The 132,134-nt window shown below is 40.0% G+C and overlaps 1 protein-coding gene and 1 pseudogene across 2 annotated transcripts; one reads left to right on the top strand and one right to left on the bottom strand.

Annotated features, from left to right (window-relative positions):
* Positions 1 to 58,244: 58,244 nt before the first annotated feature.
* LOC696406 (dnaJ homolog subfamily A member 1 pseudogene) lies at positions 58,245 to 59,622 on the bottom strand (annotated as a pseudogene). Its single transcript, XR_010441.5, has one exon. The product of XR_010441.5 is annotated as a dnaJ homolog subfamily A member 1 pseudogene (transcript).
* Positions 59,623 to 74,032: 14,410 nt separating this feature from the next.
* Positions 74,033 to 126,643, top strand: SMPX (small muscle protein X-linked). The gene is made up of 5 exons (XM_015127078.3): positions 74,033 to 74,347; positions 77,977 to 78,033; positions 88,442 to 88,528; positions 94,705 to 94,853; positions 126,227 to 126,643. Exons 2-4 carry the CDS (start codon positions 77,989 to 77,991, stop codon positions 94,837 to 94,839), a joined length of 267 nt encoding a protein of 88 aa, XP_014982564.1. The 5' UTR covers positions 74,033 to 74,347; positions 77,977 to 77,988; the 3' UTR covers positions 94,840 to 94,853; positions 126,227 to 126,643.
* The last annotated feature ends 5,491 nt before the right edge of the window (positions 126,644 to 132,134 follow it).

The raw sequence follows: 132,134 nt of genomic DNA, 5'->3' as shown, positions 1-132,134 counted from the left end.
CCAAAGAAATTTTCCATGCAGGAAACATGATGTAAACATCTATTTTTTCTTACCCTTTCAGAAAATGAAATTGTCCACTATATAATAATACATAATTTCAACAAAACCTTCTGCATACAATTAGCTATAAAAAGAACTAACTCCCAAAAGGCAATCACTTGTAGCAAAAGCATTTTATCTTTGTAGATGCCAAGAAAGGTTTCATTCTTTTGAAAAATAGTCTAAGATTATTTTCCAGCAAAATATAAACAGTATCCTTGAATGATATAATGATCCAAGCTTATTATTTTCTATTGCAGTGAGTCTTAAGCACAGATGCACATTAGAATTACTAGATGCAAGCCTGGAATTCTAAGGCTGGAGCGTGGACATGTTTATGTTTACATACTTCCTAGACTTCAATAGGTCTTCTATTTTGGGCCACATGGCAGAATGAATAATCTGAAAACCATTCTGCTACAGAACACCTAGAAGTACTGGATAAAATAAGGGAAATATCCTTTAAACGCATAGTTCGAATTGTAAGGGAAATTGTTTAGGGACAAAATGAGAGCTGGAGTTACAATTCCACATTAATAAGCAGGTGCTGATACCTTGTTTCCCTTGGCAGTGGAAGAGAGTGCAGCAGGTCTTTGAATATCGTTGTTTCATTCTTTTACTATAATAACATTGATGAAAGAAAAAAAATGGATTCTGGGCTGTGTCACCATCTATGTGGAGTCTGCATGTCCTCTCTATGTCTGTATGGGGTTTCTCTGGGTGCTTCCCACATCCCAAAGCTGTGCACGTCAAGTTTATTGGTGTGTCTAAATGGTACCAGTCTGAGTGAGTGTGATGTGTGTGAGTGGCCCTGTGATGGAATGGCGTCCTGGCTAGGACTGGTTTCCACCTGGTGCACTAAGCTGCTGGGACATGCTCCAGCCACGTATGATCCTGAACTGGAATCACTGGGTAAATGATTATCTTATTTATTTTTATTAATCTTTCTTAAATGTATGTATAGCTCACACATATTCCAGTGTTTCATATTAGAAGTGCTTTGGTCTATTTAGAAGTTTGATGATGTTTTTGTGACTAGAAATATGCTGTAGGAACTTAATTGTATGTCAATTAGCCTATGGAAAAATTGATTTCATTATACTACATTGTTTTTGCTTAGAGACATGGTTTTCAAGAACCCAAGGACGATGTTAAGTGAGGACATACTGTACTCTGATTTTCGTAAACAAGGAGCTTGGGTTTTAATAGCTTTGGGGGTCAGGAGACAAGGTTGTAGAAAGACAAGATGGGGAATTGAAACTAAGAATCTTGTTTAGACTTGGAAGTCTGGAAGGGCTACAGCTAAGTAGAAAGAAAAGTCATCCATCAGTTGAGGCAGAAAACAAAGAAATTTGTCTGCCTTTGCCTGAGCTTTGAGTGAAAAAAACATATCCCTATGAGAATTAGTAATCACTACCTTTTCTCAGGTGGGTCGTAGTCTGAATTTGTATTACCTGTGTGGTCTGGCAGTCCTGAGATATTAGTATAAAAAATGGTTGAGATACTCCTAGTTGAGATACTAGTATAAAAAATGGTCCTAGGCTGGGACATTTTTAGGGCTCCTGGCAAAAGCAAATGCAGGACTTCTCTTGAGGGACACACTCAAGCCAGATGAAACTACAGTTGCATGGGGACATGCGAGTGATGTTAAGCAGAGGCCAGAGGCTCTTGGGGTGAGAGGTGAATGAAAACAGGGTAGACTGCCTGGCCTCAGGCAATCACTCCTGCCCCTACCAACCCACCAGGCTGATGGAATGCCACCTGTGAGGACCTCCTTCTCCAAGTGCTACACTCTCTGAGGGTTCAAAGGTATTTTCCTGATTTGGGAATTTGTTTGATGGGATGAGAACAAACAGGAGTGATTAACTCTGGTTTCTGTGGTGCTCAGACCTAGGACTCCTTTTTACTCTCCTTGTACTTTGGAGTTGACCCAGATCAGGGGCTGGCCTGGCCTTCAGCCATTACCTGTAGATATTATGAGGCAAAGAAGCCAGTACCTCCATGGGAATGTGAGTTCATAAGCCCAAGTAACCAGGCATCTGAAGAGGACAGATGCCTCAAAAGAAAAAGAAGAAACTGGAAACCATGTACCAACTGTGGTAGAAATAGTAATAAACAAACCAGGAATTTTAAATAAATTTCAGAGAACTTCTTCTGGTTAGGATGTAAAAAAATGCAGGAGGCTGTTATTCTCACCCTACCAGGTGATTCTGAAGCAATCCCCGCCCCACTGAAAACTGCTACTGCGTTCCAATAACCTGGATAGCAATAAATGCATATGGATAAATGTACACAGGCTAAGTTTGACAAGAATGGTGGTCTGTGGTGATATTATTTACATGGCTTGTGCTTACATTTTATTTAGTGTATATAATTTTATCTTGAAACTGCTTAGACAATTAAGGATTAGTTGGGGCAGATATAAAGGTGAATACAACAGTGACACAATGATTTATTACCTTGTGGTTCATTGGAAGACCATAGCTGTTCAAATAGTTGTGAAATTTTCCTTAATCCCTTGTCTTTGAGGTATAACTCTAAAATAAAATTGGTGTGCCAACAGTGTAATAATACAATCAACTTTATAAGAAGAGCCAGCCAAATTTTAATTTAGCACTATTTACTTGCTGATTTGTTTACAAATTGTATTGCCTATCCAGCCTTTCTGTATTGAAACATTCCACATGCAAAGACCCCATGGCCTTGATGCAGGCAATTGCCTACAGAGGCCTCTTGGAAACCCTAGTATCAGTCAGAAACAAGGATTGGCCAGCAGCAGGGCCCTAGAAAAAAGCAGAGTGAGCTAAGTAGTGGGCAGTGCCCTTCTACACACTGTGCTGGGGAGAGGATCCCCTTAAATCTTGATAAGTATCCAAAATATCTTGACTCTTCAAACCCTGCAATTATGTCAGACTAATAAACATGATTCCGTTTTAACATTCAAGTCCTCTTTCTTTGCTCTAACTCCATAAACCTCAAACTATCTTGGGATGGGTATCCCCTATAGCATGTCTAAAGGAAAAAAATGTACTGGTTAAACAGATAAGCATAAAAATGTCTGCATGATCGTTATATTTTGCAATAAAAAATTAATCATGAAGCATATTGGGATGTTTTAGTCCCTTGTGGGTTAGTGTGAATCAGGCTCTCTGAGATAAAGCTCATAGATTTTGGCAACTGAGAGCCAGACTTAGAGCAGGGTAAATTTATTAAGGTAAACTCTATTAGGGTAGTAGCATCCTGCTAGCCCTTCTTGGCTGTGTGCCTTCCTTCCCACATCTACAGTGTATATGGGAAATGTTCTGTATTAGTTCATTCTCACATTGCTATAAAGAAATACCTGAGACCAGGTAATTTATAAAGAAAAGATGTTGACTTGGAACCAACCCAAATATCCATCAATGATAGACTGGATAAAGAAAATGTGGCACATATACACCATGGATTACTATGCAGCCATAAAAAAGAATGAGTTCATGTCCTTTGCAGGGACATGGATGAAGCTGGAAGCCGTCATTCTCAGCAAACTAACACAGGAACAGAAAACCAAACACTGCATGTTCTCACTCATAAGTGGGAATTGAACAATGAGAACACATGGACACAGAGGGGGGAACATCACACACCAGGGCCTGCCATGGGGTGGGGAGCAAGGGGAGGGAGAGCATTAGGACAAATACCTAATGCATGCAGGGCTTCAAACCTAGATGGTGGGTTGATAGGTGTAGCAAACCGCCATGACACATGTATACCTATGTAACAAACCTGCACGTTCTGCACATGTATCCCAGAACTTAAAGTAAAATAAATAAATTAATTAATTAATAAAAATAAAAAATAAAAATAAATAAAAGATGTTTAATTGGCTCATGGTTCTGCAGGCTATACAGGAAGCATAGTGGCTTCTGCTTCTGGGAAGGCCTCAGGAAGCTTCCAATCACAGTGGAAGGCAAAGTGGGAGCCAGCTACTTGCATGGCAGGAGCAGGAGCAAGAGAGAGTGATGGGGGAGGTGCCACATACTTTTAAATGACCAGATCTCATGAGAAGTCACTATTGTGAGGACAGTACCAAGGGGGGTGGTGCTAAACCATTCATGAGAAGCTCACCCCTGTGACCCAGTCACCTCCCACCAGGCCCCACTTCCAATATTGGGGATTACAATTGAACCTGAGATTTAGGTGGGGACACAGATCCAAGACATATCATAGTCTAATCCTCACTGATGTAGAATTTAAAACCCAAAGAAGCATGATGAGGAAGCTTTTGCTTGTAATGTGGTTTCCAAACCTAGCACTCTATCAAAACTGCCCTTAAAAGTCAGTGGCAGCCAGGTGTGGTGGCATGCGCCTTAGTCCCAGCTACTCCAGATGCTGAGTCAGGAGGATTGCTTGGGCCCAGGAGTTCGAGGCCAGACTAGGCAATATAGTGAGACTCTGTCTTTAAAAAAAAAAAAAAAAAAAGCCAGTAACAACCTCCTAGACCCAATGCAGCGTCTTCTCAGTCTCCATCCTACTCTCTCTTTGGTGTGTGAAACTATGGGCCATCTCAGTTCAATGGGAGTCCCATCTGAGGCGGTCCAGACCAGAAAGAGACAGAAGGGTGAAGCTGAGCCAAAAATCAGAAAACTAAGCACAAAATCCAAACATTTATCAGACAACTACTGGGTGTTACACATTTTCTCTTAGGAAACTGGGATATATCTGAATAAAACAAAGACCCCTGCCAACATGAGTGAATATAAATGTCTCCAGGAACATTAATAGAGTAAAGGATCATGTTCTCCTTTACATTCCTCTAGGCTTTATCCTCACTTTTATTACAGTATATTACAATACTTACAACATATTATTGTAATTATTTATTTACATGTCTGTCTCTGTTTTCTGAACTGTGGGCTTTTGGATAGCAGGGATGTCATATCTGAGTATTCTAACACATGGCAGGCATTCAATAAATGTCAATAGAATGAATACATGAATGAATAAATGAAGCTGGACTGCTAAAAGAGTTGTTGAGCTCTAATGGCTTAGAGAGATTGTGCTTATCTTGGTCTTAGAGGAAAATAGGTTTCATATTAAAAAGAAAAAAATCCACAAAAATGAACACTGCACTAAAGGAATACTAAACAGGAATCAGTGCTTCTTTCTGTCCCCTACCACTGACACCAGAGGCAAGGCCATCATTATCTCTCTCTGAATTAAGAAAGCCTTCTCCCAGTTGGTCTCTGCAACTCCTCCAGCAGGTCTTCATTTCCTCAGTCTGTTCTCTATAATGGAGCCAAGGAGCATTTTAAAATACAACTATGGCTGTGTCACCCCCTCTTGAAAATTTTGCCATGGTTTTATATTTTAGTTAGTTTCTTTTATATAATATCCCCAAATCTCAGTGATTTACACAAATACTTATTTTCGTGTTTTCAGGCATGTAGGTTGGTGGCCGTTTGGCTCACTAAGGCTAGGTTCAGTTAGACTGGACTTCAGGTAGAAGGGGCAGCAGCTAATCTAAAGCATATGCTGGGTATAGAAGACTGCAGGGGTATGAAAAGGCAAGCCAAATGGTGCAAGCTCATTCATAGCTTCTGGCAGCCTTCTCTGAATGTTAACATTCCATTGGCCAAAGTGAGTCTGTGTTAGGTCATTCTTGCATTGCTATAAAGAAATACCTGAGACTGGGTAATTTATAAAGAAAAGAAGTTTAATTGGCTCACACTTCCGCAGGCTGGACAGGAAGCATAGCACCAGCATCTGCTTCTGGGGAGGCCTCAGGAAGCTTACAATCATAGTGGAAGGTGAACGGGGAGCAGGCATATTATATGGCAAAAGCAGGAGCAAGAGAAGGGAGGGAGGTGCCACGCTTTTAAACAACCAAATCTCATGAGAACTCACTATCTCCAGAACAGCACCAGGACATGAGGGATCCTCCCCCATGACCCAAACACCTCCTATCAGGCCCCCCCTCTAACACTGGGGATTACATTTCAACATGAGATATGGGCGGGGACAAATATCCAAACAGTATCAGAGTCACATTGCTAAACCCAAAGTCAAGGAGCAGAGAAATACAGAGACCACCATAAAGCCATGGCAAAGGCAAAGAATGGCAGCTCTAACATAAAGGGAGTGAAGAATTGGGCAAAATAATCCAATCAACTCCACTTTTCCTTGATCTTAGAGCCAAGTCCAAAACCCTTCACAATCTATTTTTTTCTTGTTTTTCCATTTTCTTCTCTTGCAACTTCTTTCCTTCACTATATTCTCTTAACTCTATTCTTGTCATCTTTTAGTTCCCATGATGCAGCATGCTGTTTCTCACTTTCAAGGCTTTATACATGCTATTGCTTTGTCCTGACCCATTCTTTTCTCATCTTCCCCACTCCTCTGTTCCCACTCCCACTCATCCTGGGGTGTCTACCCCTCCTGGTCAGCATTATGAGTATTATCTCTGGTAGGAATGAATTAGTTGCTCCTTGTCTGCATTGCCAGAGTTCTAGCACTTGATTTTATAATATCAGAGCCTTTATCACAGGCATTGGTTTTTCTTATTTCATTGACTATTTTTCCTGCTAGACTAAGACTATCCTGAGGTTGGGACTGTGACTCTATTTTACCATCCTGTCACCAGCACCTAATATAGTATCTGGCATATAAGAAGTACCCAATTTATTTTTATTTAATGAATGTATACATGAGCGAGAACAAACAGCTGCGAATACAGTTTGGTTTCAGGATCTCCTTAAAGGAATTTATTTTGAGAAGTCTAATGTATTGACATATCCTTGACACTTACGGCAATGAAGTATGTGCACAGCCTTTGCATTTTTCGAAGTCCTTTCTGTTCTCTGCTGTTTATTACACAAAATCTCCCATTTGTTAGAATTTTGCCATTCACACACTACATTGCAGGACAGCCTACAGGTGACCCTAGCAGCTTGAAGAGAGACTGTGTCCTGTGGCTATAATAAAAAAGACAGAACTGGGCTGATAATGTTTGCAACAATTCAAAGGATGCAACCTGAATAATGATCAGCTCTTATGGCTGATCCAATGCTAAGGGACAAAGGCATCTCCCCCAGGACAGAGTGGTAGGATCTGCCCTTGTAATATACAGTGCTCCAAGTTATTTGTTTATAACCAGAAGACTAATTCTTAATCTATGCATTTCTGAGTAAAGAGATCCAGATGTTATATGCTAATTTTTGTTTTTAGTGTGTGTCAATTTATGCAATACTGGCTTAAGGACTGGGAGACTTGATCAGTCACACCTGACTAGCTGCTCTGCATGAAAATATGAACAATAACGTTTTGTCTCTGAAATTGGAGGAAGAAAATCTCATTAAAGACAGAAGTCATTTCCAGTCCCTAATAAAGGGCAGACAAGAAGGCCGATTAAGGATTTGAAAGTGATTGGCTGGTGGGTGGTGTGGGGTGGGAGGGCGAGGGGATGTAGGGGGAATGAGAAGTAATGGAAGAGACCCAAATCTTCCAGGGTCCCAGCATATGGACTTGTTTACTTCAAGAGGTAATTGCCAGCTGAGGCCCGTGTTCTTGCAGCTCATTTTGAATTTTGATGATAGAGAAATTATTCCTTTATTTGACAATGAGAAATCTGATCCAAGTTACAAAGGCTTAGAAATGTCTATGCTAGTAATTTGCTAGATTTGAGGATATAGGATTTCACAATTAGATTCTCAATTAAGAAAAGCCATCTTGCTTTATTTAGAAAATTAGTCTTTTATTAGTCAAAATGGATTTGCTTCTGAGGCCTAAACTATTTGGACTCATTTCAGGCAAATGTTTTCTAGGAGCCAGGTTCTTAAATTGAAAGAGAAACATAGCCAACATAATAATATATTTAATGAACTGCATGAATGCTCTAGAAAATCCCATCCTGGCCAAACATTAGAACAGAAATCACGATTGAAGGTGCCAAATGGTTTCCATTTCCCCTAAAGACCCAAATCATCCTAAGTTACAGTATATAGGTCTTGTACATTTATTTATTTTTTATTTCCTGAATTTCTTCTTGTGTAAAGCCTGATCCTTTAAAAATTTGTCCTGACTTTCCAGGCCAACTTAAGGGCATGATTATCAACAGTAAATAGACTGTTTCTCAAATGATATCAGTAATCCCATTGGGAAGAGAGAGGAAGAGAGAGAGAGAGAGAGAGAGAGAGAGAGTGTCTGTGTGTCTGCATGTCTGTCTGTTGGGGTATAATGGCAGAGGGTTATGAAGAGGCTTCAGGAACTATATTTTGTTGTTGTTGTTGTTTGAGATGGAGTCTTGCTGTTTTGCCTAGGCTGAAGTGCAGTGGTGTGATCTCGGCTCACTGCAAACCCCACCTCCTGGGTTCAAGCGATTCTCCTGCCTCAGTCTCAGAGCTGTGATAGACATGTAGTGTGAACAAGAAATATTCTTTTCTGTTGTGAGCCACCAAAGTTATGAGGTTGTTTGTTGCCACAGTCTAACTTAGCCTATCCCAACTATTGCATTTTTCTTCTGCATTATAAGCAGGCTGTCTTGCAAGTGAAAGAATGTGTTATCCATTGGTCTACCTAGAGTACATTTCTGTTATAGCTATTAATTTGGACTGTTGCTACAAATTCCTTTTCTATAAGTTTGGGTTGCATGAGCAGTGTCTAAACGGATTTAATCAAACTGGACAACCGCAACATCACAGCCAGGAGTTCAGAAAGGAGTCAGAGACCACGAAGCCTTCCCTGACCATCCCTTTCTCCAATAGAGAGGACATAAGGGAGATAAGTGGGAGGGTGAGAGTGAGGGGGCTAGGCCAAGAAAGGGATGTGAGGGATTGAAGATGGACAAAATTTCCTGACTTCATATTTTTGTGTAGGACCAATCTTGAGAATTAGCTCTTCCTTACTCGATGTCATCCATCTGACCCACCCTCTCACAGGAGGCCATTCCTCAATCACAGCCAGAAGGAATTGCTAAGTTGCTAGCTTTTGAAATGTATCCTAAATGTTACATTTCAATTTTCATCTTAGCAGTGCAAAACAAGGTCTTCATTCTTTATTGCTATTTTTTTTCATAATCAAGTGTTAAATGATTTAAGAGGTTTTATTAGGTAATCATTGGTGATTGTTTATCACATGCCATTAATGTCACCCATTGTATGTCATTAAAATGAGTCAGCCTAAGGTGAGGTAATGGCAGTCCCACAATGGGATTGTGTCATAAGAGAGTCACCCTTCGGTTGAAGATATTATATATGCCCTGTGAATCACACACTTCCCAGAAGCAAATTCTAAGCACCTGACTTAGGTTAAATCATCTTCTACTTCTCCTCCTCCTCTTCCTCGTCCTCCTCCTCTTCATCCTCCTCCTCCTCCTCTTCTTCTTCTTATTATTATTATTTAGAGATGGGGTCTTGCTACATTGCCCAGGCTAGCCTTGAACTCCTGGGCTCAAGCAATCTTCCCGACTCAACCTTCTGAGTAGCTGGGACTACAGGCGCACACCATTGCTCCAGGCTTTATATTTACTTTGAACTTCTGGAATTTTTGTATTTCCCTTGACAGAGTCAGAGTTACCTAAGCGTATTGCCAAACCCAGAGGGAGATCCATTTTCATCATTATAACCTGAAAACATCATTAAACATTCCTCATATCTTAAGCCAAATTTGTATGTTTTATAAAATAGTGAGTAACCTTTAAAAGGAGCTCTGAATAAAATGTACGTGTATAAAAGCCTTCTTAAAATGAATTTTATATTTGGTACTTCAAGGATAAAAAATGCACAAGTAATTAAAACCAATAGGAGTAACCTTTGTGTTTCAAATATTGATACCTAATGACTCCAATAGTCAAGACAAAAGCTATTTCATGTCAACATTAGGCAGGCAGACATAAAATCTCTCTGAAGTAACTGCATGAGAAACAAGATGTTTTGTTTACATCTTTTGAAAAGTTCACAAAGACTCCATTATGTGGGAGTGTTAAATGTAACCCAAGTGACAATTCTATCCTAACATAAGCCATGTCTGATCTTGCCTGGCCCAGAGCAGCCTAGCTATGGGAACTGCTCTTTTCACACATTATTTAGATTAGATGCAAATATTTAGGCATCTTATAACACAGCATATGACTGTTCAGATGGAGTGTTCCTCACAGTCCAATGGGTGCCACTACAATCTACCACCACAGCACTGGGTAAAGGCACCAGACCCTGGGGGTTGATGAATGAATGACAGTGCCCACCATTCACTCCTTCTTCATCCACATGCTTCCTACTGCCTCTGAGCTGCACTTTTTTTTTCTGTCTTTGATCAAAGCACTCAAAATTTACTTGGATAAGAAGCAGTGTAGTGGTTAGGAGCATGAATTCTGGGACCAGGCTACTCAGCTTCAAATCCCGGATCAGCCACTTATTAGTTATGTGTCCTTGGCGGATTCCTTAACCTCTGTGTACCTCAGTTTCCTCATCCGTAAAATAGGGGTAATGATAACAGCATCTACTAACAGGGTTGTTGTGAGACCAAATGAATTGGGCATATAAAGGGCATGGAACATGTTGTTTCTGGCTTATAGTAAATGTTATGTAAATGTTAGCTGTGACTATTGCCTCTGGTTACAGTTACTGTGATTTGGAATTGCATTTGGCAAGACAGGGTTTATCTGGTTTATCAGGGCACTCAGTTGCCAAGATACCTAGAAAACCCACCATAGGAACTAATTTGAGGCCCTGGCCTCCTCCCAAGGGGCACCCGAGGGGTCCACAGTCTTAGGGGAAAGTTTCACTAAACTTTGTTCACTGGGAGGGGCATGGACATCCCCAGGATTGTAATGCCTCCTTCCTTTTTTTTTTTTTTGACAGAGTCTCACTCTGTCGCCCAGGCGGGAGTGCAGTGGCACGATCTTGGCTCACTGCAACCTCTGCCTCCCGGGTTCAAGCGATTCTCCCGCTTCGGCTCCCAAGTAGCTGGGATTATAGGCGCCTGCCACCACACTCGACTAATTTTTGTATTTTTAGTAGAGACAAGGTTTCACCATTTTGGCCAATCTGGTCTCGAACTCCTGACCTCAGGTGATCCACCCGCCTCGGCCTCCCAAAGTGCTGGGATTACAGGTGTGAGCCACTGCGCCCAGCCTGGAATGCCTCCTTTCTAATGGGAAATGGTGGGGCCCAAGGTCTCCCCATCAAGCATCCCAGACTCGAGGCTTGGACAGCCAGATCAATTCCAGACTCCCATTCCCTAGTGTGAATGCAACTTCTAATACTCTTGTTCAGATGGCTCAGGAAGGTCTTTAGCATGACATAAGTTTTTGGAAAAAAATTCTCTTAAGCCAAAATTGCATGCATGCTCTCGTCATGTTAGAAAGAATGCCAAAGTCCTCCCTGGAAGTTCCTGAGATGTAAGCAAAGATGGGAAGCTAATTGATGGCAGCAGCCGGTCTCCTGGAAGGGCATAAGGAGGACTTTGGGTTTCTTTTCTTTTCTTTTCTTTTCTTTTCTTTTCTTTTCTTTTCTTTTCTTTTCTTTTCCTTTCTTTTATGTGTGTGAGACAGTCTTATTCTGTCACTCAGGCTGGAGTGCAATGGCATAATCTTGGCTCACTGCAACCTCCGCCAAGAGATTCTCGTGTCTCACCCTGTCTAGTAGCTGGAACTACAGGTGTGGGCCACCATGCCCGGCTAATTTTTGTATTTTTAGTAAAGACGGGGTTTCACCATGTTGGCCAGGCTGGTCTCAAATTCCTGACCTCAAGTGATCTGCCCACCTTGGCCTCCCAAAGTACTGAGCTTACAGGCATGAGCCACCGCGCCTGGCCTGGTATTATTTCTTATATGAAGAGAGCATGCATGCAGTTTTAGGTTAAGAAGATTTTTTTCCCCAAAAACTGATGTCATGCTAAAGACCTTCCTGAGCCATCTGAGCAAGAGTATTAGAAGCTGCATTCTCACCAGGGAAAGGGAGTCTGGAATTGGTCTGGCTGTCCAAGCCTGGTATCTGGGATGCTTGATGGGGAGACCCTGGGTCCCACCATTTCACATGAAGCACCAACCTCCCTGCCACACTGCAGCAGACACTGTTGCCTGGTTATTTAATAACCATTCCTCTTTTTCCCTTGCCTTCCTCACACTAGAGAGGTAGAAAGGTCAAATACTATTTGCTCTTGTGGGTATTCATGTGGCACATCTTTCACCGGTTAGATATAAGGAGAACTCTTTAAAAAATATTTTCCCTTACTTTTTGCCTTTGGGGCCAATTATGTGAGGATCTTATGCTTATAGCTGTGGCAACAATTATGTGATCATTAGGTAACACATTTTAGGGCAAAAAGTGAATATGCTGAAGAATGGTAGAGGGGAAGGATGAAAAAATCCTGAAGTTTCAATGTTATCACTGACCTGCTGAACAAATCCTAGGACTGCTTATTTCTGGACTCTTTATTCTGTAAACAATGAATGCTCTTAAGGCTTAAGTCACTATTAGTTGTTTCTAACACTGTTAGTTGTTGTTATTCACAACCCGAAGCATTCCCAAATGATACTTAAATTCTCACCTTGTGTGTCTAACTTGTGTAGCTGAACTGCCGTTTTTTTTTTTTTCTCCTGAGTCAGGCCCTTGTATGACCAGGCTTTGACAGCCATCCCAACTCTTGCATTTCTCTTTTTCTCCATGGTGCTCGAGTTGATTATCTTTAACTACTGGCTGAGACTCAGGATATTCCACTTCCCTGCCCTATGATGCAGAATCTGGCCATAGATGCTGCCCATGGTGTCCCATTCACTGACTTGAACCCCCTTCTGTGTTGATGTCTTTCCAGACCCAAGGCTTCCCTATAATTTTGAACATTTTGATTTGAACTACAGGCCACCCAAGGTGAAGGCAGCTCCCTTTATCCCAGGCCTACCCAGTTCTGCCTACTCATGCCTCCCTGGTAGACCTTCAGCAAAGGCATTATCCCAGCATGTCTGGCAGGTGTGTCCATGCTGGTTGGAACCCATGAATCCTGAAAGGTTATGGCCCAGAAACTGCTCCTCTCAGTCCTGAAGATTTTGAGTTCTTGGTGCTTTATCCCTCACTTCTTAGCATTTCTCATATTGATGACTTGTTGCTTTGGCCCTGGTCAAGAAACCTGATCTTGATCCTTGCTTTGCATCTGTTCAAAATGGTATTTTGGAAAAGAGGCCTGGAATTTTAGTCAGGAGGTTTTGGCTCTAGTCCTGTCTCTCCTATAAACAAATCAAAGTATGCTGCTACTGTTTCTCTCTGTACTTCTATTTTCTGTGTACAAAATGGAGTGTTGATCTTTGCCTGACACTGACATTTACCTATTTAGAACATGAATTTTAAATACAGAGACACAATAAAAATTATAGAGTACATCTTAAAGAAATTATTTAGAACATTGAGGAATATTTCTATAAGTACTCATGGTGTCTTTTTAATTTTGAGGTTTGGGGAGTATAATGAAAATTTTGCTGGAGTCAGTCTTAATTGAAAAAAAATCACATTCAATTCCCCCCAGGGTTTTCTAACACACCAGATATAAATTACAGAAAGGAGAAAAAAAAGCACTAAACAGTAATTCTGCCCAGCTGTAAACCTTGCTTTTCATGTGAATTAAGTCTTTGATCCCTAAAAATCCATTTTGCTCTTGGACAGATTCCAGAGACGCTGCCCTCTTGGGGAAGCAACGGTGCCAGGGACAGAAAGGCTGTTCAGAGCTGAGGTTTCTCCTACAGTTGTGCTGATCCAAGAAAGAAGCTTGAGGAATAGGGATAGGGTAGGGGAATGAGCTCAGTGTGCCTTCCCACTTTCCGGCATAAGACAGTGCTTCCCTCCTTTTCAGTTGCCTCTGCTTCTCTCTGCTGTCTTAAGAAACACAGGCCCTAACTATTTTCCTGAGGAGTGTATCTGTCTTTGTGACTCTGCAAGGCTTCAGCAGTCCTGCTGAATAAACTCTGCTTGACATGGTGAGGCGTATAGGCACTTCTATCCTTATGTAAGCTCATCCATTTTCCATATGTGAGCATATCTATGTACCAACTACTGTCCACAGATGTATTGAGAGTCAAAGTGGGTGGAGGGCACTGAAAAAAGAAAATTGTTTAAAAAGTTTTTTTAAAAATTGAAAAAAGAGACTTTTAAAAATCAGTTTTTAAAAAATTGTGGTAAAATATACATAACATAATATTTATCATTTCAACCATTTGTGAGTATATAATTCATTAACTGTATTGTCAAGCTGTGTAACCATCACTACTATCTATACCCAGAACTTTTCCATCATCCCCAACATAAACTCTGTACCCATTAAACAACAACTCCTCATTCCCCTTTCCTTCAGCCTCTAGCAACCTCTAATCTGCTTTCTATCTCTGTGAATTTGCCTATTCTAAATATTTCACATAGGTGGACTCATATGGTATTTGTCCTTTGGTGTCTGGCTTATTTCATTTAGTGTAATGTCCTCAAGATTTATCCATGTTGTAACATGTATTAGAATTTCATTCCTTTTTATGGTTGAATAATATTCCATTGTATGATTGTACCACATTTTGTTTATCCATTAGTTAGTTGATAGACATTTGGTTTTTTTCACCTTCTGGCTGTTGTGAATAATGCTGCTGTGGACATTGGTGTAAAGAGATCTGTTTGAGTCCCTGCTTTTAATTCTTGTGGGTATATGTATACCTAGGAGTGGAATTGCTGTATGTTTTTTTACATATAGACATGGTATCAGTAGTACCAACACAGGCCACAGGGATTTGCAAAGACAGGACACGTAGCCATGTCCAGAGAGCTGAGGCAAGGGTCAAGTGAAGGATCAGAGCCAAGTGCAAGGAAAATAAAGGGTTGGAAAAGATGGACCATGCAGTTTTCCTGTAAGATGCTGCAATTCATTTAGGCCCATGGTGAAGGCAGAAGCTTCAGGAGCCTGGTGAATTGTTCCTTTGTAGAAAGATTGCAGGTGCTCCAGGGAGAGTGGGGCAGAGAAGAGTGACAGGGAGACTGGGCAGCCAGGAAGGCAACAGGCAGAGGGTGAGGCTCAGTGAGCCTGGTGGACATGGCAGGAGGACCAAGTTGTTGGCCAAATGCTGGCCATCTAGGAAATAAGGGCCCTGGCAGCCAAATGACCTTGTGGGAATTTTCCCCAAGTTAGAAAGTCTCTTGTACCCCTCCTGCAGATACAGGGAGAAAATCCCTGATGGCTCTTGGTTTTCAGGGGAGGGTATCAAAGTAAGGGCAGATCCTGACCCAAGCCTACTTGTGGGAAAGAACTGCTGAAGAAATTCCCTCTTGGAGACCAAGATGAGCAGCTAAAGGCTCAAGCTCAAGATGATCCATGTTGCACTTGAGGGTAAATATATGGCATGTGTACTGGGCAAAATTTTCTGCTATAAGGCCAAGAAACACACATATTAAATTCTAGGTGATGACTAATCCTCATCTACTTGGCTTAAAAATAACTGCAAAGGCCATTCCAGGCCATTGAGGTTAGTAATTCCATGAGGGTACAAACCAGGTGGTGTCCTAATCCCCCTGACCTACAGCCTGCTGGGAAGGGACTTTACACCTCATTTTTAGGTTTCTCCCTAAAGGTCATCTACTGAAGACAGTCAGGAGAACAGCTGCCTGGGACACATTCACAGTAGGTGAGCACTAAGCCCAGGATGATACAGCTGTATACTCTCATGCTTACCAAGTGAGGCTATACAAATCTTGGATGGTACAAAACCTGCTTAGCTGGAAATCCCAGGTATTTTTTCAATGGGCCTTGTAGACCGAATGCTCTGGGGTGAGAAGTTGCAAAGCACAATCTAGCCTAATCTGTGAGCCTTCATTGGGACTGATTTGTACTAAAAATAACATCCAGATATAATTAGGAAAGGTTCTCTCCTCTGCCACATCCCTGCCAGACAGAATTAACACAATTGCTATCCAGAAAGCACACAGACATTGCTTTGAACTTGCAAAAAGCAGAATCTAAGGGAGGAGAGTTCACATTATGAGAGATATTAGTTCATGTTCTTTAGAAATTCCGTTCCCCTAAGCATTATAAATAGGCCTCTGTAGTAATAGGTCCAACGGTAGTAATTTAGACTCGGTGAAAAAATCCTGTGCTTTCCGGCTTCTGATGTGTTTATTTATGCCAGCCCTGGTCTCTGGTGAGTTCTCCCGCCCTCTCCATTTGTACTCAGAACTTCTTGAGGTTCAAAGATGACTTTTACAAAACCCTCCCTGGGACTGCTTTGCTGCTCCTGCAGGCCCCTTCCTCCTCTGAAAACCTAATGGCACTTCCATATTCCGTTTTATCTGTGTATCTTCAAATCTCCTCTCCTATATGGTAAACTTCATGACACATGTTTGTCTTCCTTTTCTCATTTCTCCAGTATGTATTGTACTGGAGAGACATGCAGTAGACATTTATAGAAATAATTAATGAATCAACTCATGAATATAGAAGCGAATGATATTTAGTACAACTTTTTGGAATCCCTATAAAGTAGGGTGTGCCAGTATATTTTGGGGATGCATCCCTAAGTATATGATTTAAATTCCCTGTGTTTCAATGTATCTATTTTTTTCCCTGTCTTTTTCTTAGTAGAAAAGGTACCACCTGCTGTGTATTTATTTAACTAATTAATTAAATGATTAATGATGTCCTAAGTGTCTCTGCAGCTCCCCCTTCTTCAGGCTGGCTAAGTCCCATTCTTTTTGCCCTCCATTTCTGTCCCTGTGCCTTCGTTTTTTCAGCTGTGAAATAGGTCGGTATGTTACCTCACTGGGTAGGTGCTGTGAGGACTGAATAATACAGTACTGCAGAAATATTTGGAAAAGTGGTAAGTACCAGGCAAAGTGATACTGGACTAGGAACTTTTCAAACCACCGTTAGAATGACACATTTGACTGCATGGGAGAAGACAGCACCATAGAACAAGTTCTTAGTCATAATGAGCTCTAGGGAGGTCATGTGCCTTGAGAGTTGAGTGAGGAACAGGAAAAGAGCAGGGCTAAAGAAATTTCTCCCATTAATCATGGTACAAAGAACAGAGCTCTCCTGTGTATCCACTTAATCAAAACAGCACACCTTCCCTCCAAAAGCAGCCTATACCTAAAACACACAAGTGCATTATTTCAAAGTCACAGGAGTTACTGTCCAGAACAAGACAGTCTATTTAAAAATGAGTAATGTGCATTTCTTCCTGGAAAGAACAAATCAATACCCTTCAGTGGGCCCAGTGCCACATACCAGCCTCTGCACAGTACTTTGCCTTTATCCAGAAGGAGGGGTGGAAACATTTGCTTTTCATTCCCTCCCGCTGGCATTTTGCCCCAGTGGGAGCACTTCCCACCTCTCTCCCCTCGAGTCTGAGGTGAAAGAAGCTCACCTCCCACAAACACACATTATACATTTCAGCTGTGATGGACACTCTAAGGGCAAACATTTTCTTCTAAACACCAAGCAGACTTTTCCAGATTAGTCAGAGAGGTACAATTGTCCATTTTGTAGAATCAACTACAATCCTTTGTCAGTTCAATTCCATTCAACTGAATTTTTAGATCAATATTTTTGAGCTTCTTCTAGGTATCAGACACTGTGCTAGGCACTTTCCATAAATTATGTCATTTAATTTTCTCATTTTATAACAAGGAGATTGATATCAGAGAAGTGTGTGTGTGTGTGCGCACAAAGCCACACAATTGGTAAGTGGTGGAGCTGGGTTTTGAACCCAGGTATGTGTAGCTCCAAAACCCTTGCTTTTAACCATTAGGTTCTATTAGTTATTTGTGTTGTGCCAAACACTGCATTAAATTCTAGGGACATAAGAATGAATCAGATTTGCTCCTTGTCCTCCAGAGAGACTGGTATATTATCTTGTCTCTCTTACCCACCTTTCATTTAGTGTTCAATGGATAGTCCTACTGTGAAGTGGAAACTGCAGAGCCCTGGAGCTTAAGATCTTTCCCAAATTTGGGTTAGTAGGTGACAAAGTGGGAATCCAAACCCATGCAATCTGACTCCCCAGTCCACACCCCTAACCACTGTGCTGTCTTCCTCCCTGCAAATATTTGTAAACAGATACTCACTCACCCAAGGTGTGATAATGTCTTTCATAGAGGTAAGTAAATGCATAATGTAACTGAACCATTGCTTGGGTCAAGTGATCAGGGACACCAGATATAGGGTTTAAATAATGCCACCAAGGGAGGTGCAAAGGTGAGAAAAGCATTCCATGGAGCAGGCCTCCAAAAGAGCAGGAGGATATATCTGTGTCCATCATCACAGTTCTCACTTTGGTCTTATTCAAAGTGACACAATAGCCCAGCATTGCACAACAGTCTCCCAAAAAGAATGGTTTGGTTTTTCATTTCTTGTTTTTATTTTCTTATTATTTTTACTTACATTCATAAAGTATACTAATCTTAAGCATAAGCTTAATGAAGTTTTACATAGGTATATACCCATATAAATACCACTCAAGGTAAGATGTAGATTATTTCCACAGCCTCAGAAGTTTCCTTCATGTTCCTTCCCAGTCCACACCCATACTCCTCGCCTGAGATAATCAGTGTTCTCACTTCCATCACCTCTATTGGTTGGTTTCGCCAGTTTTTGATTTTTGCATAAAAAGAATCATAAAATATGTGTTCTTTTGTGTCTAGTTTCTTTTGCTCAACAAAGTGTCTCTAAGATTCCTCAATGTGGTTGCGTGTAGCAGTAGCCAATTCTTTTCAGGGCTGTCTCATTTCAATTGTATGAATATACCTTAATTACTCATGTATTTTAATGGTTATGGACATTTGAATTGCTTCTAGTCTTTGGATATTATAAATAAAAGTACTATGAGCATTCTTTGACATATCTTTTGGTGGATATGTGCTCTTATTTCACTTGAGTATATACCACGGAGTGAAATTGTCAAACCAAAAGACATATGTATGTATATGTGTGTGTGTATACACACATACACATATATATGCATATACATATATGTATAGCTTTAATATGTGTGGTCAGAATGTTTCCCAAAGTGATTGTATTGCTGTATATGACCACCAGCAGTATATGAATGTTTCAGTTCTCCACATTCTTACCAACATTTGATATGGTTCAGTCTTACCATTTAAAAAAATCTTTCAATTTTGAAATAGTTACAGATTCAAGGAACCATAATCAAGATGTGGAACTGTTCCATCACCACAAAGACTTCCCTCATGCCACCTGTATACAGTTATACCCACCATCTCCCCACATCCTTTGGAACCCTTGGCAATCACTGATCAGTTCTCCATCTATGTTTTTGTCATTGTCATTCTCAAACATTGTTTGAGAATGTTATATAATTGGAATCATACAGTCTGCGACCTTTTGAGATTGCTGTTTTTCACCAATTTTCTTTATTGTTTTTCTGTTTTCAATTTCACTGACTACTGCTTTTAACTTTATTATTTCCTTCCTTCTGCTTGCTTTGGGTTTATTTTGCTCTATTTCTAGGTTCTGAAGGTAGGAGCTTAGATTATTCATTTGAGACCTTTCTTCTTTTCTAATATATGCTATAAATTTACCTTTCAGCACTGCTTTAGCTGTGTTCAACAACTTTTGTTATTCTTTGTTTTCACTTTCATTTCATTTAATGTATTTGTTATAATTTTTCTGGAGACTTCCTCTTTGACCACTGGAACACTTAGAAGCGTGTTGTTTAGGTTTCACATGTTTGGGGATTTTTTGGTTAGTTTTCTGTTATTGATTTCTAGTTTGATTCCATGGTGGAAAAAGAATACATTCTGTATGATTTCAGTTCGTTGAATTTATTGAGGTTTGTTTTGTGGCCCAGAATATGTCTATCTCAGTGTATTTTCTCTGGGCACTTGAAAGTAATGTATATTCCACTATTGGTGGCAGTGTAAATTAGTTCAACCATTGTGGAAGACAGCGTGGCAATTTCTCAAAGACCTAAAGACAAAAATACTATTCAACCCAGTAATCCCATTACTGGGTATATACCCAAAGGAATATAAATCATTCTATTATAAAGACACATACTTGCATATGTTCATTGTAGCACAATAGCAAAGACATGGAATCAACCTAAATGCCCATCAATGACGGACTGGATAAAGAAAATGTGGGGCTGGCCATGGTGGTTCACGCCTGTAATCCCAGGACTTTGGGAGGCTGAGGTGGGTGGATTGCTTGAGGTCAGGAGTTCGAGACCAGCCTGGCCAAAATGGTGAAACCTTGTCTCTACCAAAAATACAAAAATTAGCTGGGCATGGTGACACACATCTGTAATCCCAGCTAATTGGGAGGCTGAGGCACGAGAACTGCTTGAACTTGGGAGGTGGAGGTTGCATTGAGCGGAGATCATGCCACTGCACTCCAGCCTGGGAGACAGAGCAAGACTGTCTCAAAAAAAAAAAAAAAAAAAAAAAAAAAAGTACATACATATACACCATGGGATAGTATGCAGCCATAATAAAAAAAAGAACAAGATTATGTCCTTTGCAGGGACATGGATGGAGCTGGAGGCCATTATCCTTAATGAACTAATGCAGGAGCAGAAAACCAAATATCACATGTTCTCACTGATAAGTGGGAGCTAAATGATGAGAATACTTGACACACAGAGGGGAACAACACACACTGGGGCCTACTGGAGGGTGGAAGATAGGAGGAGGGAGAGGATCAGGAAAAATAACTAATAGGTACTAGGCTTAATACCTGGGTGACAAAATAATCTGTAAAGAAAACCCCCATGACACAAGTTTACCAATGTAACAAACCTGTGCTTGTACCCCTGAACTTAAAATAAAAGTTAGAAAAAACCAACGGAGACTCCCCATCCCCAAATAACAAAAAGACAAAAACAAAGAAGCAAATAATGTATATTCTACTGTTCTTTGGTGGAGTGTTCTATGAATGGTGATTAGATCGTGTTGGCTGATGGGGTTGTTCTTTTCTATATGCTTGAAGATTTTTTTTCTAGTTGTTGTTCTATCAATTGTTGAGGATTTTTCTATTTCTCATTTTAGTTCTATCAGTTTTTGTTTCACATGTTTTGCAGCTCTGTTGTTTTATGCATTAGGATTACTTTGTTTTCTTGGCTATTTAGCCCTTTTATTATCTAATGTCCCTCTCTGTCCCTGGTCATTTTATTTGCTCTGAACTTTACTATCTTATATTAATATAACAAATCCTACTTTCTTTTGATTAATGTTTGCATGGTATGTCTTTTTCATCCTTTTACTTTTAGCTTACCTGTATGATTAGATCTGAAGTGAGTTTTCTTGTAGACAGTATATAGTTAGGTTACATTTTTTAAAAATTCATTTTGCCAATTTCTTACTTGGTGTATTTAGACTTTTGACATTTAATGTAATTATTGATACGCTATGGCTTGAGTCTGCCAGTTTATTTTTTATTTTCTGTTTGTTCTCTCTGTTTTTCATTTCTCTGTTTTTTTCTCCTGGTTTTCCCCCCGTAGGTTACGTGAACATTCTTTAGAATTCCATTTTATTTTTGTTTTTTATAATTTGTGTTTATTTGATTTTTTGTGTTATGGAGTATACCTCTTTGAGGTATGGAGTATACAACTTTACTATATTGCATATATAACTTACTAAATCTAGTGTCAACATTTTTTATCAGTCCAAGTGAAATGTGAAAACCTTACTTACCTTTGTGTCCCTTTACCCTCCCCCTTTTATAATCGTCTTAAATATTTTCTCTACATACATTGAGAACTACACCAGTCTGCTCTCATGCTGCTAATAAAGACATACCCATACCCAAGACTGGGTAATTTATAAAGGAAAGAACTTTAATTGACTCACAGTTCCACATGGCTGGGGAGGCCTCACAATCGGGCAGAGGGCGAGTGAGGAGCAAAGTCACGTCTTACATGGCAGCAGGCAAGAGAGCATGTGCAGGAGAACTGCCCTTTATAAAACCATCAGATCTCATGAGACTTATTGACTATCATGAGAACAGCATGGGAAAGACCTGCTCCTGTGATTCAATTACCTCCCACTGGGTCCCTCCTACGACACGTGGGAATCGTGGGAGCTATAATTCAAGATGAGATTTGGGTGGGGACACAGCCAAACCATATCAACCGGTCAATGTTATAATTTTTGCTTTAACTGTCAAACATAATTTAGAAAACTCAAGAAGAGAAGTAAGATCTATTGTATTTATCCATATTTTAATTCTATTATTATTTCTTCCTCTCTAATGTTGCAAGATTTCCTTCTTTTATCATTTTCTTTCTGTCTAGAGAATCTCCACTAGCTATTATTTCAGCATAGGCCTGCTGGTGACAGATTCCTTGTTTTTCCTTCATCTGAGAATGTCTCTGCTTCCCCCTTTATTCTCAAAGGATATCTTCACTGATATAAAATTCTGGATTGGCAGTTCTTTTTTCTTTCATTGGGACTTGAGAAATCTTGTGACACTTCTTTCTGGCCTCCTTAGTTTCTTGTGAGAGGTCTGCTATTATTTGAATTGTTTTCCCCCTACAGGTTAGGTGTCATTTCTCTCTCACTGCTTTTAAGATTTTTACTTTGTCTTTAATTTTCAGAAGTTTGACTCTAATGTATCTTTCTGTGAAAGTCCTTGGGTTTATCCTGTTTGGGGTTAGCATAGCTTCTTGGATATGTTTATATCTTTTTCCAAATTTGGAAATTTTTTAGCCATTATTTCTTGAAATACTTTTTTAGCCTGACTCTCTTTCTCCTTTCATCTTGAGACTCTGATGATACAGATGTTACATCATTTGTTACAGTTCCACAGGTCTCTGAGGTTCTATTCATTTTTTTTTCAGTTGATCTTTTCTCTGTTGTTCAGATTGGGTAATTTCTATTGTTCTATATTCAAGTTCACTGATTATCTGTCATCTAACCTCTACGTTTTGCTGTCAAGCTCATCTCTTGAGGTTATTCTACAATTTTGGTTATTGTATTTTTCAGTTCTGAAATTTTCATTTTTCTTTGTATTTTCTACTTCTCTGCTGAGACTTTCTGATTTTTATTCATTTCAAGCATGTTCATAATTGCTTCTTAAAGCATTTTTATAATGGTTTCTTTAAAATTCTTGTCAGATAATTGTAACATCTGTGTCATCTCAGCGATCATATCTGTTGATTGTTTTTCTTGTTCAAGTTGAGACTTTCCTGGTTCTTGGCATGAAGAATAATTTTTGGTTGAAAGGTGAACATCTTGGTTATTATGTTATGAGATGCTGGGTCTTAAATTTTCTGTTTTAGCTGGCATCTCTTGACATCACTCTGGCAGAGAGAAGGAGGGGTGCTAACTTGTTACTTCCAGGTGGCACTACAAATCCAGGCTCTCCATTGGCTTCCAGTGATACCTGGGGGTGGAGGAGGGACTTCTGATTACTGCTGGGTTGTGGTGGGAATTCAGGTTTCTTCCTTACTAGGCTTCTGCCCATATAACTGTGACTGGAAGAAACAAGAGTACTTTACTGCTCCCCATGTAGCCTCCATTGACACCATGGGTGGGAGGCCTCATGACCACTGGGTGGTGGTGAAAGTCTTAACTCTTCATCAGGCCTCCTCTGACATTACTCCAGTTGCGCAAGGGGTGCCTCATTACTGCCAAATGGGAATGAAAGTCCAGGTTCCCCACATAGTCTTCGTAGACACCAGGAGGTGGGTGAGCAGAAATGAAAGTCCTCATGTGGCCTTCTCTGACAACACCCTGGTGGGAGAGGGGGGTTTTGTGGTGCCTTGTTACAGGCTGGCAAGTGTGGAAGTATGGGTTTCCCATTCACCATTTGCTGATGAAGATGGGGGTAGGGGCTGTAGTATTCTCTATTGTGTTTAGCTGGAGTAGAGCAGTTACTGTCTAAAAGTTTTCTGTCCTTCTAGGCTGTCCCTTTCCTGGTCCTCTGGTTAGAGAGGGCAGGCTTTTCTTGTCTGCGCCCATTGGATTTTCCAGTTTGTTGGCTTCTCCAGCATCCAGCCTGGTACATTTGTGGCAAAAACAAAAATCAAACAAAAAAAGAAGGAATTTACCACTGTGCTGTTCTTCAGGCTCCAAGGCCCTTGGTTCGTCTACCGTCTTCTCCTTTCTACCTTTCTGGGTCTTCTAATATTTGTTTTATATATAATGTCCAGGGGGGTTTAGCTGTACTTAGTAGCTGAAATAGGGAAAAATACATCTATTTCATTTTTCTGAAAGCAGAGGTCCTTTCTGAAGGGTGGCTTTAAAATGCTGTTTCATGCCATTTTAGGGTTCTGGGGTTTTACCTCAGGGGCTGCCATGGTGAGGAGAGGATTTGGCAGAGGAGGATGTCAAGTGGCAATACTCTGGGAGCCCTTACCTATGATTTAGTACAGCAGCTTTGTTGATTTTATATATTGGGGTTCTGAGATCTCATGGACAAACAGGTTCTGCTGCTTAAAAGAAGTTAGAAATCACTGCCATAAACTATTGAAATGTCCTCAAATTCTAGCATTTTAGTTTCCAAACTATCTCTCTCTCACTGTCTTTTACGCCTGAAAGAAGTGCAAAAATCTTTTGTCAAATCCATGTGTCTATGTTTTTAATTTGAGCAACATGGTAGCTATAACCATATGCCATGAAAGCAAAGTATCTAGGAAAGTTTCAGATATTTGCACACCTAACACAGATGTTTCATTTTGCTGTTCTTTCAGCTAGTGGGACAGAGGAAAGGATTCAGCATCTGGGGGACACATGCCTAGATGTGAGTCTTAACTAATCTCTAGCTATATGGTCTTATATGAGTGACAATTTCTCAAAGCTTCTATGTTTTCATCTGAAAACAGGGATGATAAGAACTAATTTGTGTGATAACTTATTAAATGCTAATGGACCATACAAAAGACACTTACTTAAAGGGTTGACCTCTGCAACACTGTTCAATATAATAGCCACTAGCTATGTGTGGCTATTGAGCATTTGAAATATGATAAGTGTGACTGAGTAATTTAATTTTATTTAATTTGAATTAAAAAAATGATTGTTGATTCAGTTACTGAAAAACTTTGAAGTATATTTGGAACAATTTAAGTATGTGTATTTGGAACCCCTTCAGTATGGAACAACTATAAATGTTGTGAAATCTAAATAGAGGTCAAGTATTTCTGATGGAAATTTTGTGTCTGAGTTGTGTTGTGCTATAAAACACACTGGATTTTGAATACATAGTATGAGAAGAAGAATATAAACTATTGGTAATTTTTATTATCAATATTTAGTACATGTTGGAGTGATATTTTAGAAATACTGGAATAAAATATATTTAAAAGTGATTTCATTCAGTTCTTATTATTTTTTTAAAGTATGGCTACTAGAAAGTTTAAAATTATATGTGTGGCTTACATCATATTTCTCTTAGACACTGTTCCTCTAGAATGATCATCATATTACATATGATATGGGTAAATAAACATCATATGCTTTTAAATTTGGTGTGACTGAGTGACTCCTTTAGATAGTTTTATCTGCTTAAGTTATTAAAATATATTTTCTTAAACAACTGAGCACTTGTGGGATATGTAGAATTTTTACCTAAAAGCTGACTGAGGTTGTAAGAGAGAAGCTTCTCTCATTATTGGTGGGAATGTAAATTGATATACCCCTTACCAGGTGACCATTCATTCATTTATTAATTCAGGAAATGTTTTTTGAGCTTCTACTGTGTGCCAGCTGCTATACTGTATCTGCAGACACAGGTGTAAGCAGATATGAGATGCTTGTCCTTCTAGAAGTTACTGGATATAAGGAACAAGTCAGTGTTAGGTGTGCAAATATCTGAAACTTTACTGAATATTTTGCTTTCATGGCATATGGTTATGGCTACCATGTTTCCCAAGCTAAAAACATAGACACATGTTATTGGCAAAAGATTTTTACACTTTTTTTCAGGCATGAAAGACAGTGAGGGAGATATAGATTGGGAGCCAAACTGTTGGAATTTACTAACTACTTGGAAAGTCAGTCACTGGAAAAATAATTACAAGAATAGTCATTTAGTTACAATTGTGGTAGGCTCTACAAAGTAAAAAATAGTCTTAAAACACTCTTAAAATGAGCATGCCATTTGAACAGAAACTTTGCTCTTGGGAATTTATCTTAGAGAAATATTCATGGATGTGCCCAAAGATATATGTACAGGAATGTTCCCTGATGTGTCAAAATAACAAAAATACCTAGAAACAACCCAAATGTTCAACAATTTGGGATTGGCTACCTAAATTATCTATTTGATGGAATACTACGCAGCCATTTAAAATCATGCTGAGAGAGGTCTTGAATGACTTTAAAGTGTGATCACAAAAGCAATATGTGTACTATGATTCTGATGAAATAAACATAAATGCATGGAAAAGTACAAGTGCAATCTTCATCAACATGTTAATAGTGTTTATTTCTCTGGTGGGGTTACGTGTGACTTTTTTCTCTCCTTTGATCTTTGTGAAATTTCTGCATATCTTTTACAATGAACATCTATTAATTTGCTATTCAAAAAATTAATATGTTTTTGAAAAAATAAGCTGATTGAATCGGTCTGAATTTTATTTCATAATTTTGTTGAATTGGGACAGAGGAGAGGAAATGGAAAATGGGAATGCTAGTCCTATAGGATTTAATAGTTAATAAAAATTTAGACCATGTTTAGTCTACATTCATTGCTTATTTGAAACAATTAACATTAAATCAAAAGGAAATTGAAAAGAAATGAAAAAGCAACCTCAGCAACCTGAGTGGAACAGGAGATTGTTTCTTCTGTGCTTGAGTTTGTCATCATGAGCCAGATTTCTCTGCACAGTTCACTTTCTCAGGAGCCACATTTTGTAAATTCAGATGCTTCAGAAATTCACAATAAAGGTGTTTAATCAAAGCTTGGATTCGACCTATTTCAAAGATTAAAGGTCCCTTTCAACAAAATGGAGATTGCTTGAGGCTTTATAAATAAGTTACCAAACCAGAAGCAGCCTTCATTTTTCATTGTCCGCTTGATACCACTTGGCTTATCCTGTGGTTCATAAGAGTAGGATTTTGGTTCTCTCCCATTTTATCTGTTCTTTGGGCTGCTCCTTCCATTGTCCAAGTAAAAAATTACACAAGGCTGTTCAGAATGGAGATTTCACTATATCACAATCTGCCTGGAGTAGAGGTCTTCATATGCAACTGCCCTGAGGACTGTCTTACGCAATAATTCAGCTTCCTTCCCTCAGATAAAAAATACTTGTATTTAAACAGTGACTAAAAGGAGGTTGGTAGCACTTAAAAAGTGCTGGTGCAGGAAAGAATGCCGAAGGAATCAGGGAAGGAAAACTTAGAATAACAGCCAAACCCAAACCAGCTTTGCTTTCCTAACTATTGTTTTAATGAAGATAATAGACATTTGTAATTGCATGTTGTGTGCACCATGGTGGAGAGATAATTATGGGTCACTGCCACAAAACTGACTTCCAGGGGTTTTGAATAAATGTCCAGTGAATGGGGACAAGGACCAGTGAGGAAAGGTCCTGAGGTCCTGGACAAACAAAAACAAGCCAATAACAATAGCTGCTACATTAATCGAATGCCTACTTTGAACCAGACGCTGATCTAGGCATTTTAAATAAGTTATTTCACATAGTCCCATATTTATTGGAGGCTTTGTTCATTTCCTTTTACTCTTTTTTCTCTAAACTTGTCTTCTCGCTTCATTTCATTCATTTGATCTTCAATCACTGATACCCTTTCTTCCAGTTGATCGAATCGGCTACTGAAGCTTGTGCATTTGTCATGTAGTTCTCATGTCATGGTTTTCAGCTCCATCGGGTCATTTAAGGACCTCCCTACACTGGTTATTCTAGTTAGCCATTCGTCTAATTTTTTTTCAACATTTTAAGCTTCTTTGCAATGGGTTTGAACTTCCTCCTTTAGCTCGGAGAAGTTTGATCGTCTGAAGCCTTCTTCTCTCAACTTGTCAAAGTCATTCTCCGCCAGCTTTGTTCCGTTGCTGGGGAGGAGCTGCGTTCCTTTGGAGGGGGAGAGGCGCTCTCATTTTTAGAATTTTCAGCATTTCTGCTCTGTTTTTTCCCCATCTTTGTGGTTTTATCTACCTTTGGTCATTGATGATGGTGACGTACAGATGGGGTTTTGGTGTGGATGTCCTTTCTGTTTGTTAGTTTTTCTTCTAACAGTCAGGACCAAATCTACGCCTGATTGGTGTGCCAGAAAGTGACGGGGAAAATGGAACCAAGCTGGAAAACACTCTGCAGGATATTATCCAGGAGAACTTCCCCAACCTAGCAAGGCAGGCCAACATTCAAATTCAGGAAATACAGAGAATGCCACAAAGATGCTCCTTGAGAAGAGCAACTCCAAGACACATAATTGTCAGATTCACCAAAGTTGAAATGAAGGAAAAAAAGTTAAGGGCAGCCAGAGAGAAAGGTCGGGTTACCCACAAAGGGAAGCCCATCAGACTAACAGCAGATCGCTCGGCAGAAACTCTCCAAGCCAGAAGAGAGTGGGGGCCAATATTCAACATTCTTCAAGAAAAGAATTTTCAACCCAGAATTTCATATCCAGCCAAACTAAGCTTCATAAGTGAAGGAGAAATAAAATCCTTTACAGACAAGCAAATGCTTAGAGATTTTGTCACCACCAGGCTTGCCCTACAAGAGATCCTGAAGGAAGCACTAAACATGGAAAGGAACAATCGGTAGCAGCCACTGCAAAAACATGCCAAAATGTAAAGACCATCAATGCTAGGAAGAAACTGCATCAATTAACGAGCAAAATAACCAGTTAACATCATAATGACAGGATCAAATTCATACATAACAATATTAACCTTAAATGTAAATGGGCTAAATGCTCCAATTAAATACACAGACTGGCAAACTGGATAAAGAGTCAAGACCCATCAGTGTGCTGAATTCAGGAGACCCATCTTACGTGCAGACACATATAGGCTCAAAATAAAGGGATGGAGGAAGATCTACTGAGCAAATGGAAAACAAAAAAAGGCAGGGTTTGCAATCCAAGTCTATGATAAAACAGACTTTAAACCAACAAAGATCAAAAGAAACAAAGAAGGCCATTACATAATGGTAAAGGGATCAATTCAACAAGAAGAGCTAACTATCCTAAATATATATGCACCCAATACAGGAGCACCCATATTCATAAAGCAAGTCCTTAGAGACCTACAAAGAGACTTAGACTCCCATACAATAATAATGGGAGACTTCAACACTCCACTGTCAACATTAGACAGATCAATGAGACAGAAGGTTAACAAGGATATCCAGGAATTGAACTCAACTCTGCACCAAGCAGACCTAATAGACAGCTACAGAACTCTCCACCACAAATCAACAGAATATGCATTCTTCTCAGCACCACATTACACTTATTCCAAAATTGGCCACATAGTTGGAAGTAAAGCACTCCTCAGCAAATGTAAAAGAACAGAAATTATAACAAACTGTCTCTCAGACCACAGTGCAATCAAACTAGAACTCAGGATTAAGAAACTCACTCAAAACCACTCAACTACATGGAAACTGAACAACCTGCTCCTGAATGACTACAGGGTACATAACGAAATGAAGGGAAGGCAGAAATAAAGATGTTCTTTGAAAACAATGAGAACAAAGACACAACATACCAGAATCTCTGGGACACATTTAAAGCAGTGTGTAGAGGGAAATGTATAGCACTAAATGCCCACAAGAGAAAGCAGGAAAGATCTAAAACTGACACCCTAACATGACAATTAAAAGAAGCAGAGAAGCAAGAACAAACACATTCAAAAGCTAGCAGAAGGCAAGAAATAACTAAGATCAGAGCAGAACTGAAGGAGATAGAGGCACAAAAAAAACCCTCCAAAAAATCAGTGAATCCAGGAGCTTGTTTTTTGAAAAGATCAACAAAATTGATAGACTGCTAGCAAGACCAATAAAGAAGAAAAGAGAGAAGAATCAAATAGACGCAATAAAAAATGGTAAAGGGGATATCACCACCAATCGCACAGAAATACAAACTACCATCAGAGAATACTATAAACACCTCTACGCAAATAAACTGGAAAATCTAGAAGAAATGGATAAATTCCCGGACACATACACCCTCCCAAGATTAAACCAGGAAGAAGTTGAACCTCTGAATAGACCAATAACAGGCTCTGAAATTGAGGCAATAATTAATAGCCTACCAACCAAAAAAAAGTCCAGGACCAGAAAAATTCACAGCTGAATTCTACCAGAGGTACAAGGAGGAGTTGGTACCATTCCTTCTGAAACTATTCCAATCAATAGAAAAAGAGGGAATCCTCCCCAACTCATTTTATGAGGCCAACATCATCCTGATATCAAAGCCTGACAGAGATACAACAAACAAAGAGAATTTCAGACCAATATCCCTGATGAACATCCATGCAAAAATCGTCAATAAAATACTGGCAAACCAAATCCAGCAGCACATCAAAAAGCTTATCCACCATGATCAAGTGGGCTTCATCCCTGGGATGCAAGGCTGGTTCAACATACACAAATCAATAAATGCAATCCAGCATGTAAACAGAACCAAAGACAAAAACCACACGATTATCTTAATAGATGCAGAAAAGGCCTTTGACAAAATTCAACAGCGCTTCATGCTAAAAACTCTCAATAAATTGGGTATTGATGAGACGTATCTCAAAATAATAAGAGCTATTTATGACAAACCCACAGCCAATATCATACTGAATGGGCAAAAACTGGAAGCATTCCCTTTGAAAACTGGCACAAGACAGGGATGCCCTCTCTCACCACTCCTATTCAACATTGTGTTGGAATTTCTGGCTAGGGCAATCAGGCAAGAGAAATAAATAAAGGGTATTCAGTTAGGAAAAGAGGAAGTCAAATTGTCCCTGTTAGCAGATGACGTGATTGTATGTCTAGAAAACCCCATGGTCTCAGCCCAAAATCTCCTTAAGCTGATAAGCAACTTCAGCAAAGTCTCAGGATACAAAATCAATGTGCAAAAATCACAAGCATTCTTATACACCAATAACAGACAAACAGAGAGACAAATCATGAGTGAACTCCCATTCACAATAGCTTCAAAGAGAATAAAAATACCTAGGAATCCAACTTACAAGGGATGTAAAGGACCTCTTCAAGGAGAACTACAAACCACTGCTCAACGAAATAAGAGGACACAAACAAATGGAAGAACATTCCATGCTCATGGATAGGAAGAATCAATACCTTGAAAATGGCCATACTGCCCAAGGTAATTTATAGATTCAATGCCATCCCCATCAAGCTACCATTGACTTCCTTCACAGAATTGGAAAAAACTACTTTAAAGTTCATATCAAACCAAGAAAGAGCCCACATTGCCAAGACAATACTAAGCAAAAAGAGGAAAGTTGGAGGCATCACGCTACCTGACTTCAAACTATACTACAAGGCTACAGTAACCAAAACAGTATGGTACTGGTACCAAAACAGAGATATAGACCAATGGAACAGAACAGAGCCCTCAGAAATAATACCACACATCTATAGCCATCTGATCTTTGACAAACCTGACAAAAACAAGAAATGGGGAAAGGATTCCCTATTTAATAAATGGTGCTGGGAAAACTGGCTAGCCATATGTAGAAATCTGAAACTGGATCCCTTCCTTACACCTTGTACAAAAATCAATTCAAGATGGAGTAAAGACTTAAATGTTAGACCTAAAACCATAAAAACCCTAGAAGAAAACCTAGGCAATACCATTCAGGACATAGGCATGGGCAAGGACTTCATGTCTAAAACACCAAAAGCAACGGCAACAAAAGCCAAAATTGACAAATGGGATCTAATTAAACTAAAGAGCTTCGGCACAGCAAAAGAAGCTACCATCAGAGTGAACAGGCAACCTACAGAATGGGAGAAAATTTTTGCAATTTACTCATCTGACAGGGCTAATATCCAGAATCTACAAAGAGCTCAAACAAATTTACAAGAAAAAACCAAACAACCCCATCAAAAAGTGGGCAAAGGATATGAACAGATACTTCTCAAAAGAAGACATTTATGCAGCCAACAGACACATGAAAAAATGCTCATCATCACTGGCCATGAGAGAAATGCAAATCAAAACCACAATGAGATACCATCTCACACCAGTTAGAATGATGATCATTAAAAAGTCAGGAAACAACAGGTGCTGGAGAGGATGTGGAGAAATAGGAACACTTTTACACTGTTGGTGGGACTGTAAACTAGTTCAACCATTGTGGAAGACAGTGTGGCGATTCCTCAAGGATCTAGAACTAGAAATACCATTTGACTCAGCCATCCCATTACTGGGTATATACCCAAAGGATTATAAATCATGATGCTATAAAGACACATGCACACGTATGTTCATTGCAGCACTATTCACAATAGCAAAGACTTGGAACCAACCCAAATGTCCATCAGTGACAGACTGCATTAAGAAAATGTGGCACATATACAACATGGAATACTATGCAGCCATAAAAAAGGATGAGTTCGTGTCCTTTGTAGGGACATGGATGAAGCTGGAAACCATCATTCTCAGCAAACTATCACAAGGACAAAAAACCAAACACCGCATGTTCTCACTCATAGGTGGGAATTGAACAATGAGAACAATTGGACACAGGAAGGGGAACATCACACACTGGGGCCTGTCATGGGGTGGGGATAGGGGGGAGGGATAGCATTAGGAGATATACCTAATGTAAATGACGAGTTAATGGGTATAGCACACCAACATGGCACATGTATACATATGTAACAAACCACACATTGCGCACATGTACCCTAGAACTTAAAGTATAATTTTTAAAAAGTATAAAAAAAATATGTTATTTCATTTGCAAACTTATTCTTAGAATTGTACAAAGTTGGTCTTATTTGTTTCACTTTATAGATGAAGAAAATTAAGTTCAGAAAAGTTATTACATAATACTATTATTACTAATGCTACTGTTATGACTGCTGGTCAATTTTATTGAGCAATTGCTATGCACTAGGCACATGCTCTATATTTCCCTATCTCATTTAATCCTGGCAACAACACAATGAAGTATTCACCAGAACATATACCTAGTGACCTAAGATTGATACCCAGTTGTGTTTACTTCAAAGTCCAACTCTTTCTATTGCACCTACAATGTCATCTACCACCAATCATCTTTAAAATGGTAGAATAATGATACCAATGAAGAGTAACTGAAGAATAAAAGTGAACTTGATTTTTCTTTCATTTCTAAATTTGCTATAGATTTCTTTGGGGGCGGGGGTGTTGCTAATATATGTGTCACTAATTTTCATCCTCCTTTTTGAGGAGATAAAATTTTAGGGACTTACATGTGTTGCAGTGTTTATTTTCATCCCATTCATTAAACTAAGAACCCTTGGTTCACTCAATAATAATCCCTGGGGTTGATCTTTAATCTATTCCCAACCTGGGACTTCCTGCCAATCCAATGCTTAACAAACATTGACCAGTCTGATTGTTTTCCTTAAAAACTTGTCCAAAATCAAATCAGAAATTATTTTTTTTACCCCCAAATCAAGACAATAGAGTTCATTAATCAGAGTTATCTAGTCTACTGGATTTGTGAAGTAAAAGGTACTCCTGGGCCCAGCCACATGTTCTCTCTTAGGCATATTTGTTCATTCCTCTTGCAGATTTTGTAGATTAAATGCATATTAGAAAAACTGTTATTTTGAATGTGAAAAAAACTAGACCACCTTGAGGCCAGCCTCAGTATGGTGGTACCTTTAAAAGATAAATGTAGGCCGGGTGCCGTGGCTCATGCCTGTAATTCCAGCACTTTGGGAGGCTGAGGTGGGAGGATAGCTTGAGCTCAGGAGTTTAAGTCCAGCCTGAGCAACATGGCAAGATGTTGTCTCTACTAAAGAAAAAAAAATAGCTTGACTTGGTGGTGCATGCCTGTAGTCCCAGCTACTCCAGAGGCTGAGGCGGGAGGGCTGTTTGAGCTTAGAAGGTGGAAGCTGCAGTGAACTATGATCGTGCCACTGTACTCCAGCCTGGGCAATAGAGCAAGATCTTGTCTCAAAAAGAAAAAGAAAAATCTATTATAGTTCCAAAGCCTTCAAGAGTGATGCAGATATTTATTCAATACTCAGCTAGCTTTTCTTTTCATTCTCCTTCCTTTTTCATTTATTTCCAGCCACTTGCTCTAACAAGTATGCGTTTCTACCTATTCCCTTGATCACAACAATACAGTTTCAACTATCAGAGGAGCGACTGGAGGGCAGGATATGCAGGAGACAGAACTTGTGCATTTATAATTGTTATGTGCATGGGACCTGAGTACTGTTAGTTTTTGTTTTTATTAATCGTAGGCGATTTTAATGTGCAGTCCAAGTTAAAAACCTCTGCTTTAAGGGATATATAGTTGGATTCTTTTGTTTCATCTCTTCAAGGATGTGGCAATTTTCCTTTTTGTCTTTCCTGCCTCTTACTGTTTTGTTTTTCATATTCACTTTTCAACCTTTCACTTTTCCATTCTCATTTGTTCCCTTACACCTACTTTCTTTCTAATCGACAGTTGGGATGAGAATTCAAGTACAAGTTGTTCCTTTGTGAGGTGATCCTAGGAGATTCCAGTAGTGGAGTAGGGAAGCGAGAAAGGGCAGGGAAGGCAGCTAATAAGAATGTATTATCAAGGGTGCCTACTCTGGGCAATGAGAGCTTTGTCTGGTTTGAAAGATAAAACACATACCTCAGAGTTATCCCATCTAGGGGGCACAGGAGCTGGGAGATTTATCTAACAGTTCCTGCCAGATATTGGTTGAGGACTGTTCCCAGGAGCCCTTAATCCTCTGCCCCTTCTAGCCTGTTGTGTGCGCAGGGAGAGTGTGGGTGGTAGCAGCCAAAAAGAGCTCTCAAGCCAAGGGCTATAGGTGCCGATAGTTGGAAGTCCAGTCAGTACACAGCAGAGGTAAGCTACATTATACTCTTGTTCTCAATCACTAGTAAACAGATTCAGGTTCAGCACCTTTACCGCTACTCTGTTCTCCCTCAGCTTTTTCCAATTTTTTCATTATCTTATTTCACACCATGCTGCCTCATACTTCATCTTTGCTCAATTTCTCTTTCTAGCACTCTCCTTTTATATTTAAGGCCACGATCCCCTCCCTCCTGGACAAGTCTGCATAAGGCACTGGTGGTTAATTAGGGTAACAGTAAAGAATGAGTGAATGGGCATGATCCACATTGCTGCCAGATCTAAACCCCAGTATGTTTCCAAAACTCATATCTGAGGGAAATTCTCCATTGAAATGAAACTTTTTTTTCACTGCAGTCTTGTCCTATAATTTTGCCTGTGGCATTTGACCTCCCTGATTTAATCAACTCATTAGCAATTTAACATCATACTTTTCCTCCCTGGGATGTCATTTCAATTAAGCTGTGAGCGCAAAAAATACACTTAAACTCAAAGTTCTTTTTCTTTTCTCTTACTCAATAACAATCAACACGGAAGACTTCGGCGACTAAATGTATGGGGTTTTTTCCTTACCAGCAAGCAAGCAATCAATTCTGCAGCAGACACCAATTTTGTGTTCTCTAATTCAATTCTGACATTACTGGAGATAGCATCAGATCCCACAGGTTGAGGGATCAGTCTCACAAAACTACTCCCACTTCTGATGCCAGTTGCAAGCCCCAGTTTGTTTTACCTGTGCTTCTGACTGATTGGTAATAAATCGGGAATCCCATGATCCTCTTCTTGGGTTCAATTAATTTTCTAGAGCAGGTCACAGAATTCAAGGAAGCACTTAGTTATGTTTACCAGTTTATCATAAAGGATTTACAAAGGATACAGATTAAGAGATACATGTGGCAAAGCATGTGAGAAGGGGTGTAGAGCTTCTATGCCCTTCCTAGTGGGTCACCCTCCAGAAACCTCCACATGTTCACCTCCCTGAGGTCATGGAGTGGGGCTGAAAGCCCCAAGCCTCTAAACATGCCTTGGTCTTTCTTTGAAACCTTTCTTTAATACTCTAGAAAGATTAATTGTAAGTTCCCTAGTACTTACACAGCCTTCAGTTACTACCTCTACTACAACACCAGTCAGCTTATAGTCTGGTTAGGTTTATCTGTCTTCCTTACTATGAGACCCTCAGGGATCCAGACACTTCTTTTTTTTTTTTTTTTTTTTTATTATACTTTAAGTTCTAGGGTGCATGTGCACAATGTGCAGGTTTGTTACATATGTATACATGTGCCATGTTGGTGTGCTGCACCCATTAACTCATCATTTACATTAGGTATATCTCCTAATGCTATCCCTCCCCCCACCTCCCCACAATAGGACCCGGTGTGTGATGATCCCCTTCCTGTGTCCAAGTGTTCTCATTGTTCAATTCCCACCTATGAGTGAGAACATGAGGTATTTGGTTTTCTGTTCTTGTGATAGTTTGCTGAGAATGATGGTTTCCAGCTGCATCCATGTCCCCACAAAGGACACGAACTCATCCTTTTTCATGGCTGCATAGTATTCCATGGGGTATATGAGCCACATTTTCTTTTATTTATTTATTTATTTATTTATTTATTTATTATTATTATACTTTAAATTCTAGGGTACATGTGCATAATGTGCAGGTTTGTTACATATGTATACTTGTGCCATGTTGGTGTGCTGCACCCATCAACTCGTCAGCACCCATCAACTCGTCATTTACATCAGGTATAACTCCCAATGCAATCCCTCCTCCCTCCCCCCTCCCCATGATAGGCCCCGGTGTGTGATGTTCCCCTTCCCGAGTCCAAGTGATCTCATTGTTCAGTTCCCACCTATGAGTGAGAACATGCGGTGTTTGGTTTTCTGTTCTTGTGATAGTTTGCTAAGAATGATGTTTTCCAGCTGCATCCATGTCCCTACAAAGGACACAAACTCATCCTTTTTTATGGCTGCATAGTATTCCATGGTGTATATGTGCCACATTTTCTTAATCCAATCTGTCACTGATGGACATTTGGGTTGATTCCAAGTCTTTTCTATTGTGAATAGTGCTGCAATAAACATATGTGTGCATGTGTCTTTATAGCAGCATAATTTATAATCCTTTGGGTATATACCCAGTAATGAGATGGCTGGGTCATATGGTACATCTAGTTCTAGATCCTTGAGGAATCGCCATACTGTTTTCCATAATGGTTGAACTAGTTTACAATCCCACCAACAGTGTAAAAGTGTTCCTATTTCTCCACATCCTCTCCAGCACCTGTTGTTTCCTGACTTTTTAATGATCGCCATTCTAACTGGTGTGAGATGGTATCTCATTGTGGTTTTGATTTGCATTTCTCTGATGGCCAGTGATGATGAGCATTTTTTCATGTGTCTGTTGGCTGTATGCATGTCTTCTTTTGAGAAATGTCTGTTCATATCCTTTGCCCACTTTTTGATGGGGTTGTTTGTTTTTTTCTTGTAAATTTGTTTGAGTTCTTTGTAGGTTCTGGATATTAGCCCTTTGTCAGATGAGTAGATAGCAAAAATGTTCTCCCATTCTGTAGGTTGCCTGTTCGCTCTGATGGTAGTTTCTTTTGCTGTGCAGAAGCTCTTTAGTTTAATTAGATCCCATTTGTCAATTTTGGCTTTTGCTGCCGTTGCTTTTGGTGTTTTAGACATGAAGTCTTTGCCCATGCCTATGTCCTGAATGGTACTACCTAGGTTTTCCTCTAGGATTTTTATGGTATTAGGTCTAACATTTAAGTCTCTAATCCATCTTGAATTAATTTTCGTATAAGGAGTAAGGAAAGGATCCAGTTTCAGCTTTCTACTTATGGCTAGCCAATTTTCCCAGCACCATTTATTAAATAGGGAATCCTTTCCCCATTTCTTGTTTCTCTCAGGTTTGTCAAAGATCAGTTGGCTGTAGATGTGTGGTATTATTTCTGAGGACTCTGTTCTGTTCCATTGGTCTATATCTCTGTTTTGGTACCAGTACCATGCTGTTTTGGTTACTGTAGCCTTGTAGTATAGTTTGAAGTCAGGTAGCGTGATGCCTCCAGCTTCGTTCTTTTGACTTAGGATTGTCTTGGAGATGCGGGCTCTTTTTTGGTTCCATATGAACTTTAAAGCAGTTTTTTCCAATTCTGTGAAGAAACTCATTGGTAGCTTGATGGGGATGGCATTGAATCTATAAATTACCTTGGGCAGTATGGCCATTTTCACGATATTGATTCTTCCTATCCATGAGCATGGAATGTTCTTCCATTTATTTGTGTCCTCTTTTATTTCACTGAGCAGTGGTTTGTAGTTCTCCTTGAAGAGGTCCTTTACATCCCTTGTAAGTTGGATTCCTAGGTATTTTATTCTCTTTGAAGCAATTGTGAATGGAAGTTCATTCCTGATTTGGCTCTCTGTTTGTCTGTTACTGGTGTATAAGAATGCTTGTGATTTTTGCACATTAATTTTGTATCCTGAGACTTTGCTGAAGTTGCTTATCAGCTTAAGGAGATTTTGGGCTGAGACAATGGGGTTTTCTAAATATACAATCATGTCATCTACAAAGAGGGACAATTTGATTTCTTCTTTTCCTAACTGAATACCTTTGATTTCTTTCTCTTGCCTAATGCCCTAGCCAGAAATTCCAACACTATGTTGAATAGGAGTGGTGAGAGAGGGCATCCCTGTCTTGTGCCAGTTTTCAAAGGGAATTTTTCCAGTTTTTGCCCATTCAGTATGATATTGGCTGTGGGTTTGTCATAAATAGCTCTTATGATTTTGAGGTACGTTCCATCAATACCGAATTTATTGAGAGTTTTTAGCATGAAGGGCTGTTGAATTTTGTCAAAGGCCTTTTCTGCATCTATTGAGATAATCATGTGGTTCTTGTCTTTGGTTCTGTTTATATGCTGGATTATGTTTATTGATTTGCGAATGTTGAACCAGCCTTGCATCCCAGGGATGAAGCCCACTTGATCATGGTGGATAAGCTTTTTGATGTGTTGCTGAATCCGGTTTGCCAGTATTTTATTGAGGATTTTTGCATCGATGTTCATCAGGGATATTGGTCTAAAATTCTCTTTTTTTGTTGTGTCTCTGCCAGGCTTTGGTATCAGGATGATGTTGGCCTCATAAAATGAGTTGGGGAGGATTCCCTCTTTTTCTATTGATTGGAATAGTTTCAGAAGGAATGGTACCAACTCCTCCTTGTACCTCTGGTAGAATTCAGCTGTGAATCCATCTGGTCCTGGACTTTTTTTGGTTGGTAGGCTATTAATTATTGCCTCAATTTCAGAGCCTGCTATTGGTCTATTCAGGGATTCAACTTCTTCCTGGTTTAGTCTTGGAAGAGTGTAAGTGTCCAGGAAATTATCCATTTCTTCTAGATTTTCCAGTTTATTTGCGTAGAGGTGTTTATAGTATTCTCTGATGGTAGTTTGTATTTCTGTGGGGTCGGTGGTGATATCCCCTTTATCGTTTTTAATTGCGTCGATTTGATTCTTCTCTCTTTTCTTCTTTATTAGTCTTGCTAGTGGTCTATCAATTTTGTTGATCTTTTCAAAAAACCAACTCCTGGATTCATTGATTTTTTGGAGGGTTTTTTGTGTCTCTATCTCCTTCAGTTCTGCTCTGATCTTAGTTATTTCTTGCCTTCTGCTAGCTTTCGAATGTGTTTGCTCTTGCTTCTCTAGTTCTTTTAATTGCAATGTTAGAGTGTCAATTTTAGATCTTTCCTGCTTTCTCTTGTGGGCATTTAGTGCTATACATTTCCCTCTACACACTGCTTTAAATGTGTCCCAGAGATTCTGGTATGTTGTATCTTTGTTCTCATTGGTTTCAAAGAACATCTTTATTTCTGCCTTCATTTTGTTATGTACCCAGTAGTCATTCAGGAGCAGGTTGTTCAGTTTCCATGTAGTTGAGCGGTTTTGATTGAGTTTCTTAGTCCTGAGTTCTAGTTTGATTGCACTGTGGTCTGAGAGACAGTTTGTTATAATTTCCGTTCTTGTACATTTGCTGAGGAGTGCTTTACTTCCAATTACATGGTCAATTTTGGAGTAAGTACGATGTGGTGCTGAGAAGAATGTATATTCTGTTGATTTTGGGTGGAGAGTTCTATAGATGTCTATTAGGTCTGCTTGCTGCAGAGATGAGTTCAATTCCTGGATATCCTTGTTAACTTTCTGTCTCGTTGATCTGTCTAATGTTGACAGTGGAGTGTTGAAGTCTCCCATTATTATTGTATGGGAGTCTAAGTCTCTTTGTAAGTCTCTAAGGACTTGCTTTATGAATCTGGGTGCTCCTGTATTGGGTGCATATATATTTAGGATAGTTAGCTCTTCCTGTTGAATTGATCCCTTTACCATTATGTAATGGCCTTCTTTGTTTCTTTTGATCTTTGATGGTTTAAAGTCTGTTTTATCAGAGACTAGTATTGCAACCCCTGCTTTTTTTTGTTCTCCATTTGCTTGGTAAATCTTCCTCCATCCCTTTATTTTGAGCCTATGTATGTCTCTGCGTGTGAGATGGGTCTCCTGAATACAACAGACTGATGGGTCTTGACTCTTTATCCAGTTTGCCAGTCTGTGTCTTTTAATTGGAGCATTTAGTCCATTTACATTTAAGGTTAATATTGTTATGTGTGAACTTGATCCTGCCATTATGATATTAACTGGTTATTTTGCTCGTTAGTTGATGCAGTTTCTTCCTAGCCTCGATGGTCTTTACATTTTGGCATGTTTTTGCAATGGCTGGTACCGGTTTTTCCTTTCCATGTTTAGTGCTTCCTTCAGGGTCTCTTGTAAGGCAGGCCTAGTGGTGACAAAATCTCTAAGCATTTGCTTATCTGTAAAGGATTTTATTTCTCCTTCACTTATGAAACTTAGTTTGGCTGGATATGAAATTCTGGGTTGAAAATTCTTTTCTTGAAGAATGTTGAATATTGGCCCCCACTCTCTTCTGGCTTGGAGAGTTTCTGCTGAGAGATCTGCTGTGAGTCTGATGGGCTTCCCTTTGTGGGTAACCCGACCTTTCTCTCTGGCTGCCCTTAAGATTTTTTCCTTCATTTCAACTTTGGTGAATCTGGCAATTATGTGTCTTGGAGTTGCTCTTCTCGAGGAGTATCTTTGTGGCGTTCTCTGTATTTCCTGGATTTGAATGTTGGCCTGCCCTACTAGGTTGGGGAAGTTCTCCTGGATGATATCCTGAAGAGTGTTTTCCAACTTGGTTCCATTTTCCCCCTCACTTTCAGGTACCCCAATCAGACGTAGATTTGGTCTTTTTACATAATCCCATACTTCTTGCAGGCTTTGTTCATTTCTTTTTCTTCTTTTTTCTTTTGGTTTCTCTTCTCGCTTCATTTCATTCATTTGATCCTCAATCGCTGATACTCTTTCTTCCAGTTGATCGAGTCGGTTACTGAAGCTTATGCATTTGTCACGTATTTCTCGTGTCATGGTTTTCATCTCTTTCATTTCGTTTATGACCTTCTCTGCATTAATTACTCTAGTCATCAATTCTTCCACTTTTTTTTCAAGATTTTTAGTTTCTTTGCGCTGGGTACGTAATTCCTCCTTTAGCTCTGAGAAGTTTGATGGACTGAAGCCTTCTTCTCTCATCTTGTCAAAGTCATTCTCCGTCCAGCTTTGATCCGTTGCTGGCGATGAGCTGTGCTCCTTTGCCGGGGGAGATGCGCTCTTATTTTTTGAATTTCCAGCTTTTCTGCCCTGCTTTTTCCCCATCTTTGTGGTTTTATCTGCCTCTGGTCTTTGATGATGGTGATGTACTGATGGGGTTTTGGTGTAGGTGTCCTTCCTGTTTGATAGTTTTCCTTCTAACAGTCAGGACCCTCAGCTGTAGGTCTGTTGGATAGGATGATGAACACAGGATAACTGTTGATAACATCCACACTGCATTTTACATTGACAACGCACCCGCGCCTTGGTTCATACTCATTAAGTCTCCGAAGGGGGCGTCTGCGTAAGTCTTGAGTCCCCAGAATCTAAGTCTGCACTTGGCCCAGAATAGGTGCCCAGTAAAGTTCTGAATGAACGACTGTTATATCTACTTTACGGATGGAAAAACTGAAGACCACCATCATTAAGGGCCTTGCCCAAGGCCGCAGAGCTGACGGTGGATGAAAATGGGGCCAGCAGGAAAGCGGGAAGATGGCCCGGAGGACCACGGGCCAGGGACTGGGGCCCGAAGCAGGCTCGCCAGGCTGCCCGGCCCCGCGACGGAGGGTTGGAACTCCGACAGGCTACCGCCGCTGCGCCCACCCAGGCCTCCCTCGCGGTTCCTGCAGCAACAGCGAGCCACATTTTCTTAATCCAATCTGTCACTGATGGACATTTGGGTTGATTCTAAGTCTTTGCTATTGTGAATAGTGCTGCAATAAACATACGTGTGCATGCGTCTTTATAGCAGCATGATTTATAATCCTTTGGGTATATACCCAGTAATGGTATGGCTGGGTCAAATGGTATTTCTAGTTCTAGATCCTTTACATTTTGACATGTTTTTGCAATGGCTGGTACCTGTTGTTCCTTTCCATGTTTAGTACTTCCTTCAGGATCTCTTGTAGGGCAGGCCTGGTGGTGACAAAATCTCTCAGCATTTGCTTGTCTGTAAAGGATTTTATTTCTCCTTCACTTATGAAACTTAGTTTGGCTGGATATGAAATTTTGGGTTGAAAATTCTTTTCTTGAAGAATGTTGAATATTGGCCCCCACTCTCTTCTGGCTTGGAGAGTTTCTGCCGAGTGATCTGCTGTTAGTCTGATGGGCTTCCCTTTGTGGGTAACCCGACCTTTCTCTCTGGTTGCCCTTAACTTTTTTCCTCCATTTCAACTTTGGTGAATCTGACAATTATGTGTCTTGGAGTTGCTCTTCTCAAGGAGTATCTTTGTGGCATTTTCTGTATTTCCTGAATTTGAATGTTGGCCTGCCTTACTAGGTTGGGGAAGTTCTCCTGGATAATAGGCTGCAGAGTGTTTTCCAGCTTGGTTCCATTTTCCCCGTCACTTTCAGGCACACCAATCAGACGTAGATTTGGTCTTTTCCCATAATCCCATATTTCTTGGAGGCTTTGTTCATTTCTTTTTACTCTTTTTTCTCTACACTTGTCTTCTCGCTTCATTTCATTCATTTGATCTTCAATCGCTGATACTCTTTCTTCCAGTTTATCGAGTCAGTTACTGAAGCTTGTGCATTTGTCACGTAGTTCTTGTGTTATGGTTTTCATCTCTATCAGTTCTTTTAAGGTCTTCTCTGCATTGATTATTCTAGTTATTCATTCATCCATTCTTTTTTCAAGGTTTTTAGTTTCTTTGCACGGGTTACATAGTTCCTCCTTTAGCTCTGAGAAGTTTGATCGACTGAAGCCTTCTTCTCTCAACTCATCAAAGTCATTCTCCGTCCAGCTTTGTTCCGTTGCTGGCGATGAGCTGCGTTCCTTTGGAGGGGGAGATGCACTCTGATTTTTCGAATTTCCAGCTTTTCTGCACTGCTTTTCTCCCATCTTTTTGGGTTTATCTGCCTTTGGTCTTTGATGATGGTGATGTACTGATGGGGTTTTGGTGTGTGTTTCCTTTCTTTTTGTTAGTTTTCCTTCTAACAGTCAGGACCCTCAGCTGTAGGTCTGTTGGAGTTTGCTTGAGGTCCACTCCAGACCCTGTTTGCCTGGGTATCAGCAGCGGAGGCTGTAGAAGATAGAATATTGCTGAACAGCAAGTGTTGCTGTCTGATTCTTGCTCTGGAAGCTTCGTCTCAGGGGGGTACCCCACCGTGTGAGGTGTGAGGTGTCAGTCTGCACTTAGTGGAGGATGTCTCCCAGTTAGGCTACTCAGGGGTCAGGGACCCACTTGAGCAGGCAGTCTGTCCCTTCTCAGATCTCAACCTCCGTGCTGGGAGATCCACTGCCCTCTTCAAATCTGTCAGACAGCGGCATTTACCTCTGTCGAGGTTTCTGCTGCTTTTTGTTTAGCTATGCCCTGTCCCCAGAGGAGGAGTCTACAGAGGCAGGCCGGCCTCCTTGAGCTGTGGTGGGCTCCACCCAATTCAAGCCTCCTGGCGGCTTTCTTTACCTATTTAAGCCTCAGCAATGGTGGGCGCCCCTCCCCCAGCCTCGCTGCTGCCTTGCAGTTAGATCTCAGACTGCTGTGCTAACAATGAGGGAGGCTCCGTGGGCATGGGACCCCCTGGGCCAGGTGTGGGCTATAATCTCCTGGTGTGCCGTTTGCTAAGACCCTTCGTAAAGCACAGTATTAGGGTGGGAGTTACCTGATTTTCCAGGTGTTGTGTGTCTCAGTTTCCTTTTGCTAGGAAAAGGAATTCCCTTCCCCCTTGTGCTTCCCAGGTGAGGCAATGCCTCGCCCTGCTTCAGCTCTCACTGGTTGGGCTGCACCCATGGACCAGTGCCAACTGTCCGACACGCCCCAGTGAGATGAACCCGGTACCTCAGTTGAAAACGCAGAAACCACCCGTCTTGTGTGTTGCTCATGCTGGGAGCTGGAGGCTGGAGCTGTTCCTATTCGGCCATCTTGGGCATGCCCCAAGACACTTCTTATGTATCACTGCATTGCCAGTTGTAATTCATCACCTATCATATAGGAGGCTCTCAGTAAATATTTGTTGAACAAATGAATGGAAGTTTAGAACATTTAAACAGCTAAGAATTGACTAAACAATGCTTTTACAAGGGGGCAGAGAGACCTTATGATGTGGGAGTGGGAAGAAAGAATTTGATGTGTTAGCCTTCAAGGACTGGGCCTGAATCAACTTGAGTTTCATTTGAGAATTAAGTATGTCTATACCAAAATCAATGAAGAAAACTAACCCTGTTTTGGTAAAAATATAAGTTACTTGTTTGAAATTTGCTATGCCTACTTTTTCCATGATAAAATGGAAATTTTAATGTATTTCATCTGGAGATGTGTAAATACAGTACGAATGAAGGAATTATGAATATTCATGAGGGATTATTACTATATTAATAGAAAAATGAGTCAGGTCCAAATGTGTTCAATCTAGGCCATAATTGCTCGCTGACATAAAGTGTGAGCTCTAAGGAAAACTGCTATTTCAAGTTTCATGAAAGCACATTATCCTTCAAAATATTTTAATTAAAATAGCTCAGTAAAACACTTAGAATCAAATTCAAAGTTTTTTCTTCCTTTTTCCAAATGGGGTGATCAGGAAGAAAGTAGGTCAGAAACAGCTCTTTGGAGATGAAGGACAACACATCTCACATCAGCCTCAGAAGTGCCAATTGCAGTTACCATCTGGCAAACCACATAGTTTACACTGTGTTGGCAAGTCATTTTCTACTTCTGAACTTTTATCTTCCAAATTTCTGGGCCTTTTCAGGTTAAATGTTTCTGATAATACATTATTTTTACTTTTCAAGGACATTCTGTGTACCTGTCTAATGTCTGACCTTGTTCCCAAGGACTGTGGGATGGCCTTGGATACCAAAAGAGGCAGGGTTACTGGGGCTTTGTGGGAGCCAAGTCATGAATCATGGCATTGGACCTGATGGAATGCGGCACAAATCTGTCTTTTCTATTGTGCATGTATGTTTGAGGGTTTGTACTAGCTACTTAATAGTTAGTAAGACTGACATGATACTTGCCTTCTAAAGTCTATCTACACCAGGGCTTCTTAACCTAGAGTTAATTTGGGGGGCTTAAGGACTTAAATATTTCTTTTCATTATCCTATAACTGAAATTTAATATTTATTTCACTTATGAATATTGGCGATGAACCACAATGTTGAGAAGTTGTGTCACCAAGGGGTTAGCGTGTGAACTGTGGAGTCAGGCTGCCTGGGGGTCACTTCTACTCCATCAATGACTAGCTCTGTGACCTTGGGCAATTCACAGAATTTCTTGGTGTCTCAGTTTCTACATTTATAAAATGGTGAAAATAATAGTACTACCTAATTTATACAATTTTGTAATGGAATAATTGATTTCACTAAAACACTTACCACTCTCAATATAGAAAACATTAGCTATGTCTTAGCCTTATTATATCTACGATTCTTTTCCAGTTTATTCACGTCTCATGGATTTGATTGTAGCTGAAAATCTCCAAATCCTTTTCTCTCACAACTTTGACTATTATCCTTTTGTCAGGATTATTTTACTGCTTTAATTTTACTTTTTAAAAGGGAATTTGAAGGATTCATATTTGAGGGATTTTTGACTTGGTGAAACAAAAGTCTTCAAATATAGAAGAGTTTTGCGTATTTACCATCAGGAGAAAAATAATGAAATAAGAATTGAGACCGTATACTAGAGGTAATTGTGCATATCCTGATTATAAAAGCATTCAATGAGTATTCTGGTTACTTGTATTTTGAAACTAATGCCTTTTCAAAAAGATACTACTTTCATTCTAATCCAGTGAGGGATAAGGAAATAATGTATGCATTTTTATTTACTAAAAAACTTTAGTTAGGAAACTAAAAAGAAGTGAAAAATTTCAAGTTGGGAAATACCTTCTTTAACACAGGAATGAAAAAGTGAACTCACCAGTACCATATACAGGAACACCAATCTATATATGGTAGGCCAGAGTTTTCTCTAGAGTGGTCTGCAGAAGGAATGAACCTGGGGTGGGGGGATGCCCTGTGACCTAGAATGATGCTGTTGTAGACATGTAGATATGCCGACTGATGATCTGATGGGGGCTCTACTGCATTAGTCTGCTAGGGCTGCTGCAACAAAGTACCAAACTGGACAGCTTAAACAACAGAAATTTATTGTATCATGGTTCTGGAGGCTGGAAGTCCAAGATCAAGGTATGGGCAGGATTGGTTTCTTCTGAGGGTCGTGAGAGAGAATCTGTTCCATGCTACTCACCTAACTTTCTAGTGGTTTGCTGGCAATCTTTGGCCTTCGTGACTTGTAGATTCATTACCCTGATCCCGGCCTTGGTGTTCACATTGTATTCTTCTCCCTGTGCATATCTGTGTCAGGATTTTCCCCTTTCATAAGGACACCAGTTGTATTGGATTAGGGCCCACTCTACTCCATTACGACTTCATCTTAACTAATTGCACTTGCAATGACCGTATTTCCAAATAAGGTCACATTCTGAGGTACTGAGGGTTAGGGCTTCAACATATGAATTTTGGAGGGGCGGGAACAACAATTTAATTCATAATATTTACTAATGGGAAAGGTAGCAATTATAGTTTTAAAGGTTGGCCGTGCCCAGATATAGGTTGCTAATGGATAAACTCTTCTCTTAGATAAAGTGTGGATATAAAATGTATTCAGAATTAGCCAGAATCTTTTTAGCCACTTTATTTAACCAAACTGAATTCTTCCTCTCTTTGGCCTGAAGACATCCCTCTCATCTACTTTCCAAAATCTTATTATGTTAATGCATATGCTTCTCTTTAAGGCCTTCCTTGGCCTATGCTGCTACTTTGCTTCTATTTTGGGATAATTTTGGCCTTTGCAACAGGTGACCTAACACTGCCAAAACCACCTAGTGCATGGTGACAAGAAGAAAGCAATAGAAGAAGAGTCACGGACTAGGCAAGTGATGTGCCCAAATGGCAATAATGAAGTAAACTGTGTATATTAAGAATGACTATCTTTCAGGTTTTCAAAGCTGACGTTTACCTGGTTCTTATTTCTTCAGGACCACAGGAGTGGCTTTCTAAGGTCTAACTCAAAAACAAACCAAGGGTTTTTTCTGCCCTAAAACCTAATTCAAATGTTAAAGGATAGCAAACCTGTTGGTTCTAGGTGTAGTGATGATTTTAAAAATACACATGAAATAATACTTGGCAGAGAGGAAGAAAGTTCATGCTACCATCTGGTTTGGGCCACATGGCTGTGGCTCCAGTTTTTTGATGATCACAAATACCAGTGTGGGATTAATCCAATGCCAACTCATATCTTGGTTTCTCAGAGTTTTTTTTTTTTTAACTTCTGGATATTTGCTATATTCAAAGAGTAAATGGTAACTGAAACCAGCCTTGGGTCTAGTGCAGCTGTCCCAGAGTTATGTTTCAGTATTTGTGTGGGCTACATTCATAATACACTTTGTAAGAGCTTAATATAAATTCTTGGAACTCAGATAATACCTCTATGTCTATTAAAAGAAGTTAGAACTTTGGGATTTAAGATGAGGTTGCTTGGCAATAATAACACAGAATAAAGCAAGTCACCTTAATGCAAAGCAATTATTTCTTCTACAAGACAGATTGTCATAATTTAAGGAGAAAAGCTTTCATCTTAAAAAAAAAACTGGAAAAACACAAGTTACCACATGGCAGAATGAATTTTTTAATTTATAAAAGCAAAATTTTATTTCCAATAATTTAGTAAAATAGAAAGCAATAAATAATAATTATGATTCTGTGTTATTTTATTGTTGGAAGTGTTGAAAACTTACCATCCTGTGTTTTTCACTCAATTATAAAGAATTTTTTTGAATGACGGTTTTTTTTCACATGTGAAAAAAACAGTCATTCTCTACAGGGAAAGAAAAAAGATTCAGGAGAATTGAGTGACCCAGGGAACATTTGAATGACTCTATATATCAGATGTTGGCAATCTTCAGCTGTAAAGGGAAGATAGGAAATATTTTAGGATTTGCAGGCCATGCCATTTTGGTTGCAACAACTCCACACTGCTTCTATAGGGATGAAAGCAGCCATAGGTAATAGGTAAATGAATGGACATGGCTATGGTCCAATAAAACTTTATTCACAAACACAGGCAGCAGTCTGTGGTTTGCCAACCCTTGCTATATATTATTAGGAAGAGCTTTATGATCAAGTAATAAATAGTGAAAATAATACAGAATTTGGTGCTTTACAACCTTTTACATAATTTCACATGTATTTTTTTCATTGGAGCACTCTAGATTTCAACACTTTTTTCCATCACTGAGGGAAAACCTATAATGAACATTGTAGGAAAGCCTCCACCAAACCATGAGTTCCTTGAAGACATGTTTCAAATCTTATTTTCCAGTACCTGGCAGTGTCTATTGAATTGAATCAGTGCATTTCCTATAAACTCCATGTACTTATTGTATTTCCTTGCCTCTTCCTGTCTCAGTGATGCATTTTACTCTCCCCAGCAGCTGTTCCCTTGACCCTGTACACATTTGGAATCTTCCATACTTATGCTGAGTATCTACATGTATTCCTAAAGATATTTCAGTTGACCTAAAGAACTAGGGTGGAGTCAATGGCTTTTCTCCCTCATATCTAACTGGCCTATGTGGATCAACCTCATTGAGCATCTATCATCAGGCACTTAAAAAGGTAAAGGACTATTTATACTGGCACAGTGGACAAAAAAGGAAAAGACAGAATCCCTTATTTCTCTACTCCCCTAGTTTGGAATCAAGGCAGGATGCTCTTTCCATCTGGCCACCTCCCTGAGATGGGAGTGACTGGAGAGGATGAGGTGCTAGTGAGTGCTTTTGGACCCAGTTGTGACTTCTGCTGGTCCCCACTCTGAGTCATTTATTCCTAAGCAAGAAGCACCCAGTTGTAGTAACAGAAAATGGACTAAGACATATATCCACATAAAATAATGTATAATCACGTGTGTGTGTGTGAACATATATATATATATGTTCAATCAAGTTTTATAATTGTAGTATTAAATAAAATCTTTAACATCCATTTTTAGCTAGATTTTTCCAAATTTAGAAGAGGTGTTTTATCAAAACTTTTTCTTTTGTGTTTATAATAGTCTCTGCTCTGTGTATTTTGACAAGCATCTCTTAATTCTTCAACCTGGTTTGGGGGTGATATTAAGAGGATGAATCTAAGAAAAAATTCTCAAGGAGATTCAGGAATACCCAAATAAATATTTTACTAGTCATTATTGTCCTCCTCCCCGTACCCTGCCAAATATGGTCCTAAAGGTAAATAGATGCACACAAGAGGAAAATCAGGCTGTATTACTTCCTGGGGCTGTGTCTCCAGACTACACTACAAACTCACGGACATCATGCAATATTCATTTGCCTGGGCCAGGCTCACCTAAAAAAATAGTCCTGTTTTCTAAGTCCAAACCTAAGTTTAGTCTTGACCCTCCTAACTGAGGAAGGCCACAGCTTTCCACCTGTGCAGGAGGAAACAAGGTGAAAGAGACAGAGAAAACAAGCTTGTCCCAGGGATTAGAGCTGCAGTCCCAAATTTTTTAATGCAGTGACAAAGGCCCCTGAGGTGGGCTGTCATGGGGAAGACAAGGAAATTGAAAGGAAGAGTGAAAGGGTCAGGGAAGGGGAGACAGACAAGCAGACAGAGAGAGATAGTGATAAAGAGAGGCAGGTGCAGACAGAGCCACAGACAGAGACAACTACGATAGTGGGTGTGAATGTCAGACAGAGCAACGTGGCAGAGAGCAGAGCCAGGGGAGAAAGGAAGCTAGTGACAAAGTGCTCACAGCAGGAAGAGCCAAGGACATTCAGGACAGCAGGACAGCAACTGAAAATTGTTTATTGAGCCGCACAGTGCTATGATCCTCCTCCATTCTTCCCAAACCTACCCACCCCAGAGTTTTGTACATGGTGATTTGGGGGTATAAAGGAAATAGGGGTGATTTGCAGAATGGAGCCTGTGGCAGGGCTGTTAGATATATACAGGGTTGGACAAAGGGCAAGTGGAGCTGAAATCAAGCCAAGCATGTTCCATTTGCCAAGCCCTGTGCCCATGGGGCTGCATCTTTTTGTAGTGGGGGTTACAGTCAAGACACGTTTTTTTTTTTTCTTTCTTTTTTTGAGACAGAGTTTCACTCTTGTTGTCCAGGCTGGAGTGCAGTGGTACGATCTCGGCTCACTGCAGCCTCCACCTCCCGGGTTCAAGCGATTCTCCTGCCTCAGCCTCCCAAGTAGCTGGGATTACAGGTATGTACCACCATGCCTGGCTAATTTTGTATTTTTAGTAGAGACCATGTTGTTAGTTTCACCATGTTGGCCAGGCTGGTCTTGAACTCCTGACCTCAGGTGATCCACCTGCCTTGGCCTCCCAAAGTGCTGGAATTACAGGCTTGAGCCACCGTGCTTGGCCACGTTTTTCTTGAAGCTCTGTCTTTTTGTTCATCTAGGTTGTACTTCTTGTCATTTCCATTGATGTGAAGCAGCCCAGGCTTGAATTATTGAGCTGCTACCATACATTGTTGGGCATTGTGCTGGCTACTGGGGATTCCATCATCTACAAAGCAGGTGTGCTTCCAGACTCATTGTTTTCCACTTTCAAAGGTGAATTCATACCCATTCTTTAAATTCCAGCTTAAACACCATAACATCTTTGGGGAAGCTGCAGCAGCTGGTGTTGATGCTGGCCTCATGTCCCCTGAGCCTTCCACTCTTCTCCAGCATCATTCTTCTCTAATTGAGGGCATTTTTTGGCATTGTGGATCCTTGCTCAGCTGCACATAGACCAGAGGATGTTTGGCAGTGTCTGGAAATATTTTTTGGTTGTCACACTTCGGAGGAGCAGGGGGTGATGCTACTGGCATCTAGTGAGTAGAGGCCAGGGATGTTGCTAAATATCCTACAATGCACAGGACAGTCCCAAAACAAAGGATCACCTGGATCCAAATGTCAATAGTGCTGAGGTGGAGAAACCCTGATGTAGATACACCCAGAAGTGTGTCTGCATGTTGAGGGGGGTGTTAAGGCTCCTGGGAGACAGCCCTCAAGGAATGAGGAACAGCGCCAGTGGATAGATACCTGAAGCTCCTCGGCTTCTGGTGAGAGAATTCTGAGGTGTATTCCACGTAGTTTCTCAAAGGGTCCCCCACAGGACTGAGCCTCAGTTGCCCACAAAGACAAATTGCTCCTTTCATTGGCTTTTTTTCTTTTCTTTTTTATTTTTTGAGACAGGGTCTTGCTCTGTCACACAGGCTGGAGTGTAGTGGTGCAATCTCGGATCACCAAATCTTCGACCTCTCTGGGCTCATGTGATCCTCCCACCTCAGTCTCCCAAGTAGCTGGGACCACAGGTGTGCACCCCCACATCCAGCTAATGTTTTGGTGTTTTGTAGAGACAGGGTTTTGCCATGTTGTCCAGGCTGGTCTTGAACTCCTGGGCTCAAGTGATTCTCCCACCTTGCCCTCCCAAAGTGCTGGGATTGCAAGGTTGAGCCACTGCACCCAGCACCTTTCACTGGGTTTTAAAAACATCTTTCCATCTTACTCTCTTCATTTCCTCACTCCTGCTTTTCGGGGTCACCTCCCAAATCAACTAATTGCACTCAAGTCTTTCTCTCGTGGTCTGCATTTAGAGGCACCTGGACTAAGACAGAAGCCTTCCTGGATCCCTAGGTATATCAGGTTTCTCCACCTTGAGTGCTCCTCTCTCTCTTTGAAGTGACTACTTATTCAGTGTTGGTCTCCAGCATAGGCTGTGAACACTAAGGACAATTTCCATGCCTGTCGTGTTCAGTGCTTTGTTTTCGTGGCCTAGTGCAGTTTCTGGCACATAGTAAATGATCAAAAAAGTTTGTTGACTGACTGAATAAATAAAGGAGCAAATTTAGGCTGTTTTCTTCCTTTGAATTCATAGCTCCTTTAATGTGTGCCTTCCTCTATGCTTGAATGGCTTAAGGAGACAACAGGAAAACTTCCAGAAAGAGTGGGAGGGCAGGCCTTGGGTGAATTGATGGCAACATTCTTTGAGCTAAAATGGGGCCATCTTGTCAGATTCTTCAGACTCAGGGGTAGGATCTTGGAATATTAAATAGTCTGAGACCATTCACAATAGATTTCTTTAACAGAGACTCAAGGTCTAAAGCATAATAAGGAGGATTATCACAAGACTCACAGGAAATAGACAAGTTGGAAACAATGGGAGATTTTTGTGAAGGAAAAGGAAAGAAAAATAACATTGTGTAGCATCTCCTATATGCCTTGCCCTGTGCTTTAGTTCTATTAGCTCACTTCAAGTTAGGTATTATAATACCCATTTTGCAGATGAAGACATTGAAATTTAGAGATGGAAAATGGCAGAGCCCAAATTTGAACCTCGACTGCCCCCTCTCCAAGGCTTATGGTATTTTCTATTACAGTGGAGGGTGGTGGTGGGGAGGTGTCTAGAGACTACATAGATTTGGGGCAAGTGTGGTGGTGGGGGACAGCCATTGGGTGAGGGATTGGATACGGTGCCCTTTCAGGTTCTTTTTTAGTTATTTATAAAGGTTTTAAAAATCTAATTATAAAGGTTTCTTTTTCCCCCATAAGTTTTTGGGGTACAGGTGGTATTTGGTTACATGAGTAAGTTCTTCAGTGGCGATCTGTGAGATTTTGGTGCACCCATCACCCGAGAAGTATACACCGCACCATATTTGTAGTCTAGACTTTGTCCCCTTCCCACTCATCCCCGCAAGTTCCCAAAGTCCACTGCATCATTCTTATGCCTTTGTGTCCTCATAGCTTAACTCACACATATCAGTGAGAACATATGGTGTTTGGTTTGCCATTCCTGAGTTACTTCACTTAGAATAATAGCCTCCAATCTCATCCAGGTCACTGCAAATGCTGTTAATTCATTCCTTTTTATGGATGTGTAGTATTCCATATATATATATGTATGTATAAAGTATATACATATATATATGTATGTATAAAGTATACAAAGTATATATAAAGTATATAAAGAAACTGTTATATATATGCTAGTGACAAAGTGCTCACAGCAGGAAGAGCCAAGGACATTCAGGACAGCAGGACAGCAACTGAAAATTGTTTATTGAGCTGTACAGTGCTATGATCCTCCTCCATTCTTCCCAAACATATATATATATATATATATATATATATATATATATATATATATATATATATATACACACACACACACACACACACACACACACCACAGTTTCTTTATATACTCAATGATTGATAGGCATTTGGGTTGGTTCCACAATTTTGCAGGAGTTAATTGTGCTGCTATAAACATGCGTGTGCAAGTATCTTTTTTGAATAATGACTTCTTTTCCTCTGGGTAGATACCCAGCAGTGGGATCAAATGGTAGTTCTACTTTTAGTTCTTTAAGGAATCTCCACACTGTTTTCTATAGTGGCTGTACTAGTTTACATTCCCACCAGCAGTGTAGAAGTGTTCCCTGATCACTGCACCTGCACCAACATCTGCTGTTTTTTGATTTTTTGATTATGGCCATTCTTGCAGGAGTAAGGTGGTATCACATTGTGGTTTTGATTTGCGTTTCCCTGATCATTAGTGATGCTGAACATTTTTTCAAATGTTTGTTGGCCATTTGTATGTCTTCTGTTGAGAATTGTCTATTCATGTCCTTAGCCCACTTTTTGATGGGATTGTTTGTTTCTTTCTTACTGATTTGTTTGAGTTCATTGCAGATTCTGGATATTAGTCATTTGTCAGATGTATAGATTGCAAAGATTTTCTCCCACTCTGTGGGCTGTCTGTTGACTCTGCTGACTGTTTCTTTTGCCACGCAAGAGTTCTTTAGTTTTATTAGGTCCCAGCCATTTTTCTTTGTTTTTATTGCATTTGCTTTTGGGATCTTGGTCATGAAATCCTTGTGGAAGCCAATGTCTAGAAGGGTTTTTCCAATGTTATCTTCCAGGATTTTTATAGCTTCAGGTCTTAGGTTTAAGTTCTTAATTCATGTTGAGTTGATTTTTGTATAAGGTGAGAGATGAGGATACAGTTTCATTCTCCTACATGTCGCTAGCCAATTATCCCAGCACCATTTCTTAAAAAGGGTGTCCTTTCCCCACTTTATGTTTTTGTTTGCTTTGTCAAAGATCAGTTGACTGTAAGTATTTGGGCTTATTTCTGGGTTCTCTATTGTGTTCCATTGGCCTATGGCCTAGTTTTGTACCAGTACTATGCTGTTTTGGTGACTATGGCCTTATGGTATAGTTTGAAATCAGGTAGTGTGATGCCTCCAGATTTATTCTTTTTTCTTAGTCTTGCTTTGACTATGAGGACTCTTTTTTGGTTCCATATGAATTTTAGAATTGTTTTTTCTAATTCTGTGAAGAATGATGGTGGTATTTTGATGGAGATTGCATTGAATTTGTAGATTGCTTTTGACAGTACGGTAATTTTCACAATATTGATTCTACCCATCCACGAGCATGAGATGTGTTTCCATTTGTTCATGTTGTCTATGATTTCTTTCAGCAGTGTTTTGTAGTTTCCCTTATAGAGGTCTTTCACCTCCTTAGTTAGGTATATTCCTAAGTATTTTTTTTTTTTTTTTTGCAGCTATTGTAAAAGGTGTTGAGTTCTTGATTTGATTCTCCGCTTGGTTGCTGTTGGTGTATAGAAGAGCTACTTATTTGTGTACATTAATCTTGTATCTGGAAATTTTGCTAAATTCTTTATCAGTTCTAGGAGCTTTCTGGAGGAGTCCTTAGGATTTTCAAGGTAAACAATCATATCGTCAGCAAACAGCGACAGTTTGACTTCCTCTTTACCAATTTGGATGCCCTTTCTTTCTTTCTTTCTTTCTTTCTTTTCTTTCTTTTCTTTCTTTTCTTTCTTTTCTTTCTCTTTTTTTTTGTCTGATTGCTCTGGCTAGAACTTCCAGTACTACGTTGAAGAGGAGTGGTAAGAGTGAGCATCCTTGTCTTGTTCGAGTTCTCAGAGGGCATGCTTTCAACTTTTCCCCATTCAGTATTATTTTGGCTGTGGGTTTGTCATAGACGGCTTTTATTACCTTAAGGTATGTCCCTTGTACGCCGATTTTGCTGAGATTTTTAAACATAAAGGGATGCTGGATTTTTAAAATGCTTTTTTGGCATCTATTGAAATGATAATGTGATTTTTTTTTAATTCTGTTTACGTGGTGTATCACATTTATTGACTTGCGTATGTTAAACCATCCCTGCCTTGGTATGAAACCCACTTGATCATGATGGATTATCTTTTTGATATGTTTTTGGATTGGTTAGCAAGTATTTTGATAAGGATTTTAGCATCGATGTTCATCAAGGATATCAGTCTGTAGTTTTCTTTTTTTGGTAATGTCCTTTCCTGCTTTTGGTATTAGGGTGATGCTGCCTTCATAGAATGAATTCCTTCTTTCTCTATATTGTGGAATAGTGTCAAAAGGATTGGTACAACTCTTCTTTGAATGTCTGGTAGAATTGTGCTGTGAATCCATCTGGTCCTGGATTTTTTTTGTTGATAATGTTTTATTTACCATTTCAATCTCACTGCTTGTTATTGGTCTGTTCAGAATATCTAATTCTTCCTGATTTAAGCTAGGAGGGTTTTATTTTTCCAGGAATTTATTCATCTCTTCTAGGTTTTTCTTTCTTTTTTTTTTTTTTTTGAGATGGAGTCTCACTCTGTCGCCCAGGCTGGAGTGCAGTGGCCGGATCTCAGCTCACTGCAAGCTCCGCCATTCTCCTGCCTCAGCCTCCCGAGTAGCTGGGACTACAGGCGCCTGCCACCTCGCCCAGCTAGTTTTTTTGTATTTTTAAGTAGAGACGGGTTTCACTGCGTTAGCCAGGATGGTCTCGATCTCCTGACCTCGTGATCCACCCGTCTCGGCCTCCCAAAGTGCTGGGATTACAGGCTTGAGCCACCGCGCCCGGCCTCTTCAAGGCTTTTTAGTTTATGTGCCTAAAAGTGTTCATAGTAGCCTTGATTGATCTTTTGTATTTCAGTGGTGTCAGTTGTAGCATCTCCTGTTTTGTTTCTTAGTGAGGTTATTTGGATTTTCTCTCTTTTTTTCTTGGTTAATCTTGCCAGTGGTCTATCAATTTTATTTATCTTTTCAAAGAACCAGTTTTTGTTTCATTTATATTTTGTATTTTTTTGTTTCAATTTCATTTAGTTCTGCTCTAATGTTGGTTATTTCCTTTCTTCAGCTGGGTTTGGGTTTCGTTTATTCTTGTTTCTCTACTTCCTTGAGGTGTGACCTTAGATTGTCTGTTTGTGCTCTTTCGGTCTTTTTGATGTAGGCATTTAGGGCTATGAACTTTCCTCTTAGCACCACCTTTGCTGTATCCCAGAATAGGTTGTGTCATTTTTGTCATTCATTTTGGATAATTTTTAAAATTTCCATCTCGATTTCATTTTTGACCCAGCGCTCATTCAAGAGCAGGTTATTTAATTTCCATGTATTTGCATGGTTTTGAAGGTTTCTTTTGTAGTTGACTACCAGTTTTATTCCACTGTGGTCTGAGAGAGTGCTTGATATAATTTCGATTTTCTTAAATTTTGAGGCTCATTTTATGACCTATCATATGGTCTGTCTTGGAGAGAGTTCCATGAGCTGTGGAATAGAATGTGTATTCTGTGGTTGTTGGTTGAAATGTTCTGTATATATCTGTTAAGTCCATTTGTTCCAAGGTACATTTTAAATCCATTGTTTCTTTGTTGACTCTCTGTCTTGATGACCTGTCTAGTGCTGTCAGTGGAGAACTGAAGTCCCTCACTATTATTGTACTTCTGTCTATCTCATTTCTTAGGTCTATTGTAATATTTTTAATTCATAATCTATTTATAAATAGTTGATATATCTATTTATAAATTTGGGAGCTCCAGTTTTAGGTGCATATATGTTTAGAATTGTGCTATTTTCCTGTTGGACAAGGCCTTTTACCATTATATAATGTCCCTCTTTGTCCCTTTTAACTGCTGCTGCTTTAAAGTTTGTTTTGTCTGATATAAGAATAGCTACTCCTGTTCACTTTTGGTGTCCATTTGCATGAAATGCCTTTTTTCATGCCTTTACTTTAAATTTATGTGAGTCCTTATGTGCTAGGTGAGTCTACTGAAGGCAGCAGATGGTTGGTGAGTTCTTATCCATTCTGTGGTTCTGTATCTTTTAAGTGGAGCATTTAGACCATTTACATTAAATGTTAGTATTGACATGTGAGGTACTGTTGCATTAATTGTGCTCTTTGTTGCCTGTGTACTTTTTGTTTTTCGTTTTTGCTTTTTAACTTGTATGTTTGTTTTATAGGTATTTGGGTGTCTAGGTCTCTAGCAAGGCCAGGGAAGTTTTCCTTGATTATTCCCCCAAACATGTTTTCCAGGCTTTTAGAATTATCTTTTTCCTCAGGAACACCGATTATTCTTAGGTTTGGTTATTTAACATAATCCCAGACTTTTTAGAGACTTTGTTCATATCTTCTTATGCTTTTTTCTTTTTCTTTTTGGATTGTGCTAAATTCGAAGACCTTGCCTTCGGGCTCTGAATTTCTTTCTTCAACTTGTTCAATTCTATTGCTGAGACTTTCCAGAGCATTTTGCATTTCTTTTTTTTTTTTTTGAGCTTTTATATTTGTGTTTATTCTTCATTTAACTTTTTTAAACACTACTATAGTTAAATATTAAAACAAAACCAAGAGAAAGTAGTGAGCATATTATGATTACAGTCCTTCACTTATTCACTACTGCACATTAAATGCCAGCAGTGAGTGTTATTCACTGGCCCATTAAGAGGTCTGACACTGAACACCACCTCTGGGATGATGTTCATTATCCTCATATGCTTCTCCATTGTAATGGCGCCATCTTTCCTGATTTGGATCAAAGTCCACCAGTTCTACTTGATCCATCTCATCAGTCTCTTCCATTTCCTTCCTCTCTGGTAGGAGTTTTTCCAGCAAAGACAGTTTATCAGGAGAGAGAAAGCCATTCTCAGGAAAGTTTACCTTAAATTCAATGATTAGGCGACCCTTTTCATATGGTCTATGATAAATTGGCATGCCTTCATTTAGTACACACTTGATATCTCCATGCTTGACAGTCTGACCTAGATGAGAGGTGATGACTATGGTTCGGTTGTCAAGAGTAGATATTGGCTTCTGGAAGCCACACAATGCTTCAACCAGCCGTATGTTCATACACATGAAAAAGTCTTCTCCTCGTCAAGTAAAAACAGATGGTCCTTCTGATCTAACACAATGATAATACCGCCTGGCTCCAGTCCTGGTTCTTGGTCTCCTTCACCATGGAATGTTATCTTCTGGCCATCTTTCATGCCTTTGTCAATATGAACTTCTAGAATCTTCTTCTCTCGAGCTATCTTCCTTCCATTGCAGCTTTTACATCTATCTTTAGGACTGATCTGCTCCCCATGGCCCTGGCACTCCATGCACACAGATTGAATTTGCTGAACCATTCCAGATCTTATCTGATGAATTCTTATTTGCATTGCAGTACCTCAGCAATTGGGGCAGCCCTCTACTGCTCCTTTCTTACCTCCTCTACCTTCACATTTGTCACAAATCACATTCTTTTGCAGAGCCAGTTTTATTGTTGTACCATTATATAAGTCTTCTAGGGTTACTGAGAGCTGATGTACAATATTTTTGACTCTCCTTTCTCTCTGCATCCTTCCTCCTCCTCCAAAAAACATATCAAAGATGTCCATGGGGGAACCAAAACCGCCACTTGCTCCACCCTCTTTAATTGCCTGTTATCCTCCTTTGTCATATAATTCCCTTTTCTTTTGCATCAGAGAGAACTTCGTAAGCTTGAGAAATCTGTTTAAACTTCTCTCCTTCATTTGGATTCTTATCAGGATGGTACTTCAAGACCAGTTTCCTATAAGCCTTTTTCAGTTCTTCCTGAGTAGCATTGGGTTTGACCTCCAAAACATTGTAGTAAGTTGTTTCTTTCACCATCTTCTACTGCTGGTGTGGGCTGAGGCCAGTGTGTGAGGGAGCAGGAAGGAGTGCGGAGCTGTGCGCAGCTCCGGCAGTTACCGCTCCTCTGCCTCTCACTGAGCATTCTGGAAAGTTCCCGCATTTTGCATTTCTAAAAATGTGTCCGAAGTTTCCTGAATTTTTTATTGTTTTTTCTTTAAGCTATCTATTTCCTTGAATATTTCTCCCTTCACTTCTTGTATCATTTTTTGGATTTCCTTGCACTGGGCTTCACGCTTCTCTGATCCCTCCCTGATTAGCTTAATAACTAACCTCCTGAATTCTTTTTCAGGTAAATCAGGAATTTCTTCTTGGTTTGGATCCATTGCTGGTGAACTAGTGTGATTTTTGGGTTGTGATGAAGGGCCTTGTTTTGTCGTATTACCAGGGTTGGTTTTCTGGTTCTTTCTCATTTGGGTAAGCTCTGTCAGAGGGAAGGTCTAGGGCTGAAGGCTGTTGTTCAGATTCTTTTGTCCCAGGCTGTGTTCCCTTGATGTAGTACTCTCCCCCTTTTCCTATGGGTGTAGCTTCCTGTGAGCTGAACTGCAGTGATTGTTGTCTCTCTTTTGGGTCTAGCCACACAGTGAGTCTACCTGGCTCCAAGCTGGTACTGGGGGCTGTCTGCACAGAGTCCTGTGATGTAAACTGTCTATGGAGCGCTCATAGTTTTTGGGGGGTGCCCTGGGTTCTGCAGGCAAAGTCTGCTTCCTTCAGAGGGTCTGTGGATCCTCTCAGGATTGCTGCCCTTTCAGGTTCTTGATGATATTATTATTCACTGACTGCAGTGACTGCAGGTTCTCCATCTAGCCTACTTAGGGTGCTCATTAGTTTTAGCTCAGAGGTAGCAGGAATTTTTATATCCTTTAATTTCTTTTCATTGCTTCTCATTAACTAAGGATTTATCTAGTAGCCATAGCATCCCTGGCATTTCCTGTATTTATTTAAGAAGCTACTGGTTGGATGATACACAGTTATCTTATGTAACCTAAGAAAGAAAAACACTGTAAATATCATTGCAAGGCCCATACATTTTAATGAGTGTTAATTCCAGACATGTTAAAATGTGAAAAATGTGCATCTTAGAATCCATAAACTGTTGCACACTCAAATTCCCAAAACAGGAACAATATTCCTGTCTTCTCCCTCTCCTTATCATCAATACACACTTAGTGTATACCTGCTATGGATAAGGCTCTGGGTCTGATGGTTTGAAAGGAATGTAAGATATCTGGAACCAGAGTCCCAAATTATAATCATGGTGGAGGTGGATATAAAACATGGCCAGAAATTTTGTGACACTTCTACCAGAGAGACGGAGCTCCATTCCTCTTCTCTTGAATCTGTGCAGGCTTGTGACTGCTTGAACCAATAGATTATGGCAGAGGTGGTGCTATGTGATTTGCAAGGATAGCATAAAAGGCTATGCAGCTTCTGGTTTTATACTGCATCATTTGCTCTCACAGCCCTGAACCTCCATGTAAGAAGTCAACAGTCCTGAGGCCACCACCCTGGAGAAGCCACATGTAGGCACTCTGGTTGATAGTCCAAGCCAAGCCCAGCCTTCCAGCCACCCCTGCCAAGGGGTGCCAGACATGAGTGAAGCAGCCATCTTTGAAGTGGATCCTCCAGCCCTAGCTGATCCAGCTCTCAGAATAAGGGCAATAATTCCATGTATAAGTCAAATAATCCTAGGCTGTGCTTCAGTTAATAAACCCAAATTTCGGTGGCTTTTTATAGTAAAAGTTTATTTCCCACTCATGTTGGAGTCTCATATGGTTTGGGTGATCATTTACCATCCTGTAGTTATGACATCTAGGACCAATGACTGCTAAGTTGCTGCAGATGGGGAAGAAAGGTCTGGATCGCACAGGATGTTTTTAAGGGCTGGGCCTGGAATGGCTTACAAGCAGTACTTCTTAAACAATTCAAGGACCAAATTTTAAAACATTTTAAATTCATCACAGACCTATACTTTTGTAAAATGCAACAAAAATTAATTACTAGAAAAGGAAATGGTGCTTGACTGTAGTGGCAATATCAAACAGCTATAAAAGTACCTAATTGCTTACTTTTAAATTTCTGTATTTAGTTCACTGCAAACTGGTAACGGTTTGCAAATGGCACTGGTGCATGGACCACACTTTGAGTAGCACTGGCTTACAGTAATTAGGCTTGCATCTTATTGGTTAGAACTCAATCACATGTCCCCAGTCCAATTGAGAGTGAGCCTGGAAAGTATAGTGCCCTGGGTGCCAGGAAGAGGGGCCATGTGCTGAATTCACTGCATTGTCTCTGTGATATGCTTTAAGTTCAGGTTTTATTCGTTTTTTTCCTCTGTGAGGACCCAGTTGTTTACAGGTTTATTGTCTCATTTGTGGCCACAGATCTAGTTGTTTTTTTTTTTTTTTTTTTTTTGGAGACAGAGTCTCACTCTGTCGCCCAGGCTGGAGTGCAGTGGCACATGATCTCAGCTAACTGCCTCCCGGGTTCAAGTGATTCTCTTGCCTCAGCCTCCTGAGTAGCTGGGATTACCAGTGCCCACCACCACGCCTGGCTAATGTTTGTATTTTCAGTAGAGACGGGGTTTCACCATGTTGGCTAGGCTGGTCTTGAATTCCTGACCTCAGGTGATCTGCCTGCCTAGGCCTCCCAAAATGCTGGGAATACAGGCATGAGCCACCATGCCCGGCCAGATCTAGTTATTTTTAAAAGCCTTTGCAGGGCAGGAGGGAAAGGACACTGGGGAAATTGTCCTGCATAGTGTGTGGTGTCACTGTGATTCTCTCCAGTCTTACAGATCCTGACCTTAGGTAAAATTCTAGTGGGGTAAAAATCTTGTTCAAGGGCACACAGGCTGCAGTGATGTTTCTGTGACATTCCAGATCTCTGGTACATGTGCCAGGGTAGCTACTGTTACTGCTTCAGTCCCTGGAGGAGGATCCCCCCTTACCCCATCTACCATGTGTCACCAAAAAGAATAGAATTACCTCATTTTTGAAAAAGAGCCAGATTATAGAGGTCTCACGTAACAAAGCAGGAAAATGTAACTCTAAATATATTTATAGGATGCCTAAACCCTGCAATAATTGTCCATTTCAACACTCATTGGAAAATGACCAATAAGAAACAGATCTCAACATTGCAATGATATAACTTCGGAAGACTGATAGAAATAAGTTCGGCTTTTTCAAAATGAGATGCCATTGTAGTTAAGAACAACTGTGCTGAGGCCCATATGCCATAATAGATAGCTGTGCTGGGGCAGATAATGACTGTAACCTGCCCAGATCTTCTTCCCCTGTTTGTGATCTGTTCCTGGCTTCAGTGTGCATTTGCTTCTAATACCTTAGCTCTCTTTTGGAGGTTTGGCCTAGGGCTTCTGGAGCTATCTTTCCAGCTGGTAAGGAGAGCCAGAAGCTCTGGGAATTTATTCCCCTGGGTAGCACTCAACCAATGACTAATGGGCACAGGAGTATGGTAGCTTCCACTCCTTTGCTTGGGTTGGGACAACTTTATGGCATAACTTATACTCCAGAGCTGTAGGATAAGACAGAAGATATCCTCTGTGGGACTTGAGATTGCACCCTTGTTTCCTGGTTTTTCCTGGAAATACTCTTAAAATAAATCACTTACACACAAATCCTCATTTCAAGATCTGCTTCTGGGGAATCCAACTGAAGACATGTGTTCTTTAGAACCAGTGTCTCAGCAAAGCAGTCACCATGCTGATAGAATAGCTATCTCCAAGGTAGCAAGGCTTCCACCCTCAGCTGGACTGTTAACCACTGCTGGGCAATCCTTTTGGTGTTTCTCTATTCCCTATACCTGATTTCCTCTTCAAGACCCTTAGAAAGTTGAGACAGGCCATCAGGAGACCTCCATTCTCCCTGTTCCTCCTCTGTCAGCTCCATAGACCCTCTTACAAACATTTTGGTATCAGCCTTCTACTTCAGCTCCTTCTCGGAGGAAATAAGCCATCTTCTCGCCTCTGGAGGCTGGATTTCATTCCCTCCTCTGGGCCTTGCCCTTCAATGACTTCCTCTTGGCCTTTATCATCCTCTTCACCTTGGCTTATAAACATAGGTAAATATTGCTCAGATTTAAATAAAATACAGCCAAAAAACTTTCTCTCCATTTTGTATATCTTCAAACCCAGCTATTGTCCTTTTTAATTCTTAGTCAGGGGTCTGAGGAGAGATGAATCCACTTGCTGCCTCAACCCTTCATTCACACCACAACCTGCAGTGACCTGGTTTTTGAGCAGCCCCACAATCTATTGAAACTCTTCTCTCAGAGGTCAACAATAACTTTTTATGTCTTCATGCTCCACCTTGAGAGCTTGCTATATGCCAGGCTCAATGTCAAGCACTTAAGTTGTGTTTCAGATTCTCATTGGTACCTCCACTCCTCCCGCAATGTAACTCATTCCTTTAAATCTCATTATCCAAGCCTGAAATGTAAGACACCCACCATTCTCCTTTTCCATCCTACCATATCCCATTCATTAGCAAGGATATTTTGATTCTATTACTCAAATACATTTTGAACCTGTGTTCGTCTCTTTATCTCCACTACCAACACCTTTGTTCGGGTCATCATCATTGCTAGCCTTTTCATCATTCTTCCTTTTTCCTGTTTGTTCTAACACAGTCCATTTTCTATATAGTAGCAATAGTGAGCTCATTAAAGCTCAAGCCAAGCAACTCCACTGCTTAAAACCCTCCAAGGATTCCCACTACACCTAGGACAAAACCAGTACCTCTTGCCAAAATGGCCTACCAAGGCCCTGCTAGCCTCTCCCTAGTTTTCTAACTCATCTCATGCTACTCTCCTGTATGCTCAGGCCATATTGTTTTTCTTTGAGTCCTGAGAACATACTTTTCCATCTCAGGGCCATTGAACATGCAGCTCCCTGTGCCTGAAGTGTCCTTTTCCTCAGTTCCTTCTTAGCCTATCACATCTCAGTTCTTCTTGGACAGATGCATCTTCTGCCACCCCTCTCCCTATTATTCTCTTCCTTAGTCTTTTAAAAAATGTTTATATCACTTAACAGGATTTATAATTATCTTGTTTATTTATTTACTTGGCTTCGTCTCCTCCTATCCCCATGATCACCTCCAAGGGTGGGGACACACTCAGTCTTATCAATTGTCTTCTCTATAGTGACAGTGGGGATGGAACAGTGCTGGCACATAGGTGCTCAGAATTCAGCTCAAACATTTCCTTCTCTGTGAAGCCCTCAGCACCGTGGGAGAGTCAGAGATTGCTTCCTCTGGAGTCCTATAGCAGTTTTTATAGTTACTTTTCCCACAGTACATAAAACTAATAATCACGTTATTGTTTACTTGTTTGTCTCCTCTACCAGACCATGGTGAATACGCTCATAGAGCACGGAACTATATTTTTCTCATTTTTAAACCCTCTGCATCTAGCACAGTGCCTGAATCACAGTAGGCACTTGACAAAATATGTGATGAATGAATGAAATGCTATTCTCATGGAAAACAGTGAGTTAACTAAAAGCAGGAAGTAACTGAGAGGTGGATGCCAGCTTTTTTTTTTCTGAAGACAGAGGAGCAGTTAGCATGTTTTTGGAGACAGAGGTCGGAATTCACTTCTGAAGCTAGATAGCTCCTTCATTTTTGGTAGGAAAAAAATTTGGGTTGGGGGAGAGCATAGCTATTGAGCTACACAAATGTGAAAAAAGAGTTCCTTTCTAAAATGAGATGTTTGGAGATAAGGAGATGCCAAACCATTCTGCACAATAACGTAAAAGATTTTTCCTCTGTAACTAGAGTTACAGCTCTCCACATTGCTTCTGTTTAGAAAAAGTATGTTTTCTTTCTGTGGGTACTCATGGAAGTAAGCTAAATTCCCAGGAGGGAGACATACACATGGCTACTGCATCATGGCATAGGACCAGGGGCTAAGGGGAGAAGGAGCTTGGCTCATGTGATCACAGATAATAGTCCAGTTTTGACTTTTTGTTTGTTTTGGACTTTGCCATTATTTGGTTAGTCCAAATCTTTAATGAAGTTTTACTGAATATTAGAATCTTGTCTGGGTTGTACTTTTAGTAATGAAGGGATGGGCCTGGATTTACATTTTGGACAAGGAAGAATGGTAGTTTGGGAGAAGCGGGCTTCAAGCCAGTAGGAGCAATGGTATGGATCCAGGCCATTAGTAAGGAGGCATGTGGCCACTGGAAGGATTTCTTCCAGAAATTCTGGATGAGCCTTAATTCTTGGGGATTCTGAGAAACACTTGAAAATGGGAATCTGACAAAACATGGGCAAACAGAAAGAAAGGAAGGAAGGAAGGAAGGAAGGAAGGAAGGAAGGAAGGAAGGAAGGAAGAGATTGATTCTTCCAGATTGGAAAGGAGAAAGTAAGATGTCTTTATAGACAGATGATATTTTCTTAAGGCAACCCTAAGGAACAGACAGACAGACAGACACACACACACACACACACACACACACACACACACAGACAACTATTAGAATTGATAAATGAGTTCAGCAAGGTTACAGGATACAAAATCAATATACAAAAATCAGTTATATTTTCATGAACTTAACAATGGACAATCCAAAAGTGGAATTAAGAAAGTAATTCCATTTATAATAGCGTCAAAAAGAATAAAATACTTAAAAATAAATTTAACAAAAGAAGTACACTTGTATAACAAAAACTATAAAAAAATGATTTAAATAAATTAAAGAAGACCTAAATAAATGGAAAGACTTCCCACTTTTATGCATGGCAATATGCCCCTAATCAATCTGCAGATTCAGTGCAAACCCTATTTTAAAATTCCAGCTTGATCTTTCTTTCTTTCCTTCTCTCTCTCTTTCTCTCTTTCTTTCTTTTTGCTGAAAAAGATAAGCTGATCCTAAAATTCATATGGAAATGCAAGGGACCTAGAATAGCCAAAACAAGCTTGAAAAAGAAAAAGAAATTTGGAGGACCCACACTTCCTGATTTCACAACTTATGACAAAGCTACAGTAATCAAGATGGTATGGTACTGGGATAAAGATAAATATCTGGATTGACAGAATAGACTTGAGAGTTTAAAAATAAATCTTTGCATTTATGGTCAATTGATTTTCCAAAGAGTGCTAATATAATTCAATGAGAAAAGAATAGTATTTTCAACAAATGGTGCTGGGACAACTGGATATCCACATTTAGAAGAACAAAGCTGTGCCTTTACCTCAGACCACATAGAGAAATTAACTCAAAATGGATCAAAGATCTAAATGTAGGAGCTAAAATTATAAAACTGTTAGAAAACACATTGGTGCAATTATTTGTGACCTTGGATTAGGCAATGGTTTCTTAGCTGTGACACCAAAAGAACAAGCAACCCAAGAAAAAATAAATTTTATTTAGTTATTATTTAAACTTAAAAAAGCTTTTGTACTTCAAAGGACACCATCAAGAAAGTGAAAGACAACCCAGGTGATACGGTTTGGCTGTGTTCTCACCCAAATCTCATCTTGAATTGTAGTTCCCATAATTCCCATATATCGTGGGAGGGAACTGGTGGGAGGTAATTGAATCATGGAGGCAGGTCTTTCCTGTGCTGTTCTTATGATAGTTAATAAGTCTCATGAGATTTGATGGTTTTATAAAGGGAAGTTCCCCTGTACACACTCTCTTGCCTGACGCCATGTAAGACGTGACTTTGCTCCTCATTTGCCTTCTGCCATCATTGTGAGGCCTCCCCAGCCACATGGAACTGTGAGTCAATTAAATCTCTTTCCTTTATAAATTATCCAGTCTAGAGTGTGTCTTTATTAGCAGCGTAAGAACAGACTAATACACCAAGAAATGGGAGAAAATATTTGCAAATCATATATCTGATAAAGACTTGTATCCAGATTACATGAAGAATGCTTACAACTAAATAATAAAAATGACAAATAGCCAAATACAAAAATGGGAAAATGATCTGAATAGACAGTTCTCCAAAGAAGATATCCCATCAGACAATAAGCACATGAAAATATGCTTGATATCATTAGTTATCAGATAAATATATGTGAAAACCACAATTAGATACTACTTTATGCCTACTGGGTGGCTATAATAAAAAAGACGGACAATAGCAAGTGTTGATAAGGTATAGAGAAGTACAGAACCCTCATCCACTGCTGGTAGGAATGTAAAATGATGCAGCTGCTTTGGAAAAGGTTCTGGTAGTTCCTGAAAAGATTAAACAGTTGCCGTATTACCCAGCAATTCTACTCCCAAGCATTTACCTAAGAGAACTGAAAACATGTTCACAGAAAAACTTGTACATGAATGTTCATAGCAGCACTATTCATGTTTGCCCAAAAGTAGATACAACCCAAATATCTCTCAACTGATGAGTGGATAAACAGAACGTAGCATACCACACAATGCATTATTCAGCCATGAAAGGGAATGAAGTCCTGATGCATACTACCACATGGATGAACCTTGAAAATATTATGCTAAATGAAAGAAGCCAAACACAAAAGGCCACATATTGTATGATTCCATTTATATGAAACGTCCAGAACAGGCAAATCCATAAAGAGAATGCAGATGAGTTTTGCCAGGGGAAGGAGGAAATGGGGAGTACTCATGGGTAGGGGGATTATTTCGGGGATGATGAAAATGTTCTAGAATTAGATAGTGGTGATCAATGCACAACTTTGTGAATGTGCTAAAAACCAATGAACTGTATACTTTATGCCTTCTAAGGGTGATTTTTTTTAGTATGCACATGTTATTTTTTTTTAAAGCATTGAATCTTAATGCTTTCAGATGGAGAAGGTACCTCCTCACATGCCAAAGAATAAGTAAGAAGCTGGTTTCCAGAGGCCATAACAAATCCTTCTATGCAGTGATAATGAGAAAGGTGGCTTCTGAGGCACTGGGGACTAAGGGGATGTGGAACAGCAGAGCAGGACTGTGGATGACCTATGAGATACATCTCTCTGTGGGAACCCCTAGCGAGATATAAGGAAGGAGAGTGGAAGTCCTGCCATTTGGCTCATGGAGGGATAGTGAATCACCCACTTGGAGACACACCTTCAAAGTGACTCCTACAGGTGCCACAAAATTATGGTGCCTAGGAGACATTTGAGTCATATTATTTAGCTCCAATCATAGTTAATGCCAGAACACATAAAAATAAATCATTTGGTTGTAGAATTATTGGGCAATGTGCCTTTAGTGACAATGATAATCCATTTATAATCTATAATACCACATGTACATCATGCCTAATACAAAGGGCCCACTGCAGTTATAATTGATTCAAGATGATAATACTGCATAGAGAAATGGGGATTTAGGCATAGGTGAGAGAAAAACAGGAAACAACAATATTGGTAAAAAAACAAAGGATAAAATTATCCTTGGTTGGTATCATTCTAATGATCATATTTTAATCACCTGTATTCTATCTGATAGTAAATTTACTGAAATCCATATCCTCTCTAACTTTCTTGTTTAAATGTTGCTCTGGCTCACTTTTTTGATTATTTGGATTCAATCAAATGAATAAATCATTATTTATTCTCTGTTGATAGGCATTTAGATTGTTTTCAGATTTTTTCACTATTATAAGCAATACTGCAATGAATATTCTGTTATCTGTCTTCTTGTACACACTTGCCAAAAATTACAAATACTGGCCAAATCATGAAACTGGTCAAAAGATATGCACAACTTTAGCTTCATAAAATATTGAGAAATTATCCTCCAAAGTAGTTGTATGAGTTTATGCTTCCGTTATTAATGCATAAGAGTATCAATTTCTTTAAAGATAATGACAACACATTTTTTTTCCTACCTTGCACATCAGTCTTTTTAAAGGTGCCAGCATCTGCTGGGGAAGGAGGGATGTCATCACGCAGCATGCAACCCAGGGGACAAACCTTGTCACCTGCTCTCCTGGATTAAAAACAGACATTGATTTGATCACAGTCATCCTGTTAGAATTCAAATTGAATATAGAAGTAAATATTATGGGAAAAGTGTTTTCATTAGATCATAGCTAGTTTCTTTTTCATAATTTTTTCTTCCTAGCTAACCATTCTTTATTTGTTATTTTTTATTCTCTTTGTCAGCCTATAATGTTTTTTGGAGGTTACATGTTTATACATAATGGTACAAAGAGTTATCTATTAATTCACTTACAAAATTCTGTAATATGGTTTATTTTACTCTTTGCCCAAACTGTAGGTAGGCCTAAGATTGAGTATAACCAAGCAAAGACAAACCCAAAAGAAGCCTGTAATTTGGGGCACATGCCAAGAGGGCATTCACAGATGGGACAATGGTATGAGCAGCCTGGCTCCTCCTGTTGGTTTGTGCATGGAGGAATAGGGGAAACACATGAAATTTGGAGCCTGCAGACCTAGATTAGAGTTTTGACTAAGCCACTTCCTAGGCATGTGACTTGACCTTTTCCAGTGTGTTTTGTCATTTATAAAATAGAGATAGACAAACAATACCTGCTTCATAAGGTGGTGAGAATTAAATGAGATTGTGTGTGTGGAAGCACATTTTCCATTAAAGCTCTGTATGTGTGTGCACGTTTTGTCTGTGTCACTGCTGTTTCCTTTCTTCTTCATTGCTAAGAGCATCCCAATTTTATATGGGACATTTGATCTTAGCTAATCATTTCTATTCCATCCACCTGCTTCCATTTATTTCTTTTCTTAGCCTCCTTTGCAGCCATGAGACCCAGTTCCAGCCAAAGAGATGTAAGGGGAAGTCAGCTTGGGGCTTCTGGGAAAGAGTTTCCTCCTTGGGAAGAAAAGCCCCTTTTCCCATCATCACTGCTATTCCTTCTTGTTTGGATGCTTGTAAAATGTCCTAACACTTGGAGCTGTGGCAGCCATCTTGGGAACACACGTTAAGAAGCATGAGGATGAAAAGCTGACTTGTTGAGGGTGGCAGAGTAGATCCACCTTCCCAAAGAGGATCTGGGAAGAGCCCGACAGTTTTTGACTTTGTAGAATTTCTGAACCAGCCCATAACTACCTTCCTTTAAGTTCCTAGGTTTGTGAGATGATTAAATGACTGTTGATTGAGCCACTGCTAGTTAGGTTTTCTGTTACTTGCAAGCAGATGCATCCTGTTACCATATTTGTATGTGCTTATGTGGGGCATACAGATGAGTGTGGTTCCTTGAGGGCACTGTGGTATAACAGGAAAGAGCAGTAACTTTGAAAGTCAAAAGCTGGGGATAACTGGCTCTGAAATGACAGTCTGAGCCTTGGCTTACTGATCGATAAAATTGGAAGAATGCCACTGAACCCACAGGGCTGCTGGGAGGACTAAATAAAATAATACAAATGAAAGCACTTTGCAACTGAGCAAGGGTTCTATACATGTAAGATGTTGTTAGATATCCTGCTCTTTGACCATAGGGGAGGAGGGGTGAAGGCATGCAGGTAGGAATGACTTAAGTGAATTTTGATTTTGTCAACACCCCCCCAACCATACCCCTCTTTGTGATCTCCACTGAAATATGCCCAAAGGACTCAGGCTACCCCCTCAATGCCCAGTACCCCCAGCTCTCCATTTTTCATACTTTAAGGCTATGTTTTTCCAACTTCTCCTCCTATCTCAATCCTCTCAAAAAGAAATGGACTCATCTTGTGCCCCATCCCTTCAGGCCCAGTTAATTGTCACTCACCAACCTGGTATGTGTTGGTGTGTGTCAGAGACTTCTTCTGTTACCCTTGTCAAACAACATGTGTGTTTTTTTGTTTATTTGTTTGTTTTTTGAGGCAGAGTCTCGCTCTGTTGCCCAGGCTGGAGTGCAGTGGCATGATCTTGGCTCACTGCAACCTCCGTCTCTCAGGTTCAAGCGATTCTCATGCCTCAGCCTCCCAAGTAGCTGGGATTACAGATGTGCACCACCATGCCCAGCTAATTTTTTTTTAGTAGAGATGGGGTTTCACCATGTTGGCCAGGCCAGTCTCGAACTCCTGACCTCAAGTGGCCTGCCTGCCTCGGCCTCCCAAAGTGCTGGGATTACAGGCGTGAGCCACCGCACCCAGCCAGCATGTGTCTTTTTATGGAGTCTTAAATCAATAACCTGACAACAGGAGTAGAAATTTCAGGCTATTGCAAGAAGTCAAGGAAAAGCACTTGGCTTCTTGGTGCCTCTTGGAGACCCAACTGGGAGAGCTGCTCAGCTCACAACTATTCCCCTTTGTGGGAAGGACCTAATGCACAGGTATGTACCCCAATGGCCTCCTCTATGCTCGGTAACCTTGCTACTAACCAGGAGTGCGGTATTGACTCAGGCTGGGGCAACCAGAGCCCTGAGGTCTTTAAAATTGGAGCTGCAGAAATAGATTCATCATTCTCTAGTGAGGTCCGAGTTCTTGGTTCTGGTAATTGATGAGGTTCACCTGCACCCCTGCCCTTCCTCTCGCAATATGAAACCTTCCTAATAAATTATTTTTTCTTAGTTTGGGTTGCCTCAACTCCAAATGCTGAGACAAGGACTTGGTTGCAGGTGATCTACTTGGGGGATGATCCCAGATAATGCAAGCGGGGGAAGTGAGGGAAAAGAGGAAGCCAATAAGGGTATATTAATGAGCAAATCCCCATGGTGGGCAGCTGGGGCTTGGTCCTGCTGGGGACCTCTGGGAAACTGTAGATCACACCTCAGAATCTTCCGACCACAGGATGAGGAAGTGGGGATGTCTATCGCTCGACTTCCATTCCCATTGGTTGAGGCTTGTCCCTAGGGGTGTTTTTTCCTGGCACTTATGGGTTATGTCTCCTGCTTCTGGATGATATGCAGAGCCCCAGTGTAGAGAAAAAGAGAAAGGTGTGAAGCTGACAGTGTACTGGAAGCTGCCTACAGCTACAGAACTCAGGTGGACAAAAGTGATACTGAGAAAGACATTGACCGTCTGCCACACCCCTCCTGGCTTAAATTAGTTCCCTTTGGGTTACTGTGACTTATGACCAACAGAGCCCTGGTTATGCATCTCACCTTAGTTTTTCCCACAGAGGCAGCCACACTCATATTGGGCCAGCTCTGTGTACAAGGCATTTCTGCCAGGAGCAGTTTCCTCAATGTATACACCATCACTGGGGCAAAAGGACTGTGGCAAAATGCATGGGCTAACTTCGGCACAAGGGGCCAAAAATGGCTCATTGTTGGTCCATGGAGTGATGCCATCATTTGTCTGGTGAAGAGCTCTGAACACACAGAAGTAGCGAAACACTTGGAGAAATATTAAGGTGCTCACTATATTCTCTTCTCCAGTGTATAAATAACTCACTTTTGGCACCATGTGATCTCAAAGGATGATGTCTAAACTGAATTTTAAAGATACAATTCTTTTGAACAGCACATGAACAGAACTTAATGGTGAACCCCAATCTAAAATGAACCAAAATTATCTGTTGACCTCCTAAACTCCCAGAAAGTTGGTTTTCCTTTTACAGTTCTGAAAAAAGCCAACTACTTCCATCTGGAATGCATTCAGCTACAGGGAACAGAAGCCTGATGTCTAGGGTTCCTACAAATTGGAGCTTTTTTTCCTCATGTAACAAGAAGACTGGTAAGCAATGATTGCTGGTAATATAGTTCAGTGGCTTGACCATACTGTCAAGAACTCAGACATGGAGCTCACTTCCACAGTGGATGGATTTTAAGTCTCTCCACTCTGTTTAATGCTTCTACTGAAGTACAACTCTATGTAAAGGTAATTTCAGAGACTGGAGAGGTTAAAAAAAATTAAAAGTAGTGTTAAAAATAATGAGCATATATCTTGGGATTTGGAAGTTTTCTCTTTAAAAAATGTTTTGCCTTGTACCTGCTCCTGGCCCTTGTCATATTTAAAATAGACATTTCTTCTTTGTTCTGTTGTCTCATGTGCTCTAGGGTCAAAATCTTTGTCACTAGTAGAGGCAGTAGAGCAGAGTGGGCAGGGCTCTGGGCCCTGGAAGCTCACCAGCCTGTCGGTCTTGGACCATTTTTGACCTACAAAAAGGGCAATGTCATATAGTTCAACTTAATAGGATAATTATCATTATTTGGTGACTATTTGTTGAGTACTTATTATTAAGTAACTTTAACAGCTCCCAAGTGACCAAGCTAGGATTCAAGCCCTGTTTAATGTCAGTACCCCTGCTGAGAGGCATGGTGCCATGCTGACACCCCCCCCCACACACAATTTTTATTGAATGCTCATCTTCTGGCATCCAGGTAATAAAGCTAAAGATAGACTTTTCCTACTTTTTGAACTTTGCTATACCCCCTCAGAATATATGAGAAAATGCAGCCAGCATCTTCTGGAAGATTAGGAGGGCACGTAAGATACCATAGCCACCTCCCGGCTGACATTTGAGCCCTGCTTTCCGCACGGTCAAGCCTTTTGGAGGCAGCCAGCGTATGGCTTGTATCAAACTCTATATTTAGGAAGAACAACTGTGAGCTATGACAGGAATTCTCTTTAACACTTAGCCTTAACGGTTTAAGTTCCCCTCCAGCCCCGAGCCAGGAGCAGCTCTCAATACTGGGAGAGGCACAGAGCACTTGAGCTATTTCAGCCACATGAAAAGCATCGGAATTGAGATCGCAGCTCAGAGGACACCGGGCACCCCTTCCACCTTCCAAGGAGCTTTATATTCTTGCATCTGGCTGCCTGGGACTTTCCTTAGGCAGTAAACAAATACATAAAGCAGGTAAGCAGAAGGACCCAGCTCCCGGCAACTGGGTTTTCTAAAGGAAATTTCCTTGATACCTAACTTGAAGTGACTACTTTTAACTTTGTAGGCTTGTAACCAGTGAGTATAGCTTCCTTGTAAATTCATTTTTCATTGGTGGTATTGCTGATTCTGTTTATAAATTGTGAGGGGTGAGGGTGCTGAAAGAATATTGAACTAGGCAAATACTGAAGGGCAGTTTTCATCGATAGTGGCAATAATAAAATGTCCACAGTCTAGAAATTATAACTGTGACCTTGAAGCTGTGCTGGCCAGGATTAGTCGGTCAGCTGCAGATTGATTGAAGCCCCAAGCCAAGAAATCATCAGAATTTGGGCCAGAGAAAAGCTATAATGCTAATTCTTTGATTCACCAAAATGCAAATTATTGCCAGAGTTTTTATACAGTACAAGTTTAAAAGGATTTTCTCCTTTCCCTAAGCACCAGGCTTGGTCTTAATGATAAAGTTCTATCAACGATAGAACCATCTTTTAAAATCTTCACTTCGGTCACAGTATTCCCATACTCAGCAGGGTAGAGGGCAGCACTCACTGTCCCTTTCTATGTGGGCACCAGGTTCTGAAGCATGAGAACACTAAGAGTACCTCTTTCCTCTCAGCATATTTAAAGCAGAGTGAATAAGGAGTTAGTCAGTTCAGACAGCTGAACATCTTTCTACACCCTTCTCAGGAATTATTTTTAGCTACAGGACAGAAGATAATTCCCTTTGAGATGGAGCTTTACCCACTTATTCGACCTTTAAAAAGAACAAACAAAGCTCTTATCTCTGAATAGTGATTGATTTTCCTCTGAATCCCTTCTTATTAAATGAGTGATATTACTATTGACAAATTTTTAGTAAGTCAAAGAGTTCTATTTAGAAGTCAGATATTAGGTGCTACCCAATCAAAGACAAGTAGGGATATATCAGGTGACTCAGCATACAGACCATTAATGGTCCCCACCGACTTAAAGAACTGCCAGGAAAACTCAGCGGTGCTCAGCTGGCAAGCGTTTTCATTATATTATAGGCTTTGTAAAAGTCAGTATATGCCTTGTCAAACTTTCCATGTTTCAAAACTTTAGCCAGAATCAGGAGACATAGTAATTGAGTGCTGTAAAGAGTACCTCTTTGGATGAAAAGCGGTGGCCCTCATGGGAGTGGAGTGTGTATCTAAGGCATAGTTTTCTTTTCTTGGTCCGGGGACGAAGCATGCAGATGAAGAAGGAAGGTGTGTTCCACACTCTACATCTCTGATAGAGGTGACTGCATGGCCAGGGAAACAGGGAACACTGTCTATTTTTATTCATCAGTATGCTTTGCCCTGATTTCTCTGAAAATAATGAGGACAGCAGGAACTGCTGCTGAACTGATTTACACAAATGTTATCCAGCCTGTTTGTGAGGAATGAGAGTTGGGATCTGACCAGCTTTTTATAGATGTCTCTTTCAAAGATTGACATGCATGTTAAGAGATTTGTATGCAAATTAGAATATACCAAAATTGTACAGGAGACAAGGCCCATTCATTCTTGAGGTTCAGAGGTTCACACAAAAGCAGCAATCCAGTAGTAAGTTAAATCAGTCCATTGAAAATATAAAATTGGTTTTTTTAAAAAATACAGTATAACATTCACTAATTTTAAAAAATATTTCAACTTGCTATTGTCATAACATAAAGAAATTTTCTAATCCCTGTTTCAAATTGATGTACAATAACTTTTTGGACAAGTTCCCAAGTGATAGTTAAACTTTAGTTGTACACACACAGAGAATACCATATGCTAAGATATTTAAAGTTCTGTGAAAATTATTGCTTTGTATGACTTCTAACAGCTTTTGAGGAATAAAAACATTAAAAATTAAGCCACCAAGCTTTTCTTTTTGGAATTAAGCTGTGTGTCCTAGATCCACAAATTAAAAATCCTTCATTTCTTTATGACGCTGCAGGAAAGACAGCAATCTATTTGAAGCATATCATAGAGAAAAATGTATCCTTGACTGTTCCATTTGTTGTTGCTTTTTAATTTTGTAACCATATTAAAAATAATTCTACCTAGACCCTTATGCGTGGAGGCTAAATCTATATGTTACAAAGACATTCAGGTGAAACTTTTAAAAAAGAGTCCTATTGTTTTCATGTATGTGGCTCCAAAAACTATATATTTGGATGCCCTGAGTATAGAGGTTTTTAAAAAATATGGAATTGTTTAACTTCACATAATAGAGCCTAAGACTTTGGAGATTTCAAAAAACTTTTTTTCACAGAGTTCTTTTCAGATCTTTTATCTCTACAGGTGTTGGGGAACATACCTATAAAAATTATTACTCTGAACTTAAAGCTGGAGATGAGTACAGCACTCCAAAGTCATTAGCTATGGATGATGGTAATAAACAATAAATATTTGCATCATGCTTTACAGTTCACAAGGTCTTTTCAGGAGCATGTATGTCATATGGATTCTTACCACAACCTGTGAAGCAGGTAAAATTTAAAGAAGAGGAAATGGGCTTAGAAATATTGAGTGACATTGCCCAGGTTACACAAGATGTGTGGCAAATGCCGACACTACTTTTTGCATTCTTTTACTCACCAGTGAACACATCACTTACACCAGTCCATAGACCTCGATCAACCTGTTTTACAGTTTGGGTTTAAAACACAGCATGCTTTGAATTCAATGAATTTTTAATTTTTCAGTTGGTCCTGCTGACATTTAATAGGCCAAGCTACAAAAACAGGCCAGAGCTGGGCCATTCCCTTCTCCCCTATCTCCAGTAAGTTGCATCCCACATCCCCTAATGTGCTGTAGTCACTGTGCTCTAAATCAGGTCTCACATGCTTAAAGAAAGCAAAAGTCCTTTGGGAAGGAAGCACTTCTACATCTTGAGGATTTGATATGGTCATGTGTAAGTCTTCCTTGCCTCCTAGAAAGAAAAGTTTACAGGTGAGGCTTGCTGTCTGCCTGTTTACAGAGCCTGGGCTCTGTATGAGGCACCTGGTTGAAAGCATAGGGTAGGGGCACACACAGCAGGAGATGGGACCTACGTCCTCAGAGCATCTCCTAGGTTGCTGGGCAGAACAGATACTGCACAGCAAGTAGAGAGCATTGCAGCAGTTAAGGAAGTGGTACAGGCCATTTCTTTTTGGGTGTTCAACAAAGAGGAGGCACTCCCAATGAACTATAGCAGCCCTGGCAATTATGAATTCAGATTAAAAGTTCAGTTTCAAGCCAAGAACTTCAGAGGCCCAGAACAAAGGTGTTTTATTCCCACAATCTCTTTGCTTTGCTGCTCTTGGCAGAAGGTCAGGAGGGCAGGGAAGGAGATGATAGCACCTTTCAAGTTTCTGATTGTATATCATTAGCATCAGGGGCGAGGCGTCTCACCATTTCTCCTCCTGAATGATTTATCCTGGCGCTCTAGTGTTCCCTCACCCGAGGCATTAGGAAGGAGAGTCTCTTAGTAACTTTGGAAACTGAGACTGAAAGAATATATGGCCAGTGAAAGGGGTGACTGCCCAGTTGAATCATGAGTTAAATTCTAATTTATCAAGACTGAGAATCTGAATGCTGCCACCTCTAACAGTTTCTTACTTGTTTTTTTAGGGATAAGACTGCATGAATATGTCGAAACAGCCAGTTTCCAATGTTAGAGCCATCCAGGTAAGTAGGTATATTTGTATTTTAACAACAGCTCTGCAACTTCTTGCCTGATTGCTTAGTAAGTCATATTTCTGGTGATTGTTCACTCCTAGCTCATGATGAACTTCAAGAAGAAAATAAAGTTCTTCGTAAGATTTGTAAGGTACAATTGAGAAAGGATATAAAACCAGTTAGGTACAACTGAGACAGGAGAAGTAAGCTATTTTTGTTTAATTGTTCTGAATTATAAGACAATCAGTCTATAAGTGAGAATTAAATTATCTTCTAAAAAATGTAGTGTGTATGTTTTTTGATATGTTTTTGATGTGTTCATTGATAGAGGATATATTCAATTTTATTTTTAATTTCCAATTGATATGTGCACAAACAGATGAGTCACAGTTTGTTGACTCATCTGTTTGAAATATATCTTTCTTTAAATAATATCCTTTTGTAGTTAAGTGTTCTTCCCAGGGCTTGGGTATTTATCTTTTAAAATTCACATGTTATTCGTTCTCCACATGCCCTCCAGCAAACAAATTCCTTGGTTGTTTAAACTGACTTAAGTGTCACCCACAAAAAGGGAAGGAGGAAGCAGGCATTTGGAAACAAAAATACAATTATGAAAATAACTTTCAGTATTTGTTTTTACTCAATACTTAATTTGTTATTTCTCTTAAGGGCTCTGTATTTGACTCTCAAGGGGCTTCCACCCTGAAACTCTGGGCACAATGCTTTATTGTAAAATTCCATCTTTCCATCAACATGGAGCCTGTCTGTGCTTTCTCCAAAGGAACTTTTTCCTTGGACTTTTCTGAATACTGCAGGTCATGTGGCAGTTCCTGAATATTTTAGGCCTGATGTACTATCACAACAGAAACACAATCATAAATGGTTGACTGTATTATGGAGGGCTGTGCTTGTGGCCAGGTTGTAAACACGTCATCAAGGGGTTTAGAAATCCTAGCAAACACCACTGATAGAGGTAGGTGGAAGGACAGATCTTTACTTGTCACGATTAATACAGATCCTTAAATTGAAGAGGTTCTTAAGTGGCAGGATGTACAACAACCTCTGGAAACATGTCATTGAACAAACCACCAAGGAAGGGCCTATGCATTTGGCAAGATTCCACTCTGCATTGTCACATCCAGCCCTCTGGTGTCTACCTAGTGAGCCTCTGACTTCCCTGACAGTGGTAGTGGAATTATATTTTGTCTCCCAGACCTGTGGACATCCTTGAGCCTTTGAATCTTCTCTTTTACCCAGTGTAGAAGCAGTTAGTAGCATGGGCTCTGAAACTATATTACTAGGGTTCTTAATCCATCCTGGACTGGTGTAAGATCATGGGAAAATTACTCTCCCTAATTGACCTCTCTGCGCCTCTATTTCCACATCTGTAAAATGGAGATAAAATAATAGTATTCACTTCCTAGGGCTACATGTATAAAATGCTTAAAACAGCATAGTAGGCCGGCTGCAGTGGTTCATGCCTGTAATCCCAGCACTTTGGGAGGCTGAGGTGGGCGGATCATGAGGTCAGGAGATCAAGACCATCCTGGCTAACACAGTGAAATCCTGTCTCTACTAAAAATACAAAAAATTAGCCAGGCATTGTGGCACACACCTGTAGTCCCAGCTACTCAGGAGGCTGAGGCAGGAGAATCGCTTGAACCTGGGAGGCAGAGGTTGCTGTGAGCCGAGATTGTGCCACTGTACTTCAGCCTGGGCAACAGAGTGAGACTCCATCTAAAAAAGAAAAAAACAAAAAACAAACAAAAAACAAACAGCATAGTAAGCACACATTGAGTGTCAACCATTATTAGAATTATTATCATCATTCAGGAATACTTTATGTTAAAGTTGTGAGAAGTAATATCTTTTAATCACTGAATTTGAACCTCTGGAAGTGCTAAACATAAAAATTCCTTTTTATTTTTTCAGGACACAAAACAGTCTTCTCTCGGGCTGCCTTTTTTCCCTCTTACTTTTAAAATGGAAAGTGTGTTGGTTTTTCTTCCTTAATGGTCCCTGGCCTCCCTCAAATCCACACTGAAAATTCACTAGCATTTTATTTACTAATTTTGACCTTGATATATTTTTAGATTTGTAATATTTTAAAAGCTGCGACTGACTGTTCTCAGTAGCCATTATTATATCGCATTACAAAAGATCCATCCATTCTGCCAACAAAGGCAATACAGCGGTTCCTTATAGATGTGGTATTGCCTCTCTCGATATATTTTATGCCACACAAAAGGCCCAATTTAATGCACCTTCAAATGAAATATTATTTCTTGTGGGTAAATAGGATCAGCACTATCTGATATTTTCCTATTATCTTTGCATTAACCTTAAGTAGGGTACATGAAATAAAATATGAACATGGTTACACCATACACAATGGTTTATAGTAGGGACATTATCTAGATTTGTCTTGTCTGGAACAAATAGAAGCCCTGATTAATAAGGGACTCTCCTCACTGTAAATACCATTTAAAGCTCTGAAATGTTCTACTCCATACCTTCTAGTCACTTATTTTTATTAGGATTTTATCTCCAATTCAGTTTATTTGTTATTTCCTGAGTGCATAATATGTGCCAGGCACTGTGCTAAGTGTAGGGTATACACAAAGATGAATTGATCTCTGATCCATGTGTTTGAGGCGCTCAAGGTCTCCAGTACTTACTAGCTGCAAGACTTTGGGAAAGTTATTTAGCCTCTTTGTGCCTCAGTTTCCTCATCTATCAAGAGAAGAATTAGTAACAGTCTTTATCTCATAGGATTACTATGAAGTTTAAATGAATTTAATGCTTGTCAATACTCAGCTCAGTGCCTGGCTCACCGTAATTGCTTAATAAATATTAGCTATTATCATCATTCACCACCATCATCTACTTCAACAGCTCCCAAAGTGTGTTCCTTGGCATACTAGTTTTATGGGATGCTGTTATAGATTAGAGGCTAATATGGTTTAATGTTTGAAAATTTTTCTCAGAGTCCATAACTTGCGAATGGCATCAAGTTATTTCTAAGAGGTCAGAAACATATGCAATGTTTTCTAAACATATGGGACCTTTTCAGTGACTATCTTACAAGATAGTGTTTTGCAGTGCAAACTTCTAGAAACAATGACTTAGATTTCTAGTGTGTCTGGCTTGGGTGAATTTAAGTTACTTTTGACCATAGTTTGAACAGTCAGGCATTTCAGGAGTTGAATTAATGCACCTCCAGACAACATGGAGTCAAACAGTTACAAATCTTTGCAATGTTAGTTCACCTTTAGTCCACCTTTCTGTAAAATGGGGGCAATCATACTACTTAATAGGGTTATTATAATGAATAGACAAAATAATCTATGGCAAGTGCCTGGTTTATTGTATACAAATTCCTTCAGAGATGGGCCTTCTAACTATCCAAATAATGCATGGAATGGCCTTGGCTTTGTCTTCAACTTATTCTATCTCCTCTGTACACCAGAATAAGAGGGAGGCCAGAACCAGAACCACCCTTACGGGAGGTAGACAGTAGTCTTTCACATCCACACTGAAGAAGAGATGACTTTTGAATTGTAAAGGGATTCTAAGCCTACACTTCTCTTTAGTTGTATTAGTTAAATCTCTGCCAGGGGCATAAAAATATCCTGAAAGAATCAGTTGATTCTTTCTTAGCCTGGAGAGGGCCTTTGTCCCCTAAGCAGCTGATAAAGTTCTATGCCAGAGGTTGACAAATCTTTTATATAAAGGACCAGATAATAAATATTTTAGGCTTTGTGAGTTGTTTGGTCTGTTCCTGCTACTGAGCTCTGCTGTTGTACCACAAAAGCAGCCATAGGCAGTATGTAAATGAATGACTGTGGCTATGTCCCAGTGAAACTTTATTTACAAAATCAGGTGGTGGACTGGATTTGGCCTGTGGGCTCTAGATTGCCAACTCCAGTTCTGGTCTCTCCAGGCTGATTCTTACAACCCCACTGTTGGTGGGAATTGAGCTGCAACCAAGGTAACATCAGCACACTCTGCATATTGGGTCCTCTCCTTCAAATGAAAGAATTTGACATGACAGGTGGTGGGGAAAGCTAGAACTGCTGGAACCTAATCCCATCAGCGATCTGTTTGGTGACTCTCTCTAATGAGACCAAGTGACACCAGCCACTGGCAGCACCTGCCTGTCCTTTCTCCTGAACACACCCACTTTGGGAACCACCACAGGCCTCCTTAGGGCCCCAATTCACACAGAGCCAATCTTCTCTGGATTGTCACTGATCCTTTCTCTCCACCGTTAATGAAAGTAAGCTGAGTATTATTTGTCCTCTTCCATGAGATCTGAGAACTTCATGGCTAACCAGAAAGAGTCCTGTGCCCCAGTCTTAGCTCTACTGTGTAAATTCACACCCCTGGTCCTTGTGATCTTCAAAGGGAGAGGCTTCAGTTAAATGACTTCTAATCTCTGTCCAGCTTGTAAGTCTGTGAACTTCTTGAGAATAACTTCTAAGGTTTATTATCAGGATGACAATAACAGTTTCAGTTTATTCAAGGTTTACCATATACCTGGCCCAGTGCAGTGGGATTTCCATGGATCATAATGTCAGGTCTAGAAAAGGGAAGTAACTCCCCCAGGATTATACAATTTGCAAGTAGGATAGTCAAGCCCTAACATCAATTATTCAGTCTGATCCCAAAGCTTGTGTTTAGAACCACTCTGCAATGCTGTCTTTACTTACTGTCCCCACCATTGCCACAGAGAGTAAGGCTGGAGGAGTGGGTATGGACCATCTTAAGGATAATCATAAGCAGCAAGGCTACTTGAGAGGCAATTACCGTTTTATGGATGCTGGGTGCCTCCCTTTTAAAGAACTCAATATTTAGAAACAGTGTCGGCATATAAGTGAAGAAGATAGTCTATACTGATTAAAGTCACCTTAAGAGTAAGTTGCCTTGGAGTTAAAAGTACAAAGTAAAGAGACTCAATGATAAACACGGTCCTGAAATTCAAACAACCATGGCTAAATCAATGTAAGGCATTTGTAAAACTAAATCTAACTTATCATACATTTGAAAAAAATTATATGAGTCCTGCATCATTAGTGAGTGTGTGGCTTCTTTGCATGGGAAGTTTTCTGTTGCTACCCAATCTATGTGTAGAAGAGAAAGAGAATATTCTGACGCTCCATGTTTCAGTACTTCTTTCCTTTCCCCACTAGTTGTCATTGTTCTTCCACTCTCCTTTATCTAGGGCATAATGTGGAAGAAGAAAGCAGTTTCCATGGAAGATGAAAATATTTACAGATAGGCATTAAAGACTCTAAGTGTTTCCTGTGTAGGATTTCCAGTTTAAAAATGATTCCAAATATATGACAATCATTGGTATAGAGGAATAGACTATCACCATCCATTGTTAATCTGATAGATTAAAGCTAAAAATCATAATGATCATACATGCCTTCTTTCAATATTTTATATAAATTTAAAACATTAAAAATTAACTTTCATTTGCCATTTGTTTTAATGTAGAGACAAGGCCTTTTCTTTGATCATAGATCTACTGTTTCTTACATAAACCACTATAATACATTGTTTATGATTTCCAATGCTGGTTTCTTTTAAGTGTATTAAGAACTGGAATGTAGGAGTCTTACTCTCAAGTGGGTTCAGTATTACCTCCAGCTAATGACCATTGCGGCTCTGCCTAGCTCTACATTTGTGATATGAGGCAAAGCAGTCATACACTTGCAAAAAGATGTCATGTTTTTTTATGTTGACATCCAAAAGCACTTCAGAAATACAACCTACCCCCGACCAATTGTGCACATTATCTTAATAGCTGTACAGTATATTCTTGAAATCTGCCTTTCCCTGGATGATGAGATTACAGTTGAGTCATTCAGGAAATTATTGAAGAGAACAAAAAAGTGTTGAGAACAGAGCAAAAATAAAAACATTTTCAATGTGAAACATCATGGGTGAAGAACACTGGCAAAGTAGAAGTTTCTCAAAATTGTGTTGTGTGGGAAAGTTTTCCGTGTTTTGAATCTACTCCACATTTCAAGAATCCCTAAGCAGTTATGCATTCCAGTGATATAGAATTTTATTTTAAAATAAGTTGACTATATTTTAGTAGGTAGATATGTATGTGTCTCTCATTTTCTGTTAATATATCAAACAAGAATCTCATTTTCTAATCCGTTATGAAAAAACAAACCTCTTTCTGAAGTCTTCTGTAAAGATGCTATAAATCTCAAAATGTCATATCTTGCTCCGTTCAGAGAACGACTGAGAATAGGAAAGAGCAGAAAGAAATAATGCAAAATGCAACCCCGTAGAATTTCCTCTGCCCATACTACAGAAGAATGGCATGGGGGAGGCTATAGATTCTGGCAGGGGCTGCTGGAATCCTTTGAAAAGTAAAGATCGAATCAGTATGGGGTCATCTGAAACAAATAATGCATTGGGAGGAAACTCCAGAAGCCTCTGAACTGTTCAGAAAACTCACAGTGGGTTCAGAAAAGGAGAGACAGAGTGGGGACAAAAAGGGAGGGGGAGATAAGAGAACAATGGCTGTGGAAAGCAAAGTTCAATAGGAATTGTCAGTACCCAGCCGGCTGGCAGCTATCAGAATCCAACCCACTGGGGAAAGAAGATGTCATTCCATTGTAAGCTACACAGAAAGGGGTGTGGAGGAAATATTGTTTCCAGAATCCTCTGGGCTTAAAGCCCGGAGCCAAGCAAAGAGAACAATACAAATAATTAAGGGAGTAGTGGAATTAACTTACAGGGAATTCTTTCTACTTTTCTTCACCTAGTGAGATCAAGTGTAGTATTAATTTCACATCAGATAGGTCTTCTATCAGGGAACTGTATCCTATTCTGGCAAAAGATGATCTAGTGGATTTTTTTTTCCATTCCCAACTTGGAGGATGTAACAAATTATATATAGCTTGGGAAAGTGATGCACCAGGTCTGCTGCATCAGGGGCATATTTTTAAATCTCTAAAATGAATAAACCTCAAGGAGGGAAAAGAAATACAAAGGATTGCATTACAAAAGGAAAAAAAGAGACTGCTTCCTTTGCATTTACATAGAATCTGTGGGGAGAAGGAAGCCTAACCTAATATCAACTCTAGGTCATTGATGTTAAACATTTTCTGTTTGTTTATTCTTTCATAAAAGTTTAGCTTGTATTTTAAGCCTATTTTGAGTAGCAAATACCATACTCAATTTGTAGGTAGAAAAATTAGTCGCTGAGAAAGTATTTCATTTGTGTTTAAACACAGAGTAAGTCAGTGAAAGAGACAAAATATGACCCAATTTTCTGGCCAATGAAATAAAAACTGAGAGCTACAGATCTACATATTTTTATCAAATTCAAATTATAAGGAATTTTTCTTATGGCTATAATTTATTCTATGACTTGTCACTCAAAGATTACTGCCCTACAATTATACTAATGAAACATCTCTAATCGTCTTGTTAATAGTATAATGCATGCCTCAATTGACAAAGCACGCCTCTTATACTCCCTTATTGGTGCACATTATGATTCAATCTTCGACATATTTTCAGGCTGCTTTGGTTCCTGTCAATATCTGCTGTCAAAAAAAAAAAAAAACAAAAAAAACTCCATTTAGGTTTTTCTGATTTCTTGAGTGATGCTTTTAAAGAAGAAAAAGTGTCAAGTCGGTGAGTTAATGGCTCATTTTTCAATGTGGCTTTTCTTTGGTATCTATTATGAAATTATCCATTTTATGTGCCCCTTTTCAAAGGCCACTCTCAAAGTGTAAGTCTCCAATATCAGAGCTGCTTTAGAGAATTTTAGAGCTGGTGAGAGCTATTTTTGGCCACGTGAAAAGAGCTCTTTAGAGACGGGTTTGAGAGAGTGAGAAGGTCTGTCCCTAAAGTCAGGCAGCTTCAATTTGGAATCTTGCCTTTTCCTGGAACTATATGTATGACCTTGAGAGAATTAGCCTCTCCGAGGATTCATTTCTTCATCAGTAAAATGAAGATGATAACACTAACCTCAAAAGTTTGTTGTGAGGATGCAGGTATTTAAACCCTCTACCTCTGCCTGCTTTGCACTGTATATATTCTTACAGTACTTCATTTGAAGGAAGGAAGGGTTCCCTGGTTAAGACGTTTGAAAACCATTGACACAGCCTAACATTCATATTACAAATGGGGACAATGAGACCCAGAGCAGTTGTTAGTTTTTCAAGCACAGATAACTTGTGGCAACTGCTAGCATTAGGCTCTTTTCACTACTGTAAGCCACCCATGAAACATGGAGAGGCCACATGGGGGCACATCACTAAAATTAATCTCCAAACAGGAAAAGTAGTCATCTCATAACATGCCCTTCACAATATTATATTATTCTGGATGACCTTTACATGTCCCCTTACTAAAAACTACAATCTACTATAGAGCATATATACTTGATTAAATGAGTTAATTTAGCAATCAAGTCTTTCAGAAACAATATGATAACTTGAGCTCACTATTAGGAAGATGCCCCCTGTAGATGCTTAATAAATGGGTTGGGGTAGGGACAATTTAACTAAACTTTTAACTGGTTAACTTTTTCCCCAAATAATCCCTATATTGATTTTTCCCCTCTTTCATCCAAACTGTAGTGATGGAAATAGTCTATTGGTCCAATATGGATTATCTTCTGTATTATTTACACTGTCTTGATCTTCTTTATTCAGGCCCCTATGATATTTCATCCAATCTAAGACGCTGTCAATTGTAAAATACCATTTTTACATCCTGCCAAAATAAAGCAAATGTGCCAACTAAAATTGTAGGACACTGCTGGTTGTAAGACACATTCTGACCAGAGATATTAAAAGAGATGCATCTTGGAATTCATGAAGTATGGCTCCATATTTGCCACCATATAAGACAAATCTTTCTCCTCTCTTATGCTCCCTCCTCCTCCCACTCTAGGCCACCTGGTATTTCCATTACACGTAAGAATAGCATAGAAAGCTCAGCCTTAGGTTTTTAAAATGCTTTTCTCTAAAGTTGTGCTGGGTTTATATTTTAACATATGTGGTACATACTGATTAAAAATACTCCTTGGCTTGTTGGTACTAGGAATGGCTCCACAATGATGTACCTCTCTGGTTACTTTCCACGAATACTTTGGATCTATTTCTTTCTGTGGTATCAGCATTATTCTAGTAAGGATGGGGTGTTTTAAAGCTCCTGGGTAGGAAAAGTCACCTCCTGCTTTGCTCCTGAAGGGAGCACAACACAGACTTGCCATGTTGCATGAACATGGACACTGGATGCTTCCTGTTTCATAGGGTTAATCATTCCCCTGGCAACAGAGCTTGTACCAGGCAGTTCCAAATGGGACTTACCACACTTCCTAATAACTTCCTTTGGTGTGGTGCCAAAATCATACAATGCATGTCATAAGATAAAAAAATACTTTGCTCCCTTTGTTCAGGCATCATTTACATGCATAACATCAAAACGAAATTTCAACTTTTCAAGCCCACATATCCAATTACTCATAAGGCAACACTTTATCTTCAGTGGAAAAATATTGTATTCTACTTTAAAATGGTATTTGATGGTTGTTTTATGTGAGTGATAATACTGGTTAAAGACATTTTTGATCTGCATTACATATTTTCACCATTTGACATCAAATAAGTATGGGAAAAATTCAAATTTACACATTATCTCACCAAGTTCAAATTACAGTGTCAATATATCCCTACCTAATTTAATGTTTAGAGGATGTCATGAAGGTATTTTATGTTTACCACTGATGGAGATTAGTATGTTATCAACATAAAAGAGAAGAGTCAATGAGTGGTGATACAAAGGGAGCTTGGCCAAGCACCCTCTTTACTCCTTACTGACCCACACAAGTACATGTTGGGAAAAAGGTAGAAGAGTGTCAATTTCAGAGACTAAAGCAATAAAGTGTAGGACATTATGGAAAGGAGGAGGTAGCTTAGGACGTGTAAATGTCTCCCCTCCCACGTGGTAAATTTGAAGGGACTGGAAGGGGGGCTAAGGTGTGGGATGACTTATGCAGATGCTCTTTCCTCCTTGCCTGTCATTATATGTTCCCTCCTTATCCCCAAGAGAGAAAAATAATATGCACCTCAGGAGGGCAACAGCCAGAACAAACTGTCTTCCAATTCTTCCATCCAACAAGAAATTGTAAAATCACTGCACAGACCTAAGCATGTATAATAAATGAAATCTGTAATAAATGTAATCTGTAATAAGTGGAAGTCAAATTTTCCTTTGCATATTTTTATGCTGTCATTACAGCAATTTTCCTGAGATAAAAAGCTTTGAAGATGTACTTTTCAGATGCATTTTTCTTCACAATGATTACTGTCTCAGAATGTCATTGCAATTTCTTACTTTTCTTGAGCTAAACCTACACTGTTTTCTCTTTTAGGCAAATATCAATATTCCAATGGGAGCCTTTCGACCAGGAGCAGGTCAACCCCCCAGAAGAAAAGAATGTACTCCTGAAGTGGAGGAGGTGAGGAAACCTCAGCTCTCAGAACACAGCAATGTTTTTCCTTTCTAAAATCTTCACCAGAGGGGGCAGAGGCAAGGCAAGGGCTGGCTCTCCAGGACAAGGGAGGGGGCAAATGACTGTGTGTCAAGGAATCACATACAGTATGTACGTTTCTTTAGTTGTCTTGCTTAGTCCGCCCTGAAACGCACTGCCTCCTCCCTCCCTTCAGCCAAATTTAAGTACTGTACCTGGCACCATTATTTGAAGGTACTGAGTTTAACTTCCAGTCTGTTGATTGACTGATTATTTGATTGATTGATTGTGTGTATGCGTGTGTGTGTGTGCACATGTGTGTGGTGGGGAGGATAAAGCCTCTGATAAGTTTTTGGTCTAGCAGTAGTCACTAGATTGGCAAGTTTTCACTTGGGATCATTTATCCAACTGAGCAGGATGTAATAATATTTAGTAGAGCTTCTGATAAGTGGGAATGCAGGAAGTAAGCACATTAAATTATTTGAGGATTCAAATAAACAACAAACAAACAAAAACTCAATCTCTAAATGTTTCCTTTGAAAAGGGTACTTTGCAAGGGAGTCTATCAAGCCTCCATTTCTGTATTTTTCCTCTTTCTAATTCTTTACTTCTCCCCCAAATTCAAGTACCCAGTCTGCTAAATTGGAGGCTACAATTAATAATGAATGCCATAAAAAGGGAAGAGTTTCTTCCTCAGATGTTTTTATTTCTTATCCAATTGTAACTTTTCTGCTGAAACCTGGAAGGTCTGATTCTGAAAAAGATAGTGAAGGTTTTGGAATATTTTATCAGCATAAGACATGGAAAATGGAATCAAATAAAGCCACAAGGCACAGCAAACTATATTTCATCTTTTTAAAAAGGTAAAAAGGCTTTTAAACTTTACCAAGTGACATTTTTGGTATTTGTCCCAAAAGAATATCTATTACCATTTCAAAGGTTCCTAATAAAACTTTGTTCTGCCTGTAACCTTTTTTCCTGTGAATATTCCTGATGTGGTCCTAAATTAGTGGTTCCAGTCTCCTATCAGTAGAAAGATAATTTTTGAAAGGAGCAGATGGAGTATTTGAGTGATATCATCAAGTGCTGGAATTGCAGCCACTAAGTCACTCTTGATGAATACAAATTTTGAACATATCAGTTGGAAAGACCTGGCCCTACTCTGCTTTTATAGTTACATAATCTCAAGTTCTGGTGCTGTTAACTTTGCCATCAAGTTTACTCATGATCATGAGGTCTCCATCTGGGACTTGGGCCAAGCATTTCAGAGTCTGCGTCTGCAAAATAGGATCCCCTCCATTCCTCAGAGGGTCACTGTGAGGGAAGAGGCATGATATAATGGACATAGCATAGCCTAGTAGGTATTCCATAAACTATTTTTCATCACTTGATGTAATTATCCAATTTTCATGAAGCACTCCTGGGCCTATTGTTTTTGCATGTTGTAAGGAAAAGGCATGGGGAGGTAGAAGGGATGGCGGTGGAATTCTTCTATACCTTCATTTATCTGTAATTAGATTTTCTTTGCTTCCTGTGCTTCCTCTTAAACTGTGTCTGTCACTACCATGGCAATCAGTCGGAAGGTAGTTTGACCCACTTTTCTCACTAAATTGACTGATGTAACAGCTGTTTTGGAGGCTCACATTTCATTTTCCACCTGTGGTACAGATGGCCCCTGGTTCTTCTTTGTACAACTGGTACTTTCTTCCACACAAGTGTCTCAGGGGACTGGGGAAGCACTTTGCTCTCTCTTGCCTTGTATCTAATCTGATGGTTGCAGTGCATTCTAAAATAGACAAGAACTGATACAGCTTGGTTTGTGAACAACCACTTTATAATTAACCACATATACAAATGGCCAACTAGTATTTTTCATAGGATGGAGGGAGTGATGTATTCACAAAGATACAAAGACCCCAGGGATGTTTCTTTTTTTCTTTTTGTCTTTCTTCCTTTTTTTTTTTTTTTTTTGGAGCAACTTATTGCCCAACAGATGGAGTGTTTCTTGAACTGTACCATACCTTTCTCATAGAGCTCATTGGGCAGGAGGGTGGAGCTAGCGATGGTATTTCTTTACCATAAAAGCAGAAATAAACTCTCAGGATTTGTGGAGTCTTGGGGAGGGAGTGGGATCTAATGATTCAGTCTCTGGCCTGGACCTCAGATTAAGTTTCTTAGGAAGACAACATTGTGAGGGGAGTAGTTAGACAGCTTGGCTTGGCCACAGGGTGGGTTAAGCAGGATTTTGCCAATTAGCTTCAGGCCCCAGCCACATTTTAAGGCATAGTTTGAAAGGGAAAATAAAATGTGGATTTGAAATAACATATACATCCACATTTATTATCATTATCTAGTTTGCAAACTTGGAATTGCTTAATTTTGTAGACTTAAAATTCGTTCATTGCCTAGCTTTGCATGAGGATAATTACTGTTTAGAGATCATAACATACCATCTCTGAACAGAACAGATCACCTCTATCACATTCAGTAGGTTCCTCATTTAAACTCAGAAGGATTTTTGATCCTGACACCCTCTCAGATGTGAAGAGGATGTTCCCCAGCAGGAAGCCAGAATGAATCTTTGGCTGTCTGCCAAGGCCTGTGAGCACTGACCCTGTCTTTGGCTCACCTATGGTTCTGGTAAGACATTTGCTCTGCTCACAGAGCTGGAGTACACCTATCTGCTTGGCCCAGCCACAGATGGGCTTGTGCCCAACTCTGAGGCCTTACAGCTAAACCTTAATAAACAGGGCTGGTCTTTTGCGTAAGACAATCAGCTGCTTGCTTGAAGTGATTTGAAGGGTATTGACAAGCCTCTACTAAGCTTCCCAAATCTCTCTTTTGACTGAAACACTATCATCATTAAGCCACAAAATAGCATGTTGGGATTTTCTGTTAATTATTTCCCTCTACACCTGGCTCCTTTACAAGATGCAAACATTTAATTCTGGTCTAGCCACTTCCTAGCTGTGTGGCCTTGGGGCAAGTTTCTTAGCCCTTCTTTGCCTGAGTCTCCTCAACTGTAAGACAGGGATGATAATAGTACCAGATTTATATGGTTGAGATGAGGATTAAATGAGTTAGTACATGTAACTTAGAACAGTTAACAGTGTGCCGTTATTATTAAATCTTTGGTGTTTGAGCATGAATGAGCAGGTCAGATTGTATTGTCTCACACAGGAGAGTTTAGGGAAAAACTCAGTAGGATATCTGGCAATAATGAGGGAGATGAATATGGTTCACTATTTTGCCAAGTTTTACAAATACTCTGTGACCCCCAAGGGAAACATTTCCCTTCACAACAGCCATTCCTGAAACTGAGAATGCTGCTGTAGCTGGTAAGGCTTCTTTTACACTCTCTTTATCTAAGCCAAAGAATGTCTTTCATGTCCCTTCTTCATTCAAATATCCACTTACAAAATTAAAAAAGGACTTATTTATTAGCCAAATGGGGCCATCTGGAACCCTGTTTGTTTATGCCTTAACTTACTATAATTCTTACAATTACAAATCCATAAAATAAATGGAATCTGATTCCTGTTATGTTTTTAAAAGATGAGAGAAGTTTCATTTAAGAAAATGCACCATTAACCCCCTTCTTCCTGAGTCAATATCATGTCTAATTACTAAATATATTGAATTATAATTTCTCATTATATGTGACTTTATCAAATCAAGTGGTAAAAGTCTTACGCTGATAAATTAAAAAACACAATGCATTGAAGTTTTAATAACTTGAGAGGAAGGTACCTATTAAATATTATTAATCTGCATATGTTCACTTCAAAATTTTTGCATATAAACATGTAAGTACAGACATTAGCTTTAATGTGTTAAATGTGCCAATATAGAACATTTTGATGTTACAAAGTTAGTAAATGTGAGTTATCCAGGAACTTAACAGAAGGAATTGGAAACATTTTTCTCTTTCATGCTTCCTTATTAAGATCTACTCACCTAACAGCCGTGGGAACATTTATTTAAGTGAGGAAACATTTTTTATTTCACCACTACACGTATATAAAACACACACACACACACACACACACACACACACACACACACACACAGCACTTTATAGCCTTGTTAAAAAATTCTTTCTGAAAGCATAGCAAAGAACATTTTGGAATATCTAGTCCTCCAAGTGGATGCTTTATGGTTTTAATTATTGCTTCTAAATCTACATTTATAAGTGATAAATTTGTATGCATGACAAAACAAAACAAAAACAAAAACAAAAACAAAAAACCAGCTGCTTCTAGGGCTCTGTACACTGACCCAGGGAAACAGTATTTTCCAGATATTTACAGCAGGTATAGTTTACATTGAAATACTTTATCATTTTGTTTGGGTGAAACGTTAGCTATTTCATCAGCACTGTACCAGATCTAAAGAAAATGACTGTAGGAAAAGCCATTAGCCCTTAGTAGAAAAATAGCACCTCAATATTTTATGTCTACTTATCCCCTCCGATAAACAATTTTAAAACATTTCTATAAAGGACGTGTCTACTAAGCAATTTGTTAGAGTTTGGGGAAGCTTGAATACTTTCTTCCTTTAGGTTCTAACCAATTTGAGAACTAGACATAGGATCCAGACAGGGATTAACACACACCATCAGCTTTAATACCCAACTGACAGGGCTGCTGGTGGGGGTTGAGGGTAAGGGTGGGGTGGAGGCGGGGCATAGAGCATAGGGCCCACCCTCTCTGGTGAGAGGCAAACATGCAGTTACTTATTTCTTTTCCCGGGAACTGTATTGGTTCACCCAGTTGTTGGCCAAGCAGATGGAGCTCTCCGCCAGTCTGTGTTAGTTTGGGTCCTTCAGGAAACTGACCCAAAGATATTTGCTGGGGAAAACACTTGTAAGGAAAAATGGGAGGGAGCTGCATGAGGCTGGGAGGGAGAGAGGGATAGAGGGTTGGGTGGAAGCATCTCAGACTTCAGTGCTGTAGTGAGGCAAGTTCTCCAGGTGAAGTCGCTCCGCAGACGAGTCCCATGTTTCCCAGGAATGGGCCCGCCTTAGAATTCCTGTCGCACTCACTCATTGGCTACAAGCAGCCGTGGGAAGTGTGACCTCAGCTTGGTGATGGATGGCTGGATTTCAATGTGAAGCAGCTGGAGCCGTCATTCAATTATCCTCTCTGCAGTAAACTGATCCGAGAGGCGCGTTCTCAAGGCTGCCACGGTGATCAAATGTTCTCCAACACCTTTCCCTGGGGCCACAGAGAACAATCCTCCCCTACCCACCACCTCTAGCAAATAGAAGGAAGGGGCTAATAATCAACCTTTTTTCTGTACACATGAGTTGAAGTTCTCGGAGCCACACACAGCAACTGATCTTGTTTTATAGTTACCATTATATGTGTGTTTGGTGTATGCACATAGAGGCATAGATTTTCATTATGGTACATTCTTGGGATTGATCCAATTAAACAACAATCAACAAGTATGCACGCGCACCTCTGTGCCAGACATTGGAAATGCCACAGAAAAGGATAGGATGTGGGTCCTGCCCTAAAGCTGCAACAAAAATATAACATTCAATGAAAGGAAATTTAAAATACTTCTCAAAGCAGGAGAGAGCTGGGCTTCCTCTGCCGCTCTCCCTTGTGGTGCCCATATTCAAAAAGGTTTTGCTTACGTTTGTTTCAGTTTGTTTATGCATCCCAAAGATGTTATTTGAACAAAGACTGGCAGCCACTACACCCCAAACAAAACAGGAAGCTCCTGGACTAAATTATTGTTAGAGCTTGCTATGCTCTAACATTGTACAAATCTTTGCTGTCAGGCATATTATAATTGTATGATTACAAATTAAAGTCAATCTTGTAAGATGTTTCTCTTGGAAACACAAATCCTTTGAACTAGTGGTAATTTTTGTTAGTTATCAGAAGTTGAATGTACTCTAGTGTTTTCTAAGTTATGTGGAAATTACTTGTTTTCTTCTTCCAACTTTATTCCACACTTCACAACAAACTTTAGGAGATTTTATTGAAACTCTAAGGCTGTCTCAACAACACAAGGGACAGTCACTCTGCTAGAAACACACTTTGACATCATTGTTGCTTTAATTTTTTTTTTTTTTTTCTGGTTCATGCTCATGGCCCAAAGAGATCAAATGTCTTTTTTGGTGAGTTGGATTTCTTCTCCTTTCTCTTCAGGGTGTTCCTCCCACCTCAGATGAGGAGAAGAAGCCAATTCCAGGAGCAAAGAAACTTCCAGGACCTGCAGTCAATCTATCGGAAATCCAGAATATTAAAAGTGAACTAAAATATGTCCCCAAAGCTGAACAGTAGTTGGAAGAAAAAAGGTGAGTGAGAAACTATCTTCTTTGTCTCAAGAAGGCCTCTGTAAAATGATTTAAGGAAGCCTTCCACTGAAGAAATCTGGAAAATTCTACAAGAGTTCATTAAATACCAGGGGCCTTCAATTTAAGTCAGTATTTCTGGTGCAGTTTTCTGGTAAAGCCAAGTTTTGGGGCCTGTCTTATTCCATCACCAGTCGTAGATCCATTGAGGATGTTAGCCTGCCATTCTCCTTCTGATCATCCTTCTTGGTTGTGGAAGGATGAAGTTGGGAGAGGAAAGATGCTTGGGAAAAGGCCTTGAGGTTTTGATCTTGAGGTCCAGGGAGCCCTCCCTCACTTCATGCTTCAGTTTCCTCACCCAGGTATCACAAAAAGCAACAAGCTATTCATGAGCTAGAGGATCAGAGGATCAAGGAACTGAACAAGTTTGGGAGTATAAAGAGGCAGAGACCCAGGAGTTCAGTCCTTTAATCAAGTAACCCAGGTTTGTATAAGGCAGACCAAGAGGATGCCATAATGACTCTAGGGTAGGCTCAAAACTTGCATGCTGCCTTACAAGGCACTGCAAGCAGGGCTTGTGATCTTATTTTCATTTTAATTGCATTTGTTCAATAATGATCCCCTGGTGAGGGTTCAGACAACCCTCCACCTGGCTCCTGTGGATTGGTATGGGAATTCTGCCAGCAGGGGAGTGTGGAATTGGCCCAAGTCATCACTCTTTCTCCTAGGAGACCCTGGGAGCAAATCTACCCTTTTCCAACATTACTAAGCCCACAATGTACAATCTATTCCATTTCTTAAGCAGAAATTTAAGTCTAGAGGAGAGGAATCTGTATTGGGAACATAAAACAGGTTTTTATCTGGTTGATTGTCCATTCATTCATTTAGTCACTCACCCATTTATTCAATCAATATTTATTGAGTGTTCACTACATGCTGAACACTAGAAACATTTATTCATCACTTACCATGAGCAAGATATTATGTGAAGAACATTATGTCCATTTTTTTTAAGCCTCATGATACCCAATTATTGCTCTCATTCTTGAGATGAGTCTTAGAGAGATTGAGTTTCCCCATCTATCATGTATTCTAAAAATGGAGTCTGCCTTCAAAGTTAGTGCTATCACCTACTTGTTATATTGCTTCAATCCCTTCCTCCCACCACACCTTACAGATGGATTGCATGCTTCCTGTTGGTGTTGGGGTGAAATCTTCTGACTGGATGGCAGAGGCAAGCAGTGGGGCAGATAGGGCCCTGCTGTATCTTCTCCTCTAGACAGAATAAGGAACAGAATGTTCTGTGAGACAGTCCAATGCATTGTGGCAGTGTTATTTGTGTCACTTACACTGACTTACTTGGATGTTTACAAGTTAGTTCTGCCGAAAAGGTTTCTTTATAGTCAGAGAAAGTGAGGAGCCGTTTTGAGTTAAAATAAAAGAACAGTAACTGGTGTTTTCAGCACAGTTACATAAAAGAACACAGGAGTAAGAGTAAAACAGAGTGGATCTATGACCATAGATTGAATCCCAGGAACCTGGATGGGGACAAATTGATGTGAGCAGGAACTAACCTGACACGTGGCTACATGTACTTGTTACTACTGATGACAGAATGGAACAAATTGATGAGTGAGTATCACATTCAGTCCTGCTTGTGTTGCCAAGTTGAGATGAAATATTTCAGTGTGATAGGGATGAAGTTTCAGAACTTTCTTGTTAGAAAGCCTGGAGAGGGGAACTTAACTTTTTGTCATATTGATTATCATCACCCAACCAAGGCTGTTCAGTTGGACACATGAATTTTTAATGCAAACTTTAAAGGTTTTTTCTTTTATGAAATCCATGTTGACCTAAATTTAACCTCAGTTCCGGTTTCAGAAGAATTTGGTTTTGAAGACTCAGAGGAATGCTGTTTTAAAATGAGCTTAGAGAGGATCTTGCAGTGTTACTCAGCAGTGGGGTTGATTCAGTAGCCTTAGCTGTGTGATTACAGGGAACAAGGAAGAATAACAACTCAATCAAATATTAAAAATGTACCAGAATATCCAGAACACATTTTTGTTACTTTATTTTCTCAGAGAAGACTTTAATGATTCTTCTCTCCTTAACAAATTCTAATGCAAAACTACTCAGAGAGACCTATTTTTCTTTATTCTTACGGTAATGTGAAAATCTAAGTTGTCAGGGTAATTGATCTGAATTCCAAATGAGTACAGTCATTGTTTTAAGCCAAGGAATGATCTTTACTTTTTGTAGCAAGCTGTTTTGCTTTTGACTTATTTTTCTCCTGCAGATATGTCAGAGATTTCAAGACTTCAGTAGTCATAGTCTGTGGTTACAGAAGGAGAACATTTCTTAACATTGATTGATTCAGTGAACTCATAAGCAGTAAATACCCTGGACCAGCCATCACTTAACCCTTCACTGGTTGGATTGATTATTTTTCTTCTTGGGTCACCACTTTGTCACCCACCCTCACCCTGTGTTGTCCAGTTATTTGATCAAACAGATCATTGGTTTGAAGATTGAATAAGTCCATCATGTCCATAGTGTCAAATGCAGTGAAAACCACAAGGCTCAAGGTCCACATAATACTATCACTATTACAGTACTTTAGACATATAGGACAGGTTAGCATCTCATTTTAGCCAAGATGAGTGCCTCCTTTTATGTGGGATTTCAAATTCTTTCCATGCCCTGTGTCATGGATAGAATTGTTAACAGGAATCAATTAAAAACATTACAGAACAAGAATCAGAAAGGCCAGTGACTACCCCGTTGGGCACCAGAAATGGTGGCTTATGGGAAAGGACTTGGGGCCTAGACCCAAACTGGAACCAGACCAGGCAATATAGAGACAGCACATACCAAGTCAAAGCCAAAAGACACAGAAGTGTCCCAAATGGGGCCTCAGTCCAGGCTGGAACTGGCATGGGACAGGGAAGGTAGGATGTTCAGCCATATAAATTTTGGAATCCTCCTGGCTGTGATTTAAGGTAGCCAGATGGTGACTTAAGAAAGTCCAAGAACCAGATGAAGAGGAAGGACCAGTGGCAAAATCTAGAAACCAGGTGTCCTCCAATACTTCCAATCCTGCTTGTTTGCTGCATTATCAGGAATCCCGCAGGGCCACTATCAGAAGCCACTGTCAACTTGTTTGCTTACAGTTGTAGCAGATACCACCTCAGGCTTCATGGACAAAGGTCTGGGGAACCTGCAGAACTGCTCTGGGCTGGTGTCCAGACTCTGTGTCCATTTCTGTTTGCTCCCGACCCTTAGATCAGAGCATAGGTACTCAGTAAATAACCCTTGAAACTAGCTTCTATACCATGAGCACTTTCTTCTTTCTGTAGTAAAATGTATAGATATAAAACTTGGTCCCTGCTCTCAGGATACTTAAGTCTTGATGGAAAGATAAAATACTTCAAAAGGTAGCTAACAATTCAAAAATTAGATAGCAGCTTAATTATTAAAGATATCCCAAGGCTGTTTATGACCCACTAACAACTAGGCAGTAGAGATAATGCTATGACTTTTGAGGGGCTAAGGTATGATTTGGGGTCAGGGATAATTTCAAAGAGGCAGTGGGAATGGAATGGTTTAAACAGAGGCTCAGAGATCACCTCTGGACATATGGAGCATTCAGGGTATTGTTAATAATTAGACCAGCCTAGTGAGACCAAAGAGTTCCTCTAGGCACTACATCTTAAACTTTTGGAGCATAACAAAATAAAACCCACAGCCCGCCTACATCATCTCATCTCTTTTTCCAGTGGTAAAAGAATTCAGTGATATCAAAGAATTGAAGAGGAACAAAATAAGTATCAAAATGGTAATGATGCATCAATTATAAGAAAAAGAAATGATTAACAAAGGTAAAACCTAAGAATAATTCTACAATGATGCTGATGAGCACCAAGAAAGTTGCAATTGAAAGCCTTGGGACTGATGAAGCTCTAAAAAGAAATTCTCATTCTGAAGTTGCAGGAATCCCTTCTCTCTGTGTTGGACATTTCAGCATGGCCACATGTGTGGTAGTCAGACTTCATGGTTATATACTAAACTAGGGTTTTAGAAAAATGTGAAATTTTAGTGATTCTTGATAGCTCACTTAGCAGGTTTTGGTTGTGTATAGAAGTGAAAATCTATGGAATTAATCCCCATTCGTCATTAGGAACTGAAGAAAGCACTTGCGTTTTTGCATCGAGAAGTCTTTTGAGGTCAACCAGTGGGCCTTGGACCATACTTTGAGAAACATTGCTGTAGGGCAGTAAATGAGAGTGAGTTGGAATGATCTGCAGCGCCTTTTGTACCCATATACAGCCTCATAATATCAAGTTAGTCTCCATCTCATACCCCACATCAGCTAGCCAGCCCTGATTTTGGATTTTGTAGATTTGAAAAGAATCTTTATAATGCCCTGTTGGGGGAGGTGTGCCCTTATCTTAGTCTGCTCGGGCCGCTATAACAAAATACCATAGACTGTGTGGCTAAAACAACAGACATTTATTTCTCACCGTTCTGGAGCTAAAAGTCAGAGATGAGGATGTCAGTATTGTTACGTTTTGGTGAGAGTTCTCTTCCTGGCTTGCAGATGGCCATATTCTTGCTGTGTCCTTTGATGTCTCTTCCTCTTCTTATAAGGGTGCTAATTCTATCATGGGGACCCCACACTCATGACCTCATCTAAACCTAATTAACTCTCAAAGGCCCCACCTCCTAATATTATCACATTGGGGATTAAGGCTTCAACATATGAATTTGGGGGAGGGACACAAACATTCAGTCCATAACAGTCCTCTTCCTCCAGCACTCTGCCCCATCCCTAGCATCTTCTGTTTATCCTGTCACAAACTTACCGAATCGTAATGTATTTGTTTTCTTGTTTACATCTTCTTTATGATGCTATTGCATAGCTCCTTTAAAGGTTGCAATTCACATGATACATATTAGGTACACAGGGCAAGTCTGGAGGATGTTGCCAGTGCCCTGACCACAGCAAGTGTGGGATCACTTAGAAATGTAGACATTCCAAGTCCTTGTAATCTTAGGGAGCTTACCACTTTAAAAGAAAGACTTGCTTCTCTCACAAAGGTCCATAGTTAACATTGTTGACGAAAATCAGTAATGGGCCCAGAAATTTGACTTTAAATTAATTGATTGTATTCCTCTGGGAAACTAAAAAATTAAAGAAAATGTCAAATTTGTCTCATATTCCTCAAAAGAGGAGAAAGACGTGTAAACCAGAAGAAAACTTAGTATTCGAGAATTCTTTGGCTTTATTTTTCAAATAACATCTATGTCTAGATAAGACATATTTACCAACCTGTCATCCAGAGAGTTGTCATCTCTGATAGGGGAGAACATAAGGCGCTCATTACTCTTAAATGTTAAGCATTATCATCATTCCTACCGATTCAAGGGCTAATTCTGAGAGTGTTGGCAGGAAGGCAAATTGATATACCCAGACAATTGATAAAAAGTGTATTTAGTATGTAACAACAGACCTCCAAAACACATGAAGCAAAAAGCGACAGAAATGAAGGGAGAAACAGACAATCTAATGATAATAATTGGGGACTTCAATATCCCATTTTCCATAATGGCTAGAATAACTAGACAAAAGATCAACAAGGAAATATAAGACATGGACAACACCATAAACCAACTAGACCTAACATATATAATATATATAATATATACACACACATGTATGTATATATACATACATATACATTATATATGTGTATATATACATATACATTATTTATGTATACATTCTATATGTATATATACATATATACATTCTCTATACATGTATGTGTGTATATATATTATATATAGTGTGTGTGGATATGTATATATACACACATATAAAACACTGCCCAACAACAGCAGAGTACATGCATACACATTCTTCTCAAGTGTACATGGAACATTGTCCAGGATGGACCATATGTTAGGCCATGAAATAAGTCTCAAATTTAAAAGGATTGAAATCATACAAAGTATGTTCTATGACCATAATGGAATGAAATCAGAAATCAGTAACAGAAGGAAGTTTGGGAAATTCACAACTTGTGGAACTTAAACAACATGCTTCTAAATAACCAATGAGTCAAAGAAGAAATCACAAGGTAAATTTAAAACTATTAATACTTTGAGGCAAATGAAAACAAAAATACAGCATACCCAAATTTATAAGATGCAATGAAAGCAGTACTTAGAGGAAAGTTTACAGTTATAAATGACTATATTAAAAAAGAAGATCTCAAATCCCATAACCAACCAATCAAATCAATATTAGCACCTATTCCATATTTGGGAAACATGCCCTTTATCATCTTATAGTAAATTTATGATTAAATTGATACGTGAATGGAAATATCATTCCTTTTAAATGGTAAGGCATAATAAATGTAATAAATCTATTTGTATAAACACTATAACAATGTAACAGAGGCTGGGAAATAAAAAATGATTGCCCAGTAGATCACCATTTTAGCAAAATACTGACTTTGGTATTTCCCCTTCTAGTCTTTTCCTCTGGGTTTACATGTGGGATGCAATACAACCAAGTTGCTAACAATATGTTGATTTGGGGTTGTGAAGACTTGGTCTCATTTCCTTCTGTGCTTGCAACTTTGCACTCTATGTCTCTATTTTCTTGTTTGGTAAAAGCAGAAAATGGCACCTCTCTCAGTCAGTAGTTGTGAAGGGTTAGGGAGATGTATTTTTGAAAGTATCTCCAAGCACAGTACCTGGGATGGGTAATTACTCAGTAAATAGGAACTGGTTCTTGTATATTTTCTTACATAGCATCATTTATAGCACTTGTATAGTTTTGTATCTTGCTTTTTCCACTTTACATTTTATCACAAGATTATTTTTCATGTTGCTTTTCAGCCTTCAGAATTAAGATGATTTATTTCTCATAGTCTTTGACTTATCATGATTTCATGACCTTTTCCTTTTGCCAGAAGACAGAGGACTGATTTATTGTTTTACATAGAACTAGACTTAAAAACACTTCTCCAAATGTCTTCTGTGTGGTTTGTGGAAATTTTTTGTCCTCATTTTTGAAATGTTACCTGCTTTGACCCAATTACAGAGCTCTATTCACTTTCTCTGAAGGAAATGGTTTTATGCTGAAATTTTTCATTCTCTAGTGAAGCCACATTTCTTTTGATTTGTGATGCTCTTTTTAAATTTTTCCTGATCTTCACTTGCTTGGATAAAGACAGGTTCTGCAGTGATTCTGAACTGTATCAAGGTCTTGTTCATTTGTTTTCCTGGCTGGCAAAACTCTTGTTTTAGACCCTGGTTACAGCCTTTGTAAAGGTGGGTGTAAAGGACTCTTGAGAGTGAACGCAAGAAGACTTTGAGTTGATTGTTGCAGTTGCTTTAAGAGCCTCTCAACAGTAAACACACAGAAACTACCAGTGTAGTTTCTATTAAAACAGAGGTTTGGAGGGTGTAGTGTGTGAATTATCAGGAAGAAGTTGGAATTGGTGCGAGAGCTTTTAGGAAGTAGACGTGAGACCAGAGAAACACATTTGCTTCAGCCAGCTTGGTGGAAAGCAGAGGTGACTCAGAACCCAATTCTGTTGATCTTCCTATACTGGCACACACATTTCCATGGGCCAAAAGACAGTTACACCTGGCACCTGTTCTACTGTCAATGTAATGGAACTCATTAATCTATCTAATTTGTTCTCAGTGGGCGGGGGGAGGGTGTGGATTTTTCCTCCCAGGGGACATTTAGCAATGTCTGCATACAGTTTGAATTGTCACAACTAGGGGTGGGCTGCTACTGTCCTCTAGTGAGGAGAGGCCAGGTATGCTATTAAACATCCCACAATGCCAAGGATGGCCTCCTACAACAAAGAATGATCCAGCCTCAAATGTCAGTACTGCTGAGAGTGAGTAACCCTGATTTATCTGCTTGAAAGGTTGATGTCAGGTCCATCTTGCTGCAGACTTTTCTTTCCAAGCAACCAATGCATTGCATTTCACAGAAATTAAGACAGTAATAAAAAGAGTAAAGTAATTAATTGCCCAATATTTATAATCTCTTCACAGTAATCAAGACTTAGGAATGAAGCACTCTTAAATATGATTCTTGTCAATTGGCAGATTAAACATATTTATGGTATATGGTCTATGTGGAATTGCCTCTAACCCAACTATTTTTATAGGTTATCTTTTCATCTCAAATGTATCAGAAAGCAGTAGGTTATCTCAGCAGTTCTTCAAGTCTTCTAAAGTATTAATGTGAAGCATTAGTAGTCACCAGCATCAATATCAATGTCATCATTTTGATTGTCTTCATGAGCATTCCCATTTATTATATGCTTGTGATATGCCTGGTACCATATTTTGTACCTCACATGCATTATTTCATTCATTCCTTGGGCTGATTACATGAGGTATATACTACAATGCTCATTTTATTTATGGGAGAGTGAAGGCTAAGAAAGTTTATGCAACTTGACCAAGGTCACCCAGATTGTAAGTCACAGAGGTGAGGTGCAAACCATCATCTGTCACACTAAACAGCCAGTCCTTTTAATCACTATCACCCACTGCATTCTTTAAAAATGTTCTTTTAGTTATAGTCTTTGCAAATAATATTTCACCATGTTGGGTCAGAGCAAAGCAAGCAAAGGCTAAAGAGATTACAGAAACTGTCACTGTCACAAAGATGAGCACTGAAACACAACCCTGGCATGTTGGTTGGTGGGTTCCTTTGTTTGCTCATTTGTTTATTCATTCACATATTCATTCTTTTAGTTAGTCAGCATTTACTAAACACAAAAGATGCACCAGGTGCTGAGTATATCAGGCATTAGGGATTCAAATATGCCAGAGCATCTACCCTAGTTCACAGTTTAATGGGCAAAACATTGCATGGCAGCACAAATAATTTGCTGTTTTTAAGGATTTTGACAAAAAGGAAGAGTTAATGCCCATAAATATCAGAGAAAGTATGAGAGAGAAAGAGAGAGAGAGAGGAAGGGAGGGGAGGAGAAAGGAGAGGAGAAGTAACAGAAAAACACTGATTATGGCAGTGCTGGGGATGACATGGACTTTGCCCAGTGCTGACAAAACTGCAGCAGAGGAATACCAGACCGCTGCAGAGCCCACCTGCCTTTGCTCCGGAGATGAGCAAGGGCTTGTCAGGAGTCTCTGTGTCATTCATGGTGCAGCAGTCTCCGACCCATGAGGCCTTTTCGCTCATTCCCTCTCACGCTGTGTGCAGCCCACGCAGAAAACTGGGGAAGTGAATTCCAGGCTGTCTAATCAGGGTTGGCTGCATCGTGACAATGCTGCTCGTTTTAACTCCCTGCACATGCTGTGGCATTTGAGAAGGAGAAGGAATCACGAGGAGCAAATCAAGACTTGCAAATTTAACTTGTACTCCCTTGCCACTGCTCCCTGCCTGTGAACTGATCATTCCACACCCTCTGGTTTAGGACTTTATGCAGATGGCGAGGGGGTGGCTGGTTTAATCGGAGGCAGGGTCAGTCAATTGGCTTCTCACTGAGGGAAATTTCTATTAAGCAGTCGACAGATTGGAGTCTCTTTCGTCTAGGCAGGTGGCACAAAGGTTGCTCAGAACAATTCATCTAGACTGCTGGATAAACAGCAGAAAGCAAGTATGTCCTATTGCCAGAAAGTCATTGGATGCCTTCTATAGGAAGGACAGTGGCACTTCCTTCCACCCTAGAAGATAGTGGCACTTCCTTCCACCTGTCACATTTAATAGAATCCTTAACAAGTAATACACATTTTACTGCCTAGCTCTTACCTGATCCCCCAATTTTGGATACAGATGATAACAATCATGGCTGCAGTTTAGTTTCAGAGGCAACAATTAATTCCTGAAAACTACCCCAACAGGTTTATTAAATTCTGAGTGTTCAATCATCCATCTATTCAGACTGTTTTCATTGCCTGATCATTTTGTACATGGGCTAGTTGGAATTTACCTTGGCCATATTAACCTTCTTCTTCATAATGCAAATTAGCAGCATGAATTGGATTTGAGTGGGAAGGATTAAAGTGCTGGGATAAATTCACTCATTTATGAAATGAACATCTATTCACTGACTGTTTCAGGCACTACTACATTAGAAATAGGTGATACAAGACAACATCCCTCAAGGGACTCACAGTCTAGTTGAGTAAGGATGTGAGAGGGGATATTAGCACATAATGGTTGCAGCAGGAATGGAGAAGAAATGACAAGGTACAGCCTTTGAACACAGGTGACAAAGAGTCTAGACAGGATGTTGGAAAACAGTTATTCCACTGAAAGAAAGGTGGAAGAGAAGTGATTCAAGTGTAGGTTTATACCCTGGCTTTGCTATTCCCTTGTTTTGTGATTTTATATAATTTCTCTGCCTCGGTTTCTTCATCTGAAAAATGAGAAAAATACCTAACTCCCAGAGGCAATTCTGCTGTCCACCCTGAGGAACATTTAGCAATGTTTGAAGACATTTTTGATTGTCACATCTCAGGGTGGGTACTCTTGGCATTCAGGGGCTTGAGACCAAGGATGGTACTAAACACCCTACAACACACAGAACAGTCCTCACAACAGGCACCGATAGTTCCAGGGCTGAGAAGCACTGAATCACATAGTGTGTATATCTAAAGTTCTGTGTACCACGGGAGCTATTACCATTATTAACTACAAAATGTTACCATTAGAATGAACTTAATTTAAGATCGCCTATCTATTAGCAGTGAGTCCCAGGAGCAATGGAATCAAGGTCAGTACCAGTCTAAAATCCCAGTGTCCTATTTCCCAGTTTTGTGTTCCTACTTTATAGGAAAGGCAAACAGTTTTCATTTTGAGTGTTGTATCTGTTTCATTGGTACTGACTGCTGAGAAGGGTTGGGAGCCTGAGTTCTGCGGGAAGAAGTGGGGCAATCATAGCAGAGTGGGCTGTGGCTGTGTCAGGTGGCATGGACAGGCTTTCTGCAGCACATTTGCTCACCTTACAGCAGCCACTGGACACTGGATGTGCTGGAAAGAGTGGGACACACCTGTCCTTCACTTGCAGCTCTGGCACGTAGTAATTCAGTGACCTTGGGCAACTTCCTGACCACTCTGAGCCACATCTATAAATAGGAATAATAATGTAAGTCTTGAGGGGACCGTAAAGATAGTTAATTGACTTAGCTAGGGCTCCTGGTACACAGCAGCTTCCAGGAAGTCTTCATTCCCTTTGCTGTTCTCACAGTCTGCCCATACCTTCTGCCCTGTGCCCCTTGCTTCCAAGGCTAGGAGTTGATTGGTTTTTAAGTGAAATACTGTCTGAAGAGTAGCTCTGCACATTTCCCCAAAGAATATGAAGAAAGCTCACTGAAAATTAAAATCCATTAATTATCTTATCTGTAACTAATATGAGCTCACTGAAGCACTTGCAAACATCTGGGAGGATCTCTTTCTCAATCACCTGAATCCTTTGAGCTTGAGCCAGTTCATGAGATGATTTCTAACCTGCAACTATCCTCTTTCTCCTGGAGGAGGCATTGCAGTTCCAGTTTTCAAAACCTGCAGCAGCTCATGTTTCCAAGGCCTTTGTCTCAAGACAGCAAAATTACAAACATTTCACTTTAGCATTTTCATTTTGTTTTGGAGACTTCAAGGAGTTTCCCTCCTCTCGCCCTAATTTTTAACTAGCAAATGCATCTGGTTTGTAATTTCTGATTTTTCTCTGAAGAGAATCAGTTTAAGAAATACTCGGAGAGTTGAGCTGCCATTGCCCTACTCTCAAGGAAAAGTTAAATAATGGACTTTATACAGCATTTTCCTGAGCATTTTGAATGGGCTTTATGGCCAGAAATAGACATTTCACCTTTTTAGTAATCTTTCATACATAGGCTATGCACTTTTGGAGTCTGGTCCAGAAAATAAAATGAGAGCTATGTCGATCTCAACGTCCAGAAGTGCCCTGGGTGTCTTTTCTATGACACCCTGTCCTGGGTTATGCCCCATTCACATTCAATTTCCAGCTATGATCACCTTACAGAAGTGTTTTCTCCCTCTATCTGACATTACTTAATTTGATAATCAAGTTATGTCTACGTTGCAATAACAGGTAGGCAGTCGCTAGTAAATACAGGTGCCAGAGAACCCGGCAGCCTGGAGACTTTGTGAAATGGCTGCTTAAGGGGCATCACACAGGCCAGGCAATGCGGAAATAGGTTTATTTGGAAGTTTTATAACACATACAAAATCACATCTTTTAACTAGGGGATAATAGTAGCAATAATATTAACAAACCCTTGCACTTGAGTTTAAGAATTGCAAAGTACTTCCATGTCCATTCTCTCTTTTGAACTTCATAACAGTTCTGTGAGATAGGTAGGGCAGGAATTGACTTTGCAGTTCATTTTTACATGACTTCCAACTTCACAAAGGGTGGAATATTGTGGGTTGTATTGTCTTCTCCCTCCAGAGAAGGTTCATTTTAAGACTAATTATTAATTAAGCCTATTGAAGTCCATCTGTAGAAAATGGTTGTAATCCCTTTTAATCAGAAAAGTAGGATCACCGTGTAGTCTGCAACAGGTGCCAAGGAAGGGGATTAGTTACAATCCATTCCATGGGCCAGAATTGAACAGATAATGGCTCTGCTTATACCCAGATGGACTTTTGTCACTGACATGGAAAGATATTCAAGGTTAATCTACCCACCTTTATCTATAGATATATTTCAAAGGAAATGTATTATCTCAATTTCTACCTCTATTTACTATTTTCTTGTTTAATTTAAAAAAGTCATACTGTAATCTTTATACACATACAAACATACCACATACACACACACTTGCACATACATGCTCACATATGGTAGAGGACAGATTTGATCCAGGATTTGGAAATTGGGTTGAAATGTCTTAATTTCAGAAAGACCAGGTGGCAAACAAATGGGTCTGGGGAAAACTTCATTTCAAGATGTCCCCAAACCATTGCCCTAAAGGTCAACTCTTCTGGAAAGCTCTTCATTTTCACTGACAGCTAAGAAATGGTGTCCCAGACACCCTGCGAGGTCATATACAAAGTTTACTGCTTGTTATCCATCAGGAGAGAGAGAGCCTGGGAGTCATTCTGAGCCAAATCCAATCCAATTATGGGCCAATTATAGACCTGCTTTCACTGCCAGGAGCAGGCCACCCCAGCAACCCAGCTGGTGTCAGAGCTCCTGGTTGGCAGGGATTCCCAGCACATAGGAAGACAAGCTCATGCCCCAGATAAGACAAAACAGCTGATAATGCTCTAGACCAGCACAGATGGCAAATGCAAGTGCATTAGAATGGTTCTTGATCCTCCTTACCACCCTCACTGCCATCCCTTCATAACTGAGTCCAGATTCAGTTTTCTCTCCTGTGTGGCACCATTTTTTTTTTTTTTAACTATGTGATCGAATTCTGAAATACCAAGAGGTGGTAGGCCAGACTTTGCTCCTGTACTCAGGGCCAACCTTCCATTACTGGTTGGATTTCTGAAGCCTATGCTATGGTGCTAACTGGGGTCACAGTGCCTGGATACCCACAGCAGCACTGACAACCTCACTGAACATGTAGGAGCTAAAATGCCAAGAAACTTGAGTTAGAAACTTGACTTAGGTAAAAATAAAGCTATCTCTATTAAAAATCAAAACAATTTTGGCTGGCATTTCCAACCTACGGAGATCATTTCAGGTCCATATTCTAGCATCAAATAGTGTCATTATTCCTGCAGGCTGGCTTTGCATGGATGACCTGCCAATTTGAGAAGCCAGCATTTTTGCATCTTTAACTGAGACTTTGAGGATACTGGGGACAGGGCAGCACCAAGGACAGCATCCTGTGGGTGGCTGCAAAGGACACCCTTTTCAGATTGGCCTAGAGCTGTGGTTCTCAAACTTTCACATGAATCAGAATCATTTAGACGGCTTGCTGAAACTGAGATTGCCAGGCCAAAGCCCTAGGGTTTTCGATTCAGTAGGTCTGGGATGGGTTCCAGAGTATGCATTTCTGACAAGTTCTTAGGGAATGCTGCTGCTGTTGGTGGTGGTTTGGGATCGCACTTTGAGAACCACTGACCTAAAGCCATCAATCAGATTGTTTAGGTCTGGACATTCAGAAATCCCCTAACTATCCCATCACCTCCTCCACAGTTTTCAGGCTAGTTTCCAAAAGTACAGTGAGAAGCTTGGTCAGATTTCTTTGCTGGAATTTATATATACTAAGCATCAATGAAGCAATAATCACAAATGCTTGTAATAGTGCTTCTAATGGTCAGGCACTGTTGCAAGCACTTTACCTTGTGAGATGTCAGTGAGTTAGTACACGTAAGAGCTCCATTTTACAGATGAGAAGACTGAGGCACAGAGATGTTAAATGACTTTCCGCAAGGTCATACAACTAGATAGTGGGGCAGCCAGGAGTCAAATCCAGGCTGTCTGACTTTTAATTGTTACCCCAGTCTGACTCTCAATGTGGCAGAGAGGTCCAGGGGGTGAAATGAGCTGGGTAAATTATGAGGGACAATCCTAATGTAAAGGATGAGGAATTCTACATCATCTTACCCACCAGTCACTTAACCTTACTGATACAATGTTCATTTCTGTAGCTGTTTAGTAAGTGCTGACACTGTTACAGTTCAAGGGTTGGAAAACCAGAGCCCACAGGCCAAATCCAGTCCATCACCTGTTTTTTTCTTAACTTTTTGAGATCGTTCTAGATTTACATGCAGTTGTAAGAAATAATAGAGAGAGATGCCTGGATGAAATGACTGGGAATAATGAAGTCATTTTTTCCAATCTCTAATGAAAGTATTTCTAAATAAGGCTTTGCCAAGGTTCAAATATATGCTGAGACAAAAAAGCTGGGTTTGATAATTTTAATTCAAGTATACTTTTGTGGATCTCTAGGTAGTGGAAGTAAAACACAAAAGATTTTCTAAATTTGAACACTTTTCAAGTCCAAGAAAAGACAGGACCAAAGGATCACAGCTACTTGGCAGGCTGATAGGCAGCTTTATCTTAATTTTTTTAGAGACAGGGTCTCACTCTGTTGCCCAGACTGGAGTTCAGTGGTATGATAATGGCTCATGGCAGCCTTGACCTCCTGGGCTTAAGAGATCCTCCCACCTCAGCCTCCTGAGTAGCTGGGACCACAGGTGCACACACCATCACACCTGGCTATTTTTTTTAGTAGAGATGGGGTTTCACTATGTTGCCCAGGCTAGTCTCGAACTCTTGGGTTCAAAAGATCCTCCTGCTTCAGCCTCCCAAAGTGCTGGAATGACAGGTGTGAGCCACCGCACCCAGCCTGATAGGCAGCTTTATAGCTTTTCTCAAATATTATGACAGAAGAACTGAAGCTAGTTTCTGAACAACTCAGTTGTCCAGCCTTGGGCTTTGGGTGAGAACCATTGTTTTTATTCTAGTTTTCTTAGCTACAGAGTCAGGCAGCAGCAAAACGCTGGATACAGTTAGCTCTATGGTCCTCAGCACTGAGTACACATTAGAATCACCTGGACTTGCTGAGTGCCACTTGCTATCAGTTAATTCTTGGAGGTTGGCAGGATAGGCCTGGGAATGGGTATGTTCCACAGAATCTTCAGGTGATCTTTATGTGTGTCTTGGTCTGAGAAGGACTGAGAAGGTGTTTCTCAGAGTGTCCTTTGATGAACTAGACTGAAATCTTTCTTGCTTGGAAAAGTATTTCTTTGGTTGAATGTTGCTGAGATGAAAGTATCCAACGGTGGAAAACAGCCAAGCAGTCTTGGAAAGTTCATGCAGCATACATGTGTATTTATTTATAGGGTGAACCAGTGGTGAGCCATAGCCTTTATTTGGGATAGACATGGGAAAGAGATACTAAGTTCAGGACTGCCAATATGAGTCCAAACAATAGCCGTATTAAGCCTAGAAGGGGCTGAGGATACTCTAGCTCCCACTAATAAATGTGCTGCCTTGTCAGGGTTGTGGCTCGTGTCTACCCAGCAGTATGTAGAGTCATATTCTCACAGGTTAGGGGACCATCAATGTCACTTAGTCCAACCGAGACCCAGCCTAATGCAGCAATCTCTCTATACTCACTGCTTTCCAGATATGTACTCTACCCTGGAGAACCATGTGGGTTTAACTATGAACTCAGCAATTTTTAACCCTTATCTAATTCATCTCCCTCTAAAAACTGCCAGGGCCACTATTCCCTTCAGATAATCCCACTTGTACCCTTTCGGAATAACTCATTATAGGGAGAACCCAAGTAAGTCCCCATTCCATTGGAGGTTTTTTTTTTTTTTTTTTTTTTTTTTTTTTAACAAGTTCAGTCTCTGCATGTATAAACATAAGTGGGTTATGTTTGTGGTATGACATGCTAAGGACTAATCACTGGGTGCTGAACAGTTGCACTGTAAACTTTGGTTCAAGGTCAGCCAGCTGTGTTGGCCCACTCCCACAAAGCTGAATCCATAAGTTCTCAGGATGCCAGCTCTCTAGAGTCTGGCTACTTATCTTTCTTCCCCATTTCATAAATGCCCAAAGCAATATGGTCCTACCCTGTAGCCAGGATCCAGTTTTTGACATGTCACACTAAACACGAACTTTTCATGATTTCCATCAATTTGCCTATTCCTTGACACATAAAATACAAGAGCTGAGCTTGAGCTAAGGCAGTGTATTAGTTATCTTTGGCTGTGTAACAAATTATTCAAAACTTAAAAGAACAATAAATATTATCTCACAGTTTCTGTGGATCAGGAATTTAGAGTGGCTTAGCTGGGTGGTTCTAGACTAGGGTCCCTCATGAGGTTGTAGTGAGATGTTGACTAAGATTGAAGGATCTACTTCCAGGATGGCTCACTCACATCACTGGCTAATTGGTAATGACTGCTATCAGGAGGAGGCCTTGGTGCCTTCCCATGTGGACCCACCCATTGGGCCTGCTTGAATGCCCTCACAACATGGCAGTCAACTCTCCCTGGAGTGAATAATCCAAGAAAAAGCAGGGCAGAAGCAGCAAAGTCTTTTATGGCCTAGCCTTGGAATTCATACTTCGCCATTTTTGTAACATGCTACTGATTACTCAAGTCAGCCCTATTCTGTGTTGAAGGGGACGACACAAGGATGTGAATACCAGGAGGCAAGAATCACTGGGAGCCATCTTGAAGGCTGCCTACCATAGCCACCTACCCCCCTTGTTTTTTAGATGATAAAACTGAGGTCCAAAGAAGTGAGATTCTCAAAGTTACATAGCTGTGACATTTCAGTATTTGCTTTTCTTTCACCCCTCCTGAGCCTTACCACCCAGAATTTCTTATATTTATTTAAAACACCAAACGTTGTTTATCTTTGGGGAGATTAGGAAGATTATTTCCAAATGTGAAGCCAGTTTCTCTGATGCTTCTAACAGAGAAAGCCCTTATAAATCAGACAGTACACAAGCACAGTGCATAGTGTGAGCACTGAGGAAAGTCTTTTCTTCATGTCCTTGAGTCATTAGTGGGGAGGGGCTCCAAAAGGAGGGAGAGGAAGGCAGAACCTCTACAGGGAGGCAAACCCAGAAGTGAACTAAAAATCCATTGTTTGAGTGATACATCTTAGCTTTTGCACACTGTTCCCTCTCCTCAGCTTGCTCCCATATGCAACGGTTTTCCTGCTCTCTCTTTTGCTTGCTTGCTTTTCTTTCCCTCCCTCCCTCCTTCCCTCCCTCCCTTCCTTCTTCTCTCTCTCTCTCTCTCTCTCTCTCTCTCATCTTTGTCTTTGTCTTTATCTTGTCCCTGTCTTGTCTTGTTTGTCTTGTCTCTTTTCTTTTCTTTTTGAGATGGAGTCTTTATTTCCCAGGCTGGAGAGCAGTGACACAACCTCTGCTCACTGCAACCACCCCCTCCCAGGTTCAAGCGAGTCTCGTGCCTCAGTCTCCAGAGGAGCTGGGATTACAGGCATGTGCCACCACACCCAGCTAATTTTTGTATTTTTAGTAGAGATGGGGTTTCACCATGTTGGCCAGGCTGGTCTCGAACTCCTGGCCTCAGGTGATCTGCCTGCCTTGGATCCCAAAGTGCTGGGATTACAGGCGTGAGCCACTGTGCCCGGCCTGTCTTTTGATTTCTGAGGATCAAAACCAGAACAACAAGAAAAAAGCAGAGGATATTAAGAACAATCCAACCAATGGGAGGGAAATCTCTCCTCAGGAGTTGGAGTTCCATTAATCTCAGATGAAAGTGAATGAATCCCAAGTAACTTCCTAGGAGAAGCACAGAATTTTTTTCTGTGAAAACGTATGTTTCTGAAAACACAAACACACACACTCAGGCCAACATACACACATGTTTTAAAGCACAAACCTCAAAATTGTGCTAAATATTATCAAGTTCCTTTTCAGGATCCTCTTTGAAATAGCCATCTTCTATGAAATGAAACAAAAAGAAAGCAACCTCTTGTATATTCTCTATCCTTTTTCAATCAGTTCAAAAACGACAAGGCTTGTCATGTCTGATCAGCTTAACTAGTCAGGAAATGACAACTTTCTCCCCGCCTGACCTATTTTGTCTAATGGGGCCCACTCCTCTGCCCTCTGACAAGCTACCTTCTCTCCTGAGTTCCATTTATAGCAGGGCTTTATTAATGGTTAAATCGTTAGGAATGGAACTGTCTCCCTCACAAGGCTTATTTCCCCTGTTCAATAAATTAAGCCAAGGGATCTGAGAGACTGCCCATTTCTGCTTTATTTAAGCTCAAATTCCTCACAGCCCACAAAATACTGCAAATTGCCAGAAGAGAGCTCAGTATGAGTTCCCACTGCTTGCCCAACAGTATGTGGTCACTTGCAGGTTGTCTTGGATTTACTGCTCAAAGTAATGTTTGTGTAACCTGTGGGAATTTTCCTCAGCCCTCGATGGAAGTTTGAGATCTGGAACTGAAATGCTTCAGTGAGGAGCCCCTGAGCCTTTGCTAATGGACAAGGGACTCCCTTCTCAATCCTCAGGCATGAGCCATTGGACAAGTGCTGTGATCTTCTCATATGTTTGACCCCTCTCTTCACCTTGAAATAAGGTTTGCAAATTTCATTCATCCACTGTATATTCTTGTTGCTGTCACACAGGTGACCTCGCTGAACAATTGGAGCATTAATGGCCCACAGCTGTCAAAGTGACCCGTGCACTTCAGTACTCAAAGCCTTTTCTCACTTGTTTTCAGTTGCCAGAGCCCTGCAGTCAGCGGATCTTTAAAAAAATACAAAACCAAACCCCACAAAATGGATCGGGTCACTGCCTCGCTGCACGTCCTTCAGCAGCGCCCCATGACCCTTCTGGCCTGTGTTAACTGTCTCAGACTTGGCAGGCTTTTTTCATCTTACATTTCTGCCTGCGCAGGACATTCCTCGCTCCAACCCTAGTGAACTTCTCCCAGCTGATGGAGGTTCCATGCTGATTCCAGGCCTTTACACATGCTCAGAATGTTATTTTTTTATCTTTATTCCCTCCTGTACTCATTATCTGGCTAACTCCTACCCATCATTCAAGTCTCAGTAAAATACTATTTTTTAAAAACTTTTCTGTTGCCTCTTAAACTGGATAAAGCATCCATGGCTCCCTGTGTTTGTCCCAGGATAGCAGCACCCATCACAATGGAGGACTGGATTGCCATTATTTATTCTCTCTGATTTTCCTTCTAGATCTTAAGTTCCATGAAGGGGGTAACTTGTCCGACTTGTCCACTAGTGTATCCACAGTGCCTAATACTTCTTCTAGCATATAATGTAGCCCAAATAAAACTAGGAATTCTGCTTTCCACTTTTAAGACCATTTAAGCATATTTAAGCACAGAATTGTGTCCAAAAGAAACATACATTGATTTCTAAAAATGGCCCCTGTATTAGTCTGTTCTCACACAGATAATAAAGACATATTTGAGACTGGGTAATTTATAAAGGAAAGAGGTTTAATTGACTCACAGTTCAGCATGGCTGGGATGGCCTCAGGAAACTCAATTATGGTGGAAGGGCAAGCAAACACATCCTTCTTCACATGATGCAGGAAGGAGATGTGTCGAACAGAAAGGGGAAAAGTCCCTTATAAAACTATCAGATCTCGTGAGAACTCACTGTCATGAGAACAGCATGAGGATAACCATTCCCATGATTAAATTACTTCCCACCGGGTCCCTCCCACGACATGTGGGGATTATGGGAACTACAATTCAAGATGAGATTTAGGTGGGGACACAGCTAAACCATATCAGCCTCCAGAAGGAATGTAAATCTTCACCTGAGAAAGATTTACATTGTAATCAGGTACAGGGTACACTCCTTTGGTGATGGTTACACTAAAAGCACAGACTTCACTTCTATGCAATGTATCCATGTGACAAAATTGCATTTGTACTCCTTAAATTTAAACAAATAAAAGAAAAAAAGAAAAAAAAAGATTTACATTGTAAAACACATAGTAAAACTACCTAAAAATATTCTCATTGGCCCAAGATTCCCTCATCCTAGAGACGTTTTACCTCAAATCTCTTCTTTGTTTCCAAGAAATCGTATTTTCCACTGAGTCCCCAAGCCCTTTTTCTATGTAATTTAGACTCAGTTCACTTTTTTCATTTCCCTCTCTACACATTTAGATCTCCCCAACCATCAGCACCACAAAGAGCTTGAAGCCAAGATGACAAAGATTGAATCTTGTTTGGAAGATAGAAAAGGAGGAAGGGATGTTTTAATTTATAAGCTCTTTGTGGACCTTTGTCCTTGAATAATAGTAATAGTATATGTTGACTATGTCAGACGCACTCTGCTAAATGCTTTACCATGTTATCCTCCCAACCACCCTGTGAATTTGACACTACTATTTCTCTATCCTTTGAAACACTGGGGTTCACGTTGTTGGGTAAGTTGCCCAAGGTAGCATAGGTGGAAAGCTGGAAAGCTGGGTTTGAAGGCAGAGTGGGCTGTGAAAATGTCTCCACAGTAGGCACTCAGGAAACATTTGTTGACTGCAGAGACAGGGTCCCACTTGGGAAGCAGCCTGGAGACTGGCAAGGCAAAGGGTGTAAAAGCAATTTCTCTGATGAATTTATTGGAAACACATGTCAAAGCTTTATTTCAAAGTTGCTTAAAGCGGCTTCAAAAATCCAGTTCTAAAACTTGGAATAGGAAAACATGTGGTTAGATAACACTGTGAGACGAGGTACAAGTGATCAGTAAACTCTGTTACAAGGTGACTTTAGTGAGGCGGGTATATCAGATCTCCCAGAAGGGGCTCTTAATCTTATTGAAGTTGATTAGAAAATTACTAATATGTTTTATCAGCAATGCTTCCCAGAAGGGACCACTTAACACACCAGTGCACAAAGCTCTGTTCTAGCTCAGGTTTGAGATCATTTTCTTTCTTTTCTTTTTTTTTTTTTTGATTTTTACTCCAGTTTTATTTTCCAAAACAAACTGACAATAACAAAAAAGACCTGAAGCAAATATAAAAATAAGCCAACATATTCTGTTTTGGGACAGTGGATTTTTTTTTTTATTATTATACTTTAAGTTCTAGGGTACACGTGCACAACGTGCAGGTTTGTTATATATGTATACTTGTGCCATGTTGGCGTGCTGCACCCTTCAACTCGTCAGCACCCATCAACTTGTCATTTACATCAGGTATAACTCCCAGTGCAATCCCTCCCCCCTCCCCCCTCCCCATGATAGGCCCCGGTGTATGATGTTCCCCTTCCAGAGTCCAAGAGATCATTTTCTTTCATCAGAAACAGCTGTCTCTAAACTGGCATTTTTTTTTTTTTTTTTTTTTTTTTTTTTCCACCTCAGCACTATTGACAATTGGGCCAGACAACTCTGTCACTGGGGCCGTTCTGGGCATGCTAGGATAGTTAGCTGCATCCCTGGCCTCTACTCACCAAATGCCAATAGTACCCTCCCCTTCCTGATTGTGATAACAAAAAATGTCTTCACATGGTGCCAAATGCTCACCACGGGGTGGGGGGCAAAAATCATTCTCTCCCTCTATTGAAAACTACTGGTCTAGAACCTTCATTTTCAAGTGGTCCATGGACCAATAGCAACAGCATTCCCTGGGTAGTTACTAGATATGTGTGGTCTCAGGCCTCTCCCCAGACCTCCTGAGTAAGAATCTGCAGTTTAACAGGATCCCCAGGGATTCATATGGATGTTGAAGACTGAGAAGCCCTTCTAGGCTTTGGTTCTCAATCTTGTCTGCATATCAGAGCACCTGGGAGCTTTACAAATTACTGATCGCACTTCCAGAGACTCTGATGTAATTGGTTTGGGGCAGCCTGGGCTTTGGGATGGTGAAAAAAACTCCCTCCAGGAGATTTAATGTGCGGCCATGTTTGAACTCCCATTCTAGGTGGTTTAAACCCCCATCAGCACACGCACGTGTGCATGTACATACATACACACACACACACACACACACACACACACACACAGCAGAGTGAGTTACAACAGCCTATAAACAAGATCTCAAATCTCCAAATCAATTATGCTTTCTTCCTTTCCATAAACATCCTTCTTTATTTGGCCTCATCTCTTTTAAGATTATAAAATTAAGTCATCTGATGATAGCTTCAAAAGGTAAGATTTGGATATAAGTAGCTTTTAAAATAATGGTTGGAATGATTTAGAGGAAAAAACGAAGGCATTGATTTAAACTTCCCCGGGTAGCTTTTAAAACAAGAGCCATCAAAATCATCCCTCAAATTCTTGATAATTAAAAAAAAGGTACTTGAAAAAAAAAAAACAACCAAACATTAAATAGCAAACTCTATCAAGAAAATTGTTTTGCATGAAATATATAATTATAGAAAGAGCCCGTGTAAATTGGAAAGCAAAATGGTAACACCTTAATAGACAAAGGAAATGAACTCACAATTCACAAAAGTGGATGTATAATTAGTAGAGAAGCCTAAGAAAATGTGCAGCTTCAGTAGAAATCAATGGAGTGCTCAAGAAAACAGTTACTGATTTTTCTTTAAGTAAATCCACAAAGATGAATAGGAAAGTGATCGTGAAAAAGACATATGCACATTCTCAAAAAATATTGAGTATCTTCTGTATAGCAGGCACACAGTAGTATAAATGATGAGGGTTGGGGGGGTTAATAAATGGAGAAATTCCCAGTCATTGTGGATTTATATCTCTTCCAATCCAGTCGTGTCTTGATGGAAGTCCATTCTAAACAAAATGTTCACATGGAAAAGGTTGTGTTCATTTATGGTAGCAAAATTGATTAAGAACCTAAGTGTCCAATAATAGGATTCCAATTAAGCAAACTCTGGTGCAGCCACCTGATGAAATGCTATGAATACTATTTGTGATATAATGAATGATAAATAATTTATACAGTATAAAACTGGAAAAATGCTTCAGTGATTGAGTGAATTTTGAAAATGATACAATGGTATGGTCCCCACACCCAACACACACACTATATATTTGTATATTTAAAGTTCCAAGGAGCCCTTAAACTAAGAAGGTTGTTTATCTTTGCTTAATCCAGTGTTTCTCAATCTATCTGATGATTGATGGTTTCCTTTTTCTCCCTCTTTTCCTCTCCCTTTCTTTTCAAAGGAAAACTTGTTTTATCATCTTTTGAAACTAGTATTTCTCAAATGAACAAAACCTCATGGATTTGCTGGCATATACAGTAGTATTTAAGAGCTATGTAAAAATAAAGGCCTTACATGGGTATATACATGGTAAAAAATTTATCAAGTTCACTTAAGATTTGAGCATTTTACTCTATATAAAGTATTTTTAGAAACACTGCTAGATTCTGAGAAGGCAAGAAATATTTTTAAGTGAAATTTTGGTGTTCATTAGAACAAATGCATGAATATTTGTTAAGTCAACGTTTTGGTACACTACAGATACATTTCTGTGTATCAGTTGTTAATGTGTGCCTCTAATGTACTGTCAATATGTACAGATTACTTATTGATATGGTTTGGTTGTGTCCCTACCCAAATCTTAAATTGTAGCTCCCATAATTTCCATGTGTCACGGGAGGGACCTAGTGGGAGGTAATCGAATCATGGGGGTGGGTCTTTCCCATGCTGTTCTTGTGATAGTGAATAAGTCTCATGAGATCTGATGGTTTGATAAAGGGGAGTTCCCCTGCACATGCTCTCTCTTGCATGCTTGATACCACGTAAGACATGACTTTGCTCCTCCTTTGCCTTCCACCATGATCATGAGGCCTTCCCAGCCACGTGGAACTGTGAGTCCATTAAACCACTTTTTCTTTATAAATTACACAGTCTTGAGTATGCCTTTATTAGGAGTGTGAGAACAGACTAATACATGTATGCTAATTTTTACAAGTTTTTCAAAAGAATTTGGTGTAGCAGAAAGAGCTCCAAAACTCATCCTGGATCAGCCAATAGCTAGCTGTGTGATCCTGGACAAGTGACTCAACCCCTCTGGATCTCAATTTCCTAATTTCTAAAATGAGGAGCAATACCAAAACTCTAGTTCCATTTGTCTTTGAAAAAGTTTTACTATTTTAAAAGATTATAAAGCCTTATAGTTACATCTTTGCCTAATAATACATCAAAGGCCATCTTTTTATCTGACTACTGAGTCTTTGGACCACTCATTACCATCACTGTGACTGTGAAAACAATCAATCAGCTTTAAGGTGATCTCTATGACAATGTGCTTTCCAGGAATGCATTATGGGAAGAAGGCAGGGAGGCCTACATTTGTTTCACATGCTCTGTTAGTTAAATGTCAAAAAAATTAGTTTTCCGTTTGGTTGCTCCAGAACCCCTGGCTGCCACAGATCATTGCTGGACAGTTGTAGGAGGATTCTTGGTACTTCTGATATAATCACCATTGTCTCTAGGCCTTGAATGCCAAGGCATAAACAATATAGAAAGATTTTGTCATCTTTAGAAAAGCTGAGAACCTCTTGGTTAAGACAGCAGTCTCCTTGACTTATTTATCACTTTGTCTACTTCTAGATGTTATTGAACTCTGCCTTGGTAGGGAAATCTTGGGTCAATATTTCTCCAATGAAGTCAGTAGCCCCTTTGAGACAGGGAGGACTATGTTCTGATGGATGAAGAGAAATTTCCCACAAAATCTGGAGCTGCCTATGGTGACTGGTCTTTGATGATGCCCCTTTCTCCACCAAGATCTTACCAAACAAATGTTGTATCTCAGTTGCCAGCCCCTAACTCTGAGTTGATATCCAATATAACAAACTCTCAATACAATAGGATTAATAAAAAATATTTTAATGAGATTCAACCTGGATATGCAATTTGCCTTTTCTTTATGGTCACTTGAATTCTCCAGGTCCTGCACTTAACACTACTTTAATCTGGATTTCAGGTGCAGGATTTGACCAAGGCAAATATTCTGGTCTTTGTGCCTTCCTCTTCTTCCCTGTTTTTATATAGTTATTGTTAGAAGCATTTCAATTTTCACTTTAACCACCAAAGGCTTTATGAGTTGCAAAGGCAACTTTGGTGGATGTTTCACAATTTAGGAAAAAATGTTCCTAATTTTTACTTAGAGTTTTGTTTCTCTGACTTTACAAGTACCTGTTTGGGACAAAAGAAAGAGTTTGGGTTTGGAGTTGTTTGGGTGCAATTCCAGGCTGAGTGCCTCTCTGACCTTGGGTGTGTGTTGTTCCTTACAAGCCTTAGTTGTAGCTTGCACCACCTTCCTTAGGGTGTGGTCCTGATGAGTACAAGGGACAATATGTGTGAATGTGCTCTGTAAACTCTAGAAGACTTTACAAATGCTAGGTGTTTGTCTTATTTCTGATGCACTCTAAGGAACTCCAGAGCTTTAACCAGTTTGCTCTGGGTGCATGGTTGGCCATTGCATATGGAACCAGACCATGAGGCACTGCCTTCTCTCAAGTACTTTTGAGTGTCACTGTGTTTATGGCTCTATGATTTAGCACCATGTAGGAGGAAGTAATCATTGCACTGCCCCCGAGTGTGTGGTTAAAGGACCAAGTGCAGACAAGTGTTGAGTGGACTCCATTTCCCACATGATGTATGTGGGGCCACGGCGACTATGAGTAACACAGCTATAAATGGGTCACAGCAAGGCGTAAACATCACATGTTCCTCAGTCTGGACTTACGGTGACACAAGGGAGATATTTGGTGTATCATCCCCACACCAGCCAAGATGTACCCTTCCCAAATGTAAACTAGAGGTTGTGCTTCCATGCCATTTTTGGTCTGGGTACAAAAGGTATGTGGGGTAGCTACAGAAGGACTTTTTCAGCTAGTTGCTGTACCTTCCCCATCATTCTCACAAATGTCTCCTACAGGAGAACAGGGCACAGGAGAATAGCTGACAACTGTTGTCTAGGCAGCAAAGCAGCGTGGCCCTGGAGACAGCCCAATACACTTGCATTCCAACACCCTGACAAACAAGAGTGCTTTACAGTGTGGGCAATTTTAGCTCTGGATCCCTTCCCATTGTTTCTCATTTCTAAATTCGAGCCCTGATGCAGAGCAGGGAGCTCAGGTCTCTAGATTCCCGAATTTTTGTATTCTGGTATCATGCCAGCATCCCGAGCACACGCTGAGTCCCACAAAGCCAAGGATGGAGATTCTTGCCCTCTGGGGACTTTGGACTCTGGGATGGACTATATCTGACCTTATCCATCATTGCCGTCCTGTTTCCAGGCTTGTTGGGCCCTCTTGAATTATACTGGGACCCGGGAGTGGGGGAAGCTGAGGGACAGGGTGATCTGCAGGAGGACACCTGCAATGGCTCCTGCTTCATCTGTCACCTCATGCCTGGCTCCTTCTGCAAGGAAGAATCAGGTTTATTTTGTAGGCTGAATAAGGTAGCTGTGTAGTCAGTTGGTGGAGTGCCTGGCACATAGTAGGTGCTCAAAACTGGCACTGCCACCATCAGCTGTTTCTCCACTCCCACGTGAGCACAGGCTGATAGCATTGGCCCAGCTTCCCCCTCTTCACAGTTTTTTTTCAGGTCTCCCTTGGCTCTCAACTGCAGTAAGTAAAGAGGAAGAGCAAAGTTCCCCTGGGGCTAATGTTATATTAAGAATTCCATGCATTTATTTTTCTAAATATAGTCGTCTCACAGTAGTCATGGTGGTCTGGGAAAACTGGATCAAGATTTCTCTATTTTTAAAAAAATGCTTACTTTCATAGCTTTTGGGGCACAAGTGGTTTTTTTGTAACATAGATGAGTTGTATAGTGATGAATTTTGAGATTTTAGTGTACCCATCACCTGAGTAGTGTCCATGTACCTAATATGCTGTTTTTGTCCCTATCTCCCCTCCCACCCTTCCCCTTCTGAGGCTCTAAAGTTCATTATATCACTCTGTATGCCTTTGCATACTCATAGTTTAGCTTCACTTATGAGAACATACAATTTTTTGTTTTCCACTCCTATGTTACTTCACTTAGAATAATGCCTCCAGCTCCATCCAAGTTGCTGCAAAAGACATTATTTCATTCCTTTTTATGGATGAGTAATCTTTCATGGGGTATATATACCACATTTTCTTTATCCACTCATTAGTTCTCTATGTTTACAAAACTGTCTCAAAGTCAGAGAGGGCTATAAGCTGAACCCAGTCGTGAAGGATATCTTACGGCTCTCCAATGCAAATGGCTCATTCTATGTTTCTCAGTATAGCCATAATTTCACCTATGTATCTGGGACAGATAAAGGATTATCAGAGTCCATGTCAAGCCTGCCATATAAATAGTACCTATTTCTGGGTTGCAGATGGTGCTTCTCAGTCTGGACACATCTTGGAGAGAAATCACACCTCATAAAACATGCTTCAGTGACAATTTCCTATGGATCATCACCCATTCCATGCTGCTCAGAGAAGCCCAAGGAATACCTTGGCTTCAAGGGAAGCTTGTCATGGGCCTCTTACTTAGCCAGAGAGACTGGCCATATGTCATCCAGCACAGTGACCATAGCAGTAAAGTGGCTAGAGCATACCCTGGCCATCATGGGGCCAGAGCTGGAACCTAGGGCAGAACTGGCAGCATAGCAGAAACATAGCACATCAATCCAACACTCCTGGATTTCTGCATCTATGGGTCTTCACTCATTACTGCTGCCTCACATTGAAGAATGTGGGTTTGGCTACAACTGCAACTCCAGTTCTTTTCCTATTTTCATTTCTCCAGTAGTCCAACTCATCAATCACTGGACCCCTGCTATGTGTCAGGTGCCATGATAGGCAATGGGATGTAAAAATGAATAGAACATATTTATATCCTTAGAAGATCCCAGCCTAGTGGCAGGGCAGCTATAGTGGGAGACATGAGAGGAGTGACATGATGCATATAAGCAAATAATCACAATTCAGCATGTTATATGGAGAGTCATGGGGAGGTGGGATTTTAGTCAAAAGTTATAACCAAAGAGGGAGAGGCCCAAAGGCTCTTGTCATTACAGGAGCAAAACGTGGTCTAGTGAACTCAGAGTATAGGGTACCTAAGAGAGAATGACCAGAGATGAGCCTGGATCCTGGTACCCCAGGATGAAGCTGTGAAATTGCTAGTCACTTAGAAACCATGGGCTGGGAAGGAGGTGGTGTCTTACCTCCACTTAGTGACTGGCATGGACTGAAAATTGATAATTTCTTAAAAAAATTAGTAAACAACCTAAATGTCCATTGGTAGATGTATGAATAAAGAAAATGTGATACACACACACTGGAATTTTTATCCTGGAATAAGAAGGAAACTCTGCAATATGTGACAACATGGATAAACTCTGAGGACAGTATGCAAAGTAAAATAAGTCAGTAACACAAGGACAAATATTGCATGATTCCACTTATATGAGGTGGCTAAAATAGTTAAACACGTAGAATCAAAGAGTGAAGTGGTGGTTACCAGGGGGGTAGGGGGAAATGGGGCGTTACTAATCAACAGGCATAAAGTTTCAGTCAAGCAAGATGAGTAAGCTCTAGAGATCTGCTGTACAACATTGTACTTATGGTCAACAATAATGTATTATACACTTAAAAATGTATTAAGAGAGTAAATCTCATATTGTGTTCTTTTGATAATAAGATAAGATGCTGGGGAAATACAAGAACCTATGCTGACTGCTGTTGATAGCATTTTCAGTTTTGCAATCATTAATAACTTCCTACTTTTTCCTCTGGTTCACAAACCATCCATACCCTGTTAGTGGAGTAGAAACAGCTCCAAAGTCAGGACACCTCTGTTAAAATCACAGTTTTTCTATCTACCAGCTATGAGACTTTGAGCTACCTACTTTGATTTTTGAACCTCTATGTATTTCATCTCAACAGTGAGTACAACACAACCTGCATCACAGCAATGCTAGAAATGTTCAATGACACTATGGGCTTTGTGATCTCTAAAGAAATATACAAGAAAGGGAAGCTTTCTTAGACAGATCTCTGCTGTAGACTTCTTCGGGCTCAATGGCCAGAACTGGGTCCCATGGCTCCCCCTAGCTGTAAGAGAGACTGAGAAATAGAGTGTAGTATTTCGCTCACCAGCCTTTGTAGTAGAGAAAAACAAGGATTATGGAGGGTGCCAAACCAGAGTTTCTGCCCCACCAGGGGGAAGATCCTTGTTTATGGAGTTTTCTTTCTCCAGCCATTGGCAATAAAAAAAGGTGAGCATTCTATTTTTAAGAAAAGATTCAGCTCATTCACATAAGTAAAACACACAAGGAATGACACCAAAGACTAATGGAAAACAAATGTGTAAATAGTGTTCAAGAATCCCTGCATTACAAGAGCTTTGAAAAGAAGTGGCACCATATCAGTTAGCTATTGCTGCATACCAAACCACCCCCCAAATTCAATGTTTAAAACAAGATAATTTCTTATTCTAACTCATGTGTTTTGGCCTCAGCTGATACAGGTTGGACTCAGCTGATCTTGGCTGGACTCACTGATGTGTCTGCAGGTCATCTGGGGGCTCTGTTCTACATGGGGCCTGGTTAGGGTGCTTTAGCAGGGGTGGTTCTGCTCCACATATTTCTTGTCCTTCTTCTGGGATCAGAAGGCTAACCTGGGCATACCTTTGTTATGGCAGCAGCAGAAATACAAGAGTAAGCAAAAACATGTGATACCTCTTGAGGCATAGGCTCAAAACTGGTACACCATCATTTCTGCCTCATTCTGTTGGCCAAAGCAAGATGTGTGGCCAAACTCAGGCATGAGGAATTATACCCCACCCACAGTGGTAGAAAACTACAAAGTTACATGGCAGTAGGGAGAGGTGAAGAACTGGAGCCATAAATGCAAATTTACCTCAGGCACCAGTGGTCTTACAAGCCATAATCATAAGACTAACATTATACTCTAATCCTTCAGGAGAAGCTATCCTAATTTAGTTTAGAATTACTTAAATCACTAGAGCCAAAGTTGATGGCCACAGCATCTACCCATAGTTCATTTACATTCATGGAATTGAGAGATGAAGTTTTCAAGTGAAAATGGGGTCTTCAATTTTGACTTGTTCCTATCATATTGGTTTATAACCTGGAGGACATTATGCTAAGTCAAATAAGCCAGACACAGACAAATATGGCATGATCTTACTTATATGTGGAATCTAAAAACATTGAACTCATAGAGGCAGAGAGTCAAATGGTGGTTGCCAGGGGCTTGAGGGGTGGTGTGAATGGGGAGATGATGGTTAAAGAATACAGAGAATTTCAGATACATAAGGTGAATATATTCTGGAGATCTCGTATTAGTCCATTCTCACGCTGCTATGAAGAAATGCCTGAGACTGGGTAATTTATAAAGGAAAGAGTTTTAATTGACTCACAATTCTGCAGGGCTGGGGAGGCCTCAGGAAATTTACAATCATGGCAGAAGGGGAAGCAAACACGTCCTTCTTTACGTGGCAGCAGAAAAGAGAAGTGCAGAGCAAAATGGGGGAAAGCCATTATAAAACCATCAGATCTCATGAGAACTCACTTGCTATCATGAGAATAGTATGGGGGGAACCACCCCCATGATTAAATTATCTCCATCTGGTCCCACCCTTGACATGTGGGGATTATTACAATTCAAGATGAGATTTTGGGTGGGGACACAGCCAAACCATATCAGATCTGTTGTACAGCATCATGACTATAGTTAATAATGTATCCTTGAAAATTGCTAAGAGATCTTAAATGTCCTCCCCACAAAAATAAGTATGTGAGGTGATGGATATGCTAATTATGGTGACTTAAACATTTTACAATGTATGTGTGCATATATCAAAACATTGCATTGTACACTGTAAATATATACCATCTTCATTTGTCAATTATGCCTTAATGACACTGGACGGGAAAAACTCACGGTTCCTTTGGTTTTTCTTTTGCAGGCTTGATGTGAAGAATTAAAGAGGAGGAAGATGGATTCAATAGCTCACTAAAATTTTATATATTTGTATGACTATTACGAACCTCCTGAACGCCTGAGACTCTAGCAGAAATGGCCTGTTTGTACATTTATATCTCTTCCTTCTAGTTGGCTGTATTTCTTACTTTATCTTCATTTTTGGCATCTCACAGAACAAATTAGCCCATAAATTCAACACCTGGAGGGTGTGGTTTTGAGGAGGGATATGATTTTATGCAGAGTGATATGGCAATGTGTCTAATGATTTTGATGAAAAGTTTCCCAAGCTACTTCCTAGAGTATTTTGGTCAATATTTGGAATGCGTTTTAGTTCTTCACCTTTTAAATTATGTCACTAAACTTTTTATGAGTTCAAATAAATATTTGACTAAATGTAAAATGTGAATCTAGACTAAATTAATTTTTATATTTCAGATAGCTACATATTCCCTAACCTGGAGAGAAATGAGATATGAGTCAGCCCAATCCCATATTGCCTAAGTGAGGGCCTCTCATTCTGAATTATTGAGTACCATGGGTAAAACCATGGCTGGCTGATCACTCATATGAAGTTAAATATCACTTGAGGAATTGGATATCATTGATATTTTTCCTCCAAGGATGAAGAGTTTTACAGTGAGTGCATTTTACATCTATAGAGGCTTAGAAACTCCCCTCACCCAGATGGAATAGAGTTCATTATAAGTTAGAAATTCCCCTCACCCAGATGGAATAGAGTTCATTATAAGGCACAATAAAGTAAAGCTGAGCAAACAGAACAAGAGAGGAGAAGAGCCGTCCAAAGATGAAACATGTCTCCTGCTGCTATAATGGAGGGTCTCTATGTCAACTGAATCAATGTCCAACACTATCATAGACCAAAAAGAATCACCTGTGCTCCTCTAGAGTCTTATGATCTTCTGAAAGGCTTGGGCAACTTCACAGTGTGAAGATTTGAGGGACCAGGTTATCAAGAGCACACTGTTTGAAAAGCAAGCATGTCACCTACCTGGTATGCAGAGACCTCAACGTCGTTTCTCAGGCTGAATGACTTTGATCCTTGCTTCAGAGTCAACCATTGTAAAAAATCAGATGTACTTTGAAATATCCCAAGTGTAAATTACTCTCCCACTTTTCTGTTTCATAGAGCTCAGCTTCGAAAAGCAGGGCTATCATTGCCTACACATGTGACTAGCCACAGAGTCAGCAGTGCCTGATGAGTTTAAGTTTTCCCAAAAAGGTGCCTGTCTGGTCATAGGTCCCATGTGTTTCACCAGACTGTGATTTATCTGGTCATCTATATCTAATATATACATATGGCAGGGGGAATATAAATCAGAACAAAATATGCCAGCCTAATAATCTGTCAGCAGATGAGGTAAACAGGTTCTGAATAGGTGCTAGGTTGCCTCAGACTGTCTCACTCTATACTGATTAGAGTAGTTGGGTAGGGTTACCAAATTTACCTCAGTGTTCACTTTGTTTTAATGTAAATTATCTATGTTCAGTTTCAAAATTAAGTTCTGGTATAAAGTTATAAAAATTGTCTTCATATTTTAATGTCTTCCAAGGCAAATTTGCAGCACAATACATACCAAAGTCATTAGACAAATTCAATGGATTTTTTGAATTTTAAATTTAATATGTATTGTATTTTGTTAAGGCTCAAATTCACTATAGAGGAAAAGACAGTCTTTGCTTTCGATGAAGTTATAATTTTCAAACTTCACACATTCCATGCTAAATGGCTCTTTAAAAACCCATATGTCTCATGGAAACAGCCTTATTTATCTTATAGGTTTATAAACAACCAATCATGCAACTTTTCCATGAAGGAGAAGCAAACTACAAAGAGATGAAGGTTCGTTAGGAGGGAAACAACTCTGGTGTGAATAAGCATAAGGTACCATACCCAGTTGTTAGTGTGCACATTGTAAATGGTATGATAATCATACTCTACTATAAGGAGAGTGACTTTGAGTACAATACAACTTTCACTCCACCCACATTTCCTGGATGCCTACTATGTGTCAGTCTATATGCTAAGTGCTGGGGGAACACAAAGCATGTTCGTCCAGAAAATCACCTTGCTTTAAAAAAAAAAAACAACAAAAAACCATACCTCTCTGTTCCCCCTCCCCTATGTATGGGATTTTCCTATATTGTGCTTGAGGCATGAGTGAAAGAAGGCCCTGGTGGGTCCAGGACCTGCGGGACACTTGGAAAGCTTCTCTGTTTGGAGCAGAAGCCATTAGGAACACATAAGCCTCTCCAGAATTATCTCAAGCACTCATTTTGTATGATCTTTACATTTCAACAGTGCAGACTGAAAGGTAATTAGCTTTGTTTCCAAGGTTACTTACTGAATAGCTGAATGACACAGTAGTTTTCTAAGTTACGCCCAGGGCATGGGAGGTGATAATTATCCAAATGAATCCCTCATTTTTAACTAGAGCAGTTAGAGGATTTACAAAAAGCCTCCCATTATGATCAGGCCCATGTAAGGAACACTACTAATTTTAATGTGCCATCCTGTGAAATCCCCTCTCCTACATTCCTGAGCTGACCTAGAATTAGGGTTCCCCCTTTGGCGATGAGAACAGGGCTTATTTGGATTCCACGACTATGGGTTGATCAATTAAAATTAGTTCCCTTTGAGGGCCTCTGGCATTATCCCATTGCTTTGCAATCTAGCTTGAAATAGAAACTGCATTTAACTTGATAATTGATGCTCTCTTGGGATTTTAACCTGATGCTGAATGTATGCATCTGTGGCCCATCGCTAGTTCTTTGCCTCACATACCATTAATTACATTTCTGTGCTTCTCCAAAGGAGGATATATTACCATAATGTTCATATGCAGTCATGTATTCATTCAGCAAGCCATACAAAGAGCACTCACGAAGACAGGAAGCAACCCACCAGGATGTTGCCAGACTAAGAAAATCCTTAGCGGTCATGTATTGAGTTCATTTTTTTCTCTACACAAATAACCAAACTTGTTTAGATCTTACACTGAAGGCAAATCACACTGTCAAAAAATATATATATATGCCGATTATTAAAAGAGGGGATTCAGCCGTAAAATAAGATTGCAGCCTTAACAACATCATCACCTTTGTGTTCTTCCGAGAAAGAAAAACAACCTCAATTAAGCAATCATTTTCAGACTGTGGAATGCACTTGGCCTCACATCCTTCACCCCTGTGCTTGTTTATTAAAGGAGGAAATCAATCCCTTAACATTTGACTTCTTAGCAAAACAATTCAGTGACACCACCAACTAGGATAAACCACGCTATCAAATAACAAGGCTCTTTTTTATGACCAGCTCTTTCCCTGGCTCAGTGAGGATATATTACAATGCAGATTCTAGAGGGAAGGAGGCTTTCCCCTTGGGCTTCAAATGTCTGCAGATTAGCTGCAAAGCCAAAGCAGGTCTGCACTCTCAAATTGAATTTTTCAAATCTGATTGTTTGTTGGGAGGGCCATGGTTAGAGGAGGTGTGCCCACAGGTTTTATTCCAGTGTGGGGGTAGCTCATGGTCTCTAGACATACAGAATGGGGGTCTAGACTTCTCTGGAAACTATTCCTGCTGCTTAATATTGTTCACACATCAATGGTGCACTAGAAAAGACAGTATCCTGGAGGAATTTCTTTTCTGAAGTATTCGGAACACACCAACATCCAATCCACCCACGCAAGCCATGCTGCTTTATGGCTGATGGCAAGGTTTAGGAAAAACAAAAACAAAAACAAAAAACAGGGAAGGCTTTGTTCTTGATTTATGATTTTATTTTGCTTTGTTTCATACTGTGTCTTCTGGTCCTGACAACACACAGATTCTTGATCTCAGGCAATCCTTACCCTCCTCACTCTGATGGAGGTGAGTTTTCCTGCATTCAATGGGAGAAGAGGAGCATCAGAAGAAGCCAAAGGACACATCTCAACTTGTAGAAGGCCAGACACCCATGAGGGCATGGGATTTCTGCTTAGTATTGGAAATTAGGCCTTTGCTTAGCATTCTAAAATCATCTGGTGGATCCAACTTTATTATAATTTCCTTAAAATGGCATGTTGCATTTATTTAAATTTGCAGATGAGGAAACAGGAGATAGCATAGCTGCCTCCAGTGATATAATAATAATGCATGGACCAAAACTCCTTATGTCTTTTTTTTTTTTTTTTTTTTTTTTCCAGATGGAGTCTCACTCTGTCGCCCAGGCTCCCAGGTTGGAGTACAGTGGTGTGATCTCGGCTCACTGAAACCTCTGCCTCCCAGGTTCAAGTGATTCTTGTGCTTCAGCCTCCTGAGTAGCTGGGACTATAGGCACGCACCAGCACACCCAGCTAATTTTTGTATTTTTAGTAGAGACGAGGTTTCCCCACATTGGCCAGGTTGGTCTCAAACTCCTGACCTCAAGTGATCCACCCACTTTGACTTCCCAAAGTGCTGGGATTAGAGGTGTCAGCCATCACGCCTGGCCAAGACTCTTTAAATCTTGAAAAAACAAACAAACAAAAACTCCAAACTTTTCTTTTTCCCAAATTCTGAATTCATTGCTAGGCATCATGGTTGTGATCGTGATGGCCCAGGAGCGGGAGAGTGGGAGCTCTATTTGGAATCCGGACAAATCACACACATAGGGTAGGGAATTCAGAAGGAAGAATTAACCAGGAGAAATGACCCTTCAAGAGACACCATTGGACTTCAAACTCTGTAGTTAGATCCTGGTCTACTGCAAGAACCCCAACCAATACACCCAACATTTCAGTCCTACTTTGCTTATTGCTTATTTCCCCAGACTTTTATTGACATATTTTCTTTCCTAGCTTGGGAGGGGAGCCATCCCCTCTCTGTTGTGTGGCATTAATTTCCTCGGAGAGCATGCTTTCACTAGAGGATTTACCAATATCTGTCACCCTGGAATCATTGGTTCTATTTGGCCCTGCATATAAACAATAATATCTATTGCTGGCTAGAAAATAAACCGTGGGAACTGGAATGTTTTTCAACTTAACAATAACCCACAACACTTGGACCAACTATCTGGCATGTTTTTCAATGAGAGGTCATTGAGAACAGCACTGGCAATGGCCCGTTGTATCCCCCAGACCTTTCTTTTAGAGGCCAAACAGAAGCAATGATCTTTAACAGATGCACCATTAGGTTAGGCAAGACCTACATCTGAAAGCTTTGTTGATTCAGACACTCAAGACACTCAGTAATTAAGTTATGGGCCAGTGAGCACATTATCTGCAATGAAACATGTCCTTGATCAGCGATTAGATGGGTAAACATGTGACCTCATTGTCTCCACCAAAGGATGATCATGTAACAGTCTCTGGTCCTCAAACATCATGGTTATTTGCCAACTTTTGATCCTGGTAAATAAGCTGAAATCACTTGCTATGGTCTGGAAATCAGATTTTTAGGACAACAGACTCTTCCTCGGGAGGCCTGATGCATTCTGTCTGATTACAGATGTACTGGGAACTTTACAGATGCCCAAATACGAGGTGGATGGGTCATAGGGAGGTGGGAGCTGTGAAGAATGACTCAGGGGCAGTCTGGTGTCACAAGACTTTACCAAAACAAAGACATGTAAAAGATCATCTGTTTATTAAGCTTCAGAGCTTGCTTGCTGCATAAGACATAGTAAAGAGGAAGACATGTAGGAGGGCTAGGGGGAAAAAAAGGGAGGAAGAGAAACAGAATGAGAGAAAGGGAGAAGGGAGAGTGATTTACTCCTAGAGCCCTTTGGTGGGTCACCGAAGGTTTTGTGGCTTCTTTGCAGTCTAGCTGAGCAGAGGAAACCTATCTGCTTCATGCACAATCGAACACTCATCATCTATTTTCTTCTGATGTGTAAGGAGTATGGCAGGAACTT

This window comes from Macaca mulatta, chromosome X, assembly GCF_049350105.2.
Source record: "Macaca mulatta isolate MMU2019108-1 chromosome X, T2T-MMU8v2.0, whole genome shotgun sequence".
NCBI classification, from domain to species: domain Eukaryota; kingdom Metazoa; phylum Chordata; class Mammalia; order Primates; family Cercopithecidae; genus Macaca; species Macaca mulatta.
The sequence above is the reverse complement of the archived record's forward strand: the minus strand, read 5'-3'. Positions and strand labels throughout refer to the sequence as shown.

Bases quoted from the DNA above. Each gene is read 5' to 3' on its own strand.
- SMPX (XM_015127078.3), top strand. From the start codon at position 77,989: ATGAATATGTCGAAACAGCCAGTTTCCAATGTTAGAGCCATCCAG. The intron at 78,034-88,441 runs GTAAGTAGGTAT...TTTCTCTTTTAG, and splicing joins CCAATGTTAGAGCCATCCAG to GCAAATATCAATATTCCAAT. The intron at 88,529-94,704 runs GTGAGGAAACCT...CTTTCTCTTCAG, and splicing joins GTACTCCTGAAGTGGAGGAG to GGTGTTCCTCCCACCTCAGA.